This window comes from Ixodes scapularis, unplaced genomic scaffold, assembly GCF_016920785.2.
Source record: "Ixodes scapularis isolate PalLabHiFi unplaced genomic scaffold, ASM1692078v2 PGA_scaffold9__187_contigs__length_104089568, whole genome shotgun sequence".
Taxonomy (NCBI): domain Eukaryota; kingdom Metazoa; phylum Arthropoda; class Arachnida; order Ixodida; family Ixodidae; genus Ixodes; species Ixodes scapularis.
In genome coordinates this window covers 49,008,305-49,152,102 of record NW_024609884.1, presented here as the reverse complement: position 1 = coordinate 49,152,102, position 143,798 = coordinate 49,008,305, and the positions used below count along the sequence as shown (strand labels likewise).

The 143,798-nt window shown below is 47.2% G+C and overlaps 4 protein-coding genes, 1 long non-coding RNA gene and 1 pseudogene across 5 annotated transcripts in view; 1 reads left to right on the top strand and 5 right to left on the bottom strand.

Moving 5' to 3' along the window:
* The window catches only part of LOC8030719 (CD109 antigen), a 190,262-nt gene extending 160,684 nt beyond the window's left edge, over positions 1-29,578 (bottom strand). The window contains exon 1 of the mRNA XM_042287153.1: positions 29,191-29,578. The gene's annotated coding sequence lies outside the window, so the exon portion shown is untranslated. The remainder of the gene's footprint in view (positions 1-29,190) is intronic.
* Positions 29,579-32,411: 2,833 nt separating this feature from the next.
* On the bottom strand, positions 32,412-34,838 carry LOC8037886 (adenine phosphoribosyltransferase). Its single transcript, XM_029978921.3, has 4 exons — positions 34,424-34,838; positions 33,708-33,945; positions 33,520-33,598; positions 32,412-32,878 (listed from the first exon to the last, which is right to left on the bottom strand). The coding sequence occupies exons 1-4, from the start codon at positions 34,498-34,500 to the stop codon at positions 32,733-32,735; spliced, it is 540 nt and encodes a 179-aa protein (XP_029834781.1). The 5' UTR covers positions 34,501-34,838; the 3' UTR covers positions 32,412-32,732.
* A 19,300-nt stretch (positions 34,839-54,138) lies between these two features.
* LOC8037887 (regulator of chromosome condensation) lies at positions 54,139-72,551 on the bottom strand. Its single transcript, XM_029978918.4, has 8 exons — positions 72,450-72,551; positions 72,290-72,346; positions 67,613-67,721; positions 60,040-60,227; positions 58,917-59,180; positions 57,404-57,771; positions 55,873-56,078; positions 54,139-54,456 (listed from the first exon to the last, which is right to left on the bottom strand). The coding sequence occupies exons 2-8, from the start codon at positions 72,314-72,316 to the stop codon at positions 54,287-54,289; spliced, it is 1,332 nt and encodes a 443-aa protein (XP_029834778.1). The 5' UTR covers positions 72,317-72,346; positions 72,450-72,551; the 3' UTR covers positions 54,139-54,286.
* A 4,390-nt stretch (positions 72,552-76,941) lies between these two features.
* Positions 76,942-105,369, top strand: LOC8038522 (transcription initiation factor TFIID subunit 9B). The gene is made up of 6 exons (XM_029978919.4): positions 76,942-77,115; positions 77,202-77,338; positions 77,442-77,573; positions 97,556-97,622; positions 102,385-102,537; positions 105,043-105,369. Exons 1-6 carry the CDS (start codon positions 76,998-77,000, stop codon positions 105,345-105,347), a joined length of 912 nt encoding a protein of 303 aa, XP_029834779.2. The 5' UTR covers positions 76,942-76,997; the 3' UTR covers positions 105,348-105,369.
* Positions 105,370-118,924: 13,555 nt separating this feature from the next.
* Positions 118,925-131,206, bottom strand: LOC115331489 (annotated as a pseudogene).
* A 6,890-nt stretch (positions 131,207-138,096) lies between these two features.
* LOC121833686 lies at positions 138,097-138,898 on the bottom strand. Its single transcript, XR_006076767.1, has 3 exons — positions 138,655-138,898; positions 138,368-138,369; positions 138,097-138,132 (listed from the first exon to the last, which is right to left on the bottom strand). It is a non-coding gene; the product is annotated as an uncharacterized LOC121833686 (long non-coding RNA).
* Between the last annotated feature and the right edge of the window lie 4,900 nt (positions 138,899-143,798).

The following is a 143,798-nucleotide window of genomic DNA, read 5'->3' as shown; positions in this document are numbered from 1 at the left end:
TTACGAACTCACGACAAACCAGCGAGCCATAGACCAACTGGGAAACGACAAAAAACATATCCCGTGATGGTGTCACGGCCGCTCGATTCATGTTCCCGCTGCGCTCGGCGGAACAGCCTGCCGAATGGTTCATTTTGTCAGGGAAAAGAAAACTTCTCAGAGCGGCCGCAGTGAATGGTATTGAGCCTGGTGGTACTTGATCGGCGGCCACTCTTACCGCTCATTCACACCGGAAGCGGATCCGCGTTCGCAAAGCGGTTGCGAACGCGGTTGTATAATTGATCCAGTACAATGTCACGCGCACTTGATGTCATCGAGTGCGCGTTCAATTGTACTGGATCAATTTATATAACCGCGTTCGCGACCGCTTTGCGAACGCGGATCCGCTTCCATTGTGAATGAGCCGTTAAAGTCCCTCTACCCTGGGAAAAGTGGCGCCATTCATTGTTGTAGACATGCTCGAGGCCCGTGCCGCGCGCCACTTGTGGGAAATTCATGGCGTCTGAAATCTGGCTCAGTGCTGCGCTGTGCCGCCATGACCTTCCCGAGGGCTGCACGTTGCACGTGCATCGACGCACCTTGCGCTCTTTTGAAACATGAAGGGGCCCAGTCTGGCGGCAGATGACCGGAAGCGGCGTGAGGCCCGAGCAAAGCAAACGCATTGCCCGGTTGTCCGCTGGGCCGCGCCGCCAACGACACATGCAGAGAGCAGGATCACTGTTTCGCATCTGCTATAGGAAGTATTCACTGGACGCCATATTTGAGGGCGATGTTTAGAGCGCATGCTCAGAACGATCTCATATTCATAGCCTGCTAAGACCGGCAACCTTGGTGGTGCTAAATGCACGCTCCAAAAGGACTGCGGAAGCTCGCCGTCAGCACGCGCTCAGCAGCAGCGCACACGGATATGGCCGCCAGTGAATACTCCCTATAGGGTAGAAACCGAGGGAAAGGAGGAGGCGAGAGCGCGCGGGGTCACCAGAGCGCCGAGCTTTGGTCGAAATAATTAGTGGGTACGGCAAAGCTAGCCTTCCTTATAGGTCAACTCTCTGTTCGAACGCGATCGAATACGTCGAATACCTTAGCGCTCGACTGCGTTCCAAGAGGCTTTGCCTTACCCACTATCGCGCTTGCGAACGTGACTCGGTGATTCAGCATGGTGCGTTATTGCGGGGCGGAGAGGCGTCGATAAGTGGACAGCAGCGTCACTCTGCACTGCGGGGAATAGAAAGTGAAAGAAGTACATCGAGGGGCGGCAGTTTGATACTTTAGACCCATGTTACGGGTAAAAAAAAACAGGACGCGGGACGGCCAAAAAAACATGCTTTTCGTGCAAGGCTCGTCAAATTATGAAACGCTGGAGAAAGCAGCATTCTGCGTTAAGTCCTTATTTTGAACTCTTTTTGTTCGCCTTCCGTCCATTGAAAAGCATGCGGGAAGGGCCTTAGAATGCACCTGGTATCGCTGCGCCGCAGCGTTCTTCCGCAACGTAAAGTTCGTCTGCATATGCGCTTTAGACAATAGGGAATTGTAGTAGACCGTTTTTCTCCTCCACTACGGTATCCCCGAAGAAAACGCCGCAGCTGCGCATGCGCGCCGCCAGCCTTCTCTGCATAGTTCAAGGTCTTGTGGCGGATTACGGAGCGCTATCCGGGTGCTTAGCGGGCTGCGGGAACGGTCTACTACAATTCCCCAATAGGCAGTTTTCGTAGCCCGAGTTTCCCCCTCCGCTAAGCCCTCCGCAACGAAGAAGCCGCTACTGCGCTTGCGCGCCGATGGCCTTGGCTGTAGAGTTCCGGGTATCGTAACGCGTTGCGGAGAGCGTGGCGGGACAGCGGAAGCGATCTAGGAAAACTCCTTATTAGGGAGTTTCCCTCCGCTAAGCCCTCCGCAACGAAGAAGCCGCTAATGCGGCTGCGCGCATATGGCCTTGGCTGTAGAGTTCCGGGTATCATAGCGGGTTGCGGAGAGCGTTGCGGGACAGCGGAAACGATCTAGGAAAACTCCTTATAAGGGAGTTTCCCTCCGCTAAGCCCTCCGCAACGAAGAAGCCGCTAATGCGGCTGCGCGCCCATGGCCTTGGCTGTAGAGTTCCGGGTATCATAGCGGGTTGCGGAGAGCGTTGCGGGACAGCGGAAACGATCTAGGAAAACTCCTTATAAGGGAGTTTTCCTCCGCTAAGCCCTCCGCAACGAAGAAGCCGCTAATGCGGCTGCGCGCCCATGGCCTTGGCTGTAGAGTTCCGGGTATCATAGCGGGTTGCGGAGAGCGTTGCGGGACAGCGGAAACGATCTAGGAAAACTCCTTATAAGGGAGTTTCCCTCCGCTAAGCCCTCCGCAACGAAGAAGCCGCTAATGCGGCTGCGCGCCCATGGCCTTGGCTGTAGAGTTCCGGGTATCATAGCGGGTTGCGGAGAGCGTTGCGGGACAGCGGAAACGATCTAGGAAAACTCCTTATAAGGGAGTTTCCCTCCGCTAAGCCCTCCGCAACGAAGAAGCCGCTAATGCGGCTGCGCGCCCATGGCCTTGGCTGTAGAGTTCCGGGTATCATAGCGGGTTGCGGAGAGCGTTGCGGGACAGCGGAAACGATCTAGGAAAACTCCTTATAAGGGAGTTTCCCTCCGCTAAGCCCTCCGCAACGAAGAAGCCGCTAATGCGGCTGCGCGCCCATGGCCTTGGCTGTAGAGTTCCGGGTATTATAGCGGGCTGCGGAGAGCGTTGCGGGACAGCGGAAGCGATCTAGGAAAACTCCTTATTAGGGAGTTTTCGTAGATCGTTTCCGCTGTCCCGCAACGCCCTCCGCAACCCGCTACGCTAGCCGGAACTCTACAGTCAAGGCCATGGGCGCGCAGGCGCAGTAGCGGCTGCTTCGTTGCGGAGGGCTTAGCGGAAGGGGAAACGCGGTCTACGCAAACTCCCTATTAGGGAGTTTCCCTCCGCTAAGCCCTCCGCAACGAAGAAGCCGCTAATGCGGCTGCGCGCATATGGCCTTGGCTGTAGAGTTCCGGGTATCATAGCGGGTTGCGCAGAGCGTTGCGGGACAGCGGAAACGATATAGGAAAACTTCTTATAAGGGAGTTTCCCTCCGCTAAGCCCTCCGCAACGAAGAAGCCGCTAATGCGGCTGCGCGCCCATGGCCTTGGCTGTAGAGTTCCGGGCATCATAGCGGGTTGCGGAGAGCGTTGCGGGACAGCGGAAACGATCTAGGAAAACTCCTCATAAGGGAGTTTCCCTCCGCTAAGCCCTCCGCAACGAAGAAGCCGCTAATGCGGCTGCGCGCACATGGCCTTGGCTCTAGAGTTCCGGGTATCATAGCAAGTTGCAGAGAGCGTTGCGGGACAGCGGAAGCGATCTAGGAAAACTCCTTATTAGGGAGTTTCCCTCCGCTAAGCCCTCCGCAACGAAGAAGCCGCTAATGCGGCTGCGCGCATATGGCCTTGGCTGTAGAGTTCCGGGTATCATAGCGGGTTGCGGAGAGCGTTGCGGGACAGGGGAAACGATCTAGGAAAACTCCTTATAAGGGAGTTTCCCTCCGCTAAGCCCTCCGCAACGAAGAAGCCGCTAATGCGGCTGCGCGCCCATGGCCTTGGCTGTAGAGTTCCGGGTATCATAGCGGGTTGCGGAGAGCGTTGCGGGACAGCGGAAACGATCTAGGAAAACTCCTTATAAGGGAGTTTCCCTCCGCTAAGCCCTCCGCAACGAAGAAGCCGCTAATGCGGCTGCGCGCCCATGGCCTTGGCTGTAGAGTTCCGGGTATCATAGCGGGTTGCGGAGAGCGTTGCGGGACAGCGGAAACGATCTAGGAAAACTCCTTATAAGGGAGTTTCCCTCCGCTAAGCCCTCCGCAACGAAGAAGCCGCTAATGCGGCTGCGCGCCCATGGCCTTGGCTGCAGAGTTCCGGGTATCATAGCGGGTTGCGGAGAGCGTTGCGGGACAGCGGAAACGATCTAGGAAAACTCCTTATAAGGGAGTTTCCCTCCGCTAAGCCCTCCGCAACGAAGCCGCTAATGCGGCTGCGCGCCCATGGCCTTGGCTGTAGAGTTCCGGGAATCATAGCGGGTTGCGGAGAGCGTTGCGGGACAGCGGAAACGATCTAGGAAAACTCCTTATTAGGGAGTTTCCCTCCGCTAAGCCCTCCGCAACGAAGAAGCCGCTAATGCGGCTGCGCGCCCATGGCCTTGGCTGTAGAGTTCCGGGTATCATAGCGGGTTGCGGAGAGCGTTGCGGGACAGCGGAAACGATCTAGGAAAACTCCTTATAAGGGAGTTTCCCTCCGCTAAGCCCTCCGCAACGAAGAAGCCGCTAATGCGGCTGCGCGCATATGGCCTTGGCTGTAGAGTTCCGGGTATCATAGCGGGTTGCGGAGAGCGTTGCGGGACAGCGGAAACGATCTAGGAAAACTCCTTATAAGGGAGTTTCCCTCCCCTAAGCCCTCCGCAACGAAGAAGCCGTAATGCGGCTGCGCGCATATGGCCTTGGCTGTAGAGTTCCGGGTATCATAGCGGGTTGCGGAGAGCGTTGCGGGACAGCGGAAACGATCTAGGAAAACTCCTTATAAGGGAGTTTCCCTCCGCTAAGCCCTCCGCAACGAAGAAGCCGCTAATGCGGCTGCGCGCCCATGGCCTTGGCTGTAGAGTTCCGGGTATCATAGCGGGTTGCGGAGAGCGTTGCGGGACAGCGGAAACGATCTAGGAAAACTCCTTATAAGGGAGTTTCCCTCCGCTAAGCCCTCCGCAACGAAGAAGCCGCTAATGCGGCTGCGCGCCCATGGCCTTGGCTGTAGAGTTCCGGGTATCATAGCGGGTTGCGGAGAGCGTTGCGGGACAGCGGAAACGATCTAGGAAAACTCCTTATAAGGGAGTTTCCCTCCGCTAAGCCCTCAGCAACGAAGAAGCCGCGAATGCGGCTGCGCGCCCATGGCCTTGGCTGTAGAGGTCCGGGTATCATAGCGGGTTGCGGAGAGCGTTGCGGGACAGCGGAAACGATCTAGGAAAACTCCTTATTAGGAAGTTCCCTCCGCTAAGCCCTCCGCAACGAAGAAGCCGCTAATCCGGCTGCGCGCCCATGGCATTGGCTGTAGAGTTCCGGGTATCATAGCCGGTTGCGGAGAGCGTTGCGGGACAGCGGAAACGATCTAGGAAAACTCCTTATAAGGGAGTTTCCCTCCGCTAAGCCCTCCGCAACGAAGAAGCCGCTAATGCGGCTGCGCGCCCATGGCCTTGGCTGTAGAGTTCCGGATATCATAGCTGGTTGCGGAGAGCGTTGCGGGAGAGCGGAAACGATCTAGGAAAACTCTTTATAAGGGAGTTTCCCTCCGCTAAGCCCTCCGCAACGAAGAAGCCGCTAATGCGGCTGCGCGCCCATGGCCTTGGCTGTAGAGGTCCGGGTATCATAGCGGGTTGCGGAGAGCGTTGCGGGACAGCGGAAGCGATCTAGGAAAACTCCTTATAAGGGAGTTTCCCTCCGCTAAGCCCTCCGCAACGAAGAAGCCGCTAATGCGGCTGCGCGCCCATGGCCTTGGCTGTAGAGTTCCGGGTATCATAGCGGGTTGCGGAGAGCGTTGCGGGACAGCGGAAACGATCTAGGAAAACTCCTTATAAGGGAGTTTCCCTCCGCTAAGCCCTCTGCAACGAAGAAGCCGCCAATGCGGCTGCGCGCCCATGGCCTTGGCTGTAGAGTTCCGGGTATCATAGCGGGTTGCGGAGAGCGTTGCGGGACAGCGGAAACGATCTAGAAAACTCCTTATAAGGGAGTTTCCCTCCGCTAAGCCCTCCGCAACGAAGAAGCCGCTAATGCGGCTGCGCGCCCATGGCCTTGGCTGTAGAGTTCCGGGTATCATAGCGGGTTGCGGAGAGCGTTGCGGGACAGCGGAAACGATCTAGGAAAACTCCTTATTAGGGAGTTTCCCTCCGCTAAGCCCTCCGCAACGAAGAAGCCGCTAATGCGGCTGCGCGCATATGGCCTTGGCTGTAGAGTTCCGGGTATCATAGCGGGTTGCGGAGAGCGTTGCGGGACAGCGGAAACGATCTAGGAAAACTCCTTATAAGGGAGTTTCCCTCCGCTAAGCTCTCCGCAACGAAGAAGCCGCTAATGCGGCTGCGCGCCCATGGCCTTGGCTGTAGAGTTCCGGGTATCATAGCGGGTTGCGGAAAGCGTTGCGGGACAGCGGAAGCGATCTAGGAAAACTCCTTATTAGGGAGTTTCCCTCCGCTAAGCCCTCCGCAACAAAGAAGCCGCTAATGCGGCTGCGCGCCCATGGCCTTGGCTGTAGAGTTCCGGTTATCATAGCGGGTTGCGGAGAGCGTTGCGGGACGGCGAAAACGATCTAAGAAAACTCCTTATAAGGGAGTTTCCCTCCGCTAAGCCCTCCGCAACGAAGAAGCCGCTAATGCGGCTGCGCGCCCATGGCCTTGGCTGTAGAGTTCCGGGTATCATAGCGGGTTGCGGAGAGCGTTGCGGGACAGCGGAAACGATCTAGGAAAACTCCTTATAAGGGAGTTTCCCTCCGCTAAGCCCTCCGCAACGAAGAAGCCGCTAATGCGGCTGCGCGCCCATGGCCTTGGCTGTAGAGTTCCGGGTATCATAGCGGGTTGCGGAGAGCGTTGCGGGACGGCGAAAACGATCTAGGAAAACTCCTTATAAGGGAGTTTCCCTCCGCTAAGCCCTCCGCAACGAAGAAGCCGCTAATGCGGCTGCGCGCCCATGGCCTTGGCTATAGAGTTCCAGGTATCATAGCGGGTTGCGGAGAGCGTTGCGGGACGGCGAAAACGATCTAGGAAAACTCCTTATAAGGGAGTTTCCCTCCGCTAAGCCCTCCGCAACGAAGAAGCCGCTAATGCGGCTGCGCGCCCATGGCCTTGGCTGTAGAGTTCCGGGTATCGTAGCGCGTTGCGGAGAGCGTGGCGGGACAGCGGAAACGATCTAGGAAAACTCCTTATAAGGGAGTTTCCCTCCGCTAAGCCCTCCGCAACGAAGAAGCCGCTAATGCGGCTGCGCGCCCATGGCCTTGGCTGTAGAGTTCCGGGTATCATAGCGGGTTGCGGAGAGCGTTGCGGGACGGCGAAAACGATCTAGCTACGAAAACTCCCTATTAGAGACTTTTAGTAGACCATATTGTAGAGCTACGCTTTGCTAGCGGGCGTTCGTGCCGTCACTTGAAGCATGGATTAAGCACGCGCCCGCTGGGCCCGCTTTCCTCAGCGTACCATCTACAAAAACTCTAGTGATAGTGTCTGACCGTTTTGTTCCAAAAACTTATTCTCTTTTTTTTTTTTTTTTTTTTGAGCGCGTGAAAGAGCGTTTCCCGGCACGCGCTCTTGACACTGACTGAGTAAGGCCGTTGGCTAAGGCGATGTTTTGTTTATGGCGATTCCTTTGTATTTTCCCTGTGAGCGCATACTGTCAGCATCAATGTCATCACGAACGAACACTGAGACAACCTAGCAACACTGTAACCTAGCTGTAAACTAGCGAAAACTGCCTATAGGAAGCATTCATTGGCGGCTATAGCTGTGTGCGCAACTGCTGAGCGCGTGCTGATGGCGAGCTTCCACAGTTCTTTTGTAACGTGCATTCCGCACCCTCAAGATTGCCGGTCTTAGCAGCCTATTAATGTGGGCTCGTTCTGAGCATGCGCTTACACCCACAAATATGGCGCCCAGTGAATACTCCTTATAGTGACGCTCGCTCATCACTCGCGTCAAAACGCACCGCCGGATTCAAACGTCATCGTCTCCATACGCTCTGAAATCGAGACAGAACCAAATGCAGAGCCCCGTGAAAGCGGGATTCCAACCTCCCCTGAAATAGGGTCCACGCGCGTCTGGTGAGGCGGGGGGGGGGGGGGGGGGGGGGAGGGGGGGGGGGATGCACGCTTCGCTGAAGCGGGAGCGCCGCACTGGAAATAGCGGCACCCTATATGTATACCAGGCAAGCGCGTGCACGCTGCTGCACAAGCCAGACACGCGGTGCCCCGAGGCAGGGGACGACGTTCCCCGCATCCGCCGTCTTCGAATCGCCAACCAGCGAACGACGACATCTGATGGGTAGCCGCACACGCGCGTGTGTACATCAACACAGTGTTTACAAACACGCCCGCCTTGCCCACACCAGTTTGTCCATGCTAGATCGCAAACTCAACGATGAAGTAAACTCAATCGGTCGCTGATGGGCTGCCCTCTTGGTCACGTGATGTGACGTTGCGATTGAGTTTTTCCCTAAGGAGTTCGATGGAGGTGTGGGCACAGCGCGCGCGAAAAAAGAAACCAGATTCGGGAGGAGTGAGGCGTCTGCGCACGCGCAGTGCCGGCTCCAGCGCCACCGCAGTGGGGGGTGACGTAAGAGAGTTGAGTTGGACTGTCTTCGCCTGTTCAAAGAAGGCTCGGCGACGGCGCAGCCACTCGTTGTCTTTAGGGGGTCTGCACCAGCTAAACCAATCACGCACAGAAAAAAAAGATGTGTGCAGGATTTAGGATTTTTTAGACATAGACTAGGTGGCGCAAGCTACCGCCCGTTACAAAGAGTACAGCCATTAACATTCATCCATCCAGGATCGCGGTGCAGCCACGGCGCGCGATTGGCTTAGTCGGTGACGGCAAACGACGCGCAAAGGCGACGAGCGTCGTGACGATGCACTTTTGGCGTCGCTCGATTGGCTCCCGAGGATCGCGGCAGCCGGCGGACTTGGATGTGAGACCCAGTCTTGGGCAGTAACTAGTTACTAGTAACGCGTTACCGGTAACTAGTTACTTTTTTTTTTGTACTTTTACCAGTAACGCGTTACTCTTGAATACTGGTAACTTGTAACTGTAGCACTGTTACTTTTTTATTGGGTAACCGTAACTATTTAGGCCGTTACTTTTTTTATATATATTAATTAGAACCCACTGCCGCGATATGGAGAAATTGTCATTCTTGAAGTATTTCTCTCCAAACTCCTCGCTGACAAAAAGGAAAATAAGAAGAAGCGTGGCCACGCATTAAACAAACAAAAACGAACAAAAATTTCCTGGTTTAGTTCACGACCGAGAATGGACGACGGACGAGTCAGTACGAAACCGGGAGATAAAGAAAGCGGCCCCTGCGGTGGCAATCAATGTCTGTTCCATCGACTTTGGCTCACTAATCTCTCGTGGGGACCATATGCGAGCGTCGGTGGTCGTGCGATGTCTCCGAGGATTCCGTCTGGGCTGTGTCTGGGATATGTCCGTGCTGTCGTTTTTACACCCAGCCGTTCGCCATTTCCTCATCCCTACTAGTTTTCAAGGAAGCCGGACCCATATTGTGCAGAAAGCCGGCCGCTCGAGTAAACGAGGACTTCCAAAGTTGGCGTTTCGGACATAGACGCGGTGGTCGTCGTACACTCGTAGAGCACCAGAAACTAATTGTCTCCTTTCCCCCTTTATTCTTTCGAAGCTGTTTGAGTTGCTACCTTTAGGCCTGCTTCCGAGTACATATATCGCATAAGGTATTACGGGAGCACTCTGTCCTCATTCGTCTCGGGGTGAAAACGAAACCAAACGTTCACTGACGCGGGCCGATGACAATTTTGAAAAAAAAAAAAAAAAAAACGGTTGATTCTAAGTTATAACAATTATTGCAAATAAATTATGCACATCAAAATGCTGAAACGGCGGATGACGTAAAAAACAAACACCCTTTGGGTTTAAATATTTCTGATTTCTCAGTATACCTTTCTTCTCGCTATAGTGTAACAAATAAAAAATTATTGTTTTGATTTGTGATTCCTTGTGTCCAATTTTTGTACCGCAACAAGAAAGTAACGGCGTTACTGTTTTTGCAGTAACTGAAACTGTAACACGTTACTTTTTGAAACCGGTAATTGTAACTGTAACAGAGTTACTTTTTCCCCCTAGGTAACTGGAATTGTAACACTTACTTTTTACTGGTAACGTGCCCATGACTGATGAGACCCCATACGTCTACTGCATACTCTGCGCACGTGTCAGCCGGATGAACCGATCAGAGGATCGCGTCCACGTGACACTTTTTATTTCCGTATTTATGCGTCTGTAACTACGCGTGTTAAGATTCCCGGTCACGTGACACATCGTTTAGCTTTCGCAATAAAATGGGAGATGCGCACACTTTCTTTTTTCTTTTTTTATTATATGCTGGTAGTCGTATGTTCGGTACACCCTATACCGGGTGCACGGCTGGCGAACACAGCCGTCAAGTCCGATTCACACGGTGCGATTTTGCTCGCGATTTTCGCAGTCGCGACGTCATAAGCACCGCAGTTTCTATCAGGCTTTTTCTGCCACAGGAGAGACGTCGCACCCGCGAAACCGCGAGTAAAAAGTCGCACCACTTGAATCACCCATTACCTGGATGTGATTACAAGAGCGAAACAAACTGAACTCGCGCAACACCACGTAAATCCCCCACCTCAAAAAAAAAAAAAAAAAAAGGAAAGAAAGGAAGAAGTCACGGAGTTCGTGACACGTGCGTTCTTGTTTGCGCCCCCGTCGTTTTGCACCCTCCCCTCCCTCCAGCCGCTTGCCCTCTACACCGAACGGAATGCGCGGGGAAATCGGATGTGATCACGGGTGCACGTGAAACCGAAACGCACGCGATGAAAAAAAGAAAAAATCAGGGAGGTGTTTAGAAAGAACGTCTGGGAACCTGACGCGATCGCATGTCGTGATGCCTCCCCGGGTTGAAATGCGAGCGTGCAGCCCAACGGTGAACGCGAGCCGCGCGGCAACGGTTCAGACGCCGCAGAAAGACAGTCCCGTAGAACTCGAGTTCGTAAAACAGCGGGGAAGTAATATCGCATCTCTTCAACCCGTTTTGATGTCGATGAGATAATCGGAGTACTGCGTGACGCACGCTGAATACCGCTAGCAGTCGTATTGCACCGACCGTAAGTTCCATCTCATGTACAGCGAAAACCATGGTGTCGCATACCTCACCGGCAGACCGACCTCACGTTGTCCACACTCCCGTCTAATTTGATATTTTATTAACGACCTACGGGTTCCCTGACCGCGGGTCTGTAATCAATTGGACCGTCAGAAAAGGAGCGCTGGACTCCCAGATAGAACTGCCATCATCCTTCACCAATAGTTCAAATCTAAGATTGAGGGTGTACGCACTGCAGCGGACAGAAATATACTCTGGCACAAGAGGGCGCCTATGTTTGAAAAGAGAGGCTCAGAAGCAGCCCTGAACAGATCCGAAGCACACTCGCACTGGATCTTGCTCGAGGGTTAATTCAAAGGCAAGAACATTAGACCGGATGGACCTCACTGGGGGCCTAATCCAACACGTTCAACATTTGCCTAAAAACCCCGAGACAGGTACGAGAAGGGACGGACAAAGTCTCGTCCCAGTCTTGGGGTTTTCAGTCAAATGACTAACCACCACCAGCTCGTCTGCGCCCTAACCCTTTGTTCTTTAACACGTTCGCTACTGCCTGGGCTCACGCCGACCCGTGACTCATCCCGCTATACACTGGGGCCCTAAACAAATCGCTGGAGGCGTACTGCACCCGCGACAAGCGGGGCCTTTTAACGTTCCCGCCGACGCACAAATAAGTCACCCGTCGCGGCCGACCCGGTGTACGACTGAGGACAAATTAATCGCGCACTGAAGCTCGCCTACTTATCAAAGGGCAAGCGGCAGGGCGGGAGACGACAGGGGAAAGCAGGCAGGCACTCTGCCGCGGAGCTATGGGGTCCCGTATAGCGCGGCGCAAACGCTTCCGAAACGCCAAAAAGAGCAGCGGCACGGCAGGTCCTGCCGTTGGCAGCACGACCATCGGTCGCCTTTCCCGACGGCACTCACCTTGCACACCCGGCCGTCGTTTGTCAGCAGCAGCGGCAGCCCCGCTCACGCAACAACGGGAAATTTCCAGCGTGCACCCGCAACCGCCGCCGCGCTTTCTATTTGCCGCTTCTCGAAATTGCTTCCCCCAATCACTCGCAATAAATAAAAAAAAGCGACGGCAAAAGAACGAGCGAGGTAATTCCCCCCCCCCCCCCCCCCCCCTTTCCGAATCCCCCTCAAATTAAAGAGAGGCAAGCAACTCCCCCTCGGGTTTCGCCGTGCCTTGCAGTCCGCCACGCTTGATGTGCTCTCCGCGCCACGACGCGTTCGCCGCTCGCACGCGTTCTTCCCGGAAAGGGAAGAGGGACGACACTGCACGAGCACACTCATTATCGAGCGTGACACCCTGTCCTCGACCTCCCCCTCACCTTTCTTTTCGCTCGCTTCTCATTTGGTGTTTTCTTTCCGTCCCTACCAGGAGCCTGGTTCCAGGCAAAGGAGGGGCGCGACGCTGCCCTCGACTCGTCATTTCTCAAGTCCAGCGAACCGACGGCGACGCCATCTCAAAACGGTCGCGCTGAAGGCTGCTGCAGCGGGAGTCCGTCCAGGCGTGCGCCAAGGCGCCAATAATGGGACGGAAACAAAGTTCATTTATCAGCACGGCCCCTCTCAAGAGCTGTTATGTCGGGGGCAAAACGTCAAGCGATCCGGTTAGCTGGGCGAGTTCTCTTTCTCCTTTTCAATTTTCGCATCTGACTTTTTTTTTTTTTTTTTTTTTTTCTCGCCGTTAAGGTAATCATTACGACGGAACAAAGCGCAGCCCGTCCAAGCGTGTTCTGAGGGCCTCCCAACAAAACGATGCGCACACACGGAACACCCTCGAGCCCGGCTTTCTCCTCAAGCCATCCCAGAGCGAGCTCCCGCGGCAGCTCTCAATACGACTGAGACATCGTTCTGGGTCAAGAATCGTTAATGAATCTGGCCAAAGTGAACACTTACGAACCGTGCACGCGCTGTCCCTCCGAGATATAGTAACCAACACAACGCATGAAATGCCAGCGAATCTAAAGAGAAAAAGAGAAATCGGAAGAAAAAAAATATATATATGCAGTTTTCCCCCTTCGAATTGTCTCTATACGATTCTATTCCAAGCGCGTAGGAAAACACGCAGACCATCAGTCAAGAGGACGCGGCCTCGTCGATTTGTAAGGCCCCCGCCTGGAAAGCAGCTTTTCCCAATCGCATTCGAGGTTCTCGCGCTTCGCGCTCCGATTCGATTGGCCGCAACGAGGCTCCGGTGCCACGAACGCTTCCAGGGTTTTGTCTGTTCCCCATTTGGCATTCGGTTCTATACAATCGTCTCGTTCGAGGACGAGCACATCGTCTCTTCGCGAAAGGCTCGAGGAATGCACAAACCAAAGGTTTCGCCCGGCACCTATATACCTACAATCGCAAAGGGAGAAATGGCTTCCGTGACACTGGTGAGCCGAAGTGGACGAATGCAGCGTATAGCACTTTATGCCAACGCATTCTACAGTCGAGCCCCCCCTCCCATTCTTAAGATAGAAGAGAAAGCCACTTTTGTTTGCGCATCGTTTCATTCGTCACTCCCGACGAATGGGCCCTTCAGCAATGAGTCAATGCACCCAACCCAAAGCACAGAAGTCCCCCGCCCATGGACGTGCTAGCGTAATCGTGGAGGCACTACGGATGCTTTGCTGTAGTTGTTTTTAGTGTTCCTTCCGCCTCCCCTCGCCAAACACGGATTCTTCATCGCGTTGAATCATTTCCCCAACCAATCGCCCCTTCTGGAAAATGTTTAGCCGTCGGCATCACGCCTGGGAGGGACCTCGAGCAACTCGGCGCCGCCAGTCAGCACCGGCTGACAAGACGGACGACAAGCGAAGCAAGGTTACGAAGCTATCGCCACAAAAACATAAAAACTCAACAACAACAACAAGACAGCTAGCACCAGCTAGCACACATGGCTACCCGGACGGAACATGAGGCAGTTGCCGCTGTCCTCGACTTGCCACCGAGTGACGCAACGTTCCGCCCATAAATTATTCGCCACCACGGCCACGACAAAGGCACGACCCAAGTCGACAAGGCAATCTCGATGCAGTCTCCGACCCGGCTGTGACTTTGACGGGACGGCGACGCGCACCTTTCTTTACGCGGCATCCTCCGCACATTCCAAAGTGATAATTGGAAATCACTATCATCGATGCATAGATTATGCTCCGTCTGATTGCACGAAAAAAAAAAAAAAAGTCACGGAGTAAATTAAAACGACAATTACGTTTACGTCAATAACAATAATTATTTCACGTTGCCTTAGCTACACTAGCACTAAATTGATAAAAACGAGGCCAGCTAGGATCATGTAAAAATTACGCCCGCTCCAGGTGTCAAGACGGTCCGTGTCTTTCTTTGATATGTTTACGGCCCCCTGGTCCACGAACCGTCCTGCCTGAAGCTCTGGTCGTCGGCAGCGGTTAACCGAAAAGAGACAGGTTCAGGAATTTTGGAATGGTTTTCACCTGTTGAGTGGGGTTCGCTTTTGGTGCTATGTAGATTAGTTTTGTTGTTTGTGTATTCGCGTACTGGGCCTTTTGGTTACTGATTTTTCGTGTACGCGCCTGATCTTGTGATCGTGCCTTCGTACGTGTTTAGTCTTGTTTTAACTGATCTTGTGAACTTCGTTCGAAATGTGTTTTGTCATGTGTATGCGCTTGTTTTTGTCATGCCCACGTTTGATTTTGGGCTCCGAGCCTTTTGATTGGTGCTAAGAAAACACTCTGGGATTGGTTGACTGGATGGCTCCAGAATGCTGCTAAACCCAACATAAGCTGCCAGAGGCCCGCAAAGAAGTCGTCGCCCGGATACCATGCCGTGAATATCACCCTACATCTGGAGGCCAACCTGCACGTTCGACCCCCTTCGGCTGTAGAGTCTTCCGCCCGCTAGCTCGCAAACTAGGTACCACGGCTATGGAGGAGTTCGGCTCGCCCGCCTTTGTGTGGAACCTTGTGTGTCAAGTTTGGCTCTGATCGGGGCACCCGCCGAAGGTGTGGTCGAGAAGGACGGCAGGGGAAGTCGCCAGAAGGTAGGATTATCCCCCCCCAACATTTATTGACGAATTTGGTCATATTTGTTACAAAACAGCTTGTCAGATATACCTTACAAAAGCAGTTGATTAAATGTCAGAATCTTGATCAACCGAGATATTTTCTCCGCGACACTAGGATGCCTTCTATTATCTTCCGAGAAAGAACCTAGATAATTAGAGAAAGAACCGGGCATCAAAGGAAGAGAAGAGAGCACGCGCGCTTGTCACGGGTCGTACAAATCAACACGCGGTTCCGACGTCACGCAGCTCCGGTGGCGTTGCTGTCGGCGCGACACATACGCCGACGCTTCATTTCCAAGCGAATCTGGTCTCTGCGCACGCGCAGTTCCCCCCGACGCCTTGCGGGCAAACGCGGACTTGCAGCGTGTTGGTCACGCCCGTCAACACTGAGGATCTCATCGACAACTCTTCAACCGCCACTCCTTGTGTCTAAGTTTTTTGTAGTCGAGCCAAGTAAGAGAGGATCAGCTGCTGCCTCACCGAAAAAACCCTGTTGTTCTCACCTACTTCTCTGCCAGGAGTTCGTAGGTCTGTCATCGGTGACAGAACGGCGATTGGAGGACACGGCGCGGCAGACGCCACGACGGTGCGCGGACGAGTCGCCCGCCGTTCCCTCCCTGCCTCGGCCCACGGGCGAAGGTCAGACTCGGGCCACGGCAGCAGAGAGAAGGCGAGACACTCATCCGTTCAGCCAACCAGGTCGAGGAATGCTGGTACACGACGCCCCGGCTTCGTTTACATACGCGAGGGCCACACGCGGGGGGAGGCCATGCAGAAACCAAAGTGCCAACGCCGGGGAAAGAGCGCCGCTGCCGAGAAGCAAACGTCATGGGCGTCCACCATGCTAGTACACACCAAACCAAGGACAGGTTTTTCCTTTTTTTTTTTTTACTGTCTCCTTCACATGAAAAAAAAAAAAAAAGGAGAAACGCATACAGATATCCATTTTGAATATCCCCCTGCCGCGCAGCCACGAGCGGCAGTTTTATACACAGTAGCTGAGCGTCGGTCCGTGTTACCTTCGCAAACGATGGCAAAAAGCGAAAGTTTGAAGCGAGAGCTCACGATATGGTCCTACGAAAAGTATCCGCTCGCAGCAGTGCTTCGGACGCCGAGGAACAAAATCGAGACAAAATCAACCGAGCGTTCAGTGACCAACTCCACCTCGCAGGCGCAACTGAACGGCAGAGAACTCGTGAAACACTGATCAAACCGCGGCCGGTACAACCAGTACAACGCAGTGCGGAAGACCCCAGACTAAAATCGTCCAAGCCGAAAAATATTTAAAAAAAATATATATACATCTATGGCGTTGCAGTTTGCAGACACGAACAAAAGTCGGAATTATAGAAAGAAAATGTATCGAAAGACCGACTTTTAGAGTTAAAAATGGAAGATGTGTCACCCTGATCGAGTCCAAATACGGTTTCTTTCAGGTGCGTTTACTCACCACACTCTCTTACACAGGACCCAAGCAAGGTGGAAAACATCGTTGGCAGTCTCGAGTTCACCACGACCTCTGTATTTGTCAACTTACACACGACCTCTGTATATGTCAACTAACACGACACGCGGCAACGGCCGCGTGTCGCGTTAGTTTCGTGTTTGACTTAATCGAAATATATCACGAGAGTTGAAACTTCAAACTTGTTTCGGTTGCGCGGAGAACCCAGAAGCGCCTTTAAATCATTTGTGAGATCCGGCCAGAGCTTGCGTAAAAGTGTACTGCCTGCGTCACCACCCACGACGAGTCCCGGCGGCGCAAGCTGGCGCAAATGTGCCACAACGACATCTTTATTGCTCGGGCCAGATCGAGGTTGTGCCTATACGCCAACTCCACCGCACTTCGCGAAGATGGCAGCGAGGAATGTTTTTTATCCTAAGCTACCGCTAGTGAATGCGTGCATGGACGGGTGGACGTGTCACGCTAAACGCATGGATAAACAAGGACGCGGATAACTTTCTGTGGCTTTTTCGAAGAGAGAAGGAGCGCCCGTGCACAGCTTTAATCGGCGTTCATGCACGTTCCCCTTTGCTACAGGAAGTCCAGGTTATCGGTAAAAGGCTATAATATGTACACAATGCACGGCGAAGGTGCAGCAAAGTGCCACGTTCTCTATGATGCGCGTTTTGTCGAGAATGGGAAAGCGGGCAATGGACCGTTGCTTCAAGGTAGCATTGGGCACTGGTCCGTTTTCTGACAACATGAGCCGCAAAACGTTCATCCCGGAAAAAAGGCAAGTCATTCCACAATCATCTCATTCGGGACAGAAGATGAAAGTTCTCCGAAAACCTCTTCATACACTCTTAGAAAAAAGGGTATGGATAGTCCTCCCTTAGGGGAGAAACGGTCTTGTAACCTATGTTCCTTTAGAAAGAGAAAAACTTTCGTCCCTGAAGCACGGGAGCAAAGTTCCTCCGTCGCCTGCATCTCATTATGGCGGCCCTGAATAGACCAAATAGAGCTCAATAAGGCTTAACGAGGACGCTACGTCTCTTGTACGGGACGAGAGGAGCAGCAAATAAAAGCGTAACACGAGCTTTCCGCGAACTGTGTTTATTTCCGAAGCCCGATTCCCCCCACAGGTAGAGAAACTTGCGTTTCAAAAGCAGTTACTCGGTCTTCTCGTCGACAGCACCGCGATGTTAAACGGAGACAACCGATACCCAGTTACTTCGCGCACTTTGCGTCTTACCTTTGGTGTTCCTCGAATCACAATTCTTTCGCCAACCGCACATGACGGAGAAATGGCAAACCAATCCGCGAAACCAAAAGCCGCTCTTGAAAGAACGAACTCGAAGCCTCTGTTTATCGCGTAGCGTGAAAGAAGGTTAAATCGCTTGCCACCAGATGGCAGGGTCAAGCAGAATAATTCGAAGTTGCTAGGCTAGGTGGCGCTAGGTACCGCCCCAATTCATGTTCTACAAAAATATTTTTTTTTTCAGGCCACTTTTGCGCATGGTGATCCTCTACTACACACACATTACGTATAGTACAAGCATCAGGTGAACATACATTGAGCACAAACACATACATGGCACATACAAACATCAATAGAGCGGCACACCACACTAGCCCGAACACTACACCCGTGCTCTGCGTTTCAGTCTTTTATACTGGTCGTTTTGAACGTACGGAATTTTTCGGTGACTGAATAAGCAATAAAAAATATTACCAGCATGTTGATCTTTTCCCAGCAATGTCATACCTCTGAGAGTATTTTGAATGGCTCAGGGGATGAATGTCTTATTAAAAAGCAAACGCTCGATCACGCCGTAATTATTTGAAAGCAATAAATCAAACCGCTCCAATGCGGTTCGAAGCCATGAGTTTGTTTCCCCGCACGGCGCGTCGTAGCCTGTATTTCTATTGTAGTGTTTGTTTTTCTATTTGTGCTGTTCGCGCAAAGCTGCAATTGCCGTCTTGAATTAATCTCTGTAGAGCGGATATTCACTCAGCTGGAAGCGATGCTTCACGGGCTGAGAAATCGCTTTTCGATCAACTTGAATGCAGTCAAAGCCGCGACTTGCGGCAGGTGTTAAGTGTACGGAGCTACGCCGTGGCGAGTCCGAAAACCTCTAGCGCTCATCCTAGCGTGCCACTTGGAGGGCAGTTTCTCCAGGAACCGTAGTATATATTTAAACAGCAAAAAAAATGGTAGCTTTTTTTTTTTTTTCGATTTTACCTACTATTGTTTTTTAATGCTAAAATTCCATACTGTAAATATACGTACTTTCCGTCACGATTTCGTACTGTTGTCCTTGCCCCAGAGCGCAATCGCTCTCGGGGACAATACAATTGACAGTCACATTGGCCACTGTACGATAGGAGCTTATACTGCTCAGACCAGCGTTCCAACATGACTATCCGCACGTTGATCGATTGCACGTAATCCCTCAAGCGGTATTAAACTTTTTAATGTAAAGCAGAATGTCAACCTGCGACAACCCGCCCCCTCCGATCACGGCCCGACTAGCGGCATCAATGCCCGACAGTCTACGATCTCATCTTGTTGTTACACCACTGATACGCGAACACACGGTCACATCGGCGATAATTCCAGTCTTCCGTTCACAACCCACAACACTGCCATCACGATGTTGCAGCTATGTTGCTGACACGCACAAATACAGAACCACGTTGAAAGCCGGTTGCACTCGGCATCGGAAAACAGAACCGAACTCAGCACGGAAGGCACCCAGGCATGCGGCAGCAAAACCTGCCTGTCTTGGACGCAGTTCCTGCGGTTTCCATAACGTCGAGAACGTCGACACAATTCCGCGTGGTTTCGCTACTGCAGTTCCGTGCCGCGTGAGTCCCGCAATCCGGAGGCGGCCTCCTACCCAGTGTACGTGACGCTGCTGGAACTGCTTCGGAACTTCGCTGTTTCTAGCGGTTTCGTTTGCTCGTTTAATAAAATTAGTGATAAAAACGTCAATGCAACCAAAATGTTCTGCACGTTTAGACTAGAAGACGGAATTACAGGCGGCCCTCGCTGCCGCTGAAGCTGAATCAACTCAACAGCTATTTATTAAACAACGTGCCCGACCAGCTCGAAAAACGAAACCGAAAGAAGATGAGTCGGGAGGGCGAAAGCTTTCTCCCGTCTGCCTGGAGAAGGAGAAAAACGTTTCGTTCCTCCCCTTTTCTCGTGTCCGCTTGGGGGCGCGTCAGTAGAAGGGAGGAAGACGCGCCGTTGCTACTTTTTTCCTCCATTTTTTTCTTAGAGTGTACACTTCTTTGCCGATCACAAATGAACGCTCGATATGCCAGGCACGTGCTACGCGAGATAATAAAAATGCCATTTCGTCCACGTATTTTTGCCTTCTTACTCTAATATCGCAGACAAGGTAACAGACATAGTAATGCTAAGGAGGTTGAGCCGATATGCGTGTCCAAAACAACATGCTCATGGAAGAAAAAACAAAACAAAAAAATCGTTTCCTGTGTTGCTTCTTGGGCAGACTGACTGACTGAGCGCAAAATAGACCACCCGCAATTCAACGGGTCAAATACAGCAACCCCAGTCGTGGCCACCGTGGGGCACCACAGCGAGCGACACGAGTCCCGCACTTCGCCGATCATTTGTCGGCACCGAGACGGCCGCACAAACAGATCGCCCAAACCACAGCGTGGCTCGCAATCCGGGGAACGGGGCTACTCAGCAGCCCAAATCGACGAGCTACTTTTCCACCGCGTTCAAATGAGCAAACAAGTCCTCCGACGGGCGAGGGGGAAGCGCGATCTCCTCGGGTCCGACCGCCACATCTCCTCCGGTCCGGGAGGGGGGCCAGAGGGGGGAGGCGAGACGGCCCATCAGGCGCCGTTACCGATCTCGATTACGGTAGCATATATATCCTCGAGCTTGGAAAGGGTTAATTGGACGCCGAAATTAACGATTGCCAGCCTCAGGCGACGGGGGCTGCACCCTCGGCAGCGGCGAAGCGGTCGGCCTAATTGCCCCGCAGCAACCGAAAAGACGGAGCACCCGGAATCAAAATAAGCGAGGCTCAGTCCACCCTTCGCGCTCTCGAGCGTCCCAACCACCGCGCAGCGACGGGAGTGCGCGCTCCTTGGACCGCCCGAGCCAGGATTTGCATAATGGAGACATCGCGGTGTCATTCTACGGGTATACTAACAAAAAAGCTGATGGAACCGAAATTTATCCGCAACGATAGTTGCAATTCGAAGGCGACGCTGCGCACGTGCCATCGGCAACTTCAGACCCTAAAACTTGCGAACCCCTCACGTCAGTTACGGTTTACTGAGGTATGGTAGTGGACGATCCGGCGTCGTCGACCCGGTGGAACATATTCGACACAAAAGGCGGGTCGGAATCGAGGGGAGTCCCGCAATACCAAATAATTGACGGCCACGTGTCGGACTGCCCCACACACCAAGCTGACGACCCGTTGATCTTGCAGATGCTGATGCAAGAGGGAACAGAAGGCTACACTAAAGACTGTGTAAACATAAATATGAAAAATAAAAAGCTTGCCAGCTTTCTTGCCACAGATCATCTGTTTTCGTCTGTTCCTGTTTTCGTAATTTTTGTTAAAAAATATTTCCGCTTCTTGTCCTTTTTGTAAAACGACCGACTTCTAAGCCTATAGTAGAAAAACAGCTTCTCTTTTTAAAAGTGCGAAACAGTTTTTCTAAAAAAAAAAAAAGAAAAAGGGGGGTTTCTGTTGTGGAAATTTGTTATAAGGAAAGTTTTTATGTACTATACCTTGTACTGCGAACAAACATACCTTCATAAAATATTTTCTTATAAAGATGGTGTTAAGTTGTAGAAATCCTGCTTATTAGTTAAGGTGATTTTTGTTAGGAAAGTTCTTTCCAGAGTTGCGTCGGCATTTTTTTTTTCTGTTTTTTTTTAGCTTTCTATGTTTGTGTCGGCGGGGCCAGAGCGGCCGCAATGCGGGAGCGGTTCCCCCGCAGTCGTTAAGAAACGTCTCGGGTTTCGGGAGTCTGCACGGACCGGGACCGGGAGAGCCCGCGCTTGGAGATGCTTGCAGCTTTTAGCCGAATGTGCCTGTATACAGAGGGTTTAGCCGCTTAGTGTAAAATTGTCTGTTTTTACCCGATGTAATAATTTAGCTGTTGGCGCCAGCCAGTCTTCGTAAAATGCAGGGGTTGCCTCTAGAAAGAATTTGGATTTGGCGGTTGGAGCGCCAGGCTGACAGCTCGCCGACCATTGGAGAACAGTGTACCACGTGGGGGTGGTGAAATTTGAAGGGATTGGTCAGTCCCTGAGGGGAAAGGAGGCCCCTACGAGTCTACAAAAGGATCCCCGAGAGGATTCTGGAGGATTGGCTTCGATTCGATTTTGGGAGACTGGGAACAAAAGTACGGGGTTTAATTTTGGGATTTTAACTCACTGTTGAGTTGTTTTGCTTCATAATAAACGTGGCCACACTGGCCACTGTAAATCCAACCAACGTCGCAATGTGTTCAGCGGGATCAAACAATTTTTAGTTGTTTTTTTTTTTTTTTTTTATTATCTACTTTCCGGGGGGGGCTGTCATCGGGCGAGCACCGTCATCCCTGTTTATTCACCAAAAATGTTTGGGATGTGGGAATAACACAAGCTCCGTTTTCTTACGGATGGCGGGATGCTTTGTAGAGTGTTTAAGGAAAAACGATGCGTTCTTGACAAAGAACATGCGTCCTGTTTTTTAACCGATAAGCTTGTCTGGGTTTTAATCTAAGAGAATCGTCTCCTTATTTTGACCGACATTTTCCGGATATTGCCTGTTATTTTTTGACAGAGTAAAACTCCCGATACCACGTTTGGCGCTACGTGAGCCGGCCCTTTGAAGTCTGCGCCTGTCACGTGCGCCATGTACGAACTGCTGCTCGGGTTCGAACACCACGTGAAGCGGGATTTGGGAAAAGACAAATATCCACGATTCTAATTTTTTTTTTTTTTTCTAAAACATTCTTTAAACTACGAACAGCCCATGCACGACTACCGGACCACACAGCGTTTAGGAGTTACACTGACGTTTTAAAGTTTCTCGTATCTTTGATTCAGGTTTTAAATGGCACCATTTTCTTCAGACAACCCCCCCGCCCCGCCTTCGCCCCCGCCCCCGCCCCCGGAAAATTCCCATCTGTAATAATACGAAACGCGTGGCGTGCCTGAACCTGATAGGTGGATAAATTAGGAATTTCAATAAAATTCCGAACGACCCCTCAAACCCTCAAAGGAGAAAAGAACCCAGGACCGCAAGGTTTTGAACCCGTCTTAAAAGTAACTGTGCTGTGTGTATGTTTTACAGCCTAAAACTTAGTCTGCCTCAACGGGCGACTTGTCTCTCAGTTGTAGATGAGCAATTTAGCCAGCGCGGTACAATCGCTTGCCTGGGGGTTTTTAACGTGCACCACGCGGTAGGGATACATGACCGCACGCCGGTACGATGCTCATCCAGATCGAAACGGGAGGGGTGGGGATTAAGCCTGGGTTCTGAAGCGCGCGCGCCAGCTTTCGCTCCACGTGCTCCGAGCTGTTGTGCACTCGGCCACCGATCGCCCAAACCCGACCCGCGCCAAACTGGATAAGTGTGAAGCGTATAGCTGTTACGTGCCGTTGTCGTCTCCTTGTCACGAGCATGCCACAATGCCACGCCAAGAGCAATAATATGTGTAAACTTCGTCCGACTGGAGCTCGTCGCCTTTGTTCGCCTGCGATCACCGACTAAACCAATCCGGAACAAGGTAATTTGCGGCAATATATAGCCTCGATAGGAAGACAGCCAATGCTATCGCATTTCGGCATAGTGTGCACACAGCGAAGCACGGCAGGAAAGCAACCCCGTTTGTTGTACGTACGACTCCGATCGCGCGAAGGACTGGTCCGAGAACACCCGCGAGCTGAAGGAGCGCTCGGCAACCAGCGGCGCTCGCTCGGGCTGGAAATCCGCGCGAGCAACGCAGCCCGACATCACAGCGACCGCCGCCTGCCGCCAGCAGCGACGTCGGCTATGTGCACAAGGGAGGCCTGGTCGCTTAGGCTTAATTAATTGAGGCCGCCAACCCAGAGCGGCTACATCTGGGTCGATGGGGTCCCCAAAGCGGCCTTGATTAGCTTTACACACGTTATCACCACCAACCGAAGACGCGACGACTAATCGATTGTTTCACCTTTATCTCGCTGTGTGTGTGTTCGTGTGTGCGCACGCGAGCGTTTGTTTCGTGTTCTTTGGTGTAAAAAAAATTAAATAAAAAATTCTATCGAACGACTTCCGGGCGAACTAACGAGCTTCGGCGATTGCGCTGGCCGATATCACAAGGTTCCTATACCATAACGGCAGCCACGTCTTGCGGGCACGCGTAGCCGATCTGCACACTGCAAGACGACCAGAGATGCTCGCCGAGACGCAACACTTCCCCCAAAGGCACGATTTAGACTGAGGGGAAAAGATATATATATATATTTTTTTTTTTTTGACCGCCCTTTTTCAGCTTGTTGTCTTCGGTGTTATAGTTCAGAGTCGCTTCGGCTACGATCATACGAGGGGCGTTCATAAAGTTCGTATTATTGTCACGAAGGAATAGAGATTCAACAGTCAAACTCGAGTAGGAGTTGAGACTTTCTCTACATGTTCGCCACCAAAAGTTAGCCACTTCTTTCAGCGATGCACCACATGCCGGAGGCCATTGTTATAGAACTGCTCGTTTTGAGTGTTCAGGAATCGCTCCACTTGAACAATCACTTGATCGCCGTCCTTTAAATGCTTTCCTCTTATTTGGCCACATTGGAAGCGTCTGCGCCATTTAACCAAAGTGTCATAAACTGGGGCGTTGTCCCCGAACAACGCTTTCAGATTGGAATGAATATCCTTGGCATTGCTTCCCTACAAATAAAAAAAAAAAAAAAAAAAAAAAAAAAAACGGATCACTCCAAGTGCTTGGCATCAACGGGCGGTGCCAGTTTTGTTTTGACTCCTTAGAGGCGTTCCGAGCTACTATGTCTAGCTCCATTTTTTTTTCAATTTTTTTGTGTTCATAATACGAACTTTATGAACGCCCCTCGTACATATACAGTAGCGCTGACGTCATCAGACTTCGACGGTGCTCTAACGATCAGTGAGTGATGCGCCCCCACGAGAGCCGTGAGTACAAAATCGCTTACACACAGGGTTCTTTCTCCAAACGTTTTGGCTAAGGGGCCGCCGGATCGGGGACCTGCTACAGTCTCGAGGGCCGGGAAATAGGCAAGGCGACATAAAGGAGGATATACTAAATAGAGAAACCTAAAATAACATTTGAATATAAAAATGCACAACGAGAGCAAACATTCAAAAAGAAATGTTAAGTGGGGTAATTGTGACCCAGAGAACTTAAAGAAGCCCCTCGATGTGAGTTCTATCAAGGGACTTTAGAGAACTCACCAGGAACAAATCAAAGCGCATAGGAGCTTTGGTATATATTCACACGGGGCAGAAATCTAATGAGAACGGTACATCTGATGATGTCAATATGCAAGAGTTGTGACACGTGACACTACACGCGATATACAATATGGCGAGAGAACCCACGCTTCGATGCAGTTTTCTCTTTCTTGTTGATACATTGAGAGCTTTTGGTAGGCATCTCAAGCTTGCTTGCTTGCCTTTTTTTTTTTTTTTTTTTGAGCGAGTTTTGGGTTGGACGTCACTGGAAAGACCGCGGCCATTCGGGAGCTGCGGCCGGAACACCTCCGTGGGCTGGATCTGGCCAGCGGGCGCCGGGCCGGGGTTTGGAGACCCCTAGCTTTCAACAACCTTGCACATTAACAACCGGTGTTACGCTTTCAACTCAGCAACCGGTGGAGTTTACGAGCTATGTCATTCTAGTCTGCCTCTTGCCTCTCCCGCACAGCCCACAATTCTCCAGGCACAGTCATCTCTTACTCAAGATTCCGCTGAGGCGCGCTTGCCAGCGTAGGATTTCTCGAGGGATAGGGCTAGTCTGTCGCAGTTTTCCGACGCCTATGTTCTGTTCACTGACATAAGACGTGTAGTAAAAAGTGAAAGCCGTTTACAACTCCCTGTAACGCAGCTCTTGAGGAGGATGAGGGAATTGTAAAGGGGGGGGGGGGAGAGACTCACGTGACTTCAGGGAGGGGGGGGGGGGGGGGGTCACGTGACCTCGGGGGGTCCCGTGTGTACAAAGTGTACAAAAGAGCAATTGAGGACGCTAAATCTCACTGTTTCACACATAGCCTTCCAGACATGTTGGTTAATTACCCCATTAAATTTTGAAATACTGTTAACAAAAAGGGCAGTTTTTCAATTTCTCTTAAAACTTCAAGTGGTGACAGCGTGCCATGTGACGAATGTGCTAATATCTTAAATAATACATTTATTGAATCTTTTTTTTTTTTTCAATATTAGCAACATAAAGTTACCCTTCGGTGAACTGTGCCTGTTATCTGCCAAGGGGTGCTATCTTTGTTGATTATGCTGGTATTGCTAAAATATAGATGAATTGTAGTTATCATCCTCATCAGGAGTGGACGGTATTAATTCAAAGTTTTTGAAAAACACTAAACTATACTCGTCCCTTATTCTTTCCAAATTGTTGGAACAGTCGCTGCAATATGGTATTTTATCTTGTGATTGGCAAGTGGGGAAGGTGGTTCCAATTCCGAAAGGTGGCGATAAACATTTCCCTAACAACTATCGTCCGATTTCATTAAAAGCATACCATGTAAACTTCTGGAACACATTATCTTTTCCCGTCCCGTACATTTCCTAGAGTCCAATAATTTCTTCACTAAAGCACAGCACGGATTTCGTAAATCATTATCCTGCGAAACTCAACTCCTATCCTTCACTCACGACATTCATTCTATTATTGAACATGGTTAAAATTGCGCACAAATAGAAAGTAACAGTGAAGAGAGAACTTCTTCACTGTTCCTTTTTATTTGTGCGCAATTTTGACCATGTTCAATCATTACCAACTCGCCCAACTAACCACTTTACTACATTCTATTCTTGACCGAGGCTCCCAGGTGGACTGCATTTTCTTAGACTTCGCCAAGGCATTTGACAAGGTGTGTCACGAGCAGTGACTGCTAAAACTCGCAAAACTTAACTATGACCCTAACATTCTCTCACGGATTCAGTATTTTCTGAATAACCGTTCGCAATTTGTAACAATTAACAACGAAAACTCTACACCTGTGTCTGTGGATTCTGGAGTTCCACAAGTGTCTGTTTTAAACCCACTACTATTTTTAATTTATATTAATGATCTTTCCATTAGTGTCTTGATCCGTTTGTCTCTTCGCCGATGACTGTGTAATTTACCATGAAATCTGTCATGATTCTTACCTGTTTGCACTTCAGTCTGGTATTAACTCTTTCTCTCGTCGGTGTGAATTACGGCTAATGAGACAAAACAGTAGTAACTGTAAACACATGAGAGTGCCCCGCAAACCTAACAACAGTCCCTGTTACCGCCTAGATGGCAACCTTTTGGAGCAAGTGGCAACGTACAAGTACCTTGGTGTTCACTTAACAAATAACCTTTCATGGAAACCCACATTCAGTAGGTTACTACCCGTGCTAACTGCATGTCGGGCTACTTAAAATACAACTTTTCATTAACACCTCTTTCACTAAAACTGATCCACTACAAAACATTAATCAGGCCTGAATTAGAATATGCTGTCTCCATCTGGTATCCCGGTCACGATACTCTAATCACTGCACTGGAATCCATTCAGAAAAAGTCAGCCCGTTTCATTCCTTCCAACTACCATCGTACTGCTAGTGTCACATCAATGAAAAATACTTTATGTTTACCACTTCTCTCCTTGCGCCGTAAAATTGCACGCCTATGTCTATTTCATAAAACGTATTTTCATAATTCTTTCCAACGCCATCAGATGATTACTCCCCCCTTTTACATTTCATCCCGTATTGACCATCAGCACGAAGTTGGAGTTCCAAGTTCATTCACCACAATATTTGTCTTCTTTTTTACCCCGCACAGCCGAGGAATGGAACCACCTCCCCGGGTTGAATGCTACTCTAACTGATACTAACCTGTTTCGAAATTCCATCCTTATTTTAGCAGTGACCCATGACCTGTTGTTTCCCTTCGTTTGTTGTATATTTAATACTGTTGACTTGTTACTGTTTTACTATCCTTGTTTTCATGTATGTGCTCTCACCCTTTGTAATGCCTTCGGGCCCTGAGGGTACTTTCAATAAATAAATTAACCTCGACGAAGGAGAGCGTGCTGTCTATGTCACAAGAATATAAACGAAAAGCAACACAAAGAACCAACACGCTGGACGAGTGCCTCCCTCCTGTCTTCGTCTTTTTTTCTGTTGCTTCCCGTTTATTCTTAGAACATCCGCCCCCATGTTTTCTACAGTGCTGTGGAACACAACTTGTAAGACTAATTTAAAAGTTTTAAACCGCTCAAGAATCGCGCGGAAACGGAATTGGGGCGGCACGTAAAGTGTTCAACGCAGAACGTGGCTATTTATTAAAACGCCGTACTCCCGAGTGTAGGCATGCGGTGCCTTCTCCAATACTTCCTCCACCGAAGTACTTTCTTGCGAAAGATTCCGGTACTGCCTTATAATCAGATACGACCGACTAAATCGGCAATAAGGTGCAAAAAACAAAAAGAACGAAAAAAAAAATCTATTACAGTTTAGGAACGAGAACGCAATTGGAAAGTTAAGGCCACACCTGCTTCATTGAGAAAGCTGCCGGCAAGCGACCAAGAAAAGGACGCCGATTGTCGGTCCAGTCACGAGTACGACATCCGAAGCATCCCCACGAGAGACCTTGGCGCGGGCTGAATCATGTTCCACTATATGACTTCAGAGGCCGCTGCTCCTTCGCGCGACGTGAAAGGGGGCCGAGTGATCCGCAGAATCTTGATCGACGAACACTCAACGGAGTTCTCATAGAAACGTGCGGACCTGCCCTGCGCTGGCCGGTCGCAGTTAAACTTCAGGAACACGGTCGTCCCGAGGCAGGTGAGCCCGACTTCACATGCAAGCAGGGACGCATAGCAAGATGACAACCTCGACTAAAAACGGCTACAGTCAGTCTTCATCCGGCATCTTCATCCGGAAACCGAAACAACGCCGGTGCCGGGAGGCACTCACTTGATCGAATGACGTTTTAGCGAACGCCCACGTTTCATCGAACGACACTTTAGCGAATAGTCGGACGCCACGAAGCGGCGTTTTCGGGTGGGCCAAGTGGGTTCACATTTTTGTAATGAGCTGCCGCAGACTGTCGCCGCGAAGCGGCGTAAAGCGCAGCGCGACGGATGGGTTAACGCGCGCCCCCGTTATTCGCTAAAACGTCCATTCGCTCAAATGTCGCCGTTCGCTAAAATGTCATTCGCTCATGTGATATGGACCCGCCGGTGCCTCGTTCAGTCGTTGTTCTGGCTGCTGGGGCGAAGATCGTCGACGGCCTCAAACTTTTTGGGTTACGCCGGGTTATTCAAATTAAGCTGCGTCGGAGTGCCAGCGGTCTTTGTTTCCGCCCCCTCGTCGTAACGGTCGAGGGGGTTTTGGAAGACGCTGTTGCATGCCGCGGGCACCGCGTAGAATCGCGTTGGAACCAACCTGGAAGCCACCGCCCTAGCGCACATCCGGCGTCATGCGGATCGGGAACAGGTACGCAGAAAAAACAAGCGTCCCTGTTTTTTCTGCCTCCCTCACCACGCCACCCCCGACACAGCACAAAACGCAACACTAAAACCTCCGGGCGCCGGCGCCCGACACGACGGCTCACCTTACGTTGACAGAGGCGGCGACGAAAACTCAATCCCGTCGGAATGCGTGAACCAGCTTCAGGTCGAGGTGACGGCACCGGTTTGAAAACGCTCGCTGGACCACGCTGAAGCTAAGGGCGCCGTTGCGAGTCCCCGCATGGGCACGGCGGGTGCTGACTGCGACAGCACGAGCACCTCGCCAATGGTTTCTGTTTGATGCCCTACGACGCCGTTGACCCTGATCAGTCCGCTCGTAGGACAGTCGGCTACTGTCAACGCAGAGTACAGCGCCAACGCAGTCTCACCTGACCAATTCCGCAAACTTCACCACACCGAAGCCAAAGTTCTTTCACACTTTGCCGCGCAGGTAACTTGGCTCGAGCGCCAGACAGCACCTGCGCCAAACCGGTTTCTGTCGGCTATGCTAGTGGCGCCCTCTCTGAGACCGTTCCCGGACCACTGTCGACCGCCCTGGGCGACCAGTGAAGAGAGGATTCCCGAAATGCTGGGATTCGGGGAAGGAGCCCACGGTTCACTAGCAACCAAGCGCATTCTCGTTGAATGGGAGAGACTGCGTCTGATCGCCAACCAGTGAAAGTGTCCCAAAAGTGGAAAAAGCTAAAACAAAACAAGAACTAAAACTTTTACCCGTGTCGGCAATTTGAACTTTTGCTGACCCCCCTGTCTCAAAAGGGGTTAGGTACCGCCAACTAACTAACTAACGCTAGACAGGCCGCTATAGTCAGTTACAGGTTAAGAAGGTAGCGGCAAATGCCTCTCAAAGGGAATCAGATATCCCTCCGCCACCTTTGCATCCAATAGCGTCCCACCGTTTCCGTGACGTCGCGGACAACGCGCGAGGAGGGTCTTGCCTTTCTGTACATATTTGCTTTATCTTTTTACTTCGACTTAGCATTGTGGAAGCCATGAGAGGGAGATTAGAGTTCTCCCCCACCGACGGAAACAAATACGACTTTCGGGGATTAGCTTCCCCCCCGATGGATACAAAGGCTGCTTTCAGGGGCTCGGTTCCCTCTCCGATGAATACAAAGGTCGCTTTCTTAAAAAGTGGGATCAAAGACAAGTGGGAATCCATTGAAGCGGAACAGGGAGCGTTTCCAGTGAACTCTTCTTTCGACTTCGGAGAGATTTGAAACGGGCGCATCACACTTGTGGGAGGAGCTTCTCCTACCTTCTTGACTTGTAACCGACTATAGACATGGTGAACCTGGAATCGGGGTTCACGGTTCACCGGTCACCGGGGTTCATTGTTGATCCTCGAGGAGGAGGTTGCAAAACAAACTCTTCTTGTACGACCATACGACCGACAACCCTGACAACATATGGTCAGGCTCAATGAGATTCAATGTGGAGTAGCAGAGCAGTATGTACGCGGAGCTCAAGTTCGTCTGCTTCTTGCGCAAGGGTTGTAGTGATGGCAGAACGCCGAGCTCTGATTGGAAGGATAGCGGGTAAACCTCGATGCTAGCTGCCTTGAGGTCTACCCGATATCCGTCCAACCGGAACCAATCAGAGCTAGGCGTTCTGACGTTACCGCAACCCCTGCGCAAGCAGACGACTTGCGCTCCGCATAGCGATGTTGGTGAAAAAGGAAGAGGCGATGTGTGTATGAGCTCATAGACCCGCCTGTCACCAAGTGTAGCAGCTAGTAGTAGCAGTGTGCACAATTTACTCGTTGGTGCTGACACTGCTGAGGAACACTACAGAGAAGCTACAGGTTCATCAGTGAGGTGAAGCCAACTTTGGGGGTATAACCTTATGAGCATTACTGTTCACGATAGCATCGAATGGCACCAACGTGCAGAACTGTGCTTTTCTTGGTGCTATCGTATACACTGCAGTGAAGCTAAGATTCCCGGGAAATGGGTAGTTTTAATGCAGGTGAAGCCCACGCTAGGGAGATCTCAAGCAATCTCAAACATAAAATAATAATAATTAAAAAAAAAAAAATTGAATTATGGTACTTGTACCAAAACTGTGCAGATTGGGCAGCCTTCCTATAGAGATTTGGTGTAGACAAGTTTAACTGGCTATATGAAATTTCTGAGGAATGTGATTTAATCATTGTAAAACACAGGTTTTCAACTCGATCGGTAATCACTACTATACCCGTTTTCACCTCAAGAAAAAAAGCAATTTTTTCGCATAGTTCATACGCGGAGGAAAAGCTATTGGTGTATGGAACGTGTACACCTTGATAAAATAACATATATCTTATCTAAAATTCACCTACATATGTCTTAATTATCAACATAAAGGGGGAAATCAGTAATGCTCCGCGTGGAGCCGGACTTTTTTTTACTACGGTTCTTGAGGTGAAAACGGGTATAGAGCGTCACTTTTTAACGGGGTGGAATATTGTTTCTAACCTAAGGAAAACCTTCCACTTCAATCTGGGAGTGCATTTTACCTGTTCTAAAGCACCGTCACCGAGTATTGATAGGCTATGCCCCCCCCCCCCCCCCCCCCCAAGTACCTGGCCAGTAATAAGAAAGATAATGGTAGATGAATCTCCAGATATTAAGAGAAAAAAGCCTCATATTACTGATGATATTTTGTTCTGCTCATTGCATGTTGTTCAACGTGAACATAACTGTTCATTCATGTGGTTCATTTCACATTCTTTTTGGCATCAAAATACACCTAAGTTTGTCTCTATTCAGATTGTGGATTTCTGGTAAAATTTCTCATCAAAGCTTTATTTTATTGCCATCATATGCACATTAAAATTTCAGCTTTTTTCCAGCAGAGTTATTATTTCTTTCCAATTTTTACCTAAATGCAGTTACTATGCTCGGGAGCTCCATAGATATCCCCTCTCAGTCACTTCGAGGTTCCCAAGGGTCATTATCCTCATATTTAACATTTTGAGGCCCACGTCTAAACAAATAGAAGAGTTACGGGTGCCCACGTGTTTGATCAGCAAAAGGCGCAAGTTGTACGAGTTGTGTGGTTCGCCAAGCATGAATCAATTATTACAGAGCAACACCCGTTTTGACACGCAATCCCCAACATGCGAGCCTGGAAATTTGGGAGTTCTTCAACACATTTTACCTGGCAGGTGGACAACACATGCCTCCAGCATCACTCCACAGGATTTTTTCTGATGGAGCTATGCCAAGGATGCAGTGTATAGCATGCAAGTTCCAGATATGCGGATTCTACAAACATGCATCGTGAATGCAATTAAAACTTTTTTTTTTTTTTAGGAACAAAGCTGTCGGTGAGTAGAAGTATGTTTTATTGCATACATAGTTACAACCACCACCTCTCCAAAACCTGGCTTTTTTTTTTTTTTTTTTTTTTTTTTTTTTTAAAGCTGCAAAGCTACAAAAATGCAAAAAAAAAAAAAAAAAAAAAACCAATATAGAAGTTGAAAACAACCTTTGGTTTCAATAACATCTTTCTTCTAAAAGCAGTCTTAAACACCTTGGTAGCCTGAGAACTGCAGGAATATTTTCCAAACCGTAGTCCAAAATAGCCAGAATTGGAAGCCTAAAACTCGTTAAAAAAAAAAGAACCTTGTGTGCATTCATTCCATTTACGAAGCTGACATCTTCTCAAGAGAGTAAAATGGAGCAGTCACTTTCTGGCGACCACCGAGTTCTTCTAGTTCCACTATCACCATGCATAGTGATACGGTGGCACCCACAGAGTGCAACAGGGAGGTGGTTGCTTGCATACTCCCTGAGAAACGGAGAAAGGAGACGAAAATAAATGACCCTTGCATTAAGCCTTGCAGGTAGCATACGAAAATGGCCCAATTCCAATCAAATGGTTAATATTTTCTACATCTCATCTTGACTACCTATTCAGTATCGGACAACCTCAGCACCAGAAAGCATGCTAAAAAAGAGGGTTACATATGATGACAATCGCAGTGTTTCTGGTAATGTCTTACAATAAATTATGTCAATTTGTTTGCAACACTACTATGATGGTAATGTAAACAGGTGCAACACTTTTCTGCAGGGGATATATTTTCTATCTAAAATAGCATATGCAAATAATTTCAAAAAAGGCGGAAGCTCTAGAAAACAAGCAGGAGTTTATGCACCAATTTGTCTTTGGTTATTAAATAAATGTGTTTCAAAGCAAAAAGAAGTCCCAAGATGAACCACATTGGACTATGAACCATTCCAGCCAATCTAAAAATCATGTCGTAACACTCACGGTGCTGGATTGTCTGGGGTGGTTTGTAGCGTCAGATAAGGTTCGTCTTAGTGTGAAAGGAGCGTAGTAAAGTGATGAAATGCAGCGAAAACAGTGCCAAAACAAAAATTGATGAAGAAAAAGCAAAGCAAGAGACAGATGCACCTGGGACTCACCTCCAGTGGCTAACAGATCGTCAACAATGACAACCTTGCGACCCTTGAGAAAGCCGTCTTCCTGGACTTCCAGTTTGTCCTTTGAAAATAAAGGGAGAACTCTTTCAAAGATGCGTTTAGAGACAGGTGTTCTCGTTCAGTGTTCAAATGGGCATTCAAGAATAAGAACCAGTAGCTGCAGTGCTTACTTCACCATATTCCAACGTGTAGGCCTGGCTCTTCACCGTGCCGGGGAGCTTGCCAGGTTTGCGCACAGGCACGAAAGCCACGTTGAGAGCCAGTGCGAGAGCAGGTGCAATGATGAAGCCTCGAGCCTCAATGCCCACAACTGCCGACACATCTGGCACGGAGCTTCGGACTTGCTCGGCAAGAACGTCGATCAACTTACGAAAAACGTCCGGATTGTGGAATATGGGAAGTACATCCCTTGGGAAGAAGAAAAACAAGAAAGATTACCGTCAAAAAGAATTCTTAATATTACCAGCATCTATGATTAAGCAGATTACTTCTCGGATTTCTTTCCCGACTTGTGACGGTAAGGTAAAAGTAGGTCATCCGGTGAAAATAAAAGGAAGTTTGGTAGATGTAAAAATGTAGGCGTGTGGTCCAAACTGTGCATCCAGAAGCACTTAGTTCATCGTTTGTTTGTGTCCTCTTCCAACCCTCTTTTTGAGATCCTACACACGTTATCAGTTGACGCTTCGCTCTTTGGCGAGTCCCCGCTTTGCCGAGACTAATACTTATCGGAATTATCTGTAAAGGCGCGACCGCGGAGAGCTTCCCACAATTTAGGCTTACAAACATCTACCAAAGAAAACACAAACGACTCAATTCTTGCAGCCGATTCCACACCCCGCAGCCCGAACGACAAGCTCGGACGTGCAGTATGACTGGTGAGACTTACCGAAAGAGGATACCTTTCTTGGGGAAATCTTTGAATGAGCGTATCGCACGGCGTATATCTTCCACTCTGGGATCCATCTCTTTCAGGCGCAAGTCCAGAGGTACTGGCCGTCACAGAGTAAAGCCGACAAAGATTCTAAAACCTAATTCAAAAGACTATGGCGAGTTTAAACTTTCCGGGCACTTCCTAAAACCCGAATCTTCGTACCCCAGAGAAGAAAGTGTTCAGAGAGAGAGAAAGTGCAACCTCACACCCCACGGAGAGGGAGATGGGAGATGGCGCGATCGACGAAAGAGCGAGCGAGCGATCCAGCCAGCTCAGTGAACGACTTGGATTGGATTCGGACGGCTGTCGTTTAAATCTATGTTCAAACCGTTCAAACCCAACCCAAATCGGCTGGAATCAGCGGTAGGTTAGCAGCTCCTTGTTCTCAAAGAAAGATTACACAATCGAATCTGACCATAAAATATTAAAGGGCAAATATTCCATATGTAAAGATATATGTGGTATCATCAACATTGTTTTATGGATCTTGTTTTTCCAGTGAAACATCTCGACTCGAGCTGCTTCGTGTGTCAAAATGCGTGAACTTTTGAAATGGAGTAGCTTTTTTATTGTGCTATTCTTTTTCCACCAGAAAAGCTACACTCGGAAGAGAGGCATCTAGTGTGGAATCTTGTTAGTTCAAACTCTTAAAGGGCCCCTGCAATCATATTTAAGCGTCTACCTTTTTTGCGGTTTCCCCGTCTCTTGGAGTTCAGGCAAGCCAACGAGGCAAGCCAGCGGCCATGGAGAGAGTAACTAAATATCCGGACGACGCGGAAACCTCCTCCACCTACGGGGGCGACCCACGGTGCCGAAAATGTGCGAAATGTGAAGTCTTTGGTCCTGGGCTTACTGCTAGTCAGAGCCGCGAAAAGCTTCTTTTTAGTCGAAATACAAAAATTAAGTGGCGCGAACCGTTTCAATTATTTATAAAAGTAGTTTTTGTTCAGTATTTTAGTTTGGAAAATGCAGTTTATAAAGTATGGAAACAAGAAATGACCCGTCGACACACCCGCCACCAAACGGTGGAAAAGGCGGCGCATACAAGAAAGGTGTAGTGGGATCAGGCACCGACGAGCGGCGAACATGGAAAGATCCTGAATGTATGCGGCGGTGCTGCGGTCGTACGCGGGCTGCGTATAGACCTTTCCAGCGGCAGTCTCGAACGAAGCGATTTACAGCGCGTGTCCCTGGTTTTGAGAGTGTGCGTCAGAGTTGCCCGACTGCGCTGAGCTGTGGAGTTTCTCGTCAGTAGGCTGTGGCAGCCTGCGTTGGGCGCAATTCCGGACGCTGGTGGCGGCTGAATTGCCGCGTTTTCTTTTTTATCTTGTGTTCTGTGCCGAGCATAATTTATAGATGTCTTTAAGAAAGCAGTTCTCTGTTTTTAGGAACAAAAACAAAAAAATGAAAGCTGTTTTGGTGAGTCCGTGCGCGACAGAACAAATGCAACTGGAATGTTTGTTTCATTTTATGTTCATTGTTTTACGGCACCGTTAATTCAGCCGTGTCAATCTATAAAGGTCAAAATATTTTTGACCACACAGGATATCCGTACTGCAGGGATATTCCCCGCCCACAACATAAAATTCAATGAATCTCATCAATCGAACAAAAAATGTATTGTACGTACCCCTCGGTGCCGCGTTATCCGAACAGGATTTGAGAAAGGTCTCAAATAACACAGCATGTCCAATATACAGTGTCGACGATAGTCACTTCACGACGATCGGACGGAATCTGGCGTGTTTTGGGGAACATGCAGAAGAGAGCTCCTTTTTTTGCACAGCTTCATAGCAAATGAACGAACGTGCTTATTGTGTCGCCACACCCCGGACCCGACCCTATCAGCTAGTTTTTGCGAAGACCCGGAACACAGCCTGGAAGGCTTTTTGGAGATTATCTCGACGGAAATAATCCTCCAAGAACGTCGAACTGCCTGCGTCGCGGGCTGCTTGACGTTCGCTCTCTTCGTTCGTTTCCTGCGAAAGCCGAGCAGGCTATGAGCCCTGGTATTCCCTGGTTCTCACTGTGGAAGATAACATACAAAGGGTAAGCATCCTAAACAGGCGAATAAAATAAAAACTTCCAAGAAAAGCCGGCGAACTCCGAATGCAGAATGCAGGTGGGGGTCACGCTGACCGGGTTTCCACAGCTCAGGTGGGTGCCAGAAATTTCTGGCTGATAGGGGTCGCTCGATACACAAAATGGCGGCGGCCAGAGCGCTCTTTTTGGAAAGGTCTATACACCTTTTCCGTCTAACCTCGACCCAGCGCGTAACGTGCGTAGCCTCGACTCGGCGACTCGGCGCACAGCGGGAATAGTTCTTCCGGTTCTAACACTTCCGGTATGCGGGAGCAGGCCTAGCCGGCTGGCAAGATGCTGAAGTGGTGCGCGTTAAATGGGTTTTGAAGCCCTTGACAGCAAAGTGAGTTGTAATAACGTGGGTTATACGTCGATGTATCATGTCCGCGCATATTTGGTCATCGGGCTGCCACTGCGCAGTCGTTGGCTGCAGCAGCAATTTCCGAAAACGGAAGATAGCGCGCGACGAATTGTGCACCGAACACAAGAAGCCGCAAAGCGAATGCGGCTGTAACGTATACATTTTGCATCGCTTCCCCGCTGATATCAGCGGGGAAGCTCTGCAATATCAGCACATAAAAAAAAAAGCAAATAGGCAGTATAGAAACGGACATCTACAAGTGCAGTAACAGGCCTCGATAAGACAAATGCAGAACGAATTTTGCAGCTTGTGGTGCAAATGTAAGACCCTGGGTGTAATGATTGTTATTGTCTACTCATGTTTTGCTTTTCATTCCGTTCATTCCTACGAGGATGTGCACTATAATTTTGTGTGTTGCTCGGTAGCGACGCCCGTTAAAGTACGTTAATGGAAACAATACAAAAAGAGGGCGCAAAATCGTCGTCGTCCTCCCCCCCCCCCCCCCCCCCCCCTTTCACCCCCATCTCCTGAATAGTTCCGAAGCATCTGGGCGTCATACGAAGTAGAGATGTCCCGGTACTAGCGATCGTACCTCGACGGTGCACCATAACAATAAACCGTTCGGCCCGCGTCGCCAACTCCCATTGTGAGTATTTCTACGATTAAACGATGATACTTCTATGCCCAGGGTCGCCCTCGCTCGCGCATAGAAACCCTCCGTTAGTCATTCGCAGAAGGCAGTCATTCTTCACAAACAACAACACGCGAAGAGTAAACACTGGTAAACGTCCTCAGGAAAAGTGAACATGCCTCCGATTTCGATTACCGGCGACGCTGGCGACGAACCTCTCGGTGCTGCTGGCGCAACAACGGGCGCCATGAGGGCGAATAAACACGCCAGAACACAAGAGTAATTCACACTTTCAATAACAAACAAATTAAGAACTCACTAAAAGGAAAACAATGAAGATACGATGCACGGGGTCAATGGGGACAACGCGGGAGCTAGGAACAACGCTGCTCTCCGCATACCAAAATGGGCGCACAACAACCGTACGCCAGACGCCAGACGGCGCGGCTGTCGCTGCAACACGCAAGATGGCGACGACTACGCGGAAAAGGTGTATAAGCAAACCATATCCCGTACAGCACCTGACCACGCCCCCTTGTCACGTGACATGACGTCACTTCCGCTAAGGCAATTTGTCATGTCACGTGACCTGACGTCACTTCCGCTCCAAACCGAAACCAGTTGTTTTATTGGTTAGCGAATTGTCACGTGACATGACGTCACTCGCGCCGCTGTGGCAAGGTAAACATGGCGCCCGCCGTCGCCTGAAGCACGAAGCCTACACGGTTGATCATCGGTGCAGTCGCGGCTGAAGCCAGAAACGCTTGAGACGGGAAGCCTACGCGATCGACGCAGTCGCGGCTGAGACGCTGTGAACGCGGTGACGCGAGGGACTCAACACTTGGTGACGCAACTACGCGACGACCGCAGTATGCGACGTCTCGCATCGTGCTTCTGCACAGGAGTGCGTAAAAGGCGCAAGTACTTCTCTTAGCGTTCTCAACTCGTCGCTTGATAAGAGCGAAGCAAGGTTACTACCAACGCCTACCGCTGGTTTCCGAAGTCGAGCCTTCGGTTTCCAACGTCGGGTCTCGATGTCGCCGCTATTCTTGCCGCGCAGGTTCGTCGCCGACGCGGCGGATGTGAACCATGTCATGCATGAACGCTTGCCTTTTTCGATACGAAAATATGCTCTGTTGTCACGAACGCTTACGCCGACCCACAAGCTGAATTTGAAGTATTGCCAGCATTTTTATTTCGCTTGTACGTTGTCATCGCATCACCGTTACTCGCGGCGACGCAGATCTTCGTGCTTGCCTTCTAGCGGTGCCGCGGCTCTCCCGACCCAAAATAAAAAAAAGCTGCTCTACGCTCGAACCGCAAATTGGGGAAGTGGTAAAGAAATTAGCTTAGTACCGTCAGAAACACTCGTATGACGATAGGCATGCTCAGTGGAACTATGAAGAGAAAAAACAAGAATGCATACTTTGAACTCGAAAAGTTTTTATTTCACCACATTAAATATATCGCTGCAATGCAGTGCTGGTTTCAAAGAATGCTATTTCCTCAGTCCCTTGCAATATGGCAAGTTCACACTGAAAAGCAACAGTTTACATATACATTAAAAGAAGTTCGCGAATGGAAATAATAGTTTCTCTCGAGACCTAGGGTAAAGCAAATGGGCATGTCGCCTCAAACGTATAAGGCACATGAAAGCTGTAATTTTGGAAGCTACTATAGCTTATTCATGTAAACGCAGCTTTACACACTTGCAACAGCTTATGACCAGTGGCTGACCAGTCAGTCACAAGAGGCTTAAAATCGGTTTGAAGTCATTCCCTTCGTAAGCAGTTGCAGGTGAGTGAAACAGCCTTAACTTGTGACACCTTGCGCTGTAAACACCAATTGTAAACAATGAATAAACCTCTTCTGTTCTTACTTAATTTGCACCATGTCGGAATTCTACATCACACTTGTGTGCATGTGAAATTGTGTGTGCATGTGACAAAATGTGAAATTGAGCCCGAAACTGACACACGTTGGCAACTGGTCACCGGCTCACACTCGACAAGTGCTTCCGGAGAGTCTGTGCCCAACTACATTGCTGTGCTGCGTCGTGTCGCTCAGTACTTCGAGTAGACAAAATTTTCGTACAAGTTCTGTGACCGGTTAGTTTGTAGGGTGAGTGAGGAAGCCATTTAGCGACACCTCGCCACACCAGATCTCGCTTTCGCTAGGGCTCAACAACTTGCGATTGCTGCGGAGTGTGCCACAAACGGAAAACCCCACATTTCCGGGCTCCAGAGACGGCAGAGGTTCGCCACATGGACAAACACCACCTACACAAGGCATGAAACGGTTCATCAATGCAAAGCCACAGCCCTGGCTCAGGGAAGACATCTCCGAGTACAGCTAGAAAATGTTGCGCACGATGCAAGTAGCTATAATTTTGAACACGCCATTTCTGTGGTGGCAAGGGACACATCATACATGCATGCCGTCAGTAGTTGGCCAAATCCAAGCACCACGCTCCAGTAGTGGAATCCAGTCATCATCTGGGATCATTGAACCAAGGTAGAAATCGTCGAAGTTCAAGTAAATGAAATCTTCATCTGCATAGATGGTGAGGCTTGGCCAACAATTGTTCTAAAGAGATAGTGTCGGCTTGGAACGGCAGCATAGACTTAAACCTAAACTGCTCTCCGGACATATTCGCAATGTAAGTTGGTGGTTCTGGGAAGTGTCCATTTTTCCACGCGGTTCAAGGGAAAGGTGCGTAAGCCACCATTGCTGACCGTGAAAAGACGTGGAGCAAGCCTGCTTGAAAGAAACCGGTTTGAAGTATTCGATAAGCTACGTGATGCCTGAGAAACAGACCTTTCCGGAAACATGTGGTGCCCCCAGCGTCTACTTTATGCACTGCGACGTCCAGATGTATGGCACGAGGAATTGTCCAAGAAGCGAAGACGTGGCAGAGGGAGAGCAAAACAGAGGGTGTGATGACCACTTTTTTTACCACTCACTCAATTTTTAGCATGTTCTGAGCTCCTAATGATAAGAAAGAGTGAATCATGCTACTACTACGATATACAAAGCATTCGAGCCGGCACGAGCGTACATCCGAAGAGCCCCACAATTCCCCCCTTTGCAATGTCGTTTGCGGAAAGGTCTATTGCGCATTCAGAAAAGGAGAGAGAGAGAGAGAGAGAGGGGGGGGGGGGGGTCCAAGAAGATGACAAATTGAAACACTCTTTGTCGAGGCTTGAGAAAGGACGGTTTTGCTCTTGTCTACCGCCTAACACAACACAAAGCACTACTATTTAAGGTGTCCTTCAATTAGCCGAGCCACTCCCACAGACTCAAGGACTGCCAAAAGAATTTCCAAGGGTCTTCGAGTAAGGACTTGGCGGACCCACATACATTCACACTAAATCTAAACTTCAAACCCAAGTACCACAAGCCTCGACTCGTTCCTTTGGCCCATGAGCCAAAGGCGTAGTACACCATCACGCAACTCGTGCAACAAGGAATTTTGCCCCCGTTGCGGAAATCTACATGGGCTACTCCAGTTGTACCCGTGGGGAAGTCACACGGCGTGATATGGCTATGTGCATGTTATAAACGCATCATTAATCCAGTCTTGAAACAGAAGTCGTACCCACTGCCAACAGCACAGCAAATGTTGACTTAACTTGTAGCATAGTCCTTTATTACGCTTTTTGTCACAAAACTTCTCCGTAACGCTATAGAAGGGCTTGGTATGCGACCACGTGTGGCACTGGAGTTGACAAGGAGCCTGAAAGCTGTCAATCTAGCTAGCACCACTGGGAACTGGGCATCCAGGACGTGCTATTGTAGTTCCGAACCCACTCTGAATGAGCCACCTTTAGATCACAGTGATGCATCAATGCACTGATAGCACCGTCCTTTTAACCAAAATTCATCAATGAAACGCATTTAACCCCAGTATGCGTTCAATTAACGACGAGGAAGTTTCTGGACCCCTGAGGATGGACGACTCCGCTCATCACGGATGAATTATAAAGCTTTCTCCTGGTGAAAACTGAAGTTAGTAGTTGGAATGCCTCGAATCCTACCTCAAGGCTAAGAACATCACAAGCTCCGCAAAGTAGCAAGCCGTCCTCCTGGCGTTCTGCATGAATAAACCTACGACACCGTACGAGCCCTGCCCGCGCACAAAAAGCTTCGGAGGTTGAGCTTGAGATCATCAAGCGCCTCAATGAGCACCACGACCCCAAGCCGGCGAAAGTGGTCAGTCGGTTCAAATTCCATCAACGGAACGAATTAAACTACGATAGCCTCTGTCTCCGAGGATGTGGCCGCACTGCAAAAAATCACTGCCGACTGCAACTTCGGTGCAGTGACGGCCGCACCGACCACTCCCTCTCTGGCAACGGCCACCACAGCCATGCTTGTGTCAAATGCCAGTTCACCACAAAAGACTCGACAGGTCCCGCAAGCCCCAGCGAGAGAATTCTCCGCTGTGCTACCGCTCGAAGTGATGATGAGGGACCGATTAATTTGTGGCATCAAGGATCCCCACCTTCAACGTTTGCTAGTGGAACGGAACATCACCTTAGACTGCGCCAGCACTTTCGCATTGAAAACAGACTCGGCCGCCAGCCAGCAACTCCAGATGCGGAAACAAGGTAAAGTGCCCAGTTCCACTGCAACCACAAGTAAGGGGCGAAATCATCAAAGAAATCCTCTATCCTTTGCGCAGGTATGCGTTCACCTGATAAATGCAAGCTCGCTAAAGATGCATGCTAATTTTTCCACAAGGGACACTTGGAAGAGCGCGTTTCAAGCAAAGAGTTCAACGAAAAGTCAAAGGAATGCTCGTCAAGTCGTACCCAACGGTTGACAGTAAAGGCGAGACGCATGGAGACCTCCGCAATGAGCAGCGTCGGTGAAGGGGACCCGTCGTGGATTATTGTCACGCTCCTGGTGGATGAATGACCTTTGGAAATAGATCAGACTTTTTCAACAAACGTCGCAGATTCCAGTTCGCTTCACCGTCCTTTCAAGCGAAACTAATTAATAAAACTCATTTAACCTTAGTATGCGTAAGTAAATAACCCTCTTCCCCACGTCTCCGATTTGAAATGTGTTGGAAGATGCAGTCAGGTCTTAAGTGAATGCGACTTTAAAATAAATGCATAATGCATGGGAGGCTAGCAGACTCCTGCGTCAGCTAAGAAATCTTAGGATACAAGTAACATACACCAAAAGGGTTCAACCGGAAAGGCAACCTGAGCCAAGTCGAGACACAAAGAGGGCTTTTCGCAGTGGCACACTAGGGAAAACTTACTGTGGAAACCCACACCCTTCTCACAGATGGCACGTTTCAATGTTTTAGACTAACCAGAGTGAAGCTGTTCAGGTCCTTAACAAGGACTGCATTACGAAGAACGGTTGCCAACACTGATGCAGCTACACTAAGGTCGCTGACCACCACGGACACCGTCCCTGGGCAAGACAGGGGACGCCAGCAGTGCCAGACACGAAATTTCTTGTCCGTGTTTACAAAGCATAAGGTCGGTCTGCCTTTCGAGTTTAGCGACACTGGTTTACACCATAGATGAGAAATTTAGTCAGCTGCAGTATGACTGCCGGCCTGGGGTTTTTAGAGGGGCGGTCCAACGATTTTCAGACTTTGGCCAATCAACTGCAGAAAATAATCTGTGTCACCCATAGAATGAAGAACAGAAAACCATATTTTCTTGTGAATGCTAATTTTTTTTATAAAAAAATAAACAAATAAAACAAATCGAAGGTTAAAGTGCCTCTCAACTCTCCACATCGCCTTTCGAGTGACGCACTCTGGGCGATCACGTATCTCCCTGGGTTCTCTCTTTACAGACCCCAGCCACTTCCTCTGTGATTATCAACTTTTCAAGGATTAGCATCATCTAAGGTCGCGGTGAGCTATCGACATAAAAGACGGTTCACCGCAGGGGTGACGGCGAGTGTAGCAGCGGTGGGGGACCGTTTTTTCTCACTTCCGCATATCCCAAAGAGTATGTCTTGTACCACTCCCCTCTGTAATGCCCCAGGGCCTTGAGGGTACTTAAATAAATAAATAAATAAATAAATCAGTTCCGTTGACCACCACAGCGGCTGCAGATCGGCAAATATTTCGTTTTCTTTGCGATTATGCTCCGGAATATCAGTTTTTCGGGGCAAAGTGACATGGGTTTTTGATCACTTTTGCATGGATAAACAAAATAAAAAATACAAACTGCCAATTCTTTCTGCACTAAAATCGTTGCACCACCCCTTTGACGTGCATCACGCAGTACTGATACACGACTGCACGTCACTACGATGTTCATCCAAATTGAAGCGAGCAGAGATGGCGATTGAACCTCGAATGCCTGGATTCTGTAGTCCAAGCTTCCTGCTTCATGTGCTCCGAGCTGTGGTGCACTAACACGCTCGGCCGCCGATCCCCTCAGCAGCGCCTTCGAAGGGTTGTGCACCTCGGTCCAGTCCCACGAGCTGACCGCTCGACCAATGTTGATGCTGTAGCCCTGCAGGCAGACAAAGTGCTTGTGGTTGCAGACTGCCACTCATCTGTGAGCTCAATTGGCGTTAACAGAGCGGTGTTTCCAGGCCTGGGTCTGCAACTGAGTGAGACCCACCTGACATGGGTCCCAAGAAGGCTGCCAGCTGGCCTTTAGTGCAGTCTCACACTAGGCACATTGTCCTGCATGTTCCTCTGGAGGGAATGGGGTCCCTTTCTTGGCCTCTTGACAGGCTGGTCACTTGGTGGGCATCCGGCTGGCACCTTTTTCGAGCCCCTCACCAACCCTGGCCAATGTCGGGCAAGGCTCGACTATGTCGAGCCTTGCCCTAAGGGAAACAAAGGAGTTTTGAGTAGTTGTTTGTAGCCTCAAAGTCTGAACCTTCACCACAACTATAGTTTGCTTCACATTCTGAGGGAAAGAAGCTGGAGCTACGAGCACAAGCATGTTATCCTGAACAGAGCTTGCACTGCACGAACCTGCATGCTTTGCAGGGATGCCGAAAACTTGGAGCTCGCCCTTCCTTGTAGCTCCCAAAGTGACACAGAGTACAGACAGAAGGTAACTTGCTCACTTGCTTGCCACAACGCCTTCCACGCAGGCACGAGAACAAGTGTACTGGCACCTGGAGTCGAGCTTGCAGCGCCTGCATGCCCTGAATGAGGACAGCACAACATGCCTCGAAATCCTGCAGAGTCTTGGGCACGAGCTGAACTGTGTGCCCAATGGCAATGACATCACTGGCTTCATGTTGAGCCTCGAGGCATGCGGGAGCATGAAGGCGCCGGGGACGCCAGATCCGGGTGCAGCTTACGAGCCTTGCCCGACATAGGCCAGGGTTGGTGAGGGGCTCGAAAAGGGTGCCAGCCGGATGCCCACCAAGTGACCAGCCTGTCAAGAGGCCAAGAAAGAGACCCCATTCCCTGCAGAGGAACGTGCAGGACGATGTACCTATTGTGAGACTTCACTAAAGACCTCAACAGCCGGCAGCCTTCTGGGGACTCAGGTCAGGTGGGCTTAACTCAATTGCAGACCCAGGCCTGGAAACACTGCTGTGTTAACGTCAATTGAGCTCACAGATGAGTGGCAGGCTGCAACCACAAGCACTTTGTTTGCCTGCAGGGTTACAGCATCAACATTGGTCAAGCGGTCAGCTCGTGGGGCTGGAAAGAGGCACATAATCCTTCGATGGCACTGCTGAGGGGATCGGCGGCCGAGCGTGTTAGTGCACCACAGCTCGGAGCACATGAAGGAGGAAGCTTGGACTGCAGAATTTAGGAATTCGAGGTTCAATCGCCGTCCCTCCTCGCTTCAATGTGGATGAACATCATACTGGCACGCAGTCATGTATCACTACTGCGTGATGCACGTCAAAGGGGTGGTGCAACGATTATAGTGTTGAAAGAATTGGCAGTTTGTATTTTTTATATTGTTTATCCAAGCTCAAGTGACCAAAAACGTGTCACTTTGCCCCGAAAAACCGCTATTCCGGTGCGTAGTCGCAAAGAAAAGAAAATATTTGCTAATCTGCAGCCGCTGTGGTGGCTAACGGAACTGATGTGTGATATGCGGAAGTGAACAAAACCTGTCCCCCTCCACTGCTACACTCGCCGTCAGCACCGTGGCAAACCGTCTTTTGTGTCGACAGCTCGCCGCGACCTTTGATGATGCTAATCCTTGAAAAGTTGATAATCGCGGAGGAAGTGCGGCCACATACTCGAGAACGGAGCCCGTCGTAGTTTGATTTGTTCCGTTGATGGAATTTGAACCAACTCGGCACTTTCGCTGGCTTTGGGTCGTGGTGCTCATTGAGGCGCTTGATGATCTCAAACTCAAACTCTGAAAGCTTTTTCGGTGCGAGCAGGGCTTGTACTGTGTCATAGTTTTATTCATGCAGAACGCCAGGAAGACGGCTTGCTACTTTGCGGAGCTTTAGATGTTTTTAGCCTCGAAGTAGGATTCGAGGCATTCCAACTATTAACTCCAGTTTTCACCAGGGGAAAGCTTTATAATTCATCCGTGATGAGCGGAGTCGTCCATCCTCGGGTGTCCAGAAACTTCCTCGTCGTTAATTGAACGCATACTGCAGTTAAATGCGTTTCATTGATGAATTTTGGTTAAAAGGACGGTGCAGTGAACAGGATGCTGCGACGTTTGTTGAGAGAGTCTGATCTACGTTCGTGGCTTCCTGGCACTGACAATACTTGATCCGAGCGAGGGGGACCGTGGGAGCGACGTTAATTGGACTCTGCATGGTGTTCTTATAAGTGTTGCCGCCGAATATAACATTCATAGCCTCGTCCCACTAGAGCGACAAACATTGTTTTTGTCCGACGACACCACAAAGTTCTGTGTCGCCGACAAACGATTGACGACGGACGAGTTCTTGTCGGTCGTTGGACTTGAAGCGCAGCAAGCAGTCCCACTGAGGAACATCTCTCGGAGACAAACCTATCCTCCTCGCCAGTTTATGCCTTCTGTTGTCTCCCTTCCCACCCTTCTACCCTTCCTCCCGGAACGAGAAGCCCTTGGTGGTCACTGCCACTCCTCGTTCCCGGCCCCGCAGTTCCGGTCCCTCGGTTGCATGTAGTAGTCACGGGCGCGGCTTGCTGGCTGGCGCCGGGCGGTCGTGTTGCAAAAGCGAATTTGCTCTGGCTGGTTTTGCTCGTGAAAACTTGGTGTGCAAGGTGGTACTTCAAGACGCCGAAGTCTACGCCCTTGCATCAGGATGGATTCACCCATGTGCGAGGACTGACCAAAGTAAGACCGCTTACCACGAAGTAGGACACAACGTTCCGCGGCAAGCCATTCTGGCAGACGAGAGACTTGTCATCACGTTCTGTGATAATGGGGATGCCGTATTGTCCACAAAGGAGCGCTTTCCCTCGATCATTCGAATATGAAGTTATAAACATCCTCAAAATCAGCGTGAAACTCCGTGGCGCTCACCTAGAATGCCTCGAACGGCTCACAAAAGGAACGATTCAGGTATTTCTAGTTTGGAAAAAGTTTGGTGTCGATTGTCAGCACTGTTTACGGAAAGTCGCCAACAGCAAATGAAGAGAAGGTGAAGATTTAATCAAGAAATAAAGTAATCGTCGCGCCTTTCACCGTGTTTGTCGGCGCGTTTTATGCCCAAAGAGCAAAACACGAAAACCGCGTCGCCAGACTTTGTTTGTCTGTGCATTTTGAAGTGTTTTGTTAACAACTCCAGTCCCACTAGGAAACAAGTTTCCTTGCCCCCGTGTTCCGCGTCGTGTCCGCCCAGGTGGGACGGCAACTCCGACAAACAGGCTGTCTGTCGGTGTCGTCTGTCGTTCGTTGTCGTGTCGTTGTCGTTTGTTGCTGTTTGTCGCTCTAGTGGGACGCGGCTATCACACTGTTTACAAATAGCACCTGCAATGAAGGTTTTAAAGTTTGATCAGTTGACTCAGCAAACACAGCCAAAGACACTTAGAATTGTGAGAAATGCTATCAGTGCATTGATGCATCACCATGATCTAAAGGTGGCTCATTCAGAGTGGGTTCGGAACTACAATAGCACGTTTCGGATGCCCAGTTCCCAGTGGTGCTGGCTAGATTTGCATCTTTCAGGCTCCTTGTCAACCCCAGAGCCACACGTGGTCGCATACCAAGCCCTTCTATAGCGTTGCAGAGAAGTTTTGTGACCAAAAGCGTAATAAAGGACTATGCTACTAGTTGAGTCAACGTTTGCTGTGCTGTTGGCAGTGGGTACGACTTCTGTTTCAAGACTGGATTAATGATGCGTTTATAACATACACATATCCATATCACGCCGTTTGACTTCCCCACGGGTACAATTGGCGTAGCCCATGCAGATTTCCGCACCAAGGGCAAAATTCCTTGTTGCACGAGTTGCGTGATGGTGTACTACACCTTTGACTTATGGGCCAAAGGAACGAGTCGAGGCTTGTGGTACTTGGGTTTGAAGTTTAGATTTAGTGTGAATGTATGTGGGTCCGCCAAGTCCTTACTCGAAGACCCTTGGAAATTCTTTTGGCAGTCCTTGAGTCGTCTGTGGGAGTGGCTCGGCTAATTGAAGGACACCTTAAATAGTAGTGCTTTGTGTTGTGTTAGGCGGTAGACAAAAGCAAGACCGTCCTTTCTCAAGCCTCGACAAAGAGTGTTTCAATTTGTCATCTTCTTGGACCCCCCCCCCCCTCTCTCCCTTTCTGAATGCGCAATAGACCTTTCCGGAAAATCCCAAGAGACTTTGCAACGGGGGGAATTGTGGGGCTCTTCAAATGTATGCTCGTGCCGGCTAGAACGCTTTGTATATAGTAGTAGTAGCACGATTCAGTCTTTCTTATCATTAGGAGCTCAGAAAATGCTAAAAATTGAGTGAGTGGTAAAAAAAAAGGTCATCACACCCTCTGTTTTGCTCTCCCTCTGCCCCCTCTGTGTTCTGAAATCACAAACTGTTAAACAAACATCAACTCCGTCTTCGCTTCTGGGACAATTCCTCTTGCCATAAATCTGGACGTCGCAGTGCATAAAGTAGACGCTGGGGACACCACATGTTTCCGGAAAGGTCTGTTGCTCACGCATCACGTAGCTTATCGAATACTTCAAACCGGTTTCTTTCAAGCAGGCTTGCTCCACGTCTTTTTGACGGTCAGCAATGGTGGCTTATGTTCCTTTCCCTTGAACCGCGTGGAAAAATGGACACTTCCCAGAACCACCAACTTACATTGCGAATATGTCTGGAGAGCAGTTTAGGTTTAAGTCTATGCTGCCGTTCCAAGCCGACACTATTTCTTTAGAACAAATGTTGACCAAGCCTCACCATCTATGCAGATGAAGATTTCATTTACTTGAACTTCGACGATTTCTACCTTGGTTCAATGATCCCAGATGATGACTGGATTCCACTACCGGAGCGTGGTGCTTGGATTTGGCCAACTACTGACGGCATGCATGTATGATGTGTCCCTTACCACCACAGAAATGGCGTGTTCAAAATTATAGCTACTTGCATCGTGCGCAACATTTTCTAGCTGTACTCGGAGATGTCTTCCCTGAGCCAGGGCTGTGGCTTGGCATTGATGAACCGTTTCATGCCTTGTGTAGGTGGTGTTTGTCCATGTGGCGAACCTCTGCCGTCTCTGGAGCCCGGAAATGTGGGGTTTTCCGTTTGTGGCACACTCCGCAGCAATCGCAAGTTGTTGAGCCCTAGCAAAAGCGAGATCTGGTGTGGCGAGGTGTCGCTAAATGGCTTCCTCACTCACCCTACAAACTAACCGGTCACAGAACTTGTACGAAAATTATGTCTACTCGATGTACTGAGCGACACGACGCAGCACAGCAATGTAGTTGGGCACAGACTCGCCGGAAGCACTTGCCGAGTGTGAACCGGTGACCAGTTGCCAACATCCTTAACCCCAAGTCTCTTCAAAAGCGAAGACAAAAAAAAAAAAAAGAGATTGAAAGAGGGGCGTACACAGAGGGTTTACATCCGCGTCAGAAGACTCCACGCTTCATATCGTCCACAAACTCTTCAGCCAACAAGTAGAATTGAGTCCAGCTGCTCTCTAACCTGTTTTATTTCTTCTGATGTTAATGCTGGGTGCCTCCCCTGTTGTTTATGCTCATATCCACATGTTATGTACAAAAGCAGAGGTTACATCCATTCGAACTGTCTGGATTAATGAAAGGAAAAGCACAGCTGCTCATCCGAACAGGTACAATCAAACGTCTGTTCCATGTCCAGGATTTTTGGGTGCAATTTTGAATCCGACACGAGTTCTTAAAACTGATTATCTTGCAGCCGTGTCAGTTTCGGGCTCAATTTCACATTTTGTCACATGCACACACAATTTCACATGCACACAAGTGTGATGTAGAATTCCGACATGGTGCAAATTAAGTAAGAACAGAAGAGGTTTATTCATTGTTTACAATTGGTGTTTACAGCGCAAGGTGTCACAAGTTAAGGCTGTTTCACTCACCTGCAACTGCTTACGAAGGGAATGACTTCAAACCGATTTTAAGCCTCTTGTGACTGACTGGTCAGCCACTGGTCATAAGCTGTTGCAAGTGTGTAAAGCTGCGTTTACATGAATAAGCTATAGTAGCTTCCAAAATTACAGCTTTCATGTGCCTTATACGTTTGAGGCGACATGCCCATTTGCTTTACCCTAGGTCTCGAGAGAAACTATTATTTCCATTCGCGAACTTCTTTTAATGTATATGTAAACTGTTGCTTTTCAGTGTGAACTTGCCATATTGCAAGGGACTGAGGAAATAGCATTCTTTGAAACCAGCACTGCATTGCAGCGATATATTTAATGTGGTGAAATAAAAACTTTTCGAGTTCAAAGTATGCATTCTTGTTTTTTCTCTTCATAGTTCCACTGAGCATGCCTATCGTCATACGAGTGTTTCTGACGGTACTAAGCTAATTTCTTTACCACTTCCCCAATTTGCGGTTCGAGCGTAGAGCAGCTTTTTTTTATTTTGGGTCGGGAGAGCCGCGGCACCGCTAGAAGGCAAGCACGAAGATCTGCGTCGCCGCGAGTAACGGTGATGCGATGACAACGTACAAGCGAAATAAAAATGCTGGCAATACTTCAAATTCAGCTTGTGGGTCGGCGTAAGCGTTCGTGACAACAGAGCATATTTTCGTATCGAAAAAGGCAAGCGTTCATGCATGACATGGTTCACATCCGCCGCGTCGGCGACGAACCTGCGCGGCAAGAATAGCGGCGACATCGAGACCCGACGTTGGAAACCGAAGGCTCGACTTCGGAAACCAGCGGTAGGCGTTGGTAGTAACCTTGCTTCGCTCTTATCAAGCGACGAGTTGAGAACGCTAAGAGAAGTACTTGCGCCTTTTACGCACTCCTGTGCAGAAGCACGATGCGAGACGTCGCATACTGCGGTCGTCGCGTAGTTGCGTCACCAAGTGTTGAGTCCCTCGCGTCACCGCGTTCACAGCGTCTCAGCCGCGACTGCGTCGATCGCGTAGGCTTCCCGTCTCAAGCGTTTCTGGCTTCAGCCGCGACTGCACCGATGATCAACCGTGTAGGCTTCGTGCTTCAGGCGACGGCGGGCGCCATGTTTACCTTGCCACAGCGGCGCGAGTGACGTCATGTCACGTGACATGACAAATTGCCTTAGCGGAAGTGACGTCATGTCACGTGACAAGGGGGCGTGGTCAGGTGCTGTACGGGATATGGTTTGCTTATACGCATACGGGCTTGAGGATCTGACCGGTTCCGAGCGTTCCGAAGGCCTTCAGCAAGAAGGTTTGGCCATTGGGCGGTATGGCAGTGCAAAGTGGCTCCCGTTCTGAACTGATCTTTACCCCGTGCTTGCTGTCGTTTGTGGCCAATGAAGTGTCATGCCGAATTAGCGTTTAATTGCGCAACAGATGCAATGCGAGCCACCCTGGCTGCCCGCTTTATACAGCCTATCCAGAACATGCTTTATTGGCACCCTCTCAAGCTGTCAACACGGAGTGCGGCAGCTGCGAGTGCTCGCCGAGCTCACTACCCCTCCCCTAGTTCACGGCCACTCAAGCGATTAAGGACGTCATGAAGGAGCTTATTTTTGCTTGTTTTTGTAATATTAATTTGCCTACAACTTTTTAAATAAAGCGAAATTCGAGAAAAGTTTCATTAAGTTACTGCGTTCAGCTTTGATACAAATTAAAAACCAGTAAAAAGGTCCTTGCAGGGCTGCTAACGCAACTCCGCTTCATTTTTGGTTTTGAAAAAACAATGCAGTCCTCTTCAGTATTGCTATAGTCGGTTACAAGTCAAGAAGGTAGGAGAAGCTCCTCCCACAAGTGTGATGCGCCCGTTTCAAATCTCTCCGCAGTCGAAAGAAGAGTTCACTGGAAACGCTCCTTGTTCCGCTTCAATGGATTCCCACTTGTCTCCGATCCCACTTTTTAAGAAAGCGACCTTTGTATTCATCGGAGAGGGAACCGAGCCCCTGAAAGCAGCCTTTGTATCCATCGGGGGGAAGCTAATCCCCCAAAGTCGTATTTGTTTCCGTCGGTGGGGGAGAACTCTAATCTCCCTCTCGTGGCTTCCACAATGCTAACTCAAAGTCGAAAGATAAAGCAAATATGTACAGAAAGGCAAGACCCTCCTCGCGCGTTGTCCGCAACGTCACGGAAACGGTGGGACGCTATTGGACGCAAAGGTGGCGGAGGGATATCTGATTCCCTTTGAGGGGCATTTGCCGCTACCTTCTTAACCTGTAACTGACTATAGGAAGACCACACATCAAATATTACGACGAAGTTCTGTCTAAATGTTTCTTAAACGGTCCGGCAAACTTTGCAACTCGCCAAGTTGCCGAAATCGGTCGACTGGAGCGGGCGAATTCAGGCTCAATCAACAGCGTAGTCAAGGCTACGGCATGAGCCAATATTGAGCTAAACGTCATCACCATTGCCCCCTTTTGCTTGTTTTTACTTCTCCGGGCAAGCGTAGCGCACGTCAGCAACGTTACCTCTCGGCGCTCAGCGGTGTCCACGTGGTTGGCGTAACACGCCTGTGCAGCGCGCTTCTTGGGAGCCGTCCGGCCGCCCGCCGTGGTCCCGCCGCCTTCCGCGTCACAACCGCCGTCATCGTCTCACCGTTTGCGATTATTGCCTCTTGGAGTTTCGTCCACATTACATGCACAGACTTGTGCTGCAGTTGTGCAGTCGTCGTCAAATGTCGCAGACACTAAAACGTGGCGAAGATTGCGGCACAGACAACACTTGCACCCGCCCGTCGTTGGGCCGAGGATCACGTGACATCTCGTACCACGTGATGTGATGGGCATGTTCTTGGCGGCCCGAGGCAAATGTTGCCGGACGGAGCCAAAGTTTAGTTTTCAATTTTCGCTAGTGTTTAAAATTAATTAAAAATATATATCTAATTTTTCGCGAAGCAAACGACGTAGTGTCTTTTACTAGGGCTTTTTGATTCAAAATCACTCATTATCCTGAAACTTTAGGAATTGAGTGGAGTTGACCTTGAACTCTAACTCACGGATAATCCAAACTAAACGCAGGACCCATCTTACGTGTTTCTAGGGATGAAACTCCCGTTAATTCAAACTTTGCATTATTTAAACAAAGTTTTGGTCCCCGTCGGGTTAAATTAACATGATTCCACTGTATTTTATCGAAGCTCATTTTAGCAAACACCATTTTAGAGACCCCTGTTCATAAAATCCCCTTTTAGAGAAACCCAGTATAGACCCTTTCCTTGAGGGTGCCGCCATCTTGAATTGTCGTCACTTCCAGTATGGGCAAAAACATTGTTTTGCCGTCGCCACGCCAGTAGAAGACACTTGGGCTATAAGCGTAACCGTCACACATCATCGTTTTGCCTCCCCCTTATTTTTTTACTAGTTACAGGTTGAAACGTTTTAGTATTTTTTCGTCGCCAATACCGGATGTCTATTAAATGGCTGGGGACGAGAGTACACAGAAAAGGTCTATAGAGAAGATGGCAACGAGCCTCCTTTTAGTGAATTTGTTTCTCTAGAAACGCAATAAAGGATTGGGCAACACAAAATTGTCTCTTTCCAGGTTTATGGGGGAGAGTGGAGGAGTAGCCAAAGGCTTGGGTGAACACGCCTTAGTGAATCAAGTGCTAGCCCCTCTTTTTTATAAACAGCATTCTTCTAAATTGATGTTCCCCTTTCTCTAGAGAGCGCTTCAATAAAACGACCATTCTCTAAAACGTGTTGAATGAAATGACATTCAATCAACTGTAGTGAACCCCACTAGGAAAGCTTTGAAAAGAATGGCAGGAGACCACAGGGAGTAAAGAACATCCAAATCTTGAAACATAGAACCTGACGCAACACAAACAAGTGATCGCCGGTTTTCCTCGTAGAGTCCAAAGGCTGTAATCGAAACTTCACATGAGGCTAAAAGTGAAGATCTAGGACATCAATTCAAGCAATAAGATTTTATGCTCGTGAAATACCCCGGATCAATAAAATGTGGAAAAGCACCGATGTCACATTTGGACTGTGTTGCATAGTGCACTCCATCTATACAAATTTCCATAAGATGAATTGAAGCCTCGACAAACACTGTGCGTATGGGTCACCAAAGAAAAAGGGTCAAGCAGAATGGAGAGACTGTAAATGTTTATTCAAAATGCATCTGGTGGTCAGTTAATTGTATTACTCTTGTTTGGACTCTTCATGCATTGCTGATCTTAATGATCAATGTCAAACAAGTAAAACATAAAACGGATGAACTCTGGTCTAGTGCTACCCTAGGAGTCTATGGCCAGTATGAGAGCATGTTGGCCACCCCCAGAGACAAGCAGGGCTTTCTTCGATGAGATGAGCTTCCCAGTCATGACTTTGGGCTCGTGCACATCTTCACTGTCATCACCATGGCCCAGCTGGAGATTGTCGCCAAGGCCCCATGAGAACACCCGACCTGTAACCGGGTGCGGGTGAATACAATGATTAGATCCACTCCTGAAGACTAGATTCCTTTTCTTTTTTTTGGAAAACACTTTAGAAAGATAATATAAAGGGCATACGAGAGATACTGTAATAGTGTCTTTCTCGGTGGAAAGACCAATTAGTATGTGTCACCAAATGCTTCTGCTCCAATACAGCACTAGCAGTTGGGATGAGATGTCTTTGACCCTGTAGTATAACATTTATACTACCAGCAAACATCATTTCAGTAGAGATCCTCACTGGTGCTGCAATCATTTTAATGCATTTCCAAGATACAGGGTTAACATGGCACAGCTCGGTCATGCCATACGTAGAAAAGTGAAAAATGCATAAAAGCCTCATTTTACTTTAAAAAGCACTGTTATACTGTTACTTTAAAAAGCACTGGGTACCTCGTGTCACTCTGGGCTACCATTCTGAAATAAGGAGCACACACAAGGCTGGCAATTTTAACGCCAGCACTTCACCATGGTACCGAGCAAGATTGCATGAAACCGGTCATCAATAGCGAGTTTTGGAAGAGTACCTAAAAGTTTTGCGCACGCAAAGAAATAGCGTCGTCGCCACTGCGCTTGCGCCAAGCCCAAACCGTGTTTTGGATTGGCGCATGGCGACAACATACGCAGAGCTTCTAGGTACGCTTTCCAAAACTTGCAAAAAAAAATGATTTTTTATTTTTTTTTATTTAGGTTGACTCATTTTTAAGTGAAAACACGATTTGCATGGACACAGCTACCAAAAAAAAGGGCAGTTAAAAAACTTGAAAGCTGTTAAAATGCTGGCATCCTCAACAAGGTGCCACATGAAATAAAGTCAAGAACTGCTTCGTGCACTACAAACTTTTTCCTGTAATGACTTTAGTAATGCTTAACTTTGCGATACACATTTTTTGTGGGAACAATTTGGCAAGAGTTCCAAAAAAATGTGAGTATAGTACACCACAGGCATCCTAGATGTTTTTTCCTGCTCCTCCTCCTCCTCCACTCCCCCTTCCCTCCTCCTCCCCCCTCCCTTCCCTTCCCTCCCCTTCTCCCCCCTCTCAATCCCAGGTGGCTGACTACGACCACTACACTCCGAGATCAAAACTACCTGGCAGCGTGCATCCACTCTTCTATGAAGTACTCCACCAGAGCGAGTCTGAACTGAGGCACCCGGATCATAATTTTGAGCTTAATAAAGTTTTGTCTGTCTCTTTCTCTTCCATTTAGTGTATTTCAGCAAGGTGTTAAATCCTTTTTAAGGGCCCAGAAACCACAGGATACCAGCAAAATAAAAAAGCACTGCTCCAAAATATGTATATGACACAACAGCGACGAGGATTGACCTTTCAAAGAGCCCTCTTAAATTCTGTCGTGTTGCGGCGCTTTCAATAACTCGGCACACCCACCTTCCGCAGTGACAGCAAACGAGACGCTGTCTCCGCAGGAAATGTCGACACAGGGCGGCAAGCCGGGCACTTTGCGAGGAGTTTCCTGCTCGGTGCAGTCAGGCCCCAGACCCAGGCGTCCGTAGTCGTGGCGCCCCATGGCGTACACACCGCCTTCCTCGTCCAGCAGCATCGTGTGGTGTTGGCCGCCGCACACCTTTTTCCACCTGCCGAGTGGGCACATTCGGAACATCCCGTAAGCCGCTAGTAAACATCATTACAGTCGACCCTCATTAATTTAAACTCCAGGAAGCCACAGATGTTTGAAATATCTGAAGTTTGAATGATTGGAAATTCATCTAAATATGATGCGAGGCAAAGTAGTGATTTGTTATAGGAATAGCTAAACATACCAAGCAGATTTTTTACGCTTTCATCTACACAGGCCTATTTATAAGCAAGCACACACAGAAAGCATTCGTCAAGTTCAAAGGGGAATATCCATCTTGGCCGAGTATTTTCTAACCGAATGTCAAAGTTTCTTCAAGCCTTTTTGCTAACGTTGTAGTACCATACTTAAACAAAAATTCAGCTGAACTCGTGAAGGTTGTTCCAAACCTTCCACTCGTCCACTTCTAAGCTCAGTTAGTTTTAACATAACTATATGGATTGTGGCCTCAGAAAGTTCAATGACAACATTGGAGTGCCATGTTGTCATTGGAGTTTTTTCGAGCAATATTGACAGCACGAGATATATTCTAAATTCTGCGCGCAAAGTCCATGACTCCACGAGATGGTCATACACTCTCTTTACCTCCGTGTGATGGGCAAGCGGATCCACCTCTCCTCCACGCACCCGAAATGCAGAGAGAAAACAAGTGGAAAGGAAGTGACTACCAACTAAATTGCGTCTCGTGCCGTCAATATTGTACAAAAAGATATTTCCCGTAAAATTAATTTCTTGACAAGCGTGTCCCAACCAGACTGTTTAAAAAAAGCTTTTTTTTTTCTTTTCAATGGCCCATTAAAAACATAGCGGGACAACCAATTTTTAAAAAAATTTGTTTGGATTAACGAGAAGCAGAGTTTTAATTATTTTAAGTCCACTGTATCAGTAGGGTGTTTCAATGTCCTGTTTAGGATGACATTCTGTGTAGTACCTGATGCCGATGGCACGCACACGCTCATTTGGAAAATAAAAAAAATAGGCGGCAACAAAATGCCGCCTTAGCACAATCATCGCCAAGAACTTGTACCGCAAGAAGCTCTGTCCGACGCTCCGAAACAATAAAAAGAAGCTCCACGAGCAAAATGGCTAGATGTCATCACCCCAAGCAAAGCACTCATAAAAACCCCTAGCCATCAGTAACCCGCGACTGAGCATCGGATGACTGGAGGTTTTGAGCACATTCCTCAAATAAAAATAATCTGCGTAAGGGGCAAGCTAGAACATGCTTACTGCAATCTGTCGAAGTGTCTGCCCAAACTCTGCCACGCCAAACACTGTTTCCAACAATACGAAGCAGGTACCAGAAAGAGGTCTGAATCTCACCTGTGCTCCGTGCAGGAGGTAAGCAAAGTGGGCATGAACTGGACTAGATCGCCGCTCGACGTGCTCGCCAGTGACCCCAGCTGGTGGTAATTGTTGAGGCCGAAGCCGTACAAGGCCCCATTGTCCCGCATCCGGGCAAAGGTCACATAGGAGCCCGTCCAGACGTGGTCAAAGGCCGCCGAAGAGCATCCCCGGGGCTTGCTCACCACCACAGGCATTGGCTGGAGCAGGTTGCTCAGTCCCTTGCGACCCCCCCGCGATGCAAAGCAGCGAGCTACTCGGCCCAGCTGTCCCTGCTCGGCGTCCCCCAGGGTGAGCAGGCGGCCGTCCTTGCTCAGCAGCACTAGGTGGTCGTTGCCAGACGCTATCTGCAATGCAGGACCCAGGTGGAATGGCAAGTGAAACTGAGGAGTACCTGGCCACTCAGAAGCAGCGAGCAAACCAAGTTGGTCACACACCATGGTTTGCAATCATGCATGCAATGATGCATGGTTGCAAACCATGCATCATTGCATGGTTTGGTTTGAGTCATGCACCTCTCAGCATAGCTCTCCGCCTAAAAATGCCAGCTTGGAATAACCGTGCCAACCCTTAGTCCCTTTGCTCACTAAGTGGTCAATGACCCTGGTGGTAGACAGAAAGGGGGGCAACAAAAAATGGGAAAACTTGAGGAGTGCAGGGTAGGAATTTAAACGAGCCCAGCTTAGCAGCAAAAAGCAGCAAAGTGTGCTACTCGGGAGCTAGCTGCAATGCCAGAGATGACAATGCAGCCAAACAACTTCGGACCAATGAGGTTGAGAACACAAACGAACTGGAACTCCCTAAAGTTAAGTCAAACTTTGTAGGAACTTGTTTTTAAGAAAGAATAAGAATGATTCTGAATACATTTGAGGTAACAGCACATTCTAAACAAGCGAGAACTGGCTGCATTTCGGCTAGGCACGTGATGAGACAAAGGGACAGTGGCGTCACGAGGGTCAGTGGCAACCAGGGCAATAGCCCGCTGATCACTTTGGTGAAACGACTAGTTGAGGTAGGCAAGACAGGCGGGAGCAGAGACTTCGGCGGCCATGAAAGAATGGCGAAGCTTTTCTTTGTTATGCTATGAATCCAAACGGAAGTACCCATCTTGTAAACCTTTTGTAAAAAAATAACAACTCTCATTACATGGGTTATTCGTTAAACGTAAAAATATGCCGCTCAAAAGGAAATTACAACATATAACCAAGGTTTAACAACCAAGATCTAAGCTGTCAATCAAACTCTTAGCCAATGAGAAGTATAGCAGCCAATTGGGGCTAAACGTCACAGAATACCAACTTTGTGGCGCGCGATTTAAAACGGATGAAATAGCCGCAAACTAAAATTAGTCTCACGCAATAAATACTGCTCTAAATTTTTTTTTTTTTCTCGCGGAAAAATTGCTTTTTGACATGCTTGTCCGTTAAAAAAAAAAAACTTTTTTCTTTGAAGTTACCCTTTAACTGACGACACGCTGCGAGAGAAATCATACCTGCACAATGCCGTCGGCAATGTGCACGGGCTTGGGTTCACTCTTGCCAGCAGCAAGAAGCCCCATGAAGCCGCTGGAGTCTCGGAAGCTTCCCCAGACAAAGACTGCGCCCGACACCGTCAGGGCAGCTGAGTGAGAATCGCCCGCGCTGACGTGTGTCACTGGCTCGGGTAGCTCCACGGCGCCTGGCGTCGTTTCCGAGCCGTCCAGGCTCGACGTCGGGCGTCCCAGGGCACCCTCGTCGTTGCACCCAAACGAAAACACCTGCATTCAGGATACACCCCATGCTCACCGACAAGGGAAAATCATTCCTTGTATGGTAAAATTTTCCCACTATGACGTATGAAATGTATGCTTGGTTACTTCGGTGCGGTGTTGTGCGCGTCCGCCTCAGAAAAGCCGTTGCTTTGTTGCTTTCTGGAAAGCGGCAGTGACCTTGAGCGCGGGCAGTGCAGAACACGCTGGCCTTTTCTTTGTGACGGGCAGAGGGAACGAGGCGCCAGCTCAATAAGCCCTCTCCCCGTCCTCGAGAGAGCTGGACATGGGAACAGAAGGGAAGGGAGGAGGGGGCAAATTGGAAGCATGCCAGTTCCTGCCGGGAGACAGAAGGGGCTAGGCGGACAAAAGAAGGGCAGGAGACAAGAAGGCAGCGCCGGGGACAGCGACGGCCCGGGAAGAAATTTGGCGAGCCAGAAGTAATCGAGAAGGAAGCGCCTGTTCTGGGAAAAGAGACTGCTTCCAGAACGGCCAAGCGAGCCCCCAGGGATCGGCAGAAGAGCCCCAACTTTCGATAGAGTGTGCCTGCCTTGGGACTGAGTCAACGGGCCTCAAACCAACCAGCGGGAACGGAGGGTAATGGTGAGTGGGCCGAGCCAGACATGCAACTCACCCCGCGGCCACATGCCTTGCGTAGCCCGTCACTGTCGCGAGATTGGAGAAGCGTTAATTTTGAAGCGTGCAGAGTGTTAGGGTGATGTGAACATAAACAGATTAATGTCAAAATTTTGGGTGTTGCTGGGACTCGTCAACGACGAGTCCCAGCAACTGTATCTGTGCGCCTCGTAAATGAGGGTTGTCCCACCACTGCTGCTCCAGCAAGCAGCAGTGGGAAGAGGAAACTTGCCTGTCCGGTGCTGGAGAGCAAGAGGCTGTGCATGCCACCAGCCACGACGTCCACTACATCTGTGTGGCCAGCCACCAGTGCAGGTCGGGACTTTTCCAGGACATCAGGCCCCAGGCCCAGTTGTCCCACGTCACCCGTTCCGAGCGAGTAAGCCTGTCCCACTAGCTCCCGCCGCTTTGCCTTGGGTACTGCAAGAATACCATCAGAGATTCGCGGGGTGTGTAGAGGTCCACTCAAGGGGAAGAAAACTTGGTGTTCCTTGTATCACACAAAGTCTAGAATTGATCATAATTTAAAAAAAAAAAAAAAAAAATGCAGACAATGCAGGCAGCATTGTGTCTGCATCATTTGGCTAGAGGCTGGCCAGTGTCTACCTATCCTGTTTCAATTTCTCCCTTACATGGACTGTGCCAGGTCCTTATGTAAGGGGACAGGCAGGTTGAAAGCAAGTTTTTTTAGGCAGGTTGAAAGCAAGCTTTTTTTTTCCGAAAATTGTTGATTTTTTGTTTTCCACTTGCTTAATTATTCTCCGACATTCCGCTTTTACAAGTAAAAAAAAAATGAAAACAATATTAGTCTTTCAAGTTAGGAAAAAAACGTGTCTTAGTGACCCGCGGTGCTCAAAAAATCGCAAGTTTACCGGAATATTCGCTATCTTTGAGGGCTGTCGCTCGGGACCCAGCAGCACTTTCTACACATCTCAGATTCGATTTGTGATAGACAACACTGAAAAGCATGATTTTCGCATTGGTAACTACCAAAGAAAGCAAGTTTCAAGAAAGGTGGCACAAACGCAAGCAGAGAAAGTTTACTGCGACCTGGTAAGCCTAACCACAGTAACGGCGACTGGTCCGACACAATCGATGCTCCATTCACATTTGTTTGCGATGCAGAGAAGATTGCATCCTTTAAAAACAAACATAGAACATGGGACTATGGCTTTGAGAGTCCAGTGATGTGCGACATTGGCGCGCTGATGATACACGTCGAGTAGAGCATGAAATATTACTTTGTTTTATTTAACAAAAAATCATCAATTAGCAAGGGTGATGCTTGTTCGCAAATTGATTTGACTGGCATCTTGTCAAGAACAAACCTCAACAGCTAGACTATGCCAGTTTATCCTGTATAAGAAAATGTTCACTTGGGTAAGCGCAATTTTAAGCAAGATTTTATCTGAGTAAGAAGGTGCTTATAGATTAAAGTCAACAATTTCAATCACTCCTTTCTGCATGATTCATCGCCTGCATCACGGTGCCGAGTGTAAACCATGTTGGTTAGAAAAACAAGCATTATGACTGCCACTTAGTGTTTCTATAAAACACACTGAAAGGGCTTCTAAAACTTTCGTGACATTTTGAAAATTTAATTGCTTTTAGCTCAGTTGCATTGTCATCATATACATTGTGAAACATTTTATAAACCCTAGTTCATGATATATATGGCGACAAGGTGCTCATTTCATCATTTTATGCATTGTAATTAATTCCTTAGTTAAAGGGCACAACCATGATTTAAAGGGGGACACTACCTTGAATTTCACCTTTTTTAAAAAAAAATGCATATTCAGAACTGCAAAGTTTTGGCATGTATGGATAACAAAGAACACTCTCACAAAGTCTTGTCAATGTGCACTGACAAACAATGTCAAAAATAATTATTCTTTATATGTTGGTGAGGTGTGCTGCACTGCGTAGCACTCGTCATTTACAAGTGAAAATAGCTGAAAGCAATGTCAGTATATCAGAAGAAGTTTGAGGAATACATCACCTACACTGGTGGAAAGAATTTCAGACATTTAAGACACAAAAATAAATTTTTAAAACATCATCATGAAACTTCAAGTGCATTTATCTCAGCTTCACTTTTTGGCAGCAAATCCCACATAATAAAACTATTGTTACAGTATGAAACTACCGAGAGACTTAATATTTGTGGATTACATGCCGAAAATTTATCGAGCCGGTTACTATGAACTTAGATTTCGCATTTTCATGTTCCTTTATCACGAATAATTGTACATTGCAAAACTTGGCAAATGTAAAAAATATATATATATATATATATTTTATAATTTTTTTTACCTGAAAAATGCACATTTTCTGAAATTTCTTTTCATAGTAACCGGCAACAAGTATTCCAGTATGAATTCCACCAGAAAAATACGTGGTGATCAACACCATTTCTCAACGATACGATTCATTGAGAAGATTCCACGCAAAGCAATGCTTTACTTTGTTTGGGGGGTTATAGAGCCTCATAAAACTGGTTCACAGGGCTGAAACTTTGGATGTTCTCCTTCTATATGGCTACAAACACCACCTGCAAATTTCACGCCGATTGAGCGAGCGGTTCAAAAGCAGACATGCTCAGGTAGTGTCCCCCCATAACTTTTAACACCGCGACAAACATTTGAACCAATCATGGGTATTTTAGGCGACCTACTACACCTCGCGACCAGATTTTGATTCAGGTAAAATATATGTGACTCTGGTAAACAAAGGGATGTTGAGTTGTATAAACACAATGTTTTGTATGTTAAAAGTATATTTTCTTTTACTGCTGTGTCGAAATTAATTAACGAAATTTTGTACTTTTTGGTACCTGAAAATAAATGTGTGTTGTACAAACAATATAAAAATCTTATGTAGTTAATTGTTTCACGGTGTAAATAGTGTTTATTGGCAGATCAATGCAGAAAATATATTTTCAATTTAGCGGCTCAAACAGGTTAGAACCGGTTTGAACCATAATTTTCGCTTCCCGGAACTGAACTGGAACTGAACCGAATGCCGTGAACCTGAAACACATCAATAAGAATTTCGGTTCGACACTCTGCTTGTGAGCGGTGCGATCTGCCCCACTTGTCATGAGTGTTGATTCTCAATGGGTTCCGGAGTTGGCGGGGCAACGCAAGGGATTTTCATTGCCCCTCAAACTACACTGAGAAGAGCAAGTGCTTCGAGTGGGTTCTTTCTTTCGATGTTTTCATCTAAATGTGACGCATCCGATAGAGACGTAGAAGCACAAAGTGAAGCTATGACAGCGGGAGCCCGCACAAGCTTTGCTGTGAAGTTCTGCGTGAATCTCAAGCTGCTAGCACCAATGCACCACAACACCTTCACTAGCAAGAAAGTTTATGCTGCTGCCATGAAAACTGCCAACCAAAACCTTGTGAAGGCCGAAATTCTGACGTGGGTGAAACATCTAATGTAGCTGATGTCCGACGGCACATGGTGCAAAAGGGGCCAGAAAAGTCGCAGCATACAGTCTGAGACGGGTTTATTGACTTTTTTTTTAATACTCTTCCTATCTTCCAGCCATATTTGATGTCATTTCAGATGATATTTGTAGACTATGCATCTCTTGAACTTTTATATGCATTTTCAAATGCATTTTTCGTATTTTGCAACTTTGGGGTGTCTTCAGTTAGTGCAATCAGTTTTTGGCACTTATAATCTTCCAATAACATTGAAATTTTCTATGTATTAATTTGATGATACATAGAGTGCCAATATCTAAAATTATTTTTTTTTGCAAATCTTGACTTTTAAGTGGCTTCTAAAAAGAAGGCTTCATGAAGTCTATATTTTTTTATTAAATTAAAAATCTGTACGCAGCTTTTGGCTAGATAGTGGCACTCTAAACTTCATAGGGAGCATAATAAGTTGTTGCATCATGCTCGTTGTAAAAAAAAAATTAATGTACTGAGAGTTCACAAAAAACCCTTTATATGTGGTTGTTTCTGACTCTGAACACAAAGCTACATTATAACTAATAAATGTTTTAAAAAGAGAAGACAAAAATTTATAAGTAGCTAAAATTTCAATACTTCAGAGCAATTAAAAAAAAAAAAAGTGTCCCCTAACCTGCACCTTCGGCGGTTTATTGAGCTACCCCAACTAACTACATTTTCGGCACCACCGGCCTTTAGCCTTTCCGGTACACTATTTAGTATCGCGAAATTCATAATAGTTATTGTGAACTAGGCAAGTGAAAATAATGCAAAAAACAACATTCAAATATACCGGCACTTTTCAATGCCGTGACATCAGTGGCAGGCAGGCTTGCCAGTCGAGCAAGCAGTCTAAAAATAGACTGTGCCAGCACGGAACAAGCATCTGTTCCATGCTGGCGTGCGGCTAGTGGAGCGAGCTTCCAAAGCATTCGTTTGACAGCATGAACCCATTTGGAACAAATTCTACAGGCCAAAGAGCGAACCCCACCCTTCCACTAGTGTCACTTTTTCTTTGTGAGAACCAAAACTGTAAATTTAACAACTTTGTAAAAAAATATATATATATTTTGACCTAATAATTAGGATACTATTTCAGCAATGTATGTTGGTGTGTTTAGCAAACTTTCAGGCAAATCGGGGACCATAAAGAAATTGAAGAAGTACCGCTTCATCATCACATCAAAATCACATTTTTTTTTTTTTTTTTATTGTTTGAAAGGATTGAAAACGATGCCTGGACATACCCTCAAAATCCGAAACTTGGGAATTTAGTATTTGTGAAGTAAAAAAACAATTTCCAAATGCCGAATTTGAAGTTCCTGCTTGATCCGCGCCAGTGTAGCGACGTCAATTTTTGAGGGCTCCTGAAAGTCTCTGCTCCGAAACGTGCAGACGTGAAACGCGCCTCTGCTCTGAAACATGTCTCCGTGACCCGAAGCGAGGAGGTGAGAGTGGGAAAAGGGCACCGGCATCGCGTGAATCACCGACCGGGGAACCGCTTTCCTGCGCGAGTGCCGTGCTGCATACCGCTTCGAGCAGACGACAGTGCCCTGGCGGTGTCACAACCGAATCTACGATACACAGACACCAAACCCAGCTGTTTTGACCGTTTGACAATCTCCTTTTCGAAGTCTGAGAGGTCGTCGGGCACCTAAAAAAGACCACTTTGTCCGATTCCCCGATTCCCCGACCACCCTCTGCTGCATGCGTCGAGCGCCGCCATGTTTTCCGAGGGAGGATAAAAATCCAGAAGGCGGCATCACAACGGACTACGATTTTTGGTATTTCAAAAGGAAGGGCCGTAGCGCGTTCACAATTGCGTTAAAAAACATGCTTTACGGTTTTCGTTATTAAATGTTATAAAATTTCGCCTACAAAGCTTCTAAATTTCATGATTCTTGACGTCACGGATCAAAAGAAGCAAGGAGGCGAAAAGCGGGAGAGGAGGGCGGCAAAAATAAAAAGACGCGCGCGTGCAAGAAAATGTTTTCGCGGCGAGTTTTGTTTTGCGTGTTTATGACTACAACGTGCATCGTTTTAGACAATAAAAAAAAATACGACCTTTGGGGTGTCAGTGCCCCTTTAAGGGATGCACTGGGGCAGGAAAAAATCTCATCATTTCCTTTTGTGAAAATGCTTAGTGTATGAAAAGACAGCTGTCAACTTTTTTATTTTTGCATAAACACATTTAGCTCCAACTAAATACTTGAAACCTTGCCTTCCACAGAAAAAAGCTGTTACCTTTAGAAGGGTGCTATCATATTCACTTTCCAATGGTGGGTGGAGAAGGCAGGGCAGGAAAATGGGTTTAGGAAAAGGCACATAGCAGCACTTCCACCCGAACGCAAACTGCTCCTCAGGGTTGTAAAAGTTACTTAAAAAATGTACGTAAGATACAGTTACAGTTACTTATACGAAAAGGTACTTAGGTACGCACCTAGGTACTTGCTTAAAGATGTATGTAGGTACAGGTACAGTTACTTTAAAGATACTGTCTTTATTTATTTTCCCCAAATTTGTCAAAATATATTGGAAGTAAAGCTTTCATACTAAGGATACACTCAAAAACGAGTTCGATAAATGTGCTTTATTGGTGTCAATGCGATGTCCACATCGGTGTTGAGTCCTCACGTGCCTTGTCCTCACGCTCCAATTGGTTCACCGAGACCACAGCTTCCACTGTTTACCATGTCACACCAAAACTGCCGAAACTCGCCTATTGAAGTTCTTGCCCTCAGAGCCGGTGCTGACGCCGACGGGCCGAGAAGACGTCGGCCGCATGAAGAAATACACGAGTCGAGTGCATATGCACCTAACCTTCGTGACGACGAGCGAAAGGCTTCAAGCTTCCTCGTTTTACTTTTTCTTTCGTTAGTCAGAAGAACAATTACTGTTTTGTTTTCTTGCAGAACTTTTTCAGTTTTGATAAGTGCAAAATTTGAGTATGATTTATTGAGTGGAAACTGTATTATATACGCGATGTTACATTGCTTTACGATTGTAATTATAATTTATTTGCAATTTTATTTTATATTGTATTTATGGCAGAACAGTGTCACCACCAGGAGAAGATACGGACAACAGAAGCGGCGCGCATCGTTCAAGTTATCTCCTTCCTTGCATAGCTGTCTGAGGAACTTCAAACACGCAATGAAGTCGATTTCCATTTGAGATGAAGGAAGCAGGTTGCTATTTTCCCTAAACGGAGTTCCGAAGCGATTAAATAAATTGGTGTCACTAGAACGGCATCGCTGATCCACCGTTTGCTCAAATGAACACCTACTTTCACTAAGAAGTGTCGTTCGATGAAACATCATAGGCGGGGCTTCGTTCGCTAAAACGTCGTTCGATCAAGGCAATGCCTTCGATGTCATACCCAACTCAACGTTAATCACGGCACATGGTAGTGTGTTAATACTTCAAGATTTATAGTTTCTATCATTTTGACGAAGTAAATAGAAAAGTACCTGTAAAAAGTAACTTCACTTAGTTACAAGTTACTGGAAAATGTACCTAAGATACAAATACAGATACCGAGAAATTAAAGTACCTAGGTTTGTACCTCAGGTACAACAAAAGTACCTAGATACCAATTTCCAGTTACTTGCACCTAGGTACTTTACAACCCTGCTGCTCGTACATCCCTAGTATGAGGGCAAACGCTTCGTAAATTTCCAAATGCGACTTTCATGTTTACGATTACTTCAGAGATCTGGCAGCTATGACAGGAAACAAGCAGCACTGCAGCGAGACACTGATGTCCGAATAACCGCAAGGCATATAAATCATGCTTTCTGTGTAAGGTACAGTCGCAGACAATATGAAAAAGCACAGAGGAGTGCATGGCTTAGACGGCCAGTAGCGCTATCTGTCGGGAGAAATCTTGAGCATTATTGTGGCTTCAGAGGCCGTTTGATTTTCGTTGTCAATCCCCATTGGACAGGTTGTTGCCAATCAATTATGATTTTGGCTGCCATTGTAGAGGCGTTCCATAACAAACGGCTGAAATCACCGGGTCAGCAAGCAATCAGTTTTCATGCATTTATAAAAAATGATAGATTTCTTCATCTTATGGAGCATGCAAGTGTGATCAAATAAAAAAAAACAGCGCTGAAATCGGCATTGACTCAGCAATCGTTTGCTGACTAAGTGGGGAGTAACAGCAAAAACCTCACAGCTGCAGAAATGCCACTCGTGCACACAATAGCATCAACAATAGCTCAGGTCAGATAGCACTCGAGGTCTTTGGAGCCACACACTCACCTGAGCTTCTTCAAATCGTCTGCGACTGTAGACTCCACTTGAAACAGTGGGGCATTCGAAGCTCAGTCTTACCTTCGAGTCTGGCCTTCTTGGCTTTAGTCTCTTTAGTATCTTTTTTGGCTTTAGAGTTCCCAGTATCCTCGCCTTTGGCAGCTCGTTTCCTCGTCTCCTTCTGGTGCGACTGAAATCGGACAAATAAGGAAACAGTGATAAGGCATTGTGCACCTTATTGCTACCTCTCCAGGGCAGTACAGCACTAAAGGCTAAGACAAGACAGTTCAGTTGGAAAACTATTCATCCACTGTTCAAACCAGTCTAAATGGGAGAAAAAAAAGAAAGGGTGGACAGATTTTTAATCTTATGTTATTGCTGGAGGTTAACCTGGCCTGGTGCAAAAAGCAGAGTGCAGAGTCATGCCTCTAAAACTATCAGAGCGCTTTTAACTCGGTGTCAACACCTCATGTGCCACATTGTCAAAGCTAGAGTAGTTTCACCAAGGCCCCAAAGCTGTCGAAGCTACTTATCTCCTTTGGGTCTTTTTGAGAGACAGCCATACAAGATGCAAGCACAAACCACCAGCTCTCAAAACCGTGAAGGGCTGTAGCACTATGGAAACTACACTAGCCATCATGTCCCCACCCCCAATTTTTACCAATGAGGTTACTTATTTTCCCAGTCTTCAATGCTACAGGCTCCAGGGTTTCTTGGTAGTGATGAGATTAAAGGGTTTCTCGGCAGTGATGTGATTAATCAGTCATTTTGGAGCACTTTTTGGAGAACGTGCACACACACACTTCATTTTCCTCCATACCACTGCAAATATGTTAAAATGTCTACTTTGCTACCTACTTTTGCGAAACCTTTCTGTTAGCGTCAGTTGCACGGCAGGTTTGATTCCCTCAAACATAGAACACGCTGCTTAGTTGTGCGTAGAAGCAAAAATACGGCAACAAGATGCCAATTGATAAATGACAGTATGAACTGCAGTGCACAGTTATTTTCGGTACAGAATCAAGGATAAAGCAAATAGTATATTTCACTGAAATAATTTTGATAGAATAATTTAGCGCACCCATATTGATGTTTTGTTACTTTTAAAGGTTCTAATAAAACCACAATTCTTAAATCAAATAAAAAAACAAAGCTGTTGTATCTTATTATAGAAATCAATAACATTTTACATGTAGAACTTATAAAAATTCCGAGGACACCTAAGCACTTCTTATGAATTGTGAATTCGAAAGCATGAATGCCGTTCTTCCGCTCCCCGAGTTTGTCTGCGGCGTACTGGCGTGGATGGCAACGTTTCACTATTGCACTGATGTGATTGGCCTAAGCCATTTTAGAGCACCTTTTAGAGCAGCCAAAACAGTGTTTTGGAGCAGCAGAAGTGGCCTTTGGTGCAGCCAGAACGGTGTTTCGGAGTAGCAAAAGTGGCTTTTGGAGCAGATATTCTTAGAAAAATAAAAATATTTCTTTTAAGTCGTGGACAAACGAAAGGCACTTCGTGCTGTGTTCTGATGCAACTCGCTGTTTGTGTTTTTACTGCTGAGACATCCCACAAGTGTATTGTAGGTGTTGCCGAGCAATTCCGAAAAGAATGCATGCTACCGTTTTACTGGTTCCCAACGTGCCAGATTTTCCTCAAAAGTAAGCAAACCGTAACAATCTGGCCATGTAGCTGGACCTGAGCTATTATATTTTAAGCAGCGTCTATACTCCCGGCAGTCGCCTCCCATTGGCTGTCTGAAATAATGTGACAACTGCCGGTAGAATACTGACTTTCTTATTGTCCCGACATTCCGCGGAAACACGTTTCATGGACAACTTTTCGTGGATACAAGTTTTGTTAACACCATTTCATCGACACTCGTCATGCAGAATCCCACTAGGGATATTTCGTCACGCGTGTATCCCTAAGGTGTGTTAACATACCCGGTCCACCCGTTCATGCCGCTTCGCGGTGACAGTCTGCAGCAGGTCATAACAAAAATGCTAATCCACCTGGTCCACCCATACACAGAGCTTTGCAACAAGTCTGGGGCGGCTCATTACAAAAACAAAGCTAATCTAAGCAATTGATGAGCCAATGGGAGGCGACTGCCGGTAGAATTTCGGGGAACTTATTCTTCCGGCTGCCGGGAGAATTACCTATATTTTCAGTTAGGAGACTTTTAGCGAATAAGCGCAGATTCTTTAAATGTTGGCAAAATGTAGCAGGATGTAGCAGGGTAAGCGTATTGGCGCAAATAGCGAAGCAATCACATCACTGCCTCAGGGGGGCATGTTCAACAGATGTTTCATTTCTTCTAAAAAGAAATGAAAGTGACAATATTGCGTCCGATTAGTTAGAGGCTCTCTAACCAATCAGACGCGATACTGTCACTTCCGTTTCTTTTTAGGAGAAACAAAACATTTATCGAACGTAGCCCCCCAGGTTTCTTTTTGCTATCGGAGTGACCGTCTCCCACATTTTCTTTGATTAATTGCTTTTGCGCCAGTGAGTGTCACATGCACTGCGGGCCCACAGATTTGATTCCCGTTTCAGAACAAACTTGAAAATATCAGCGAAACAGTGCATGCCGCAGAGCACGTCCAAGATCTAGACTGAAATAGAAGTGTCCGGCATCAATATCACCAGCAGAAATATGCTGGCAGCAGTCACAGGTTATTTCCAGCCAATCGGGGAGAACTGCCGACAATTGTTTCTACGGACTGTTCATGCAAGGATGGAACTGCTGCGCCAATTGCGCCATTGTGCGCCTTTTGACTTTTCATGCGCCACACTGATACAAAATAAAAACGAAATTGTGCCAAGGTGCACCCAAACTGAAATTATAAGTGATCCTCATTGAAATTAGCAGTTTCGCAATTTCTTTTGGCGACATTGACATTGGAACTTCCGGCCCAAAGGAAACGCCAGTGGATCCAAATCCCAAGCTCTGTATCCAAAAGTTGCTGCCACAGTGGTCACTGCCACAGTTATAGATTTCGTTTCAGCTTACGACAGTTGTTACAGCATCCCCCATTGCAATGTTCCTGCTACCGGAGGCTCTAAACTCGTCAAACACATAGTTATGGCTGAAGTTCACGGAGTGCATCGACTGGACTATCACAACGACGACTTTGTGCTTTTGTCGACAGCGTCCAATTGGCGCGTTCCGCGAACTTTCAGCTCCAACTTTGTGTTTGACAAGTTTAGGGCCCCAAGGGCCTTAAACTTGTCAAACACAAAGCCGGAGCCGAAAGTTCACAGAGCGCGCTGATTGGACGTCAGCGACAAAAACGCGAAGTCATTATTGTGACTGTCCAATCGGTGTGCTCCTTCAACTTCGGCCCCAACTTTGTGTTCGACAAGTTTAGGGCCCCAGACCTCTTTGAAGCCATTCACTGTTGCTCTGCTCCGTCCGAGTCTACACGCAGATGATGCTAGAAGCGCGATCTCTGGGCCTTCAGCATCCCTGCCAAGAATGCATGCTCATGCACTGCAAGCACTGTTCAGGGCCACATACTGGCCCTTGTAGCATCGGCTCCGAACGGACATAAGCTGAAATGAAGTATAGCTGCCGTTGCCATGTGCTTTTCTGGAGTCCTGGAGTCACTTGATCTGAATAGTGAAGCAAACAGTGCTGCCATAGTGAGATAAACTCAAATGTATTTAAGTTGGCGCACCTCCCTCTTGGTTCTACTTCCACTGTTTACAAAAATCACAGTCCACATGCAGTGTCCACACGTGCTAAATCAGTCCAGCCAGCGCTCGCTCGCAATTGCGGACAGCCAGAAACTGCGGCTGTGTAACACAAAAACACAGCAATGAACGCGCCCTAATACGCTTTTATGGAATGGCGTATTGCAAGCCCGCAGCCCGTGTTTGCCTGCCCTGAGGCCCCGCGCAGAAAACTTGGGAACATAAGAAAGGCGAGCGAGCAATGAGGCGTACGACGAAGCAAGGTACAAGCTGAAAGCTATTTCCACCTTTTCGTTTACATTTACCTCTTTGCAAGTCGGTCCGTTCCATCACGCGTCACACTGTCGTGCAGTTTTGCTTTATATATTTCGTGTAATTTGTTGAAAAACGTTTCGAATAAAATGTTAATTGAAACTACCGTTCACATGCATGCCATAGTTCCTTGAGTTTTGAAAACCAGTAAGCATTCTCAAAACTCTTGTGCCGCTCCTAACTTGCTCCAAGACCTCTTTTTCGCTGCTCCCAGCCTGCTCCAAACTGCAGTTCTTTCTGCTCCCAAAATTGCTCCAAAGATGCAGTGCCCAGTTCCATCCCTGTTCATGTTCAATCCCCACCCATCCCGTTTCGACCTGGATGAGCATCGTACCGGCGTGAGGTCGTGTATCACGTGGTGCACGTTAAGACCCCAGGCTAGAGGTTGTATTGAATTTATAAATTTCTCATATACAGCCTAGAGAAAAGTCGCCTATTGAGGCTGACTAACTTCTGGCTATCTAAACACATATATAGCACAATTACTTACTTGCCGGCTGTCTGCAAAATATCCACGTCCTACAAAATATTTGGCGCCAACACAGGTTTACATCGGCGCTGTTCGCCAGTGAAATGGTCGTTCGCTAATATCACGACTTTACAACTTCGTGCCGGAACAGTAAGAATCATTCGTCACAATGATAAGGGTCTGCAGAGTAATAAATCAAACTTTACGCAATGCGATGGCAGATGGCATCGAGTTTCCCGCCCCCTCAAGAAAAAAAAAAAAAAGCGCCGGAGAAACTTACCGGAGGAGGCTTTGATGCGCGAGGCATGGCGATAATCGAAATGAAGCCGGAATAACTCTGAAATGTGCAAGAGAATAAGCACTTTTACGAACACCCCAACCGAAGAAAAAAGTGCACGTAGCACATCAGTCCGTATCCGGAATCACCATACAGTACGTACCCACTACGCGAACACGAGGAGCGGGAGAAATCCGACCACGATCCGATGGATCGGATCGGATCGGATCACTGTGGATCGGATCGACTGTAGTCAACTGCCAAAACTCACACGAATGATGATTCTTTATTCAATGATTACCCCGCAGTGCCCGAGGGCGTTACAGCAGGGGGGGTTACAAGGATGAAAAGAACACGTCTTCATTGAAACAGCACACTTGCTCTTCAGACAGCCGATTCCACTGTGCAATTGTTCGTACAAAAAAGGAGTTTGCAAACATGCATGTCCTAGCGCGGTACTCTCTAATTTTAAGACTGATCATTACGACTAGAAATATAATAGGGTTCTTTTAAGTAAGTCTCGCTATTTATTCCCGTTTTATTTTTAACTATTATACACTGGTTTACAACTATTATTATGATAATGATTTTATGAGCAAAACCGAATATTTCTTGGGCGCGTTTCGGTAGCGGGTCATTGCGCTTTTTCACGTTGCTTGCGGTTCCACTGCCAAAGTTACTGCAGAATATACAGGCAGACGTCCCGCAAAAATCGGTTTCTCAACGTATCTCGCTGCCAACGAGGTAGCTCGCTGCGATTTACTGCGGCGAAGGCGAGCATTCCAAGGATTTGCATGACCCTAGCTCATTAATCTTACCACGCTGACATCTCAACAGGTTGCGATGTAATCCTTCATATGAGTAAATCTGTTTGAAAAAATGAAAGCCGTTTAATACAACTCCCTGTAACGCCGGATTAGAGCGCAGCTCTTGAGGAGGAGGATGGAAGGGTACTGATATGTAGGCATAGAGATCGTACATACTGACATACATACTAATGGGAGCACGACCAACTCTAGTCCAACTACGGGGTGACTCAAGAAGACGCCAGGTTCTTTAAATCGACCGCAAAATTCGGTTTCTTAACCTATCGCGCTACGACTTTGAGCCGCGTTGCCCACAGATGGTGCATTTTTTTTTTTTTTTCTAAAATTTGCAAAGAGCGAACTTACCTGAGGAAAAAGTAAAGAAAGAAAAAAAGCTTAGTTAGCTCCTATGGAAACGCAGCGACGCCACCGGCCTTAAAACCATTATAATAACTCTATGCTTCAAACAACACGGTCGCTGGTACTCTAATTATCTTTAAATTATCTTTAACTTTTTTTTTTCCCTAAGATCAATGTTTGCGGTGGTGTCATAGAGTAATATAGTAAACGTAAAGAGAGGACATATGAGCCGATTCGCGGCCCAGATGGCCCAGATAGTAACGTGGCGCTTTTCTGCAATTTGGTTAAAATTAATTAAAGCTCTTTCTGTGAAAACTATTTATTTTTTAAATGGCAATGCTTCAAAAAATTATTTAAAGTACTTAAAACGACTAAATAGTTTAAATCAAATACGTCACAAAAACCACGTGATAAATGGCGCCTTCCATAGCCTTCTCGGCCTTCTTGCCTGCACGCCGTCGCCTCTGCATCATTCTGCATGGCGGCATGGCCTCTGCTCGTCCCTGCGTCGTTCGTCTGTGCCATGCCTGCCGTCCATCTGGGCTTTCTGCTGCATCATGTTCGTCCGACTTTGTATCAATCAAGGTGACGCATGACCGCCCGCGTGCTCGCATGCTCGGCGTGAATTCGTGGAGCCGATCGGTTCGAGCTTCTCGCGCTGTTTTTTCTGCCGGGCTGTCTGGCTGCACTTGAACGTGTGTGCATTTTCGATGACATTGTTTTAAAAAAAGAATTTAACTTACGACCCTGCACACGACATTGTCCATGGGTTTACAGATGACGGTGCTGAACGAACCTCTAACATTGCAGATAGAGCCTTGGTTGTTATGCTGTCTGCAATTTCCAGGAGGTGCGTTTAGCCCCTTGCATACACTGTTGTGCACACTCCAACAACGTCTTCTGTTTAACGCAGTCTCCTCATTTCTCTCATTCGGGAGCTTAAGACTGTTGGCTTCACAGTAAAGGCTGTGGTCTGTGGTTAGGGGGCTTCAAACGTAAGCTTGGTGTGTGTGTTGATAAGCCGGTTTTTGAAGTTGACAATGAACACGTTTACTTTGTCTTTGGTGTTCCGCACCTTCCCAAAAACAACCAAGAGCAATCTCCAAGCCCACAAACTTTGCATTGGAAATGAGGTCATTGAGTGGTCTTCTATTGTTGAACTTTATTGTTCTTTCCATGAGATGAGCTTGCAATTGGCTCCGAAACTTACTGAAAGACACATTTTTTTCAAGAACCTTTCTGTAACATGGAAGAAAATTGTGCCCCACAGGTACTGAGTGCCTCACTCTTTCTTGCAATCATATCCCTTGTTTATGCCAAGGAACTTCCTGAGGCAGCCATGGCTACAGCCTTTTTCTGTGATAGGATGTGCAAACTTTTCGATTGTCTAAATAGCTAAAAAATTCAAAAAGACGGGGCAGAAGTTGCGTCATGCCATTCTGAAGGGAGAATTTAAAATACTTGATTTTCTCCACCAGTAACTCGGATGGATTTCAGCATGGCAGTTCCAAAGTAGGAGGCAGCCATAAGCCATCATTGGGTGGCAAGTTACTATAAAAAGTGTCCTCATGCTCTGGGATGAGCTTTCAAGCAGCCATGACTTTAAGTTCTTACTTACACGACGCCTGCAGCAAGACACACTTGAGAACGTTTTTGGAGCTATATACGACAAATGCTGGGCTGCAACACAAACCAAAATGTGCATCAGTTCACCTCAGCACTAAAACACCTCTCGATAAAGAAACTGTTCAAACTGTCGGACAATGAAAACGTAGAGGATGACAAGGCTGGGGACCTCCTAAAGGAGTTGCAAATATCTTCGCACCGTGAAAGTTTAATTTCAGACATTGTGGAATGTCTTCCGATTGATAACTTCCCGCCACTAGAGGATGTTTCTGAGCTGGCATCAGACATCAGGTCTAACATAATTGATGACTCGTCCACTTTTTTTATTACGTTTGGGGCTATTTGATCAAGCTTTTGCTTGAACAGACAACTTACAGCTGTGGCTGTTCTCAGCTGCTATCGGATGAGTCTAATAACTTGACCAGGCCTCGCCAGTACTGTCTTGTTCCTAAAGCATACCACGTGCCTGGGAAATTCTTCGGGAACTTAGTAGTACCATTACAGGCTGCCTTTCATTTCATTCAGCAACTAGAAAATCACTTTCTTCCCGTAATAGAGAGTGTGACACATGTTCGAGGAGTGTGTGCCGCCTTGTATAGCACACTTCGAGGTCTGGGTGGTTTTAGCCTTTGCCCAGAGGAGTACCACAAAGGGTTTTTAAAATTGTTTTGCAGAATACGCTTGTGTTGACATGTTTGATTTCTTAACCGGAATTTGGACAAAGTTTGGTTGCACTCTTCAGTGGCTAGTAAGCAACGAGACAGGTTTAACTGTTAATAGTGTATTGACAGAGGCGGTTGCCAAACCAAAAACAAAAAGTGCTTATTAAGTGGGCGATGCAGCTTTCTACAAAATTTCGATAGAAAATTGTGTATAGAGGCTAAAAATATTTGAAAGAAAATGTATCCACTTTTGTATCCACTGTCCATAGTTTTTTAGCCGCTTTTTTCTGAAGCCATATTTCTTTTCTGAACAATTTCGGGGAATGTTTAGGGACGTTGAATCTTGTCAGATTTCGAATAGAGTTCTCATTGTTTGGTAATGGCTCGCCCGCAGTGAGTTTGAGGCTATGCAAATTGGAGTTTTTTTTATATTTGCCGGAAATCGGGAATTTGTACTATCCGGCGTGTGCTTCGTACTGTTATTATACTCTTATGACTGGTAATGATAGCAATGTCTTATTTATTTTTGCGCTTACTTCCCGTACCCGAGTCGGTGTGAAAGTGAATGTATCATACAACATGTTCTCCGTGGAAAGGTTTTGTTAACTTGGTTCCGCTAAGTATCTATTATGAAGTGTACGATATGCTGAAGTCCTTCATATTCATTTATTTTTGTGAGTATCAATCTCTTTCGTATAAAACATACAGAGCTTCTGAGTAAATCATGTATACATGAATGTGGTCCAATAAAATGTGTTCGAACCACTTACTGTTGTTGACCCTAAAATGCTCCACCAGTCAGGAGTCAATGCGGCGATTGTGTAACTTCAATGCTTTAAAATAGAAAAAGAACAAGAAATATATATACTCCTGCTTTGTGAAGTAAGTTGAACTATTGTTTAACACATTTTGCACGGACTCTAGCGTAAAACATAAAGCAAAAGTGCGTCAGCATTAAAAAAAAAGAAAGAAAAAAAAAAAAAAACAGCGGTTTCGGGGGTCCCGAGGGCCGAGCGAGGCGGGGAGGAAAGAGAGAGAGAGCGGTACCGGGAGAACCGAAGCAGAAACGCCCAAACCGAAACCGAAACTAACTTGACCAAAAACGGAATCAGATTATGCTTAATACCGCCCGCTAGGAGCGCTACCTGTCACTAGTATCTGGCCCGCTGGGGCTGCTGGGACCTATGACGGTGTCCGCTCTTTACCTTGTGTATATTACTCTATGGTGGTGTCTTTGCGACCTCCTTGTTACCGAAGATGTCGGCTGCAAAGAGCACTCCGAAAGATGCCCAAGTTATGGGTGCAATCTTGAAAGACATGGGGATCACCGAGTACGAACCCAGAGTCATCAACCAGATGCTCGAGTTCACGTACCGTGAGTTTTTGCGGCCGCTACACCGGCGGCCTTCGCCTCTCGTCAAACCTTCGTTTGCAAATGTCCCCAAACTCGTTGCCTTCCAGGTTACGTAACCAATATCTTGGACGATGCTAGGCTCTTCTCTGCCCACGCCAAAAAGCGGGTCGTGGACGTTGACGACGTTCGCCTGGCCATCCAGATGCAAGCGGACAAGAGCTTCACTTCACCGCCGCCCAGAGATGTGCGTTTTTCCTTTTTTTTTTTTTCCCCTTGCTTTTCGTTTTTTCCTCTGTGAAGTTATAATAGTGAGAACGAAGTGCGATCGTCGCTTTCTGTTGTGGCAGCTTTTGATGGAAATAGCGCGGCAGAAGAACAGCACCCCGCTGCCGCTGATCAAAGCCAACGCCGGTCCCAGACTGCCCCCCGACAGATACAGTTTGACAGCGTGTAACTATCGCTTCAAGTCCGCCAAGAAGGTAAGGCTTCCATAATTATTTCGGGAAACAAAAAAAAAAAATCACTTCCGTTGTGTTCTTTTTGAATGTCAAGGACACGCTGCGCCTGCGATGACGCAGCAAGCGCGTCCTGCAGAATGAGGCATAAAGTGACAGCTCACAAACTGCATTCAGCAGACAGGTATGAAGACACTGGAAGTAAGCGGCTGATCCCGGAAGTGAACGCTTGGCAGGCTTTTCAACTCTTCCGAGTGCTGGTTGAACAGGTTCAGGGCGCTAGGTTTTTTCTTGTCATCCCAAGAGAGCCTGCTTGTTGCGGAGTAACAGTGCATGAGGACCCGAGAAGTCTCCTGGAAAGCCATTCAATGTGAAAATTTTGAGAATCTAGTTTATGAAGTGTGCGTATGTCCCACATTCAAATGCCTTATTCTCAAGATTTAATCCAGAACGTGAGTATTAAAACCCAATCAAAGACACAAAAAACGCATGGACCAAAATATCGGCTGAATGCTCTAGGAAGCCCAGCACACACCCAACTTTCGGGACAAGCATCAAACTTCCGGTGGCTTCACTTGTGCCATGCTCAGAGAGCACCTAAGTGCCATCCAGCCCCCTATAGTAAAGTTCAGTGAGCTGCATAAATGAAGGTGAAGCATTTTTGGTAGGCAGCCTATCTGACCTGTCATAAAAAAGTCGGGACACTTACGCAACCCGTAAGGTGAAACACAGCGACAGCTGAGGTGTGACGTCGGAGTCGAGGTGTCATTTTTGAGCAGATAGACTAAATGAACGGTAAAGGTGCTAGCTCGTGCCATAGTGTCTGCATAGACGTTTCATATTAAAGGGATACTTAAATTAAATATTAACTATACCCATTGTGTTCAGAAATAGGCTGAATATGATCCACAATATCCATGAATGACAATCACATGTTTGTATTTTGAGCCTGATGTTTTCGTTATAAACGGCCCACTCTGGCAAGCACTATAAGAACAGCCAGCGGAGAGCACGTGACAACCGGCACATTCATGACATAGATTGTCTCGGGATGAGCAAAGCTGTGGCGAGGCTGACGTCGACAGGAAGTCGTAGTCGTTCCAGCCACCGAAGCGGTTGAAGCACGCCAGCGATAGGGCCACCGCAATAATCCCAAAGCTGCTTTTGTTTGAATTTTGAGTGAGGGGAGGTAATCTATAATCCCGTAGAAGGACAGTAGCGACATCTGGGACACACAAACGAGAGTCCCAGTGAGAGGAGAGTTCTTCCTTTCCCTCTTTTCTCTGGTGGTCGGAGAGCTGGCGAGATGACGTCAGGTTCAAGGCATGTATAGTTCTAGGCGAAACAGGCACCGTCACAACCTGTCACGGTTCCTAGAAGCACATTACAAACGAGGTTTTAGCGACAGCCACTAGGTGCTCTTTGCTAATCATTTAATTTTTTTTAAATTCCTTTTTGCATCTTTTTCAACGAGAGATTGGTGTGTCTGATATGAGACTGCTCCCTTGAACATGAATACACCAAGAAATAAGCACCGAAATTTTGCTGTAGTATCCCTTTAAACTGAGTAACATACCGGACAGTTTCATAGCATTTTGGAATCAACGAGGGTGTATTAAGTAGGGATGCCGCAAACTTTTTTCGAACCAAACTTTCGATGATCGAATCAAGCGGTTCGAAAGGTTAAAAAGATTTCGAAGTTTCTGTATCGTAAAATTCGACGGAAGTCGAATTTTCGAACTTGTTAAGCTAAGAAGTTCGACGCTTTTCGAACCGTCGAACTTATTACGCTAAAAGATTTTATCCTTTTCTAACTCATCACCATACCTCGGCATTCTCACTCATGAGTGCGATCACTCACGATCACTCACGCTCACCATCAGATTTGAGGTGATCGTGAGTGAGGCCGCGAGTCTCGAAAAATTGTGATTGTGAGTGTGAGTGTGATCGTGAGGTACGTGAACTTATGAGTGTGAGTGTGAGCGTGAGTCCTGAGAACTGATGAGCGTGAGCCTGATCGCGAGTGTGATCGCGAGTTCTGAGAACTAATGAGTGTGAGTGCGAGTGTGAGCCCTGCGAACTCATGAACGTGAGTTTGACCGTGAGTGTGATTGTTAGTTCTTAAAACTCTTGAGTGTGAGTGTGAGATTGAGCGCTAAGTGAAGTACTCATGAGTGTTAGTTTTGAGGTCTCTTGAGTGTGATTGTGAGTTTCGAGGCTCATGAGCATGAGCCTGAATCAAGACGTGAGTCTTTGGGTGGACATGAGTCCGGTGATCGCATTAGTCTGCGTGATGGCGTGAGCCTGAGGACCATGGCCAGGATGAGTCGCGGTGAGCGCTGGTATATTCATAGCTGGGTTGGTCACGTGAGCCCCCGGGCCGTCTTAGTGGGCGAGGAGACTCTCTCTTCGCAAGTACTGCGTGGGGTTCGGGCCCTCAGGGTTGGTTTCGGTGTCGCTCGCCTGCTTCTTCGCCACGTGAACGCGCCGGTTCCTGTGGAGGGCGGAGGAGGGGGGGGGGGGAGGGGGGGCGCTTGTTCTTGCAGGCTCCTCCTTGCCAGCGCCCTCCGCAATGTCTCAACCAGCTGTAGAGGGCAGAGGGGGTATGAGGGAAGGGGGGGGGGGGGGGGGGGTCGCTTTCGTCTCTCCTCGGCGTTCGCTCTTCGCTTCACGGCAGACTGCGAGACGCTAACGGACTGACGGCGCCTCGAGGCGGCGCGGTAACGTCGGAGTTGGGGAAGCGCTCCAAACGGCTAGCGCTCCTCTCTCTGTGGCATAGAAAGGTTCGTGTGGATTTCGGTTCCTGTTGTCAAGGTGGTGTCAGTGGGCACAGAATTTTATGATTGCGTCAACTATAACGTTCGCACAGCTGCAATAAAATTAAATGACTCGCATGATCCTCATCAGCACCCGGAATTTCATTTCTCCGCGCACCTCAACGTACCTTTCGCAATGAGTCATCACTCAGGAAGTGCGACAAAGGCGGTGTCATGATCGATCGAAGCTTCGAGTGAGGTCTTTCACATTGTGCGATATCATCCTTTTAAGTGTTGTTTGGGGCAAGATGGCGCAAGTGCAGGACAGCCAGCCGGCAATGGCCAGGCGGCGCCACGAGAGTGCTGCATTCGGCGCCACAAGCGGAGGGGTCTCTCGGCCAGTGGCTAGTCTGCCCGTCGGGCCGTGGCGAGCGGCGGCGAACCCGATTTCAGCAGTCCCTGTGTGCACGTGCGCGCCATGTCCCTTTTAATTTTATGCGTTTTTTTTAAGACCATCGGGAGCCTTGATAGGTCCAAGTGTTGAGAGCATAATCTGAAGCTGTCATTTGGACACCTGTTTGAACTGTCTTCGTGCGCTTGCGGCGTCGCTCTATAATAATCGCCGCCCGATCGGTCTGTGATTCGCTCGTCTCCCAGGAAGTGACACAACGCAACGAGAAGGCAGCGAATAGGTTTACTGTACTTCCCGGTTGCCCGTCTTCGAGAGCCGGCAGTCCGGACCCGCCGACCCTAGTTGTCGCCCGTCGTTCATAGCTGGCAGTCGGAGTCCGTGTCCACGCCTGCGGATCGTCCTTCCCACGCACTGCGTACGCTAGCTGTTCCGGGCTATCACAGCTAGAGTTTCGCTGCAGAACCACTCCTGGACCGTCATGGACTAGGCCGATAAGGCCAGGCTCGCCGTTTCCGCCAGTCCTGATCCGAAGCTCGCTGGTGGAACGCTCCTGGGACCGACATGGGCCGGACCAGCCAGAACGGCTCTATCGTTCCTGCCCGGCCCCAGCCTCGTGCAGCACGCTCTTCCTCTTTCCTCGCCGGCTGGGCCCCGCTCGCGCCTCGCTCGACCGTCCTCTTCTTCTCCCGGCGCTTCCACTACACTAGAATAAAATGTGGGTAATTAGAACCAAACTCTCCGTGCTAGAGAACAGTGCACAAGTCTGGCGACAGGATATGAGAAGGATATTTACGCTTCGCATGAGCTTTTCCCAGAAAAAAAGTGAGCATCCTGTTTTCCGCACGCCGTCACATTTGTTACCAGACTCAGCATTAAATTTGGTAGCCGAAACAAACAAAAATTTGTTCTACGAAAATCCACTATTTAAAAACTTGCATGCTTAAAAGGTTTTGGTTGCAACCGCGCGTGCCGAACGGCGCGCGCGGTCGCAACCAAATGCACGCCTACAACTACGAGTGCCGGGAACAGGTCGAAGGGCATCTCGCTTGAAGACCTGATCGCCTGATTCTCGACGTCAAAGCGAAGCAACAATCGGCCCAATTTTTCCTACTGTATTTCTCTAAATGAGACTCAGAGACTCGTAAAAAAACTAGTATAAATACGTTATTTTGCAAAAGGAGTCTGTCAGACCACTTTCCAAGCCTGCACATCTATTTTCGTTCACTTCAACAATTAATGTAAAATTCACTTACTTGATGCATCGCACTCCAGTAATCCACTTTGTCGCCGTGTCGCTTCCCAAGGTCTTAAAGGGAAGCGGTAAAGTCTGACGCTTGGGTCACCTGCACGACCGTGGCAGTCTTTCACGCAGCAGCAGCGGCGTTTATTTTTGGGGGAAACTCTAGGCTTAGGGGAGATGTCACAGGAACCCGGAAAGGTCATAGAGACGTGAAGTTGAGACTTAATTTTATGAAAAAACAGTTCCAAAAAGGCTCACGCCGATCCAAAATGCCACGTTCACACGTGGTTTCTAAATGCGGCCGCCCACAGTCCTCGCGACCCAGGCCGTCCTGGACTATCCAAGTTGTTTTATTTTTCAGTCGCTAGATGGCGCAACGTGTCGTGCCAACTTCCAAGCTGCATTGCTGGTTGCCCAAGGAGGTTAGTGGTTGCCTATGGGCATGTGGTTGCCTATGGGCACACTTAGCAAACTGTGGAAGCTACGACTCAGTGGGCCAATTAGAGCGTCGCATAGAGACAGGTGGCATCTAGAATGGACGCCTGTGAGACGCTGCCATATGTCTTACTCCAATAAATCTACTGGCTCATCGGGATTCGCAGAATTCGCCGTGTGCCGTGTGCCTTCGCTGACGGAGGCGCGCAGTGGCCGCAACGTCGCGGCGCCTGCCCCACGGCCACGGCCGGGTTGCCGGCGCGCCGGCTGGACGCGACTCCGAGGCGCCAATTGCCCGGGCTTCTCGGGCTTCGTGCGTGACGCTGTGCTCCCCTTGGCCGTTGTTTATTCATGTTTCTTTTTTACGTTGTTATGGTCTAATGCATAGGTGCTCAGAGTGAGGCAAGAATTTCTTCTAAAACAAAAATAATATATCTGATAACCAACTTTTTACAATTCAATTCTGAAACACTTCTTATCGTTGGAAGGCATATGACACATATCGCGATGATTCAAGCCCGTAAGGAATTTGTACAATGGTGTAGCGGACGGCAAGATTGATCAGCGGTTCGTTGAAGTGCGCTACTGCGTTGAATGAACACTTGTTAACCGAGCGACAGAGAATCTGTCTCGAACCGATGGTTACAGAAAGGCCGCGAATTTGATAATTATGCAACATAAATTATAATATATCTTGTGAATTTGCAAATAAATGTCCGGAGAAACCGTTTGTCATCATTTCCGCGAGTTATGAAAAAAAAACACTCAACTTCAATTTCCCGAATGTGCTGCTAATTTCCGGGAACTTAATGCGCGAAATAATGCTAAATATTGCATTTGAAAAAACCGCCAAGTTCGATTTTGATATGGGCGGACATTGTGCCCGGGAAGACACCTTCGATATTTTATTTTACAATTAGAATAGGATTCAGGCAATGTTGACAGAGTCATAACCTGTAGTGACGCTTGTGTGCCGAACAAATCACTTAACACCCCGCCAGTATTCGTACCCGTGGCGACACCTCGAAAAGGCGAGGAGACCGATTTTCCGTGACGTTCAAGCGTACCATCAGAGTAGGCTCGTAAAGGCCGGTTCACACATCTGCCTTCCGAGCTACAGGAAAGACAGAAACGACACGAACGACATGACACCGGGACAACCGTGACACATGATTGCTTGACAAAGCTGCTCATTGCATTATCTGCCACGCTCTGTAATACGAACATAATCGTCCCCTTTGTCATGTCGTTCGTGTTGTTTTTGTCGTTTCTGTCGCTCGGAACGCAGATTTGTGAACCGGGCTTGGGATAATAGACCGACCTCATCGCCAGTTTCGCAATGCCTCCTCTGTCGCAATGAATTGCGGGAACTGTGATCTTTCCGCACGAGGGTAAACGCCACGGTAGTGCACGAGACGAGCCGTCTCGTGCACTACCGCTGCCTCCTGTGAAGTACAACTATGGCTGCGTCACGCACGCTCTTGACGGTTGGTGAGATCGGTCTATTGGTCAAAGCCAACGTTGGTCAAAGCGAACGGCGAGCTCTCGTTTTCTTTCTTTGTCGGGGGGTGTTTACAGATATTGCGTTTTCCTGGTTGATAACAATAAACTACTAATATGTTGGGCCTGAAATATTCGCTACAGTACACACGGATGAGCACTATATAAATAGGATTACGCTTCCAGCGAGAGCTCGCGCACGTAGAAGCGGTCAGCTGCCCTATGGCAAAGAAGACGACGTAGGCGATTGAGGAGTTTCAGTGACGATGTCACCGCCCTGGCGGCCGGTCGCCGAAAGAGAAAGAGGGGGATAGGTTAGCTGGGCGTTGGCTTTGTGTAAATGCGTTGGCCACGAACGTAGGCTTATAAACTTCAGCAGCAAGAATATTACGCGGCTCTAGTGTTCCGGTAGGAGCAACATAGCTGACTCGATCTGTTACGACTAGCTACGACCACCCGCCGCAGCGATGCAGACGTCGAAGGAGCGCAACCGCAGTCAGTCGCCGTCGCCCGACGCAGATCGTTTGGCATTCAGGGCTTTCCGCCCAGGATTCTTCGCTTGTGCTTGGAACCGAGTTTTATTTCCTGTGCTTGTGTATGTGCTCAGTGGTTGGATATGGACCTCATAGAGCAGTTCTTCAGACTCAACAGCGACTCAAAGTTGACGGCGGAGGTGCTTGCAGCAACGCTTTCGTTTGGTGCACGGGTGTGACGACTACACGGGTAAAATTTAAGATAGCTGCTAGCATGGCGGGCCATAGTCGCTTTATGTTGACACGATTTTAAGTTTAAGTACTCCGTGCAAAGGCGAATCTATCGCGTTTCTAATCCACCTTTGTTTTTGTTGTTGTTTTTATCACGCACGACCGACTACTGAGCAAATGCTTCTGTACCGATCACGGAGTGAATGTCTTCGGCCTTACATTGCGGAACGCCCAATAAAAAGTAATGTTCGTTCGGCGAGAAAACTTCCCTTTCGAGGGTCCTTCTTTGGTTGATTGATAATTTCTCCCGTATCTAGATGCCTTAATCAACACGATCGATTAAGTTTGCTTCCCTAGTTAGGACATTTTGCTGCCACACGCGGCACTAATGCTTGGCACGATGTATGCCACTGGTGGTATTGTGAACTGGTTTACTTCCAAAGCTAAAAGTGTAACAGGTGGGACCATTCAGTTTGCTAAAAATGTGATGATATGGGAATTTCGTTGCATAACTAGCGTTTTATGTTTAAGATTGATAAGAAACATGCTCATGTGATGATGCATGTGTACAGCATAAGCTTTCCAGATCCAGAATCTGTGTGCTGGTGGCTACAGCCTCAAGGTTTTTAATGGACCAAATGGGTGATTACATGGCGATAATGCGGTGGAAAACTGCCCATTGACTCGGTGAGTTTTGATTGTGACCATTGGTGTGCTGTTGGCAAATTAGGTAATGGCACACCTTTTCCCTGACCATCTGGCTTTAAGGAACATCGTGCCTAGATGTGCTTAAATATGTTTATTTCAAGGTTCAGTTGACCCCTCTGCATCATTACAGGAAGGCAGTCTCAAGCCGCAACAAACAGTGGTGAATATACAATGCATAACAACAGGCAGTGTCGAGGCGTTTAGTCCGCAGAAGCCAATTTGAACCTAAAAATGATTTTTTTTAGATAGTTTGCATTTGGTGTATACTCCGCAGGGCCTGGTTTCCGCGACCAGTGCATAGTCCACCAAGCTGGTACGTTGTGTCTTCGTGCTTTTTTTCCTGGGTGGCATTTTCTTCGCAAGTTCTTCGGCGAATGCTATTGAGCCTGAAAAACTGCTCTTGAGGCCCATATCCAGCCACTGAGCACAGACACAAGCACAGAAAATAACACTTGGTTCCAAGTACAAACGAAGCACCTGGGCGGAAAGCCGTGAATGTCAAACGAGCAGCGTCTGGTGACGGCGACTGACTGCGATGCACCCCTTCGACGCCTGCATCGCTGCGGTGTGTGGTCGTAGCTAGTCGTAGCGAGATGATCTTCACTTCAAGCAAGAAATCTTGCCATACCCTAGTCATGGTATGGGTGCAAGTGTTCGACGACGTGGGCTCTCTCACGTTGGTGCAGTTGTCATCAAGAAAGGTACATATCAACAATGTTTGGCGTTTGAGGCTGAAACTATGACGCATACTTTATCTAAACCTAAATTTATCGGTCTGCGGCTACAAACATTTTCGTTGACGTTGCTTAGATGATGTAACCATTCAGGCCTCGCATTAAATGGTGTTGCGAACTCTTCGGTTGTGTATGAAAACCTATTTTTGCCCTAATAAAATACATTTTCAAAAGGACACGTGCCTTCTGCTGATACATATCTTTCAATTTACAATGCATAGGCAAAAGAAAATTAACTGTGTACATCTACCACTTAGCATAAGCACCTTTTGCCATTCATTCTTGAGCACACTCAAATATCAGCTTAGGTTGCTCTTGTTTCAGAAGCTTTGCCCTCTTTTGTAAAAAGAAAAAAAAGTTAAAAAAGTTTTACCTTTGTTCTCTTTCTGGCATTTAATACAGACTTGTTTATTTTGCAGATCGCACACAGCAGATATCACCGTGGTACATACAACTCGAACGGCCGATGAGACTATTGCTATTACAATAAAGCTTTCCACAAGAGCCAAAAGGAGGCTTGTAGGGGTGCACAAGCACATCGAAATGAGATTGGCGCTTCCGGGGCTTGTTTACATTATGCATAAAAACAGGACGATCGGCGACCAGCTGATCGCAATATAACACCAAGGATACCGATGTTTCCATACATAGAACGCAGGATAAAGACCTCAGTCGTCCCTTGTATGCTGTAGCTGTCATACTTTCCATCCAACCGCTTTTTAGCACTATTAACTAGAACAACCGAAGAGTTCGCAACACCGTTTAATGCGAGGCCTGAATGGTTACTTCATTTAAGCAACGTCAACGAAGATGTTTGTAGCCGCAGACCGATAAGTTTTGTTTTAGATAAAGTACGCGTCATAGTTTCAACGCGCCAACATTGTTGATGTGCACCTTTCTTTGGACCCAAGTACATTCTGTTCAACTTGATGACAGCTGCACCAGCGTGAGAGCTCACGTCGAACACTTGCACACATATCTTGACTATGGCAAGATTGCTTGCCTTCAACTGGCTTGAACACTTCATTTGTAGCATCACGGTAGGTCTTGGTTGAAGCGATGATCGTCTCGCACACGTAAACAAACAGAACAGCACGCTTTGTTTAATTTATACGCTACCGATCTACGGGCGCCGCAAATCTTTCCCCCTCTTTTCCGCCATGTTGGATCGATCGGAGTGCCCCCTATATTCGCTCAAACTCCTTATGCTCCGACTCTATAACAATGCAAATACCTCGTTCATTGGACTTTTAAAGACTGCCGAAACCGACAGATTAACCTCTACGTCACTACCTATTTCGGAACACTTGCAAAACGTCAGTTTTGGAATTTCGCGTGCATTACTGGGCACAAAATAAGCCTCACATGACGCTACAAAAAATGAGCGGTATACTAAGCCACCACTGCGTCGAGAAAAACTCCTTTTAGAAAAAGTTTGGAATGATTCAGCATCTCGCGAGCGTCAAGTGTGCACGCGGCCAAAAGCACGACAGAAAGCAACAATTACGTCCGACCGTCTGGCTGCCGAGCTCCGAGCCTCAGTTCCCCCCCCCCCCCCCCCCCCCCTATAGGGCACGCTCCTTTCGTAAACCAATATCCGCTAGACAGGCCGAGCACGCTGCCAAACGGTCATACGTGTGCAAAAGGCCGCCGCGCCGCACGCACCACTCCAGCGACGTAAGCGCACAGCCAACACCACGCACAGCACACTGCACTGCATGCGTACAAAGAGTGAGGAGCATTTGCGCTTGCGCCACCTGCGCCCTGTCCGAAGCGGACAGCGTAGTGCGCTGCGAACACGCGAAGAACGCATGACGTCAAGGAGCCAACGCCGCGTCAATGAAAGAGAGAGTAAGAGAAATGTCGTTAGACGTACGAGTAAAACAAAACGAACAAAAAAAGTGTCGACGAAATGTAGTAATATGGTGGCTGAGTAATAAGCTCTGTCGAGCATCGAATGTCGAAGACACGATCTTCGGATGACACATCGATGAAACAAATGTTGAAGAAACGATCTGCCGATGAAACATCGCAGTGTCGATGAAACAATCTGTCTATAAAACCTTGCTCGACGAACTGATTGCCCATTATAAAACTGCGTGTCAAGAATGACGCGGCTTGCCACATGAAAAGTGGCGCGCCCTACATGATCGAGAACGCGACAAAGAACCACATAGGGACGGCCGCAAACCCCCAAACCACTCCAAACCAAACCAAGCAAAGTCATGCCAAAGTCAAACCAATCCAAACGAAATCAATTCAAGGACGGCTGCATGTATCAAGATAATGAATGCTGACAGTATTTTATAAAGGCCGAGATGACTGAAAAACAATGCCAGCCGATGATTCTCCTTAAATCGCAGCACTCCGGCAAGCACGGTCGATCAACAAAATCAGAAGCAACTCAAGTGAGAAGAAAACTCGGCCACCGCGGCCTCTGTTCATAGAATAGCATGCGACTGACAGACACCACTGTCAACAGGGAATATGGTGAGATTTCAAACCGTCGTCACGTGCAACCACCCTACCTAATATAACCGTCCCCCCCCCCCCCCCCCCACACACACACACAAAAAAAAAATATGGGTCGATGCCCATATGTTTACTATATATACATTCTGCATAAACTTCCGTAGAAGTACCTGTGGGTGGCACAAAAAAAGAAACGGAAGTGATATATGTAGTAATTGTTTATCTGTGTACAAATGAGCGAGGTATGCACAGCGAGGCGATGTTCTAATCACTGCGACATTGTCTGTGTAACCTGTCGGAAGGCGCGTTTCTGTTTTCCCGCCGCCCTTGTCAGCAGGCGAAAGTTAGACGCACCCACTTTAGTCAGCTTGCATTTAGTTTCTTTCGTAATTCATCCAGGTTTACGAAATTTGGTAGAAATGTGCGGAGCATAAACATTAACATAGTACATTTCTTTCAAATTGGATTAGTGGCTCAGAAGTTTCCCCGCTGCACGACTCACGCGAAGACAAACCAAAGGCTTGAGAGAAACAAAAGAAAAGCACAAAGAAAGCAACCGGCAAGCGTGATGACCTGTGAGTGTGAGGACCTGTGAGTGTGATGAGCGTGAAGACCTGTGTGAGGACCGTGAGGACCTGTGTGAGTGTGAGGACCGCAAGGACCTGCGAGTGTGAGGACCGTGAGGAGCTGTGAGTGTGAGGACCTGTGAGTGTGATGAGCATGATGACCTGTAACAGTGAGGACCGTGAGGAGCTGAGAGTGTGAGTGCCGTGAGGACCGTGATGACCTGTGAGTATGAGGACCGTGAGGATCTGTGAGTGTGATGACCTGTGAGTGTGAGGACCGTGAGGAACTGTGAGTGTGATGACCTGTGAGTCTGATGATTCGTGATGACCTGTGAGCGTGATGACCGTGATGATCTGTGAGCGTGACGACCGTGATGATGACGGCGAGTGAGTTTTGGTTTTGCGTTGAGCCGTGAGGGTGAGTCCGGGTGATGATCCTATTTTGAATAAATCGTGATCGTGAGTGGGCGTGAGTTCTGATTGAGGAAAAAATAGTGATCGTGAGTTTGAGTGAGGACAGCTTAAAATGCCGACCTATGCTCATCACGCTGCAAAATTCAATGCTTGTTGAACTTCCGAACTTGACTGACCAAAAAATTTGATGATTTTCGAACTTTCAAGTTTTTTTGCACTACAAAGTTCGAAGCTGTTCCAACTTCCGAATTTCCTATGCTAAAGAATTCGATAATTTTCGAACTTATTTATCAAGAGAATTCGAAAAGTTTCGAACTTTCAAAACCTGAAAAGTCAGAAGTTCGACGAACTTCAAACTTTTAAAGTAAAAGTTCGACGTTCGTCGAACTTCGAAAGACTGGCGGACGTTTCATTTGAATTCAAGTAGTCAGGTACATTCATAAATTTTTTTTCTTGAACTTTTACATGCGGTGCTGTGTTCTTTACGAAAGACAATGCCGTTTATTTCAATGTTCTGGCATGCTTAGTTTTAAAGAAATAAATTCCCGAAGGGGCGAGGAAGGACGACGGGTCTTTGACGATTATTGTTTGTGCCAGATTTGAAGCGCACTGTAGCCGAAGCTATTTATGGTAGGGATGTTAAACTTTTTAAAGGGTAACTGCAAAGAAAAAAAAGTGTTTTTTTTAAACAGCCTATTTAGGACAAACATGTCACAAAACAAATCTTCCGCGAAAAAACAAATTTTTTCTAGCAATATTTACGCCGCAGGACGTAATTTAGTCGGAGTCACAACTTCTCCACATTTGAAACTCCCGCTCTTTCGGCGCGCGCGGAGTGGCTGCTCTACGTCACTGTGACGTATAGCAACCACTACGTGACGTATAATACCAACTTTGTGGCGCGCGATTTAAAACGGGCAAAATAGCCGCAAACTAAAATCAGTTCCTTGCAATAAATATTGCTGTAAAAAATTTTGTTTTTGGTAGAAAATTTGTTTTGTGACATGCTTGTCCCAACTAGGCTGTTTAAAAATACACTTTTTTTTTCTTTGCAGTTACCCTTTAAGAACGATCTATCTATATCCTAGGTAAGTGCCATCTTAAGATGTGATTATTGTTATTCAAGGTGAGTTTTGAAGAAATTTCCAACCATGTATCTACATGCAATTATGCCCTAAACTTGGTATTTATTTTCGTCTCAGTTGTTTGAGGTATCGCATCTAAATTAACACCTCAGACAGTACATATCATTGCCATCTGCAGAATACAAAATAATGTATTTATTGTTTTTTCACGTTAAGGAATAAATTAACTCATGGGAGAAGATTTCTAACATTGTTCAAGTTCAACACGTCATTAAAAGAAAACTTTTTTTTTTTTTTTTTCCGCTTCACGTTTCTGGGACGTGTTTCTTTTAGCCTGTACACATTTTGGTAGGTGAAAGTTGTTTCGAAGTTCTGAACCTCTGAATATGCAAGAATACAACACTTCCGGCGAATTCTTGATAGTTTTTTTTTTCTCCAGCTTTTTATCCCCGCATTTATTAATATGCTTTTTTCTTTTTTTTTACCACTGGCACAGTTATTTAGGTCGTAACGACATAGCTTTGAACTTCCGAACCACTAAGCATGTGACGAGTAGTGCCCTCTGACAAAGAGTTTCTAACAATGATCATCTACGCAATCTTTTATGCAGTGAAGAGCGACAGTAGCTATACATATGCATAAACAATTTCAGATTAAAATAAGCTCGACCACGCCCTCTTTTCTCGTATTGTTTTCTTTAACAGTCCGAAATATCTGGAAGGGGGGAAGGGGGGCTGAAGCCCCCTCCCCTCTTCCCCCCCCCCGTTTTTCCTCTTCCAACGCCACTTTTGTATGGTAGAACGCTCCTCGACCTCGATTTGTGTCGGCTTCTGTGCTTTTTGCGAGGCGATTCCTTCGTCCCAGAAAATAAACCTCCTGGAGAATTACAAACTTAGCTTACTATATGCCAGCGTCACTCAGGCGGTGTTCGATTGGATTACAACCAGCGTGCAAGGGGTGGGGAGGTAGTTTGCCAGGTTGCTTCAAGGTTTATCTGAGCCTCAACCTCCTGCCCGCCCCTGGCCATTTCGAAGTGGATGAGTACCGTAAAACAGTGCGTTCGTGTGATCACTACTGCTTGATGCACGTTAAAGACCCCCCCGGGCTGGCGGTCACAATTACTGATCTATGGTAACACGTCACTCTGCATTGGCAAATATTACAGCACATCCGGGACACTCGTCGTCTCATTTAATTGCCTGACCAACTTCGCAGAGTCTAGATATCACACCCTAACTTTTCTAAACTTGATTTCGTGAAAACCAGTGAGTCGTGAAAACATTATTTGAAGCTGAAACTGGGGTGGAGGAACTTGAAAACCAGACTTCGAACTTTGAAAACTTGGACTTGAAAGGAATTCAATATCTTCAAAGTTTTTCTTTTTTTCCCGAATTTAGCGTTAAAAGAGAATCGAAACCTTCAAACTTTTCTAACTTTATGCAGAAAGAAATTCGAAATCTTTGAATTGTTCGAACTTTATTTCTATAAAAATTCAAAGCGTTCAAAGTTTTCTAATTTTATTTCCAAAGAATTTCGAAATCTTCGAACTTTTCGAACTTCAGATCCCGAGAAATTCAAATTTTTCGAATATCTCGATTTTAAGTTAGGAAAGTTCGAAATCTTTGAATTTATCGAGCCTCAAGTAAAAAAAAAATATTCAAAATTTTTAGAAACCGTGAAAGCTTCGAACTTTTTTTTGATTGAAAATTGTGAATTTTTCGAATTCGAACCTTGGTCGGTACGAAAATATTGAAATTTTTCGAAATCGAACCTCAGTTCGCTTCACAAATTTTGAAACCTTCCGAAATCAAGCCTAGGGTGGTTCGCGACATCCCTAGTATTAAGTAGAGACCATTTAAAGGGACAATGAAGACAATTTTATTTAATTTTTTTAAATGGTGTTTTTATGCTTCTTGGGAACATAGCATGCTGCTCAATTTTCTGTAGACATTTGTGACGCATATTTTTGTGCCTACGAAAGAAGTAAAGAAACCGAAACTGAACAATCTCCATTCTCGTTTTTGGGCCTCCGAAAACGGAGGTGACGTAGGGAGTGACGTCAAATGTGAATAGTCGGTATTTGTAGTATTTAGGAGATCGAGACTCTGGTTACCGCGGTGGGCTATAGCAGCGCGGTGGCGCGGTTGTTTCGCCGAATCTGCCAACATGGACGGCAATGCCGCTCTCGCGAGAGAGTTTGAGGTTCCGTTCAGTGACCGAACACCAACGGAACGGGAGTAAGTGTGTGGCGGCCTCTGCCATCACCCGACGGAGACCGCCCAGCCGGCAACGAGCGGCCCGCATGCCGAAGGACAGACGCGGGGGAGATGCCGAGGGGAAAGCGGCAGCGATCCGGCCGTTTCGGGATCCGATTCCTCCGCGGACGTCCTCTCGAAGAGCAACCTACACATGAAAACTAGCGTCGCTCGAACGAATACTGGTCGTCAGTCAACCGTTAGAACAGCCACCTACAGCTACCATTTTGCAGAATCGTTCGATTACCGTGTTTTTTTATTTTATTTTGTTTGCCCATAGTTGCTCGTTGCCCGTTTCGCGCCCCGCGTAGCAAAGAAAAAAACAATTATGCTGCTTTATTTACGGTTTAGTAATCATTTCCGGCCCGATTTATACTTTTCATGGTTATTCAAGGGGAAATTAGAACAGTATTCCTAAAAATCGCAAACCAAAACGTGACCGAGGGCACGTTTCTCGTTTCGACCAATCGCTGACGCGTCTCTTGTGACGTCGCGCTTCTTGGCCCCACATCGGTCACGTGAGCTCCGCTTCTCATGGCTTCTCCCGCAACTCTCGAGGCGTCGCCCCAGTCGATCCCGGTACGATTATTACCGCGACTGTTTAATTGATGTGCGCGGCACACAAGCGCCGGTTTCGGCTGAAATTTAGGTAACGTGGCCTGAGACGTGCCTGGAACCCAGTTCAATCGCCAAAAAGATGTCCGAAAGTGCCTTCATTGTCCCTTTAAGCTGTCTGTGTTAGAGGAGAGCGTGCTTTCGTTCGTCTCGTCTCCATTAATAATCACATGCTAAACGAAAAGCGTTGAATAAACAGGGACAAGGAAGTAAACAAGACGAAGAGCACTCTCAAATGAAGGTTTATTGCAACAAATGCATACTATTAATACAATCTTTCTGGCTATGTGTTTAGAAAATAAAACTCAGTATCTCAAATCAAATCTATTGAACACCACATCATACAATGATGATGTCAGGAGCACAGACGAAAAGCCACTGGAGTGCGACATAACAGGTTTTCCGTGCCCCTAGAGATCAGCAACAGCGGTGCTATACAATAATAAACAAACAAAAAATCACAATACATACAATCCATACAGCAGCTAATATACATTGAACCAATAATACACTTAAAATCGTATAAGGTGAACGGAGTAACAGACAAAAATATTTCCGCCTAATCAGTCTGTAAATTGTGTAAAGATGCCAATGAGTAAAGAAGTAATTAAGTTTCATAGTTTGTGCGTGCAAAAGGTTTGATTGAACTGTGTATTTTCGTGAGGATAGTTTGTTATATTTTACCTTGAAATTGCCATCCTTCACCCCACAAATGTTTCGAAATATCCGTTCTCTACATATCTGAGATCAAGTTCCGCATCCCATCAAATAAACATGATTTAAGCAATATTGCATATTTTATTAATTTGAGCATTTTCTACCCCACAAACACTTTTCCGAAAGCCTATAAGTTGGAGATGGTCCGTGCTCCCCCGTTGTTTTGTCCCTCGTGCAAAACCGACTGCGTGAGCAGGGGAGCAAGCGGGCCCCCCCCCTTTTTTGTTTTCTGGGGGGGGGGGGGGGTTTGACCCCTTAGACCCCCCCTCTGCCTACGCCACTGTCCATAATTCATTGTGACTTGCGTTGTAGCTGTTTGTGTTTCTTTTTAATTTTGATAATTATCCAATAAAATTGTTTTGGAGCGCAGCTCTTGGACGCCCGTTTCGGGCTTGAGCGGCATCGCCGTTGGCGTAACCGCGTGGTGCATTATGGGACGTTTCCCATGATGACGTCACATGTGATGTCACGTGTGATGTCACGAGGGTCACGAGTGACGTCACCGTTCTTTGCATTATGGGTAAATTTCTCCGCTAAATTTAGCGGGAAAATTTCACCGCTAAATATTGCGGAAAATATTTCCCGCTAAATTTAGCAGAAAAAATTCCCCACTAATTTTAGAGAGAAAATTTTCCCGCTAACTTTACATAAAAAATTCTCCACTTAAATTTAGCGGAAAAAATTCCCCGCTAATTTTATCGGAAAAAATTCCCCGCTAAATTTAGCAAAAAAAAAATATCTCCGCTAAATGTAGCGGAAAATTTTCCTGCTAAACTTAGCAGAAAAAGTTCCCCGTTACATCTAGTGGAAAAATTTTCCACTACATTTATAGTGGGAAATTTAGCAAAAATTTCCTGCTAATTGGGAGGCGAGCTGGAGAGAAAGGAGAGGACGGTACGGATGAGGAGGAGGGGCATACCCTCCTCTCCGTACCTTTCCCTCCTCCTCCTCAAGAGCTGCACTCTGATTCGGTGTTAGAGGGGATTGTAAACATATTTCATTTTTTTTTAAATTTTTTCCAACATAGTATTTCATCAGCAGTAAGTCATTATATAAGAACTGAACAGCATAGACATCAAGACTAATAAAAAGTGGCTCTTTATGAGCATCATAAGCTGAACCTGAGATAGTGTGAATGTTTTGTTTTTTGTTTTTTTTTCTAGTAAGAATAGTTTAGAAATGTTTGTCATGGTTCTGTTTCTCCAAACTAAATGAAGTAGTTGAGGTTCAAAACAAAATGCGAGTAGTAAATAGGCAATTTTATATTAGTTGGCAGAAAGAAGTGCACCCTTGTCGGAACACCTACAACGCGGGCAAGTTTCTTTGCAACCATCTGGGAATGCTTATTCCAAACTAAGTGTTCTTAAAAAGAAAAAAAGTAAAAAACTGCTTTTAATTGAAGGCACAATATTCAAGTTTGAGGTTTCAATCATAAGGTTGTTTTCAATATTTACTTTCTAAATTTTAGGCTTGAAAATCACAGCCTTTGTTTTCGATTTGTTGTTGGTTAAGGAATTGAAAACCCTCCATTTGTCTAGTTTACTTAGCACATTATTTGTATGATCTATTAATTATTTAGTATTGGTAGAATTAAAAATAAGGTAGTGTTGTCAGCATAAATAACAAAGTAGGTATTATTTTTCCAGGTTTGTTATGTATCTGTTAAACAACAGTTGAAGGATGCTACCTTGGGGTTAGTCAGAATTGATTGGTTTAATAGCTGACATTTTATTGTTTACAACAACTTTCTGGCAGCGAAGCTCAAAATAACTTCATAATAAATCTAAAAATATCTCCCGGAAGCCATAAATCTCAAGTTTTCTTATAAGTGTCTCGTGGTTTATTCTGTCAAATTCCTTAGAGAAATCTACAAAGACCCCTAGTGTTAGTAATTTTTGTTCAGTCCACATTGGTAATAAGTTCTTTTTGTGCCAGAAGTCCTGCCTCAGTTGAACGACTCTTTTTAAGGCCGAATTGAGAATCTATCATTATGCTATGCTTTTCAAAAAATGAAGTCATTCTGTCATTGATAGTTTTTATGAGGCACTGAGAAAGCTGGAAGAACTGATATTGGTCTGTACTTTAATAAATAATTTTTGTCACCTCCTTTAAATACAACGCTCACCTTAGCCAACTGCATATGTTTCGGAAATATGCCACGTATAAGAGAAAGATTATACACATGCTCGAGATGGGGACAAATTAGATCTAAGACATGTTTAACTGGGCAAATTTGTGACCAGCTGTTTAGCAATAAAAAAAAAAAAAAATAAAAAAAGTTATTGAAAGATACAGTTAGTTGCACTCCACTGATGTTGGCAGACCATTTATTATAAGCTATTGGACACGTTGGGTTTGCTGCTGCCCACGACCAAGCACTGTATTCAGTCTTTGCCACATAGCGTCATATTTTTTTCACTATTTCAGCATTGAAAGGGGCATGAAGGAAAGTCCTTTTAGCTTGTCTAAGAAAACTTGTCACTTCATTTTGAAACACTTTAAATGCATGTAGATCATCTGAGCTTCTTGTATCTAAGAATTGTTTGAAGAGAGCTTTTTGTTTTATAAGTTTTAATGACTTGTTTGTTATCTAAGGTTTTCACACTTTTTTTTGATGATTTGTAATGAAAGCAGATATAAGCTGATTTAAACAAAGACAAAAATGAGTCGTAGGCGTCGTTGGGGTTAGTTTTGCTATATACCATTTCCCAGCTAATCTGTCAGGTGCATCGAGTTCCTGCTTGCCGGCCAATGAAAGGTGCATGTTCTTCATTCGCTGTGCTCAACGTCGGAATATGCCATGCTTTCTGATACAGTACGCATCGTAAAATTCTAAGGCAGTTTTATCTGCATATCTGTCGAGAATTGCTGTTTCTGCTAATTCTGAGTCACATGGGCACCTATCCCAGTGCACTGCCAGATTATCCGGCGGAGTCTGTTTTACTGACCATGCATGTATTATCTTGCTCTTATCATTCATGCATCTTCCCGTTTGCCCCACATATGCTTGTGCAGAACTTATTGACATGTTAGACACCACTGACATTGCAGAATCCCCATACTGCTTTGCATGCTTCTTTTCGTCCTTGAGCAGCCCGTGGAATGTTTTGGCGGAGTGTCGAAAATAGGCCCGTGTTGATATGGAGCGCGGACAATGGTGCAAAACCGCGAAGTGTCCTATTAAGTGCTGTCGCAGTAATAACTCTGTTTGAAATACGGATACAACTTCCTTACAAGGTGCTCTTGTGCAAGCCGTGGCGCCCGTCTGCTCAAGGCATTCTTCCTTTCTTGCATTCATCATTTTTGTGTGACAATAGATAGCAATATTTCTTTTCATTGTGCTGATATGTATCATTCTGTTTCTCTGCACAAACCTCAAAAAACCTCATCCAGCCTAGGATTCAAGTGGGACTTCCTACCCAGCTCAGCTTGTCTTCCATGCAAGGAAATTCCGGTTCTGGTGAGTTTAGGTTCTTATATTCTTGGTGTTGATACGGCGGCAAGTTTGAGTCTATTGAATGTCAGTTACACAGTGGATTGCTGTTGTGGGTGCTTAAGGCTCTGTTATACTCTGACAATCAGTGTAGCAAACACAGCGTAGAGCGTAGCACACAAAGATACTGATTCGTCGCTGGTATCGAGTTCCTGCTTGCCGGCCAATGAAAGGTGCATGTTCTGTGTTCTCTGTGCTCAACGTCAGAATATAACAGAGCCTTTACAATTTTTTTTGTCTTGTTTACTTATATAGTCTGTGATGCAGTGTTCACTCTTGCCTTCACCAATCAGGCGGCTGGCAATACTTTGAAATCAATAAAAAATGTGCATTGGTAGTGATTGCACAAATGCTCGTCCACACTAAAACCAGCACGAGTGGAATTTGACCGTATGCTGTGTGTCCCGCATCAACTTTCCAGGCACTATGGGCTCTCTTGTCTTCTGTAAACTCAAAAGAAAAACAAGGTGTGAAATTGTTGGTACCAACCCCAAGTAGGAGGCTAAGTGAAGTACTGTAAAATACCGAAGAAGCGTCAACCTTACTTTTACTGAAAAATGGGTTAATCTAGACATGAGCATTTGTCCGGTAAAATAAAAAAAAACTAAGATGGCGGCCAATAAAGAGCTTTGCAGGCAGGGTGAACGGAATCGGAGAAAGCACATTTATTTTCCCATGATATCGCCACTGGCGGTCTCGTGGCCGCTGTAAACGGGTGAATATTTTCGGCTGGATGCCGGTGCTTTGGAGGGGTTGGTGCTTAATGTATAATTTGCAGAACTCCATAGTATGGGAAATGTTAATAGTGGGTGCTTGAACGGAGTGGGAGCTTTCGCGGTATTTTCCGGTAATCGGGTATGGTGTAGAATGGCACCTTGATGAGGGCTCTGGGTAGTGTAATTAGCTATTCCTGGAGCTGAAGCGATATCTGATAAAGATGAGTATTCCTAAAGCAACCTATACAGTGTAATAGGGCACAGTAAACCATGTTGCAGCAAGAACCTCGTATATGTGGATTCTTGGTTATGGCATGAAAGCCCCAATTTGTTCCTGTAATTACAGTATGAAAAGTGAAAGACAATATTTACACCTTGAATTTTCCAAGATGAAACCAGTGAGGCTTACTTCTACCTGGTTGAACTAGGATGGCAAACTGTAATCACTGAGATTAAGTCAATGCCCTTAAAGGGTAACTGCAAAGAAAAAAAGTTTTTTTAAAAAGCCTAAGGCCTCATTCACACAGCCGGCGTCTCGCCCCGCCCCGGCGAAAACGCCGTCGGCGCTGTGCCAAAAACGGGACAGTGCGAGGACGGAGGAGTGTTCGAACCAGCGGCGACTTAGCTGCTGGCGGTGGCTATGTGAATAGATGGATGCTGACAGCTGTGCCCCCTTATATTGGGCGGTAGCTTGCGCCACCTAGCCTAGAATCCTTACTGCACCTTTCAAGTTCTGCGTCGGAACTTTTGTATCCCGTAAGACTGTATACCCTGTTAATTACGTGTGCAACTTCACGCTTCCCTCGATTTCTACTACCAATCTTGTAATCCCCTATTTGTGACTGCTTTGTGGCGGCGTTAACCACCAAATGTAGCGGACGATTGGCATCGCTGGGCACAGCCACAACTGTTTTGTTCCTTGGAGCTTGCGTTCGGGTCGCTGATAACGATCTTGCATGTTTGAAAACATTTTATTTGTCTCCACGTTTCGAAACAAAAACGACAAGACCGACCGCGAGCACGTTTCACATCAATCGCTCCCTACGCCACATTTTGTTCCCGATGATCGACAACCGTATTTTCTTTAGCTGTTCTTCCTTAGAATCGCATTTATGTCTACTGCAAAGGAACCGATGTGGTCTCACCATTTCGAGCAGCAGCTTAGCGGTAAATTCAAATCTCGGTATGCTCGTTGTTCAAGAGCCGTAAACATCACACAATGCGCCTGTCGTCTCGCTGGCCTCGCTCCTTCCTGAAAGAGCTTTGTTGGCTTCGTGGCTAGGGCCAGCGCCTCCTGTATGGGGTAATGCCTGGCAAGAGAGTCCGAAGAGCAGGTTCATGCCCTCTCCCAACCTCCTCTCTCGCTCGATGCGCCTTGGCGCTAGGGATGCTTGTACATTGCGGGCGTGCATTTTTTTTTAAAGTGGGCCGATCCCGGAGGCAGTGCAATCGATGTGAGCACGGACGCCGGACGGATGGACAAGGCTAGACCCTAAGGAGCTTCGCCCCTAAAATACTAGTTGTATGCCACTCGCAAAACACTAAGAGGGCCTGCGGCTGGGTGAGACACGTATATTAAAAGGCTCATTAAAGCGCATTTCGAAGGTTGTGCTGCAGTCTCATTTAAATTTAAAGTGTTTCCCAGTTGAGGTTGAGGTTCAACGGCTTCAGTCCCGTCGTCGTCTGCTGATCCGGTCCAGCTGGTCCAGGAAGACGCAGCGAATGTCTCTAAAAGTAAATCTACCTTTCTTCCGTTTCAAAATGTTGGAGATTCCCGACGCATACCGTGAGTAAAAAGCTGCGGGCGTTTTCAACAAAATGATGTTTTAATTGAACGATGGACTCCGGATTGTTGTACTAAATCTGCCGTTTTTATGCTTCGTGTGGTTGGACTGCGTTTCCACAGCAACATGTTTGCACAGCGACGCACACCGCTCGAGTAGATGATTCGATCCTGCAAAAGACTGGTTATACAGAATTTCAGGGAAACAAGTTGCCACCAATATTTTCCTGTAAATCTCGTGTGAGTTTGTTGCGCTCATCATGCGGTGTGAATAAATTTGAGCAAGATTTCCTACTTGCCTACAGATGCATGAACTCAGGTTATTTTTTATGAAGTGAACATGTGCTTCTTTTATTTTGGGAAGAGGCGTTGGTGCATTTATGATGGTACAATCGCTTGAGGGTTCAGAAATGGCGGAGGGCAAGCAAGCTTCCCAACTTCGCCTCTTTTTTCTCTGGCGCTGCCCCTAGTTTCAAGGTGCAGTTTCAGTAGACATACCTACTAGCAGGTACAAACTGCTGTAAAGCAGGTAAAAGACTGGGGAAGTGCTTTTTGCAAGGTGACTGGGGAAGTGCTTTTGCGAGGTATGCAAAATATGCAAACGATTTTGTTATGCCCGTCGTTCGCATCTCTCCAGCGAAACGAATAAGATGATCTAGAAAGGCGCAATCGCAAGCCAAGATTTGCGATTACAGTACACATTTACGATAACACTACACATTCAATTTAAACAACTTTACGTAAGATGGTTCAGAAGCCAGGGAAAAAAATCTGTCGGCTAATGCAGAATTCAGACGTCCAAAGGCTTCTACGGACAGCTGTTACGTAATAACCTGGCTGTGCCAGGTTTTTTTACGTAACAGCTGTGTCTCAGTCACGGATGTTTGGTGCACCCGGTGCGAATCTCGACGGCCTCCGGAGCAAAATGACAAGACCATATCTGGACACGTTGGTCGCTACGCGAACGCCCGATTGTCTCCAACCAAATAGCATTCAGCTTGTCATCTTTCGGTGCAACATGGCTGCTAGAAGACTCGCTGTCGCAATCACTCATCTGGCACCACTTTACAAAGCAACGGCGGCACTTAACAGAAGCTGATGTCTTAAAAAAAAATCAACATTTGCACGCACAAAAAAAAGCACGCTAAGAAAGCAAAGAGGGAAACGAAAGTAACAAACCGCGCAATGAAAGCCAAAGCCCCGCGTCGCTTCCTACCACTAACACCTGTGACAGCTACTAAACACACACTATTTCACTTCAGGAAGTTTCACTCAAGCACCTGGGTCAACATGAAACACTAATCACTAGGCGAAACGACTAGTCGAGGTAGGCGAGACACGCGGGACGGAGCAGAGACTTCAGCGGCCATAAAAAGAATGCCAAAGATTTTGTTTCTTATGGTATGTATCCAGACGGAAGTGCCAGTCTTGTCAACCTTTTGTAAAGAATAATGATTCTAATTACATGGGTTATTCTTTAAATGAAAAAAAAAGCTGCTCAAAAGGAAATTACAACGTATCCTAAAGGTTTAACAAGCAAGATCTAAGCTGTGAATCAATCTTTAGCCAATGAGAAGAGTTGCTATCGCACGTCGCTCCGTGACGTATAGCAGCCAGTCTGTGACGTATAGCTGCCACTCCGTGACATATAATACCAACTTTGTGGCGAGCGATTTAAAACGGACGCAATAGCCGCAAACTAAAATCAGTCTTGCGCAATAAATATTGCTCTAAAAATTTTTTTTTTTTTTTTTATGGAAGGATTGTTTTTTTACATGTTTGTCCCAATTAGGCTGTTCAAAAAAACACTTTTTTTTCTTTCCAGTTACCCTTTAACGTCAGTGTTCTTCACTGGTGGATTTCAAAATGTCTGTCTCTTGTACCCCACTTTGTTTGAGCCAAGTATTGAAGTCAAATTCGGGGGTTTTATGTACCAAACTAATGAAGGGCATCTGGCATGCCCCAGTGACTGAAGATTAATTTCGACCACCTGGGGATTTTTTATGTGCAACTGAAGTCTCAGTTACCTTCTTTTTCACAATAAGCATCTGCCAGACTTTGGGCACCTCGGCCGGGATTCGAACCCGCCACCTGGGGATCCAAATGCTGGCACTTTGCCTTGAAGCCATCGAGATGGCTAGCCAAAATCTATTCACACATGAAGTCCTGGCCACCGTGGTGAATGGGTAGAGAATGCGAGCAAGACTCTAGTATGGGGTTCTTTCTGCAGGCTTCTCTAAGGTGAACCCTGTGCTAAGCTTGTGCAGCAAGACAGGGGCCACGCTTGCAGTTGTTTCAAGGCCGTCGTCTACACCCACAGTGACTATCGTCTCTCGACCAGCCAACAAGTCCCATCCCACACCCATCATCAAGCTCTCCCAAAGTAAGTCGCTTTCATTCTCAAAATTCCCAGTGCCGATTGATTTTATGTCGGGTTTCAATTAAAGGGGCACTAAAGTGAATCTTAAGTTTGTCGCCTTATGACAACAACTCAATCTACAGAACCAAAGTGTCCTAAAAAGTAATTAAAAAAATTTAAATCATTTGTTACCTTTCTCTTTATTATAAATGTGACTGAGCGTTGTCACGTGCCCATTTTCTGAGATATCTCTCTGAAAAAGAGTTTGTTGTGACATTTGGTTGCATTTTTAATGGGTCAAAAGGCAGTACATGATTGCAATTCTGGTTTTTGGGGCGTAGGGTGCTTAGATTGAGTTTGTGCCATAAAATGAACATCTTCAATTTCCTCAATTTCTAATGTCTTTCGTCAAACATTAAAGGGACACTGACACCCCCTAAGAATTGTTTTTTTTTAAATTTTTTGACAGGCGATCCATTATGGTGTCGGAAGACTGCCCAGTCAGTATTTTGCTATACCCTATTTCACCTTATGATGTACCGCAGGAAAGGCTACAAGCACGAGCTACTTGCTCTGGGGGACATCTCTGCGATACAAGCTCTCCTGCATTAAGGGCAGCTGCCAACGCTATGAGCTCACGCTTGTAGCCTTCGCTGCGGTACAACATACCGTATTTACTCGCAGAATGAACGCACTTATTTTCCGAAAAATCGATGCAAAGTTGGGGGGGCGGGGGGGGGGGGGGGGGGGCGTTACGCGAAGTAACATTTTTGCGTCCGTATTTACTCGCATAATGAGCGACCTTTTATCCTGAAAAATCGAAGTAACTTCTTATCTCTTTGCAAACGGCGCCCGCGCCCGATTCCGTAACCAAACTAAGCTCTGCAAGAAAAAAGAAAAAAAAAACTTTGTTTTCTATTTCTCTTAGTTCCTTGTTTTTTTTTTTTTGCCGCCTTTCGCAAGCTGTTTTGTTTGCTTATGCGAGGGCTCTCCGCTTATCTTTCTTATCTCCTGGCGCGCGACGCACGACCCCCCGTAACCAAACTGTGCTGTGCAAAAAGAATAAAAAAAAAAGCTCCTCTTTTTCTTTTTTCTCAGTTCGGTGTTGTTTTTTTTTTCCGCCTTTCGCAAGCTGTTTTGTTTGCTTAGAGCGCTTCTCTTTCTTACCTCCTTGCGCGTGGCGGCGCGCGAACCCAAATCCAGACCGCTGTGAAAAAAAAAAAAAAAAAAAAAAAAAAAAAAAAAAAAAAAAAAAGCTTCTCTTCGTGTCTTCTTTTCTTATTTCCGTTGGATCTTTGCGAATTTTTTAACGCCTTTTGCAAGGCGTTTTGTTCGCCCACGCTGCCCATGCATTCGCGACCTCGCTGCACCAGGATAGAAAAGTGCGTTAATTTCGCGCGCGTGGGATTAGGGGGTAAAAATTTTGACGTCCGAGTTGGGTTGAGTTGGGGGTGCGTTTATTACGCGAGTGAAAAAAAAGTCGACATTTTGAGAGCCGACTTGGGGGGTGCGTTCATTACGCGAGTGCGTTCATTGTGCGAGTAAATACGGTAAGGTGAAGCACAGTATACAGCATTATATATATTTTTAATAAACTAAAAAGATGCTACTCCTCAAAACCGAAACCGAAACTGGAGGGGGGGGGGGGGGGAAGGAGAAATATAGAGGAGAAAGTTACCAAAAATCACGTAACTGTGCAACTTTTTTTTCTTTCGGGAAACATATTTGCAATTTTTTAGAAGCTACAAAAAATTAGTGTCATATTTTCAGACTATTTTTAGTATTGAGTGTGTGCCTTCGATGACCTATGACTTTGATTATCTTTGGTGGTTGTGTCTAAACCATATGAAACGCCATGTGACCACGGAGATGAGAGTGAGCGCGACTCAAAACGGGCAGTTCTTGATTGGCGGTTTTCGGGCTGAAAGAAAATGATTTCCGAGCCGCAAAGTGTGTTCTGGGTAGTTGGGCTCTCACATGTGCAAATAAAAACCTTGGTGAGCAAAAATACCGTCAGTGTCCCTTTAACCCCTTAAGTGCCTTGGACGAGCTGAGCTCGTCGGCCACTTTCTGGCTAAAAATGCCGTGGACGAGCTCAGCTTGTCCAGTGGTTTTTTCGGTAGCCCTCAATTCCACGAACGAGCTAGGCTTGTCCGAGTAGTTTTGTGGTCCTGATTATAGATGGCAGCACTCGTTTTAGTTGGCAAATATTGTTTTCGCCTCCGCTGATTTTTGCGTAATAAACTTTTCAAATTTTATGTGCAATACTAGAGGAATAACAATTCAAAATAATAAAAAATATGGCACTTTTAGGTTACTTTTGGAAAAAAATTTGGCACTTAAGGAGTTAATTGTAGCCGAGGCTTTTACGTCCCAGCTGTCCTAATTTTTGTATAGCATAATAGTGTCTCTCCAGCCACTGAATTGTTTTACCATGCACAACAACTTCAGGCGCTCGAGAACGCACTGTTGTCGGGTTTGCGACGACGTGAGGTGTGTCTTAGCCAAGCTCGTATGCTTTCTTGGCAGGACCACCCCTGACCTTGAGCACGGCGGTGTCCTCGGGGACCGCGGTCTCTTCAGTCACGCCAGTGAGCAGCGCCGCACAGGTGGCGGCAATGTCCACGGTCCTGGTCACATCAGCGTCGTCCGTCACGGCACCCACTTTAACACCTGTGGGCGGAGTGGGTCCCCCCAGTGTGGTTACGACCAGCGCCATGGGAACGGGGCTTCAGACGGGCATGTTGCCCGTCGACAACATCAAGAGCGAGAACGCGGATGCCGACCAAAAGAGGAAGAGGGAGGATGACGACTACGACACCGACCGAGAATAAAAGCAGGCTCATTCACACGAGAGACTGACCTCGCACTTGGTTAGCCTGGGTCCCTACGAGACGACGTGGCGTGTCTCGTTAACAGACGGGGAAATAGAGCAAAAGCTACAAGGTCATGAAAAAGTTTTTCTACTCTTGTTAGATACTACTCAGAATCACTCCCTACCGTTTATAACCGAATAAACTTGCCTTAGTTTTTCTTTCTAAGCATTGACAGTTGGCAAACAAATTTGAGAAATATGAACATCATTCATCCCCTCAACTCGGAGCTGGAACAAGCGGTCACGTGGCCTGGTTGGTGCCTATCTTATGCCGCCAACGTTAATCATAGCTGGGGTCAGGAAAGTAGATAGCGTCTGCTGAGCTCGAGGCATTGTTAGATGTCGGCTATTCTCTTCACTGCAGTCATTGGACCCAAGACGAAGAAAAGATTGAGTGCATTCTGAATGTTGCCGTGACAGCAATGTCACGTGCATTGCCCTTTCAATTGTGAAGATCTGTCGCAAATTTTAACTCTAGCGTGCTGAAATATAAAATACTTGAATACATCCTTACCCAGAAATTGTGATTGAAAGATAAAAGTTACGCAGTGTCTAGCGTTACGTCCGATGGAACCCTAAATAATAATTAAAGTTACGTCCGACATAACTTTACGTCAAGGATTCGAGTTATGTCCGACGTAACCCAAAATGAAAATTAAAGTTACGTCCTACGCATCCGATGTAACTTTACCCCAAGGTTTCAAGTTACATCCGACGGAACCCATTGTGAAAATTAAAGTTACATCTGACGGAACTCGAAATAAAAAAACTAAAGTTACCCCCACCCGCTACCCTTTTCGATTTGGATGAGTTTCGTACCGGCGTGCGTTCGTGTAATTATTACTACACGCGTTCATGTAGTTACATACAGGCAACACGATTTTTCTAGATCACGGTACATATAGGGGCTTTAGACGCGACGATGGGCCCCCTCAATCTCTCATATGAACCACAAGAAAAAGTGGTTTCATATCGAAAACAAATCGAAAAAAAAAAAAATCCCCTTAAAATAAAAAAAAAGAACTAAAAGAAAAAAAAAGGAGAAAAAAAAATCGTATGGCCTACATAGCCTCTACATACGAGGAACACACTCCAACCCTCTGAACAAGCCTGGAGGTTCGGATAAAGCTGCTATTTTACCCAATTTACGAATGCTGCATCGGACGTAATGCAGAAGAAAATTATAATATTTTTGTGTTTATGTAGTGTTTCGGCCACAAAGCGTAACATTCAATAAGGTTCCGTAGGTTACACAGGTCGTAACTTATTTCCGTTGGACTAACTCGAAACCTCAGACATATCTTTAATTTTTATTTCGGGTGCCGTCGGACGTATCTTTAATTTTTATATGGAGTTGCGTCAGACATAGCTTTAATTTTTATTTGGAGTTTCGTCGGACGTAACTTTAATCTTCATATTGGGTTACGTTGGACGTAACTCAAAACCTTGACGTAAAGTTGCGTCGGACGTAACTTTAATTTTTATTTCAGGTTCCGTCGGACGTAACGCTAGACACTGCGTAAAAGTTAAGCTCATTGCCTCCGCTAGGGGAATATTCGTGGCTGGTGGTTGGTCACAAGTGCTGTCAATCAACACACTCAAGGTCATTGAAACAATTTCGGCAAATGACGGGCCCTTATTTTTGCCCATTCTTACCAATTAAAGACCAAACTCTTCGTATACAGCTCTGGTCCCGATGGCCCCTTATCGCTGCGGAATGAAATTTGAAATATACCCATCGTGCTCAGAAATAGGCTGAATATGATCTACAATATCCGTAAATGACAATCGCACCAGAGGCATAGCCGGGGGGGGTCTTATGGGGCTTCAGGCCCCCCCCTGAAATCCAGCCAACCCTACAATACACACATGCATTTTGACCCCCCACTTCCCCCACCCCCTTCCTCTGTGCCCCAAGTCATAGACATTTCAGCCACCCCCCTCCCCCTCTCCCCCCCCCCCCTGAAAAAAAATCATGGCTACGCCACTGAATCGCATGTTTGTATTTTAAGCCTGATGGCTGATGGATGGCCCACTCTGGCAAGCTCTCGGAGAGCAGCCAGCGGAAGGCACGTGACATCCGCCGCAATCATGGCGTAGATTGTCTCGGGACGAGCAAAGCTGCGGCGAGGCTAACGTCGAGAGGATGTCCCAGCCGTTCCAGCCACCGAAGCACACCAGCGATCGGTTCACCACAACCAATGATTTCCCTACACCCCCCCCCCCCCCCCAACTTGTTTTTAGAGCGCAGCTCTTAGGGGCCCGTTTCCAGCCTGAGCGGCGTCGGCGTCGCCGTCGGCGTAACCGCGCGGTGCATCATGGGAAATGTCCCATAATGCACCGCGCGAGCCCCCCACCGGGGTCACGTGACCTCGTGGGGGGCACGTGACCCCCCCCGAGGTCACGTGACCCCGGTGCATCATGGGAAATGTCCCATAATGCACCGCGCGAGCGCCCCACCGGGGTCACGTGACCTCGTGGGGGGCACGTGACCCCCCCGAGGTCACGTGACCCCCCGAAGCCACGTGACTCCCCTGAGGTCACGTGACCCCCTCCTCGAGGTCACGTGACCCCCCGAGGTCACGTGACCCCCGCCGATGTCGCGTGACCCCCGATGACGTCATCGTCACTGATGACGTCACCGGCATCCACATCGTCATCATCACTGATGACGTCATCATCACTGATGATGTCACCGGCATCCACATCGTCATCGGCATCATCACTGATCACGTCACCGGCATCCACATCGTCATCGTCATCATCACTGATGACGTCACCGGCATCCGCATCGTCATCGTCATCATCACTGCTGACGTTACCGACATCCGCATCGTCATTGTCATCATCACTGATGACGTCATCAGTGATGTCACTCATGTCGTTACCGACATCCGCATCGTCATCGTCATCATCACTGATGATGTCATCAGTGACGTCACTGATGTCGTCACCGGCATCCACATCGTCATCGTCATCATCACTGATGACGTCACCGGCATCCGCATCGTCATCGTCATCATCACTGATGACGTCACCGGCATCGTCATCATCACTGATGACGTTACCGACATCCGCATCGTCATCATCACTGATGACGTCATCAGCGACGTCACTGATGACGTCACCGACATTCGCATCGTCATCGTCATCATCACTGGTGAAGTCATCAGTGACGTCACTAATGACGTCATCGGTACCCGCATCGTCATCGTCACTGATGACGTCATCAGTGACGTCAGTGATGACATCATCGGCATTGGGGGTCACGTGACCCCCCAAGGTCACGTGACCCCCCCTGGTTAGTTTAACCCCCCCCCCCCCTCCAGTGCCCTTCCCTCCTCCTCCTCAAGAGCTGCGCTCTAATTCGGCGTTACAGGGAGTTGTAAGCGGCTTTCACTTTTTTTTTAAGGCACCCCCTTAATTCGCAACAACTCCTCTATTCTCAATGCCCCCCCCCAATTTCAATTCCTAAGGAAACCCTTGACCGCACCACCTCCAAAGCTGCTTTTGTATGAATTTTTAATGACTGGTTAATCTGCTATAAAGTCTCAGGGAGAGGGGAGTTCCTCCTTCCCCACTTCTCTCGTGTATTCGCGACTCCAACAAAACGGATGCCACCAAGCGGGAAAGCCGGGAACCAGTTGGACCAGGTCGCTCCGCGCCCCTCCGCGTCTCTGGTGACTTTTGCGGACACATGTTGTCGACGCGGTGGTGAACAATGTAACTTCACGAAGGTCCGAAAATTTCTTAAGTTTGCCTGAGTGTTCCTTAGTGTGGTGAAGCCTCAGTAGATTGTTTCCTTCCATCACGTGTTTGAAAGCCCGTTTACTCCACAACTCACGGTCGCGTGCTTTCGATTTCTTGGATAGGGAGGAATCGGGGAAAAACGTTTTGAATTTTGGTCTGTCTCGAATCACATTCAAAGTGACGACTGCTTGGTAACTGATAAGTGTTTTCTTTATATGGATGTAGAACAGTGGACTCAGGATGGCAAACGAGGCATTTCACTGGAGAGAACACCAATGTTGCAGTCAAGTGAATGGGAAGGTTCGATAGCTGCTTTTCTTGAGTTTGGTTGTGTTCGGTTAGCTTCAAGTTTGAGCCACCCACGCAGGTCGGTGCGGCTATTCATCTTGGCTGCTTTTCGCCGAAAAATCCTCTGGACCACACTGAAGGAATTGGGCTGATTTCCCAATTACTCTATTCTGGAAAACCTGCTCACTGCAAATGAAGAATGAGGGAAATTATCTGTTTTAAAAAGGTGGAGGACAAGTCTCATTATGTTGGAAGCTGTCACAGCATTTTGATCTATCGCGCCTCCAATATTTATATTACACCCCCGTCGAAGCCAGCAGCAATATACGTCTACATTGCTCAGGTTGACCGGCCACAACAAATACTCATTTTCTCCGTTCAGGATTCGAAGCAAAGTTCAATGCCCAGAGAGGTTCTGCGTGAATCTCCGATGAAGGCTCTCTTCAGTTTGTCTCTGTGCTGCCGGCTAGAACCATTTGGCCAAGTTTAAGTAGTATCTCTCTGTCTGTCAAATATACTTTTATTCAGCAGTTCACCTAATAGCTAGTCAACTAAGCTCATATTTCAACCCGAAGAATATACTAATATCGCTTTAGTGGGACATATAATGTATTATAATACATAACCCGCTTGTCAAAATGACTTCTCGATTGCTACTAAAACCTGAATTGAAATACGACTATCAGCTGCTTAGTGGGGCGCCGGCGGGTTAACATGGTCCTTGGCTCAAGAAGCGCTTGCTTAATTTTCATAATTTCCCCGCAGCCTGTGTTGTTGACTGAGCAGACGACTGGAGCTGTTTCTTAAACGCGGATACGCACAAAAGCTAGATTTCGCGGACAGATAAGTCGCATTGTCGAGGCATGCGAGTTAGCTGAAAATTACTCTCAGTGGAACAATTCTGTAGTCATCGCCACTTTCCTTAGATGATCAAAACTGATTAGTATATTACCGTCTCTCCGGAGCCCGTAGTTTCGGTTTTGAACAAAATCTCCGAAACGAAAGTTTGACATGAAAAGAACAAAAAACACCCGGAAAACAAAACTATGTTCTGCAAGTTTATGTGCACCAGCTACACTTAAAGGGGCCCTGCAAGGACTTTTTTTACTGGTTTTTAAACCTGAGCGGGCACTGAACGTAGTAATTAGGATAAACTTTTCTTTTCTCGAAATTCCCTTTATTTTAAAAGTTATAGGCAAATTAAAATTACAAAAACAAGCAAAAAATAACCTCCCTCATGACGTCCTTGGCTGCTTGAGAGTGGCTGTGAACTAGAGGAAGGGTAGTGAGCTTATCGAGCGCTGACGGCTGCTGCACTCCATGTCGACGGCGCGAGAGGGCGCCACTAAAGCATGTTCTGGACAGGCTGTATACAGCGGGCAGCCAGAGCGGCTCTCTTCGCATTTGCTGCACGATTGAACACTAATTCGGCATGACACTTCATTGGCCACAAACGACAGCAAACACGGGGTAAAGATCAGTTCAGAATGGGAGCCACTTCGCGCTGGCATACCGCGAAACGGCCAAACCGCAACACAAAGCTGCTCGCCGAAGGCCTTCGGAACGCTCGGAGCCGGTTGGATCCTCCTGTCCATACGACCGCAGCTCCGCCGCTTATATCCGGGACCTTTTCGTGTCGGTGCCTGATCCCACTACTCCTTTCTAGTATGCGCCGCCTTTTCCACCGCTTGGTGGCGGGTATGTAGACGGGTCATTTCTTGTTTCCGTACTTTATGAACTGCATTCGTTTCTTTTCTTATCTAAAATACTGAACAAAAACTACTTTTATAAATAATTGAAACTGTACGCGCTTCTTATATTTTGTATTTCGACTAAAAAGAAGCTTTTAGCCGCTCTGACCAGTAGTAAGCCCAGGACCGAAGACATCACATTTTGCACGCTTTCGGTACCTCGGGTCGCCCTCGTCAGGAGAAGTTTTTTTCGCGTCGTCCGGTTAAAATATGACGCACTGATATTTAGTTACTCTCTCCGTGCCCGCTGGCTTGCCCGAACCCCAAGAGACGTGGAAACCGCAAAAAAGGTAGATGCTTAAATATGATTGCAGGCCCCTTTAAAGATGGTGTGCAACGATTTTAACGTTGAAACAATTGGCATCCTCTGCTTTTGATATTGTTTCTCCTTGTCACAAATGACACCAAATTTAGCGGAAAAATTTCCCCGCCAAATTTAGCGCTAAATTTTTCCCGCCAAATTTAGCAGAAGAATTTCCCTGCCAAATTTAGCGGAAAAATTTCCCCGCTAAATTTAGCAGAAAAAATTCCCTGCTAAATTTAGCGGAAAAAATTCTCCGCCAAATTTAGGTCACGTGACCCCCCTGAGGCCATGTGACCCCTCTGAGGTCACGTGACCCCCCTTGATGTCACGTCACCCAGGGAGTGGGAGACGTGGGCAGAGCCAGGGCGTGCGCCAGACGCAGAAGGTGGGCTTGACATGCTCCCTTGGCCAACCAGAAACCTAAAAGAATCCCCTGGCGGTGGTAGCAAGAATCTGTTCTGGTTCAAAGTATATGTTGGTATATGGTTTTATTTAGGGGTGTCGCGAACCGGCCGAGGTTCGAGTTCGACCAGGTTCGACTTTTTCTAACCTTTTGCGGAAATTTCGACGAACCTTGTATTAAGGTTCGACTCGTGTGCGCATGCGCGACAGGCTGGACAGTTGGCTTCGGATTGGATGGTAATGGCTAAGGAATGAATTAAGGGCACCGCTGATTGGTTATTTCAGTTAATACAGTACAAAACAATTAAGTTATTAACGTCTTCAGTGACTAAAATCGGTTTCTTTTAATTGCAACTGTTCATAAAATAAAATAACTCTTTGCATAAAAATATATTCTCCAAACCTAGACACGCGTGTATCAAGGTCTGGCCACACTGTCCGCAAAGTCGAACCGGTCGAATCTGGTGAAAAGTTCGAAGGTTCGTTGAACCGGTTCGACCCAGTGGAACCCCGAAAGTTCGACCTAAAAATCCGGTTCGACAAAAGTTCGCGACACCCCTAGTTTTATTAAGCGCGTGAGAGTGAAGTGTAGTAATCCTTTATGGTTGAAAATAGGGTGCACGTGATGTTTCGATCACGATCATGCAGAAAGATGTAAGAAACTAACGCGCCACTCAACTCTGTTTTGCTCGGGTAGAGTGTGACCGCTCAGAAGGCAGATTCCCGGCCTTCGGCGCTTGGCGTATGGATTATGTCGATCATTTCGCTAGTAACACTCTTCCGCCATGATTTTGGATGACCATGATTGAAACATCACGTGCACCATATTTTCAGTCACCAAGAGTTACTCCGACGCACTTATCAGGTTTGTTTCTCGCGACCACCGCCAGGGTATTATTTCCGGCTTCTGGTTGGCCACGCTCGAATTTGTGGAGACGCCCTGGAACATGCCGAGCCCGCTTTCGGCCAATGGCGCCTCCTCATTTGTCTCCTATACTTCCCAACGAATGGCCAAACTCTTTACATATACGGCTCTGTTCTGGCCACAGTGGTTCGGTGGTTCTGGGTTCTGGCAGTTCAATCGAATATTCCGTTCCCGTTTCTGTTCTTTAAAGTGTCCGCTCCTCGGAAGCGGAGCGTATTTTACGTGAAGGAGCTATCTGCAACGCATTCACCATCTACTTTGTTGGCATTCACATACTACACGAAGCGAAGCCACGAACGACGCCGATCGCGCTTCCCCGCTTCGCGAGTGCGGCCGTGCGGGAACCGAATGGCCATTTGCATGCATCCAAATCACGTTTTTGGAGTGTTGCAGAGGCTGGCGGTAGTGTGCTGAATACACGTTTCTCCTCGTCGTGTCGTTCGCCGAAAAAGTATCTTTAAAACCGTTGTAAATGGTGAGTCTTGCCGTTGGGAACATGTGAAAAGTTTCACGAAAGCGCAGTACTGACGGAAAAAGGCACAACTCGTCAAAAACAAGTTTCAACGGTCACGCGGCGTGATCAGCTTCCTTGGCACGCCAAAGTGCCGAGTCTGTGTTTTCGTACGCGTGTTTTTGTATGTCACTTAGGTACAAATACATGGGCACCTATCCCAGTGCACTGCTGGATTGCCCGGCATGGGCTGTTTTAGTAACGTAACCATGCAAGTTCTCTTACTATCAATCATGCATGTTCCCTTGCTATCATTCATGCATCTTCCCGTTTGCCCAACATATGTACAAAATCCACGTACTGCTTTGCATGATTCTTTTCGTCCTCGAGCGGCCCGTGGATGATGTTTTGGCGAAGTGCAGGAAATGGCCCGGGCGTCGACATGGAGTGCCGGACAAAATTAAAATGATTAAAAAGGCTCCCGATTGTAAACCATTAGGCCGGCCTTAGCATACAGTTCAAAACGGTTGACCGAACACATTTGATTGAAACATGTTTTAGAGAACGGGCACGTTTATCGAAGCTCAGTTTAGAGAATGCGGAGCCTCAGTTTAGAGAATCACCGTTTATTAAAAAGGGGACGCTGTTTAAAAAAAAAGTTTACAATTTCTTGTAATGTTGAATTAGAGTGCAGCTCTTGAGGAGGAGGAGGAGGGGACGGAGAGGAGGGTATGCCCCTCCTTCTCCGCAGAACGGGTCTAGGACTTTTCGGTGTAGGGCGTTTCGGTGCAGGCTCTTCGGTGCACGGACTTTTTGGTGTGGGACTTTTCGATGCGCGGAATTTTGGTGCATGGTTTTTCAAAGCGTGGACATTTCGGTGCACAAAAAATCAAAATCACGAGTTGTTTTTTTTTTCTCTCTAAACGTAAAAGCACTATTTCTATTTCTTCGCACTTGATAATTTTTTAGACTTGGCCATGCATTTACAGCCACTTACTAATATACGACCTAGGTGACTTTGTTAGGCGGAGTACCATCCTGCGTGAGGATTGGAAACGTTGGACATTATGGTTCGCCTTGTTGGTGTCTCTTTTCCAACGTACGCACTAGTTGCATCACAAGTCTCGGGTAATTTTCAACAATCTCAAGCTTGCTGTTGGGCCTTTCCTACACAGATTACCAATAATAAAGCCGACACCTTTGCAGAAGGCGCCGAGAACGCCTGTATCAACCCAACGTGTTAACACCAAGTGATGCGACTATAGTCGGTTACAAGTCAAGAAGGTAGAAGCTCCTCCCACAAGCGTGATGCGCTCGTTTCAAATCCCTCCGCAGTCGAAAGAAGAGTTCACTGGAAATGCTCCTTGTTTCGCTTCAATGGATAGATAATGGCCACAGAGTGATACCAACTTGTCTTCGACCCCCACTTTTTAAGAAAGCGATCTTTGTATTCATTGGAGGAGAAACTAAGCCCCTGAAAGCAGCCTTTGTATACATCGGAGGGGGAAGCTAATCCCCGAAAGTCATATCTGTTTCCATCGGAGGGGGAAAACTCTAATCTCCCTATCGTGGCTTCCACAATGCTAAGTCAAAGTTGAAAGATAAAGCAAATATATACAGAAAGGCAAGACCCTCCTCGCGCGTTGGCCGCGACGTCACGGAAACGATGGGACGCTATTGGATGCGGAGGTGGCGAAGGGATATATGATTCCCTTTGAGGGGCATTTGCTGCTACCTTCTTAACCTGTAACTTACTATAGTGTGTACATTGGAAAAGAGACACCGACAAACAAACCATAATGTCCAATGTCTCCAATCCTCATGCAGGATGGTACTGTGCCTAACAAAGTCTAAAAATTTATAAAGTGTGAAAAAAAATTTTTTTAGCTAAAATAGTGCTTATTACATTAAAAAAAGAAAGATTTTGATTTTCATGCACCAAAATGTCCGCGCACCAAAATGTCCGCGCACCAAAAAGTCTGTACACCGAAAAGTCTGTGCACCGAAAAGACCGCACCGAAACGTCCTACACCGAAATGTCCGGATCCCCCGCAGAACATACCCTACATCACGTTGGAAAGTACTCATGGTTCTGATTTCTTCATGTACTGCAGCAGGTTGGTTTAAAATGTGGTTTCAGGTGGTGTAATAATTCAATACATCTGTGTCCCTAATCATCTGCTTTAGTGTCAGTTTTTAAGGTTGCATTTGCATCACATTTTCATACCTTTTCATCAACAGCATTGGGGTCTCATTTTTTGTGCACAGGTGATCTGGGGGCATGCATTTTACCGAAGATCATTTTAGCGAATGCCGGTTTATAGAATATCTTTATATTCTATAAAACCCAGAGAAGAAAAGAAAGTCAACGGGCCTCCTTTTACCAAAGTCATTTTTATAGAAACACAATTAGGGATTGGGCAAAGCAAAACTTTTTGCATCTTGCCTGGCCTACAGGGGGTTTAGTTACCCAAGGCTTCGGTAAACATGCCTCGGTGAACCACGCACTAGCCTTTTTTAAACTGTCCCCTTTTAAATAAATGGTGTTCCTTTAAACTGAGGGTCCGCTTTCCCTAGACAGAGCTTCGATAAAACGTGCCCATTCTCTAAAACGCGTTTTGATTAAATGGTGTTCGATCAACCATAGTTAATCCCATGTGATATGGGACCTGCATGTACAAGTTTACCCGTAAAAGGCCAGCCCATACACACAAATTTGGTATGTGAAAAGGGCAGTGTCAAAATATGTGTGCATGTCTTTGTCCCGGCACCGGCAGCACTAGCACAGACGTGATAAACAAGAGCTCTCAGCAAAAAGAATGTGAAATGGGACTCTGCGTAAAATACCAAACAGCTCTGCGACCAGAGGCTGTAACTGAACTTGACTGCAGCGGCATCAATCTATGTTTCTTACGTTATTGTTTCCAACTCTTTTTTGGCACATACCCAAAGAGTGGATTGTCCATTCTAATGCGGCTGTAGACAGTTGAAAAGGAAAGAAAGAAGAAAGTAAAATGCACTGAACTGAAATCAAATGCTGAACTCTGGGAGGCGTGTTGGCTTTAGCTTTGGTAACTGAACTAAACTTGTTGGCGGCGACACAGAATGTTGAAACAGAAAAAAAGACGGATGGGAAAACGGTGCAATGTATGCTGTAGCTAAACACTTTATTTTGCGACTACAGAGCAATCCACTTAAACGATACCACATATAACGATCAGTTTATAGAGTTTCTAGTCCAGATACAATAATCGGTTATAACAATTGCATTTTCGGGTTTTCTCATTATCGTTATAAGTGGATTGCACTGTACTGTTCAGTGGACATCTGCTGGTTTTTTCTTGAGGCAGCGACCTCCTATTGGGAAGATTTTTACTGACTTGGGCCTAGCAAAAGATTTGTACATCAACTGTATATAATACCCATTATTTCTACATTTAAAAGCTTTTTTCCTCAACCTACCTCAGAGATCCTGGGAAAAGTTTCATGCATGAAACTATTCTTTAGTTGAAGCCTTACATACATGGTATGGTACGCTGTGCAACACTGTTAGCAAGAAAGGGATTATTGGTACTTGTCTGCATTGTACTGAGACAGAGTATACAGACTGGCATCGAGCTAGACCGCTTAGCTAACTGCCGTGAAGGATGACTTTCCATCAAACTACTAGGTTTTGTAGCAGTCATTCAATTTTAAAAGAAAAATGGGAAATTTGGAGAATGCTTGTTTACGCTAACAGTGTTGCACTGTGCACATGCTTCGAAAAGTGTATGCCTAGCATCACTGTTTCCACAGGGTGCTGAAATAGTTCAAACCAAAATCTTGGGAGAAATCTACAAAATGATAAGTCGTGGCAGGTGCTAATTCAAATAAACATTTATTAGATATTGTATAAGATCAAGAATGAAAATTGTAAGACACAGAATACAGTGCAGCAAAGATAAATAGCACTTGAGTCTGACTAATAGTGTGTAGGCACATATCAGATATGCACATATGATGTCCTCACTGCTTGTGAAAGTATATAAAAAAGAGGAGTGAAAAGCTGGGTAGAAAAGGTTCCCCAAGAATGTTAATATCAAGCTAAACACACACAAGAAACAAAAATAGATATACAAAATAACTATAGGAGAAATGTGTGTGGAGTATAAGAGGCTGACTTCATAAAAACGTTTATGACTTTACTGTAGTAACCTTTTCACTTTGGAATGACTTTCAAAGGAACTAGTCCTTCTTGCACATGCCCATTAACAAACCTCAACTTCGATACTACAAGTTAAAATCGCAAATTCTAATCAACACTTCAGTGCAAACACCTTGGACAGCTAATTCCAACAAACAATGACAACATTCTGTAAATGTGGCAGTGGAGTGCCTCATAGGTTCAGGCTTCTACATAGCCTAACAGATGGGCAGCAAAAGGTTTAGTTTAACACGAGATTCAACCTGCAATATTTCAATGATGTCTTACTTGCAAATGCAATTAGAAAGATTCTTTCAATAAAGTGTTCAGCAAGGAAAATTACAGCACCGAGTTTCAACATCATACATATTTGGCTGACTACTGTGATAAAGAGCCTCATACTTGTGACTTACAGGCCTCTCTTACAAATGTATAATTTATCTCAGCAAGTAGAAAACATTACAAACACAAACTCACAGCTTTAAAACATGCTTCTACCACATGACTGTTTGTGCAGTGGAGGCACTTTTTCAAAGAGGATACTGCACTTGTAACCTTTGCTGGATGCTTACAGTGAAATTATGTATACCAAAAAATATACAACTTCATGCCATAAACCTGCAATGCCTCTCTGGAAAGCCATTTGAAAGCAGGGACGTAGCCAAGTGCAGGGAGGGGCGCCACAAAATTCTTCATGTCAGCTGCGCACCATCTCCCTCCCTCCCAGCCCAGCCCAGCCAGCCCCAGCCCCCCCCCCCCCCCCCCCCCCCCCCCCCACCACCACTTTGGGATTATATTAGTTATCAGTGAAGCACACACTAAACCATTATTTCTTTTTTTGTTGAGAAATGTAAGAAAGAAAATATCTGCTCACTGAAATTTAAAATTTTCTAGCCAAGCTGAAAATTATTTTGTATTCTGATCCTTAACTTACTCCATGGAAATTTCTGAAGACAAACTACATTAGGGCAAAGCTGAGGTTATCCTTCAACCAGCTGGAACTATAATACCACAGGTACACAGCCTCGAAGCATACGTCGAAAACTACTCCTTGTCTAGTCTAAGCAAATAAATGACAAAAACAGAAGCGCAAGAAAACGCATGACAGAAATACAGATAATATAAATTAGGAAAACCCTAAACAGCCAGAAAAAACACCAGTCTTGAAATTACTTTGTCTGTACCATGAATATAATAAATGGTAGACGAGACAGTAGTCCCAGACATTTAACTTGAACAACGGAGTCTAGCCACAGTTTCACTGCACTACGTCAAGCACAAGAACATCCCGAGTCGTCACTGGTAGATACGCAACAAGAAATGGCCACAAAAGGTGCAGCAACAGGCACAACGTGAGGAAAGCATTGCAACAAGCCCTGTAAAAGGGACCTACAGAAGTTGACACATGCGAGAGGAAACACCCCCAATAAAAGAGCCTAGCAGGGGCCTAGGCGCTTTGAGAAACCCAAAGCAGTTGTACAGTGACAGTGGTCAAAAAACCACTTTATCCCACACCTGCAAAGCCAGTCAAGGCCGTTCCCTCGCTCAGGTGGGCTATGGGTGGCTCTTCCACAGCTTTATAGATCTTGCCACACTCTTTGGCAAGGATGTGTTCCTCTTCTTGCTTCGCAATCCAGCCACGCACACTGTTGGCTGTAGCCTTGTGCGTGAGGCCGCCTTCCCGCAGGTAGCACGTCCCATCGGAAAGGGTGTACACCGTCTGCTGCACCCCGCACACTCGTACCTCCACCACATACTTGGGGTTCCTCGACGGAATTTCCCCGGCATACCGCAGCACAGGTACAAATTCCACCGATATGCTCGAAGGGATCAGCCGCGGCTGCAGGTCTTTCACCATGGCGTCTATTCCCAAGCGGAGTGCATCCCGCTCCGCATGGTCGAGGTGGACGCCCTGGATAAAGCGGTCATGGGTGATGCCATAATAGATGGTGCAGGCTTGCCATGTGTTGAGGAAGGAGCAAACCAGCTTGGCGAGGGTGCGCACAGAGGCCAACTTCATGTTGGTCACCGGGCGGAGCTCGTGAGTGTCGTCGCAGTCAAAGTCCACCAAGCTGCTGTGGAGGTAGAAGTGGGCGTGGCCACTGGCTGCCTGGCTGCCGGGCAGGCTCGACAGGCTGGCGGGGCTCAGGCGCTTGATGACATGGGGCCCTGCACAACAGCAAGTCTAGAGGGAGGAGCACTCGTGAGAGCTTCGGGTGGTCCGACTGTGGCAGCACGGCAACACACCTAGGAAGCATGAACCTAGCGCAGCTAGCTCATATAAGGTAGAAAAGGGCATTAGAAAGCTAGAAAATTCATTATATTTTATGGCTATACTACTGGCTATACTCGGCGACAATTTTTCTTGGCAATGCAGTGGAAGGTACAGGCACGCATCCCCTCTCCCGTTTTGAGCGCTGAATAAAGCTGTGCGCGGGGCTCCCCTCCTCTCCCCAGAAAGGTCAAGAAAAGTTGTCGCCGAGTGTAGTATACAGGTTTGGCTGTGCAGCACAAAAACAATGAGCACTCTTTTGCAGGCATTTGCATAGATCTGGGAGTTCATTGTTTAGTGATGAGCAACAAAAATGACCCCAAAGGATACTTTATAACATAAACTTAATACAGCTACATGGCCAAACATTTCATTGCTCTCAGAGAGGAAATAAGTACTAATTATTAATTCATCAATCCAGTAATCCAATACAATAATCTAAATTATCTATACTCGTTTTCACCTCCAGAAGCGTAGTGAAAAAAAAAAAACCGGCTCCTCGCAGGGCATTACTCATTTACCCCTTTATGCGACAAATTAAAATATATGTATATGCAGTTTAGGTTAGACACATGCCATCTTATCAAGATGTACACATTTCCAACACGAAATACATTGCGAAATACATATTCCTCCGCCAACCATATTTTGTAGGAACTATCTAGCTCAACGTATGAACAATGCGCAAAACTTTTTTTCTTGAGGTGAAAACAAGTATAGTGCTTATGGTTGAAGTATAATTTAATAGAAAGCAATAAAGACCATCATGGCTTCCTCCGCACTGCAGTTTGTCTGTACAGGAAAAGATATAAAAAGGTACATACGATACTCACCACACTTTACTCCATTTCGAAGTCCTTTCTGGTCAATCGATTCTTCCACCTTATGATAGAGAAGCATTTATAAGTCCAAACAGTTAGTGCCACCAAATTTCTGTAGTTATAACTTAGATGCATTATCAACCTGCCGTACACATTCTCCCTCCCACCCTCTAGTTCTTATAGCCTTCTTATAGCAATTTTTATAGCCTCCAAGTACCTTGAAGGCTATAAGAATAGTCACCCTCTAGTTAACCTGCAGAAATTTTCTAAAAACTAATGTCAAATACCACACTTCGTCATTTTGGATTGTCACAGAGAGTACCGTAAAATACCGAGCATCCGCCCGTTCCACAATAAGCGCCCACCCTCAATTTTGTAACATTTTGAAAAATACACAAAGACATATCCTTACACATTGCTGACAGTGCCCATCCCCCAGTTTTAAATGATTATCTCTAAATTTTGAGTGGGCACTTGCTCAGGATATTACGGTATATCACTGACAGTAAAATCTCTATAGGCAACCGGCAATGCAGTTTAGCACTACACGTTGCGCCATCTAGCGGCTGCAAAATAAAGAAACTGGGTAGGCCAGGATGACGCGGGTTGCGGGGGCTGCGGGCGGGCGCATTCAGAAACCACCTGTGAACACGGCGTCTCGGATTGGTGTTAGCTTTTTTGGAACCGTTTTTCATAAAAGTAAGTCCCAACTTCACGTCTCTATAACCTTGCCGGGTTCCTGTGACATCTCGCCTACTCCTAGAGTTCCCCCAAAAAATAAACGTTGCTATACTGCTGCACGAAAGACGGCCACAGTCGCGAAGGTGACTCAAGCGTCAAACTTTACCGCTTCCCTTTGAGATCTTGGGAAGCGACACGGCGACAGAAATGGATTACTGCAGTGCGACGCATCAAGTAAGTGAATTTTACAGAAACTCTTGGGGGGGAGAGGGGAGAAGTGAACGAAAATTTATGTGCAGGCTTGGAAAGTGGTCTAACGAACTCGTTTTGCAGACTACACGGCGAAATAACATATTTATACACATTATATTACGAGTCGCTTAGACAGCATAGGGAAATACGGTAGGAACAATCGGGCCGATTGTTGCTTCGCTGTGACGTCGAGAATCTGGCGATCAGGTCTTCAAGCGAAAGGCCCGTCGGCCCGTTCCGGCACTCCTAATGCCGTTCGGTACGCGTGGCCGCAACCAAAACCTTCCAAACCTGCGAGTTTTCAAATAGTGGATTTTCGTAGCACAAAGTTTTGTTTGTTTCAGCAACCAAATTTAATGCTGAGTCTGGTAACAAATGTGACGGCGTGCAGAAAGCAGGATGCTGAAGTCTTTATTTAGAAAAAGCTTGTGCGAAGCGTAAATATCCTTCTTACACATACACTTTGTTGCCAGTTGCCTTTTTACACCAGGCTTTGCAATGTGCGTACGGTTCTCTAGCATGCAGACTTTGGTTCTAATTGGCCAAATTTTATTCTAGTGTGTGTGGCCGTCAGGAGGAGAGGACGGCCGAGCGAGGCGCGAGCGGGGGCCAGCCGGTGAGGAAAGAGGAAGAGCGTGATGCATGAGGCTGGGGCTGGGCAGGAACGATAAAGCCGTTCTGGGTGGTCAGGCCCATGGCAATCCCTGAGAGCATTCCACCAGCGAGGTTCGAATCAGGACTGGCGGAAACGGCGAGCCCTGGCCATACCGGCCTGGGCTTTAACGATCCCAAAGTGGCTCCGCAGCGAGACCCTGGCTGTCATAGCCCGGAACAGCTAGCTTACGCAGCGCTGGCGTATGGGAAGGACGATCCGCAGGTCTGCACAAGGACTCCGACTGCGAGCTCAAAACAACAGGCGACAACTAGGGTTGGCGGGTCCGGACTGCCGACTCTCAAAGACGGGCAACCGGGTAGTACAGTAAACCGATTCGCTGCCTTCTCGTTGTGTTGAGTCACTTTCTGGGAGACGAGCGAAGCACATACCGATCGGGCGCTGATTATTATATAGGGGTGAAGACAACTCAAACTGGTGTCCAAATGACAACTCTAGAATATGCTCTAAACATTTCGACCCATCAAGGCTCCCAATGGTCTCACAAAAATGCATAAAAGAACCAGGGACACGGCGCGCACATACACACGAGGACTGCTGAAATCGGGGTCGCCGCCGCTCGCCACGGCTTGACGGGCAGACCGGCCGCCCCAGTAACACACACGCCTCTGCTCATGGCGCTGAATGCAGCACTCCCGTGGCGCCGCCTGGCCATTGCCGGCTGGCTATATACCCATTTTTAAGGTAAACAACAACAAACAAGATGGCAACTTCCAGTTGCCATATCCATTTCCGGTTACTGGGTGTTGTGCATGTTTTCCTACGGGGCTCGTGCGACTAACAGCGCATATTATTGGAGTTTGCCTCTGAATAGCCGAGCTCGTTACAGGCAAAACTTCACCTGTCTAAGAGGTCCTAAACTCATTGACCCGTTCGACCAAACCAATGCAAGGATATTAATGAAGAGCGGTGTTTGTACCCGTAAGTGACCTGGCCCGAAACGGCATAGCGTTTTACTACGTTATGCGGAGCTTTACAGTTTTACAGGTAAGGCCGCGAGTAAACACAGACTCATGCAGTTGCGCTTGACTACGGTATGGCGACTTACAACCGCGAATTGACGGGACATGTGTGTTTCGTATGTCGCATGCAAGGCTACGACGCTTTATACCAAGCAGGGACGTCCCAGTGGCTCCTGGTCATAACTCAAGGTAAGTTCTCACAACGTAGTCGGACACTACTAATGTCCGTAAATTAATTTTTATCCGTGCTTCGTACGATGCACGGTGGAAAGCAATCAATTCAATGGTTACTATGACAGGCGGCATACAACGCACAGTGATACTACTACTAACATCGCAGTAGTATCACGACGTAATGTAATCAAACATTCTCAAACGCTGATGCGTGAATTTAGGTATGCCAGCCGAGAAAAGCTTGGAGCGTGCGAATGCTCCCAAAGACGCATAACTGTGGGACAAAAATATAGCGAGACTTGCAGTATACGAATTCTTGAGGAACAGTCTGGCCCTGTCCTTTCTGGGCACCGTGCGTTACGGGGCAAGTCACTTTTTATTAAACAGTTCATTTTTCTCATAATAAAATGGCTTATCAATATAAAGTGCACATATTCCCGCATTATTAGACCCCCCAAAATAAAAAGACTATGAGGCTGTTCTTTGTTGATAACTTTATGTTAATTTAATAATTTGTTAAGCTAATAAAACCCTCTTGGCCAAGCCGACTCGGCGTCCCATTTTGTCAATGAAAGGCTCATAGACACACGTTTTACACTTGATAGAGAGTTTTAGCAGATTGTTTCTTCGACCCGATAACGATACGATGTATGCCCAAGGCCTTTGGAGAGAAGAGGAGGTATCGTTATTGGGGCAAAAAAATGATCTGCTAAAACTTTCCAATGTCCAGGCATTTCGTTGACAAGACATGATTGCATTGCCGTTCCCGTGCGACGGTGACGACAGTAATGTTCATCACGCGGAAAACAAAACAAAATCACTTGGGAGAGTTGGTCGACAGCTTCTGGCAGTCGCATAGTGCATCAATGAGCACATGCCAGGCGGTTGGGTGGAATTTACCTTTGCACAGCTACACCAAAAACGATTTGACACGAAGTAAAACCCCATAAACAATTCCGAACCAGAAAGCGTTTTGGCAACGAGATGCCTGGAGGGGGGGAAACCCGAAAGTCGCCAAAAGGTCTATACAGTAGGACTAAGCGATGAGTAAAAAGATTTACTTGATTAATCGTTACCCTTTAATCGATTGCATTTACCTTCAGGCATAATACCTAAAAGAAGGGCAAAACCAACACATTTTATTCTCTATTTATTTCTATGTAATTGATGGTGAAATGAACAGACTCATAGGAAACTTGACAAATTTGACTGTACTGCCCACAAAAAGACAAACCAATTTTTTTTTTTTTTTTTTTTAGGGAGGGGGGGGAGATTCACATGCAGATATGCATCTCATATTTTCCCTTTTGCCTGTCTTTTTTTTTTTTGGGGGGGGGGGGGGGGGGGAGATTTACCTGTCCAATTAACGAAGGGCATCTGGCACGCCCTAATGAGGAACTAAGGATTAATTTCGACCGCCTGGGCATCTTTTGATGCCCAGGCGGTCGAGAAGAAAACACGGCGAAACAATTTTAAAAATCAAATATTTTTACAGTATCATTTAACACTTCTAATTACTCTGTATGACAATCATAGGGAATGCTAAACTGTATTACTGTGGAATGCGACAATGCTACCTCCAAAATTCAATAATTATGCGCAAAGCTGTAAAGGAGGTATTTTTTATTAAATGCCAAGTAAATCGATCAGTTGCCCAGGCCTACTACAGTAGTACAGTATAACTTCATTATAACAAACCTTGAGTGTGATGAAAATTTTGGTCTGTCGTAAAAGGAGTACGCAGAATGCAGATCTCATTACAGACTTGGAGATGGATTACAACTGGAGTCTGTCCTAACCAGTGAGATTGACAAAATGAAAATGTATATTAGAAAGAGCTGGTTTATTGAAACTTCTAAACTTTGAAAAAAGGTAATGACCTTTTGTTAAGCTCTTCTGATGATCGTCATCACCGTGCACTTTGGGTCGTACGAGGCTCGTGAGCCACCAAGCACAAGGCAGCAGTACGCAAAGTGGATGCCACAGCGGCCACCGCTACCGAACCAAAGCCGCATGATGTCTGAAATAACAACTGCTGTCGAAGAGTTTGCTAGAATGGAATAATGAACTACTTACAAACTCCCTAAATATAGTCCAATATATCCAAATGTATGTTATAACAAAATCTGTGATAAGCAAAGCTGGCTCAATGGCATAGATGGGCAGACCGACCACACTTCAAAAATTGGTATGTTATAACCAAATTTCTGCTCTAACCAGATCTGTTGAAATGAAATTATACTGTACACAGAAACTCCCATGTGCTAAGAATGAATTAAAAACTGATACATAGCAATTATACTATTCTAACCAGGGTTCTGATATAGCATGCATATCATTCACTCGAACTGGTTTCGCAAAGGGAGATCTCCTGCTCAATTCCAGTTTAAATTAAAAAGGGCACTTGACGATAACTTACTTCCAGGAGTTTCTCGGGAGTCATAGCAACAAACGTGGCCGTCGCTGGAAGCCTGCAATAACCCAATGAGAAGCCACCTTTCGAGACTATTGCGAACCGTTTACAATTTAGATCACAACAAAGCCACGCCAGGAAATAGCACAAGCAGACCTGGCTGCATGCCCACCTGCGTTTCCAGTACGCAGGACCGAGAATGGTCTCCAGGCAATGGTCCACGTCTCTGTGCAAGACGCTGCCGGGAGCCGAGCTCCGCTGGATTTTAGTGAGAATCTGCAGCACTGTGTGGACAGGGATAACATATATTGCTGAGAATAATGTGAACCATTCTGCATGCGGGTGCCTAACATTAACACTGTAGTCTGGGGCAAGCCCTAAACCTCACTGCAGCAATCGTAAAGCTCAACCCTGTCAAAAATATTTCAGAGGCTTAGCAAGTTAAGGAAACAAAATTGGGTGATAAGGAAAGCGGTTCTCGAATTCAGCGTTTCCCGGAGGGCCATAAAGGTTTAGTAAATGCAGGCAATAGACAAATGTTCCTCGAAATTAAGTAAAAAAAAACACTCAAACAAACTAGATAAATACTTAGTAAATTATGGTTTTTACATTATCACCAACTATGCAGTTTGCATGCCACAATTTTGGCATTTTGTTGCCCATTTGATAAATCTACAGTGTTCAATTATACCTTTAAGACTACTCGCAGCAGACAAAGCAATGTACGGCAGCACAGGCAGCCCAAAATGCTCGACTCACACTCAGAATCGGCGTACTGGTTGACCAGCTCCTCGTTGTGTACAAAAATGGCCTGCAACAGATTCACCAGGTGCTGTTTCTCAATGGTATGAACGACGTAGTTGTCTGGATGGCGCCTCTCCAGGAGCTTCTTTAGACGTCCTGGACAGGAACAGAGGAAGGTTTTCCAAAAGTGCCAACACTTAGGCTTAGACGGCGCTGGTGATGCTCCATCGCACAATTATGTAAGATATGTGCCAAAGAATCAATGAAACCGAATACCCGAGCAGTTAAGGAGGGTGTCCATTTTTATTTGTGTTACTCTCCTGCATACGCAAAAAGTGGTGCTTTAACATTCCGTACCGAGCCTATTCAAATCAATCTGACTGATGGATTTCACACGCCCTATTTCCACGCACTCTGTGCCGCTTTTAGACCTGTGATGCCATCCAGGATATCACAGAGGAACTCCACTCTAGTTTTGGTTTTTGCTTTTCCGCGAGAGGGCGATTTTTCCAGTGTTACTTGAAGTACATCCTCCGAGTATGAACTTGTACTTTACTTTACTGTGAGTAAAGCACAGAAAGTATAAAGAAGTATTTTTCTGGTACTTTCCGAGGAAAGTACAACTCCCAACTCCAAAGCACATTGCCCAAATTTGGCCTCGTTAAATTTGTATCGCAAAATGATGCTTTGTCAACTCTGAAGAAATACTGGGAGGGATAGAGACCTACTTTCACCAGAAACACGGGCAGAGAACGCATCGCTTTATTTGTACTGGGGGCAGCATTTCCGCAGCATTTTGAACTCTCGCTCATACAGTCCAAGCGAGGAGGTTAAAAATATTAAGAATGGACACTCCCCTACGAGATTATTGCTTACGGAAGCTATGATGCCGATGTCACGCTCTCTCCTAGTATGTTTCAATGCCTTGAGTGCAAGCGGCGCCAAATTCAGAGGTTGGAAGGAGTTCTAAATATGGAGCCATTTCTGAAAATAACTATTTAGTGGCCACTTGACTTTATTTAATATTCGCTGCCATTTCTGAAAATATATGATTCACCCCCGATTACCCCAGGGGAAATGCATAGCAGTTAAAGAAAACACTGTATAGGGGCATGAAAGGGCATCATGTAACATTGTGTTAAAAAGTACTTGCACTTTACATTGATAGTAAATTGTATTTTAGTACTTTACTCCAAGTACATTGTGCCCGGTGTACTTACTACTTTACTTGAAGTACATGACCTCTCATTTCCTTTGTACTCTACTTCAAGTACTTTTATATGTACTTTACCCAACACTGGATTTTTCCACTCAACTTTAAAGGTCTAGGATTGTGAGCGATCGCATCAAGCATGGCGTTCTTGTTGCGCTGACTCTCCTCAGAAACACCATCTGACTTGCGATTCTGGTGTACATGGAATCAATTTTGAGGATGAAAGTGACAGCAGTGGGTTGGAAGATGTTCTTTCATGGGATTTTAGTTTCGATTGTGCCAGTGGGTCAAACCAGCTGGGATTGTTCACAGGCACCTGTAGGTATGTTTCGTTTTGCGTGCCGAGGGAACTTGTTGCCTCCGTGAGCTTCGGTGGACATACTGGGCGTGTACTGAATTCATTATTTGTCATCTGCATGGTGTCAACCTCATACAGACTTGGTTTTATGCCATCACCAATAACATGAGTGGTCAGCATAACGCTACGAAGTAGCACGAAAATCTTTGGTCAGGGATTCGGGGAATGGTACAGTCATCATGGGGGCTTACTTTTATTTCTGCAGAACAAGAAGTTTTGCATGGAGGCTTTTCAAACCCTCAAGAATTTCTTCTAGAAGAATAAGGTACAAAATGTACATTTTGTATTTTTTTTACACCTAATTTTTTGCAAGGCACGTTGAATTAAAATAAAACTTCTGTGTTAGTTACACATTTGACATTACATTTGTTTTTATTTCTTGTGCTATATAATAAATATCTTGTTTGACATTTACACTTCTGAAAAGTGAACTTCTTTAGATACAGTATGGTATGCTTTGGTACACCTAGTAGCAAAATTTGTGGCTAAATAATTTTTTTTACTAAGACCACCCCATTACAGCCTTTTTTCCTGCTGTAGTAAGAAAAAAGTTAATCTAGACAAGCAAACTCTCAGCTGGGCAGTCATGTGCCTCAACAGGCACATGACTGCAAGAGGACCATTCTTATTCCTCTCAGCCAGCATATTTACTGCAATAGAATGGAAAGGTGAGCGAGTAGGTGCATTCTGCGAAAATAAAAGCACCAGGAGGAAGATTGGCTAGTTGGCACATTCAGCGAAGAACTTTGTTTGTCTCGCCATTCTTCCCTAGCACTTTTATTTTCGCTGAATTTACTGATTTGACTCGATTTAAAGAAACGCTACTTGGAAGTTATAAGGCTCACCCAGCACTATCATGACACACCCAGACTCTGCAACTTTAGAGCGTCCACCATGGTGGCGGCAACACTGCAGAAGGCAGGAAACAGCAAGGATTCGGGTGTCGTAGTCCGGACAGCAAAGAAGGCCGCACAGCACCTTGAAGCCACCCAGTTGCAACATTCGGTGTGTCATGTTTGCGTGGAAGGAGACTGAAAACAGCAATGACCACACATATTTGGCAACAGAAAGAAGCACCAATGCAAGAGCGGTCACCAAGCTGGTCATTGGATCCCAAGGCTGGATGTTAAATCTCAACCAATTTAGGCAAGGGCAAATTACCTTCCTCGCAAGCTAGCAGTATTGTCGGAAGTGTTCCGAAGGAAGTGTGGCAGAGGGAAAGACTGAGGGGGGAGAAGTGTGTGTGTGTGTGTGTGTGTGTGTGTGTGTGTATGTGTGTGTGTGTGTGTGGGGGGGGGGGGTGACGCCATTATACAAAAAAGCCTGGGAGGCGACGGCCCCCCCTCCCCCTGTTCGGATGCCATTGCATGCTAGTGAGTAGCACGTACAGATATCTTGCACTGCCAAGGTCCAATTGCTGGAGAAAGGCAATACTACACATAACGCTATGGGTACTGCCTACTAGGGGTGGGACTGCTATTTGCATAGAAATCATCACATTAATTAATGCTGATCTGCTAGACAAGGAAAAAAAAGTGAGTGAACAAGGAGCTAAAAAAAGGCCAGGCACCTTCACTCTTGTGGTGGTATGTAATGCTGACCACAGTTCTGATGCATTCCTTCAGGAGATTGAGAAAAGGAGCTGCTTGAACATCTGAAACAAAGGGGGAGAAAAAAAAAAGTGACAGTCACTCTTAAGCTACAAATCTGCCTCCAATGGCATGAATGATTGAGAATGAATGCAAGCTTCCATGCTCAGTTCGTTAAAGAATATATGAAGCTAATGCAGATAAAAAATAAAAAAAACCTAAAGTTTCATTATGCAATGCAAACAAAGCTGAATCATTAGATATGTTTTGAGTAAAAACTGTTTACACTAACATAATGACTCATTTATACGAGAATCACATTCCTAGCAGGGCCCAGTATGGTTTTCCGTTTAGTATATATTGTGCATCATTGTTGACCGAGTTCCGTCATGGCCTTGCATTGGCAATCGAATGTGGTACTCGGTCCTCTACAAGTAGCAGGAACTAGAAGAATGGTCTTTACCTTTCAGAATGCAGAGGCTAACTTGCGGTGGAATGCACTTGAAGGATGGCGGCAGGTCAGAGAGAACACTCCACGAGACCTGATAAATGTCTCCATAGTCCATGGCCCAGACGTCTGCCACATTCCCCTTGACTTGTAGCACAAGGACTCTCCGCGCCTGTTCGCCAGATGACTTCAACCCGACGATGCTTCCGACTGAGGGGGCATCTTCCAGGGCTCCGTCCTCCCCTAGAGACTCCAGGAACTCCGTTAGGGCCTTGGTGAGAGCCTCGACACTTTCCCTGGTCTCTGCGCTGCAGTATACCCACAAATGCTGATCGTCCTGGCAGCCAACAACGTCGAGTTTCGACAACGTGCCCACATGTAGTCGCTTCTGTTGAGGCGTTTCGAACAGGGAGTCAGGCCCTTCATTCCTGTTACAGCCACCGACCCACGCGGTGGCACCTCCTGCCGGAATCTTGCGGGCCTCGAATGGTCGGCTGAACGTGACGACGTAGGTCAGAGGCCTTATCCTTTCCACTGCCTTGCCGAGAAAGAGCTTCCAGCGCTTGATGCCCGCTTCGCCTTGCAAAATCTCGACACTACCTTCAAGTGATCGAAGGAGCCCGGTCTCGTAGAACAACCTGACATCCCGCCCATTCACCGTGCAGATCCTTGGACCGACGGACGAGTCCGTGTTGCACAGGTTGAGCAGAAGTCTCATGAAGATGACGTTGTTAAGAATCATCCAACGCCCCTGCGGGTCTTGCTTGATAGCTAGGCGGATTTTGTAGAGGATCTTCAAGGCTTCCTGGCAGATGGTGCAGACGTAGACGCCCGCGACACATTTACGCTCAAAGTGCAGTGTTGCGAAGCACGCAACAAAAGATCGGGTCATGTCCAAGAAAGTTTCACACCGAGGAGTTCGACTGGCCCGATTACCAAACTCCGCTTCATCAGAAATCGTCGATCTGTCTGACAAGTCGAAACTCATGTCGCGGGTGGGCGACTTGACTATCAACAACGTGATCAAGTGACAAGTCGTATTACCGCATTACCTGTAGTGTCACCCGCGCAAAATCAAACACACGCGAAGCCGGCGACACGGCCAGACACGACGTCGGTGGAGCGGGCGAAGCCTGCCGGCCTGCCCAGCCTGCCCACTAAAGGAAAGTAAGAAAGAAACAGAAGGAAAACACAAAGACTACCGAGAAATGGGCGAGACGTCGCGCCACCTAGCCTACATATTTCGAACTCGCAAGATCACGGCATGGCCGGCATGGCCTCCGAGATCCCGAAGCGCCTTCGTGCGCGCGCTTCGGTCCCGAAGCGCGCGCACGAAGGCGCTTCGGGATCTCGGAGGCCATGATCACGGCGCAGAGCAACGTTAGCCTGTTTATTTAGTCAAAAGGTGCCCGAACCGCGGCTCTCAAGCCTCGTTCCATCGTACCTCGTAGCAGAGCCTGCCGTATTGCAGCGCGAGTGCGTGCACCTGACGGCCATCTTGCATCTCGAAAAATCGCGTTTTTGGAGTTGCGGAGGCTGACGGTAAGCGTGCTGAAGACACGTTTTCTACTCGTTCGTCATCATTCGCCGAGCCGTGATACTTGTCGTTGAGAACACTTGGAAACTTTTACGGAAGCGCAGTGCCGCAGGAAAAAGGCACAACTCGTCGAAAGCAAGTTCCGGCCGCCGGCACCCTCTGACATTTTCCAGGGGTGCTGGCCCTGCTGGGCAACATGCTGAGCCCCGTGCGTTTGGCTCAAGGCCAAACGCACGAGGGCTCAGTGCAACAATGCCTGCAACCCCCCCCCCCCCCCCCCCCCCCCCCGCGCGTTCCCGGTTGCTCAGCACCGCCAAGCCACATACTTGGCTAAGGGCAAGCACGTGGCTCTGTTTTGGTTACGGCTAGTTACCCACCAAATCATGACACACCCTTCGCCCACGAAATTCCAGGAAAAGATTGCGAAGTAAAGCAAAGCGTCAGTAAACCGCGGAAGACGCGGCAGCTCCGAAAAAAAATATGTGTGTGTGTGTGTGTGTGTGTGTGTGGGGGGGGGGGGGGGGGGGGAAGAATATAAAGTATTAAAAAAAAAAAAAAAAGCCGGCGCCTCCGATTTGGATAGCCAGTCAGGGAGATCTCCTCTCTACTCCTGCTTGGTCGTCTTCCTGGGGCCCTCCCATACTGCACTTGCGGGTTTGTCAAGCGGCGGAACGCGCAGCGCACTAGCTGTATTCGTCCACCCAGCCGGCAGGCTTCTTCGCTTTGCTTCTATTTTGACTCATTGACGTTTTCCAAAGCACAAAAACATTTCTTCTAACCTTGTTGAAATAACCTGAGACTGGGGTAGAGAAGAAGCATCAAATCGTAGAAGGGACAGAAAATAGACAGGATGACGTCTCAAACTCAGCTAACTTCATTTATTTTGTCCTCCTCGATCCTTATATAGTCCCAAACTCAAGGTCATCTCCACCAACACAAAAGGATGAAGTCTAAACAGTTCAAGCGCCACAGCCTTCGTCAAACAATACAAGAACGTTGACAACGTTTGACGAAGGCTGTGGCGCTTGAACTGTTTAGACTTCATCCTTTTGTGTTGGTGGAGATGACCTTGAGTTTGGGACTATATAAGGAGGTGGACAAAATAAATGAAGTTAGCTGAGTTTGAGACGTCGTCCTGTCTATTTTCTGTCCCTTCTACGATTTGATGCTTCTTCTCTACCCCAGTCTCAGGTTATTTCAACATGGTTAATATTCACCAGCTCGCCTGCACCCTTACGATTTTTTCTATGATTATTTCTTCTACCTTTTTTTTTTATCTGCTAGCTGCGTTTTTTTTTTTCTCGTTATTTTGGCAGTCTCAGGGCAGGTCTGCGCGAGAAAAAAAAACCTTCTTGAACGAAAGACTGCCTACAGATATAGCAAGCTGATGGAATAAAGTATCCCAACTCCCAAGGCAGGAGGAGACCTTAGCAGGCGAGGTTATCAAGGGAGAGATCGCACTGCAGTCTGTGTTGAAGCGCCGCTATCACGGTGGTCGTCGGAGACATCAAAGAATCGCGGCCTTCTCGCCTGTATTTCTGTCTTTTGAACCATCATTTGGTTCTTGGCGAACCAGCCTGCTATGTTCAGGCAGGAACCCTATTATACACCCAGTTTTACCCTCGTTTCAAAGACGACAATAAAAACAGGAAACATGCTGAAATAGAAGTCCGAGGACACCTAAGCATTTTTTAAGAGTTGTGAATGTGAACAGACGGCATGCCGCCTGCGACGTATATAGCTTTCGCCTCGCGTTGTCGAAGGGCCTCGTCCTTCTGACGCCTGAGACGCGCTGAATCACGATCCGCTTGCGCCTCAAGCTTTCGAAAGGCTTTGCTTGTCTCCTAGCACGTTGCGCCGCTGCTCGTTCCGCCCGCCGTGTATTAGGAGACTTGATAACAATGGTGGATTCGCTCGTTGCTGCGTTATTCCGCTCTCTTAGTCTTAAGGGCCGCCCACACTAGCGAAAAAACGCGCCCGGCGCGCCGATAAATCGGTTAAGCGGGAAGATAAAGGGCGTGTCTCTGCACGCGCTCGTGGCGCTGACTGTGCTTCGGCGACATTTTGTTACTTGCCGCGATCGGCGTGCCACGCGCGTTTTCTCGCTAGTGTGGGCGGCCCTTTAGTTCCTCTGCGGTACTTGCGTGGACGGGCAGGTTTCGCTACTGCCGAGGTTGCGGCCGCCGACGATGTACATTCTTGAGGCGCCGTCATGTTCGTCGGCGTCGAGAGGAGCAGATGCGACCGAGCGCGTGCCACCGTGTTCCTTTTAGCGGAGCGCTGACGGCGCGGGACCCGCAGCGCCATGGGGTGGCGTTCCTTCAAACTATGACGCGCGCCAGCCAATGGGAGCCTCGTTCCTTGAAACTATGACTTTCGCAGCACAATGGGAGCCTATCCATCAAATCTCTGCCACAGACTATAGGCTTCGCTCCATTGGGTGCCGTTTCCCAGGTAGCGCCCAATGTCGTGCGAACATTCCCTGGATGTTCTGAATGTTGAAGGAACGTTCAACACCATTCGGAACGTTCTGGGAACGTTCGTATGCCAACATTCCCTTCAAGGTAAGCTGCTCAACGTTCTAGGAACGTTCGTTGGCGAACATTCGTATGCACAATGTTCTCGGAACGTTCCCCTTCGAACATTCATATGCGCAACATTCTTGGAATGTTCGCTTGCGAACATTCCGAGAATTTTCGCAGGTGAAGCCAACCTTATAGCCGCTTTACACACGCGCCAGATTACAGACGCCGTTGCCAACCTTCTATTGTCTTACCGAGATATCAAACCACTGAAGCGGGCTTTGGCGAGCCTCCACAAAGGCAAATGCTGGGGAAAAAGACACCGTCGTATCTAAAATGCTGCAGTAACCTGTCCTCCTGTGGTAATGATGGAGCGAAGTGAAAAATATAAGAGGAAACAAAAACTGAAGGGCGGTTATGGCGGCGCCCATGCACAGCTGCTGTAAAGCGTCTATAGAGCTCTCACGCAACCCGTGGTTCGAAACACAATCCACTATATGCCACTTTGTGCCAAAAAATGCAAATTAAGTGGAGTTTCTGGAAACTTAGCATAAGCGATCAGTTTGATCTTATATGAGTCTACTGAGGAATCTGATATAAGTACGTGTAAGAGAAAAGAAATGGTTTTCAAAACTTGGTAATGAACTTGATAGTCACTGCGTATGTAGAGGGCAGTTTTGAATGGACCAGATGTTTTTGTATCTGGGGTGGAAAAGTTTGAAAAAGGTATTTCCCTGTTCTTAAGCTTAGAGTGAGTAATTTGTTATCGATACAGCACATTTAAAAAGAAAGAAGTTGACACTCAGGTAGGAGTAAACTTTCATTAGTACGTGCTCAGCTGGGCTGGTGCACTGGAAAAGGGGCTAGCTTGAGCTTGCGCCTTCTAACAATCTGTTTCGATTAATAAATATCACCCTGTGAGGAGCTTTATGACATCCATATATGTAGTGCGGCTCATTGGGGCTGCACCCTAAGCAAGCCGTAATTGTTGAATCTGTAAATAGTCAGAAAATGTTCCCTGAATGTAGCGATGTACAAACGCCACGTCCTGAGGAGATTGAAAGGATATGTCCCTGCATAAATTTGCAGCATTTAAAGAAAGTTACAGAAGTTCTTTGGATGTTCTGAGAACGTTCTTAGAACCTTGTTAGGATATTTGAATGTTGATTGAATGCCGTGGCAATGTTCTATGTCATTCTCAGGACGTTCTAAGAATGTCCATGAGAGAACATTCCCCGAATGTAGCTATAAGTGCCTACCCCACATTCTGACAACGTTGATAGAATGTTCTCACGTAAATTTGCGACATTCCCAGAATGTTGCCTATGTTCTTTTAAACATTCCCGGAATGTTCTCAGAACGTTCTCGTGCTGCGTGGGTTGGCGCGCGGCTTCAAAAGCTGATAATGCCGGTTCGAACCATGGGACCAGTTAATGCTTTCGCATTAAAAAAAGGGCATCGCCAGTGAAGGTTTTACTACCGAAAGACAACCGAGTCCACCTGTTCTAAACTTTTTTTTTTAATTGTCAAGAATGCATTGTTATAGCTTTTCACAGGAACGGAACTGCTCCGAGAAATTTCGTAGGAATGCGTCCACGTAAAATACAGCTTCGTTGAAAATGTGAGCTTTCTACGTGCAAGCGCCCGATTTTCCAGTGCATTTTACATCGACAAGCAGAACCGATTGTGGCCATGCATTGACCAGTGGCTGGCGATGGTCTTTTGGCCAATGGCCAGAGAAGGGCCAGTCATTGGCCGATGGCTGGCCACTGTCTGCCCACTGGTCAAAGGACCATAGCCAGCCATTGGACAATGATTGGCCAAATCTGTGCTGCTACTAATAGTAGATAGCGCGCGCGCTACCAGTTTGTGTCAACATTGCTTCGTGACAGGAATTTTGGATGAATGTATTGACACCGGTATAGGCAGTGATAATAAACCTTCTATAAACAACAAAATCTTGGTAATTTTTTTTTTTCAATTTAAAAATTTTCAGCTGAGAATGATTCACAATATTCGTAAATGACAATCGCAGTTTCTATTTTGAGCCTGATGGCTGTACTTTTTGGTTGCAAACGGCCCATTCTGGCAAGCGCTCGGTGAGTAGCCATGCAGTGGAGAACACGTGACATCCGGCACCATCGCGACGTAGATTGTCTCGGGACAAGCAAAACTGCTGCGAGGCTAACGTTTGTTTGTTTTTTTATTTCGGACACAAGGTCACAAGTGTCGCGGTGTTGAGTGAGACGCAGATGCATCGGGTTCCAGTCGGCAAGTGAAGTGACTTTATTCAGGCCGCCGATTATATAGACTAGCAACGAAGGAGCAAAAGAGTGAGGGGGCGCCACTTGCGACCTCTACATCTCCCCTTCAGGGAAAAGGACACAAACTTGTTGTCTTCATAAATTAAGTCTCCCGGGCGTCTTGATGTGTCGCCCGAAGCGAGAAACTCTGCCCGGTTGCTGAGGGCACACTGGTGACTGCGGCGAGGGCACCGACGCTGTGCCCAGCACTGGGGATTCCGCCAGAGACCGCGGAGACCCAGTGTAGCGTTGTAGGGGTTGCGGAGGCGGCGAAGAAGCATGACGAGGCATTGGAGGTAGAGTCGATGCAGCTGGAGTGTCGGAGACCGGCGAACTAGCAGACTCCACTGCAGGCTGAGATGGTGTAAATGGAACCAGTTGACGACGGTTCCGCTCAAGTATGCCTGTGGGCGTCTGCACAACGTACGAGCGAGGTCATCTTGCTGGCCCCAGGACACGCGCAGCTCCAGGTACATCTGCGAGCCAAACATCTCCGCCCGGAGACAGCGGACGGAGTGGACGAGCGGCGCCTGTCGGCGTCGAGCACACGAGTCTCGCTGGTTGGAAGAGCGTCCTTGGAGTCGTTCGAGGGATCAGGGCCTCCTCAAGCTTCAGCACCGTGGTCTGCAGTCTTCTCCCTATCAAAAGTTGCGCTGGGCTCCATCCACTTACTCCCGGGGTGTCGCGATAGACGAGCAGGGCCAGATAGGGATCTTTCGTCTTGGCCAGCAGGTCCTTCACTGTCCGCACCATGCGTTCAGCCTCTCCGTTGGCCTGCGGGTACCGGGGGCTGCTGGTTACGTGATGGAAGCCGTAACAAGCAGCGAAGGAGGCGAAGTCCCTTGAGGAGAACTGTGGCCCATTGTCGGAGACGACGACAGTGGGAATGCCAAAGCGTGCAAAAATGTTCTTCATTGCATGCAATAACAGCCGAGGAAGACGTCGATGACAGGGTAATTACCATCCGGGTAGCGCGAATAGTAATCTACCGTGAGGAGGTAGTGACGTCCACCTTCTTCAAACAAATCAGCCCCTACCCGAAACCAGGGCCTCCTCGGAGTCTGGGAACCCATGAGTGGCTCGTGGCGCTGTACCCGTGTCTGAGCGCAGGTCTCAGATGTTCCAGTTCAGAGTTCAGTGTCGGCCACCACACGGACTCGCGCGCACGTGCCTTGCAACGGCCAATCCCCTGGTGGCCCTCGTGCAGTCTGGTCAGCATGTCACGTCGGAGCACCGCAGGAACCAGGATCCGATTGTTGTAGAGCAACAGCCCCTCGCAGACTGTGATGTTGCTCCTCGTGCTCCAGAAGCAGCGTAGATGGGCAGGAACTTGCGACGCTCGCCGCGGCCACCCACGTTCGCAGAGACGGGCCAGATCCATGCAGGTTCCGTCCTCCTCCTGGTGTTTGCGCAGTTGCTCCAGACCCGGAGCAGTGAGGTCTTGCCATCCCTTCACGATGTTGTTCACGAAGCGCTCTACATCGAGGGAGTCGACTTCCAGACTGGCAACCTGCGCAGTAGCTGGAGCCCGGGAGACGGTATCGGCGGTGGCGATATTCCCAGGGACGTAGAGTACCCGGAACTGGAAGCGAAGGAGCCTCATCCGCAGCCGTTGAATTCTTAGGGGGACGAGGTCTAACTCGGCGTTGCCCAGAAGTGTGACTAGAGGCCTGTGATCAATCTGGACGTCGAACTGGATACCCCGCACGAACTGTTCGAATCGTTCAACTGCCCATAATCATAATCATAATCATAATCATCTTTATTTGCTCAGGAGAGCCGCGGCACCGCAGAAAGGCAACAGCCCGTACCAAGGAGGCCCGCGGTGCCGCGTCTAGTGAAGAGGATTATGTGATGATGTAATATACAAGATTTGAAAGTTCTGATGATTAGGATATGTGTGTTAGGCCTAACAGCATTCTTCGCGGTTGTGGTCTTCGCGGTGCTGCCGTTGGCTGCTTACTTCTAGCAGGCCGGTCTCAAGCACCTGGAGTGGGCTCCTCGCGTGTCCGACTTGCATAGTAGCCAGCCGAATTACCGGCGACGCAGGGAATTCATCACCCCCGCGGGCGGGCTCCAGCGGTTGGCGCCAGTGTTGGCCGAGCGGCGGTCTTTACGAAAGCGGGCCTTGGTGTCTTTCAGCTTGCGGTCCAGCTTGTAACTGAGCAGCCTGAGCACCATGTCGATCGAAGACATGGTCTGCGCCACTTGTCCGGCTGGCTTTCGGACGATCGAAAAGACACGTCTTACGCCCATGCCACGGCGAGTGCCTCCTTTTCGGTCTGGCTGTATCTGGACTCCGTCGGAGTTAGTGAACGACTTGCAAATGCCACTGCACGATGCTCTCCGGAAGGTTGCTGCTGCAGGAGAACTGCTCCGAGGCCGTAGGAGCTGGCGTCGGCGGACACAGTCGTGGGGTAGGTAGGGTCGTACCGGGCCATGCAGGCGTTTGAGCTGAGCAGCCCTTTCAGTTTCTGGAACGCTTGCTGCTGTGCAGGACCCCAAACCGATGTACTGGACTTCTGAAGAAGAGCCCGGAGGGCTGCTGTCGTCTCCGACAAGTGGGGAAGAAAACGTCCCAAGTGGTTGGCCATCCCCAGCAGTCGTCGCACTCCACTGACGTCGGAGGGAGCCTCGAGATCTGCGAGCGCTTTGATCTTCTCCGGATCGGGACTGATGCCTCTGTCGCTGACCATGACGCCCAGGAACTTGACTTCACGCGCCGAAAAGACGCACTTGGAGCGGTTGAGCTTGACCCCGGCTGCCTGGAGACGCTGCAAGACGTTGTTCAGGCGACGGTCGTGCTCAGCCTGCCCCATGACCGCAACATGCTACGGGCAAAGGAGAAGAAAAACCCAAAGGCACATATTAGCGGCGAGATGTTTTGGTGGCGCCCTCCTATGGTTCCCCTTTGTGACGTCATTACCTTGCGAACAACAAGTTCGATGGTGTTTGTAAATAGCATAGTGGAAGCCTGAAATCATTGCGCTCTCGAAGCAACACTGCCAACACCGTCGAAATTAAAGTTCTTTCATTCCTCTTATTTCCGTCGATGGTGTACCCTTTCCGACGTCATAGCCTCAGCTTTTGGGCCAATCGTGGAAGGCCGACCACAGCGACGCTTTCGGTCGCGCACGTCGCCAATATAAAACAGAGCGCTGGCGTGAGCAGTGGCGTAGACAGGGGGTTGGTTTGGGGGTCAAACCCCCCCCCCCCCCAAAAAAAAAAAAAAAAAAAATGCCGAAGCTACCCCCCCCCCCCCCCCCCCCCCCCCCCCTTCCTCTTCCCCCCGGGGCCCGCTCACTCCACTCCTTACGCAGACGGAGCGAAGGGGGAGCGCGGACTATCTCCAACTCGTAGCTACGCCGATTTGTTCCGTTGGGCTTTTTGGAAGAATCCCGCACTCTGTAGAAGACGCTCTGTTTTGGGGGCATTTTACTGACTTTCATCCGAATGCCTGTGATTCCTCACAACACAGGACTGCGGTGTTCTCGGAAGTAAGTGTTCCTCCTTATGTTTTTTTGTTTGTTTTTGCCAACTGGGCGCGGCTGATCGCAACTGACCGAGAGGAGACCTTATTCTTTTTTGTGTTTATTGCTGAAGGATCCAAAGGAAACAAAAGTGCGTGGATTTTATTTTTAGCAGGGTGTCGAACCGGAACCGAACCGAACCGAAAACCGGAATCGAACCGGTATTTTTTCCGGAACTGAACCCGAACCCGAACCGTTATATTGTTATCGCGATGAACCCGAACCGGAACTGAACCGGAAAGAAAATAACGGTTACCGGCTCATGTCAAAACGGTTCGGCCACGCGCTGTTGACAATGAATGTGCTATCAATGCCATTCGTTTTTTAAGTGCCGTCAACTGACACACACCTCGCTTACATATTTTTCTTCTCCACTTAGTCTTAGGAATATAAACGCTGCATCCATGAATCTTGACAAACGCTGCATCCATGAATCTTGACATAGGAACCAGTATTGCGCTGGTCGCGGCTTGCACGAAAAGAAAAATTAAAAGGCTGTGCAAAAAAAAAAAAAAAAAAAAAATCGCGTCACGGGATTTCATTTTCCTACAATCTCGTAAATCCTAAATGCTGCTGTGTGCACATTTCATAACACGTTTCTAGAACGCGCGAGTTCTTGAAGTTTGCTTCCATCGGAATGAGAAAAGAAAAGGCTGTGGAGTTTGATAATAATGCATCCGGTTTCGTATAGGCACTTAGAAGCTAACATATTTGTGAGACAGCGAACTCTTCTATTTTAATATTTATCCTATTACGTCCTTCTGGCGTTGCGTTCGGTGAAGTGTTTTTCATATTCCGTATCTTGTTTAATGAAAACTTCTTTAAGGGTCTAATTTGAGTTACCGAAGGCTAGTTCAAATAAAGAAAGCTGTATTTTCTCCCCACTGCGGGATAGTTAGCGAGTTCTACTTGTAAGTGGGTTTGTAAGGAGGTCGCGGATTTTACAGCTACTGCGTCGGACCCAATTAGATGAAGTCCGAATGCGTAAACGTCGGTGAGGTAACCTTTGAGTGCACATAAAGAAACCATTCCTGGTAGAAAACCCTGAGCCTTACACTACGATGTATCCCGTTTCGTATGTGCTGATTTCAGATGTTTCATTTGTAATTTATTTTGATGTTGCAATTTGTCATTTATAATTTCCGAACCGGTTCGCGAACCGGTTCAGCGCCCCGAACCGGTTCGCGAACCGGTTCGCGGATCGAATTAATCGAACCGGAACTGGACCGGAACAAAATAAATTTACCTGAACCTGAACCGTAACCGCACCCGTATTTTTTTCGGTTCGACACACTGATTTTTAGGATACCGTATATACTCGAGTAATAGCCGCACTGTTTATGACAAAAAACTTGAGGGTTCGCTTTTCTGCGGAGCACTCGGATTGCCAATCACCGCGATCGACAGCATGATTTAAGCGGTTTACAGGACAGAGATAACGTCTTCGCGCGAAGATACCATCTGTGAAGATTGTATTTGTATGGAGGCTCGTATTCTCAATCTAGTTATTCGCTATGTTATTTATGCGCAACGGGGTGATTGGCTGTATATGTGCTTTGCGGGAAAGTAGACGCAAGGGCCTTCTTCCTAAATAGTGCGGCTATATATTACTCGAGTAAATACGGTAGCTTTCGGTTTGCTTTTTGCTAGAAAAGCTATTTCACTATTTCAGCTATTTCATTGCGTTTGCTAGAAAAGCTATTTCACGACGTCATTCAATCCCCCGTACCCGAGAGAGCTGGGGAAGGGAGAGGGGGGGGGGGGGGGGGGTAGGCACCCTGGCTGGGGGGGGGGGGGGGGGGGGGGGGTGCAAGCTTTTGCAACCCCCTGCCGACGCCCATGCCCCAAACCCGGCGACGACTGACACGAGAACGGCGGCGGAGCGCGCTCATCGGCTTGCGGGCCGCAGCGCCAGGAAGAGGGCTTCTCTGTCGTTTCGTCCGAGCGCGACCGATGTTATGAACCGAAAAGCCAATCAAACAGCGCAAAAAGCGCAACGTCATGGCTTGCTCTTTGCGCTTGATAGGACTAGCCGGCGGAAGAGCACGCACAGAGACACGGCGAATACAGGCTGGTCCTATCAACTGCAGAGAGCACGCCATGACGTTGTGCCTCTTTCGCTGTTTGATTGGCCCTTCGGCTCATAACATCGGCAGCGCTCGGACCTAAGATGAAACGCCCGTGCGTCTACTTTCCCGCACAACACTCGGAGAGCCAATCACCTCAACTTACGGAGGCCGCTCGGCGAATGACGATGCCGAAACATATGTTTAGACCAAAAAACGCAGTCTGACTTGTGATATTAAGCAATGCAAGCGTGACGTTTTGCATTGCTTAATGTCACAACTCAGACTGCGTTTTTTGGTCTCAACATATGTTTCGGCATCGTCATTGGCTGAGCTGTCTCCGTAGGTTCCGGTGACTGTCTCTCCGAGTGTTGTGCGGGAAAGAAGACGCACGGGCTTTTTTTATAGAGTGTACGCGTCCCGGCCAACGGCTAGCCTATAGAGTCTATAGACGTTTTCTGTTTCCTGTCGTTCTCAGTCAAGTAGGTTCCGTATCTGATATGCGGGCCGGAAAAGTAATCAAACATTTCAACCTGGAATGTGCGAGAAAATATAGGTGAGGCAAAACAAGAATGTGTGAGTGACAATCACGCTTTTTCGTGAACACCTTTCAGCTGCGTGAAGAGATCAAAACGATATTTTACCGCATCCCAGAAGTGACAACACTAGTGAACTAACGCGTCTCAGCTGAAAGCTCGAAGTGTGGAGCGAAAGACGCTGCAGAACCTCCTGGGTTCGATCCCAACCCCCAGCCCATTTCGATATGTATGAGTTTCGTATACCGGCACAAGGTCGTGTATCACTACTGCGTGGTGCACGTTAAAGTTCCCAGGTTAGCGGTTGTACTGCACTAACTAAATTTCTCACATACAGCTAAAAAAACCGGTCACCCGTGGAAGGCGTACCAACATCAAGGCTGTCTAAACCTACTCGCGAAACCACTTTTTTTTTCTTTTTTTGCGTGGTCACAGACGCCGTTGGCTCCTGCGCGGTTACAGACGCATTCGGCTCTGCTCCATGAGACAGTTAATGCTTTCGCATTAAAAACCTTTAACCTGTATCATAGAGCTCAGCTCCGATACTGCCCTCTTAACGTGATCAATGCAAAACGCCATACTACATTGTATTAAAAACAGCCAGATGATGATTAGACACGTAAGTATATTTTAGCGTGGCAAAATGTTATCATGTCAGCATCACTGGAGTCGGTAGCTTTCAAAGTAAAGTAACTGCGAAGTAATTGCATTACTTTCTGAAAGTAATACATAAGTGTGATTAACTAATTTTTGTGTGCTACTAATCCTAATTCTAATTTAACTGTCTCTGGAGCAAAGTAGTTTTAACTGCACAACTAAATTACATTTTCAAAGTAATTTACCCAGGTATGGCGTGCGTCTATGAACGCACATGCAGGTGTGCGTGCGTGCGTGCTTGCCGGCGTGCGTGTGGATCTTTGTACATATCTGTGTGTACATGTTCGCATTAACTATGGAGATCACCTACACAATGAAATCCCTCTTTTCTTTTTTCCTTCTTTTTGCTAAGCGTACGTTTGTGCTACGTAAAGACATTTGCCGATAGGTTTCGACCTTGCACGCAGCTATAGTGGCCTTCGAGAACGCAAATCTGATCAAATAAATAGAATCATTCGGATTCATCCGAGCGCATTTGGGAACCATGCAAAATTGTTCGAGAGCCGATAAAAAAAAAAGTTCAATTAAATCATGGTGGCTGCACAAACAGTACGGGCAAACCAAAATCAATCACGTTTCAGTGCACGACTTTCCTCTTACGTTTT

Excerpts from the sequence above, each read along its gene's own strand:
- LOC8037887 (XM_029978918.4), bottom strand. The coding sequence starts at position 72,316 with ATGCCTCGCGCATCAAAGCCTCCTCCG. Across the intron at positions 59,181-60,039 it reads TGCTCTCCAGCACCGGACAG|GTGTTTTCGTTTGGGTGCAA; the intron begins GCAAGTTTCCTC and ends TCCTGAATGCAG. Across the intron at positions 57,772-58,916 it reads TTGCCGACGGCATTGTGCAG|ATAGCGTCTGGCAACGACCA; the intron begins GTATGATTTCTC and ends CCTGCATTGCAG.
- LOC8038522 (XM_029978919.4), top strand. The coding sequence starts at position 76,998 with ATGTCGGCTGCAAAGAGCACTCCGAAAGATGCCCAAGTTATGGGTGCA. Across the intron at positions 77,116-77,201 it reads GATGCTCGAGTTCACGTACC|GTTACGTAACCAATATCTTG; the intron begins GTGAGTTTTTGC and ends GTTGCCTTCCAG. Across the intron at positions 77,574-97,555 it reads GCTTCAAGTCCGCCAAGAAG|CCTAGGATTCAAGTGGGACT; the intron begins GTAAGGCTTCCA and ends AACCTCATCCAG.
- LOC8037886 (XM_029978921.3), bottom strand. The coding sequence starts at position 34,500 with ATGGATCCCAGAGTGGAAGATATACGCCGTGCGATACGCTCATTCAAA. Across the intron at positions 33,946-34,423 it reads AAGAAAGGTATCCTCTTTCG|GGATGTACTTCCCATATTCC; the intron begins GTAAGTCTCACC and ends CTTCTTCCCAAG. Across the intron at positions 32,879-33,519 it reads CGATCTGTTAGCCACTGGAG|GGAGTATGCAAGCAACCACC; the intron begins GTGAGTCCCAGG and ends TCCGTTTCTCAG.